The 123,967-nt window shown below is 58.7% G+C and overlaps 8 protein-coding genes across 25 annotated transcripts; 5 read left to right on the forward strand and 3 right to left on the reverse strand.

Annotated features, from left to right (window-relative positions):
* Window positions 1–6,764: 6,764 nt before the first annotated feature.
* Window positions 6,765–12,794, forward strand: NCBP3 (nuclear cap binding subunit 3). The gene is made up of 13 exons (XM_074297723.1): window positions 6,765–6,971; window positions 7,102–7,167; window positions 7,513–7,618; window positions 8,103–8,228; window positions 8,388–8,516; window positions 8,595–8,665; window positions 8,854–8,962; window positions 9,098–9,197; window positions 9,915–10,027; window positions 10,281–10,584; window positions 11,287–11,441; window positions 11,563–11,727; window positions 12,032–12,794. The coding sequence occupies exons 1-13, from the start codon at window positions 6,789–6,791 to the stop codon at window positions 12,271–12,273; spliced, it is 1,869 nt and encodes a 622-aa protein (XP_074153824.1). The 5' UTR covers window positions 6,765–6,788; the 3' UTR covers window positions 12,274–12,794.
* A 16,662-nt stretch (window positions 12,795–29,456) lies between these two features.
* ITGAE (integrin subunit alpha E) lies at window positions 29,457–73,912 on the forward strand. Its single transcript, XM_074297628.1, has 32 exons — window positions 29,457–29,705; window positions 30,365–30,545; window positions 39,918–40,041; window positions 52,120–52,214; window positions 52,508–52,578; window positions 52,799–52,919; window positions 53,014–53,157; window positions 54,328–54,443; window positions 54,853–55,004; window positions 55,222–55,375; window positions 56,082–56,232; window positions 56,687–56,754; window positions 57,675–57,804; window positions 58,461–58,603; window positions 58,853–58,993; window positions 59,104–59,322; window positions 60,084–60,214; window positions 60,329–60,447; window positions 61,252–61,400; window positions 61,810–61,938; window positions 62,615–62,688; window positions 64,980–65,112; window positions 65,346–65,444; window positions 65,690–65,769; window positions 66,335–66,409; window positions 66,682–66,745; window positions 66,826–66,933; window positions 70,175–70,231; window positions 70,475–70,555; window positions 70,640–70,735; window positions 71,884–72,063; window positions 72,931–73,912. The coding sequence occupies exons 1-32, from the start codon at window positions 29,457–29,459 to the stop codon at window positions 73,021–73,023; spliced, it is 3,927 nt and encodes a 1,308-aa protein (XP_074153729.1). The 3' UTR covers window positions 73,024–73,912.
* On the reverse strand, window positions 64,328–69,915 carry HASPIN (histone H3 associated protein kinase). 7 transcript variants are annotated; one of them, XM_074297739.1, is made up of 5 exons: window positions 67,389–69,915; window positions 66,706–66,909; window positions 66,320–66,389; window positions 65,905–66,033; window positions 64,328–65,094 (listed from the first exon to the last, which is right to left on the reverse strand). In XM_074297739.1, the coding sequence occupies exon 1, from the start codon at window positions 69,856–69,858 to the stop codon at window positions 67,624–67,626; it is 2,235 nt and encodes a 744-aa protein (XP_074153840.1). In that variant the 5' UTR covers window positions 69,859–69,915; the 3' UTR covers window positions 64,328–65,094; window positions 65,905–66,033; window positions 66,320–66,389; window positions 66,706–66,909; window positions 67,389–67,623. The 7 variants fall into 7 exon arrangements, with proteins under 7 accessions (XP_074153840.1, XP_074153837.1, XP_074153835.1 ...); XM_074297736.1 differs by having other exon boundaries at window positions 66,320–66,430; window positions 66,698–66,909; XM_074297734.1 differs by having other exon boundaries at window positions 64,328–65,407; window positions 66,320–66,909.
* Window positions 73,913–80,268: 6,356 nt separating the features above from the next.
* Window positions 80,269–92,595, forward strand: P2RX5 (purinergic receptor P2X 5). 8 transcript variants are annotated; one of them, XM_074297746.1, is made up of 12 exons: window positions 80,269–80,451; window positions 84,993–85,143; window positions 86,155–86,226; window positions 88,210–88,285; window positions 88,399–88,495; window positions 88,881–88,961; window positions 90,102–90,240; window positions 90,696–90,829; window positions 91,065–91,158; window positions 91,238–91,303; window positions 91,402–91,484; window positions 91,619–92,595. In XM_074297746.1, the coding sequence occupies exons 3-12, from the start codon at window positions 86,185–86,187 to the stop codon at window positions 91,719–91,721; spliced, it is 915 nt and encodes a 304-aa protein (XP_074153847.1). In that variant the 5' UTR covers window positions 80,269–80,451; window positions 84,993–85,143; window positions 86,155–86,184; the 3' UTR covers window positions 91,722–92,595. The 8 variants fall into 8 exon arrangements, with proteins under 8 accessions (XP_074153847.1, XP_074153854.1, XP_074153852.1 ...); XM_074297753.1 differs by having other exon boundaries at window positions 80,272–80,451; window positions 88,399–88,499; XM_074297751.1 differs by having other exon boundaries at window positions 80,275–80,451; window positions 87,838–88,285.
* A 773-nt stretch (window positions 92,596–93,368) lies between these two features.
* Window positions 93,369–95,998, reverse strand: EMC6 (ER membrane protein complex subunit 6). The gene is made up of 2 exons (XM_074297757.1): window positions 95,782–95,998; window positions 93,369–93,935 (listed from the first exon to the last, which is right to left on the reverse strand). Exon 2 carries the CDS (start codon window positions 93,842–93,844, stop codon window positions 93,512–93,514), a length of 333 nt encoding a protein of 110 aa, XP_074153858.1. The 5' UTR covers window positions 93,845–93,935; window positions 95,782–95,998; the 3' UTR covers window positions 93,369–93,511.
* A 16-nt stretch (window positions 95,999–96,014) lies between these two features.
* Window positions 96,015–100,090, forward strand: TAX1BP3 (Tax1 binding protein 3). Of its 2 annotated transcripts, none has more exons than XM_074297755.1 (4): window positions 96,015–96,160; window positions 98,271–98,390; window positions 98,818–98,895; window positions 99,320–100,090. In XM_074297755.1, the coding sequence occupies exons 1-4, from the start codon at window positions 96,122–96,124 to the stop codon at window positions 99,455–99,457; spliced, it is 375 nt and encodes a 124-aa protein (XP_074153856.1). In that variant the 5' UTR covers window positions 96,015–96,121; the 3' UTR covers window positions 99,458–100,090. The 2 variants fall into 2 exon arrangements, with proteins under 2 accessions (XP_074153856.1, XP_074153857.1); XM_074297756.1 differs by lacking the exon at window positions 96,015–96,160 and adding an exon at window positions 98,101–98,148.
* A 413-nt stretch (window positions 100,091–100,503) lies between these two features.
* CTNS (cystinosin, lysosomal cystine transporter) lies at window positions 100,504–107,179 on the reverse strand. Of its 3 annotated transcripts, none has more exons than XM_074297743.1 (12): window positions 107,084–107,179; window positions 106,556–106,627; window positions 105,907–105,985; window positions 105,333–105,423; window positions 105,143–105,246; window positions 104,930–105,061; window positions 104,206–104,305; window positions 103,985–104,104; window positions 103,511–103,681; window positions 103,252–103,369; window positions 101,590–101,704; window positions 100,504–101,175 (listed from the first exon to the last, which is right to left on the reverse strand). In XM_074297743.1, exons 2-12 carry the CDS (start codon window positions 106,617–106,619, stop codon window positions 101,136–101,138), a joined length of 1,134 nt encoding a protein of 377 aa, XP_074153844.1. In that variant the 5' UTR covers window positions 106,620–106,627; window positions 107,084–107,179; the 3' UTR covers window positions 100,504–101,135. The 3 variants fall into 3 exon arrangements, with proteins under 3 accessions (XP_074153844.1, XP_074153845.1, XP_074153846.1); XM_074297744.1 differs by lacking the exon at window positions 107,084–107,179 and adding an exon at window positions 106,780–106,931; XM_074297745.1 differs by having other exon boundaries at window positions 100,504–101,704.
* A 12-nt stretch (window positions 107,180–107,191) lies between these two features.
* SHPK (sedoheptulokinase) lies at window positions 107,192–113,605 on the forward strand. 2 transcript variants are annotated; one of them, XM_074297741.1, is made up of 8 exons: window positions 107,192–107,515; window positions 109,455–109,596; window positions 110,058–110,241; window positions 110,578–110,730; window positions 110,855–111,030; window positions 111,297–111,497; window positions 112,118–112,850; window positions 113,168–113,605. In XM_074297741.1, exons 1-8 carry the CDS (start codon window positions 107,336–107,338, stop codon window positions 113,175–113,177), a joined length of 1,779 nt encoding a protein of 592 aa, XP_074153842.1. In that variant the 5' UTR covers window positions 107,192–107,335; the 3' UTR covers window positions 113,178–113,605. The 2 variants fall into 2 exon arrangements, with proteins under 2 accessions (XP_074153842.1, XP_074153843.1); XM_074297742.1 differs by having other exon boundaries at window positions 112,118–112,567.
* The last annotated feature ends 10,362 nt before the right edge of the window (window positions 113,606–123,967 follow it).

Below are 123,967 nucleotides of genomic sequence, written 5' to 3' on the forward strand. Positions count from 1 at the left end.
ATGTCGGCCTGGGCGAGGTCAGCACTGAGCCGCCGAGGGCCTGGTGCTGCCTGAAGGGAGCCAGCTGCTGGGGGGCCTGGCAGCCCTGCACCTGCCCTGCCCCCGTCCCACTGCCTGGCCCGCTGACCCTCGCCTCCTGGGCTGCCCCTTCTGAGGGCCCCCACTCATGTGGGGCCCGGGGTCCCCTCCTTCCCTGGGCAATGGAGTGAGGTCAGGGGGAGGGAGCGACCCCTGGGGTCCGAGAGCAGGGCAGGGACAGCTGCAAGGACAAACAGACAGCCCCCCCCAGCTGGGGCCCCGGCTCCAAGGAGCCCCTTCAGCCGCTCATTAATCACCCAGAATTTAAAGGGCTGCCAGGGTGCTTCAGGAGCCCCGGCCTCCAAAGGTTGCAGGTCTGCAAGTGGCCCCCAGGTGGCGGTGTGGTCAACAAGCAGACTGCGGCTCTGGACCAGCCTGCCCTTCCCCCCCTACCCCCCCCAGCCCCCAGCTGTCTCTGGCTTCCCTGCCTTCCCTCTAGCTCCAGAAGCTCATGGAGAGGACAACTGGATGGCTGGGGGGGGAAAGGCCTGAGGTTTAATCCTGCCGCAGAAATTCAGCTCTCGCATTTTCTGGACAAGTCTCTGACCGGTGCCTGCCTCAGTTTCCCCACTTCTCCAGTGAGACCATGACAAGCAACGCGGCCTCCCAGGGCTGTGAGGAGATCACATGGAACGCTCTGTGTGCAGCGTAAGGTGGTGAGACGGTGCAGACGCCTCCAGCTCTGCCCCACCACATCCACACGCCCCCTTTGTGCAGTCATCAGCGAGGCAAGGATGAAAAAAGGCGACCAGGAACAAACGCGCTCTCCCTTTTGAAGTGCCCTGGCCCCTTTTCCGGGGCTGGAACACGGTGGGGGGTCCGGGAGGCCGGGGCTGGCTCAGGAGTTCAGCCTCAGGTGGGGGACAAAATGAGATTCGCGTGGAGCGGCGAGCAGGGGCAAGAAGAGGCTGCCGAACCCAGAGGACGTTCAGTGAGGCGGAGAGCCCCCCCCCGCACCCCCCCGCTCTGAACCTGCCCCGGCGGCCCCTGCTCAGAAGCAGGTCTGGGCCCAAGGAAGGGCCGGCCCGTTGCCAGCCGGTGCTTACCACCGCCGCCCCTCCCAGCGACTCCGAAGCTCCAGTGCCCCTGCTCTAACCCTGCTCTCCTTTCAGCTCCCTTATCCCCATCTGCCTCAACCCTGAGCTCCCGTTCTAAGCTGCCTCCCTGGAGCACCTGCTTCACAGGCTGAAAAAGGATGTACCCCTCGCTGCAGATGATATGCTGGCATACTTAGAGAACCCCAGAGATTCTACTAAAAAGCTATTAGAAATAATCCACACCTTTAGCAGAGTTGCAGGATACAAAATAAATCCACATAATCCTCAGCATTTTTATATATCACCAACAAAACCCAACAGCAAGAGAGGCAAAGAGAAATTCCATGAAAAAGGATTTATCCACTCTTGCTCCCTCTGCCTTGGCTCTTCTTGAGAGTGGGTGCACTGCCGGTAACCCCCTGGCTGGGCTTCTACTCACCTCCCCCCACCCCTGACTCCAGTTGAAATAGGCAACTTGCAATCCTCCATCGCCGTTGCTGCTCGGTTCCCTCAGAGGGAACCGCCTGTGAGGTTCATGTAAATGGAACTGGGCTTTGGTACATATCCAGGCCACTCAAAATAAAGGCACCCGTGAGGGAGATTCTATGGCCCGGCTTCGGGTCTCTGAGTCTCAGAGGACATCCCGCCTTGACCTGCCACATGGGAGGAAGGGCCTTTCCACTGGTCGTAGAGGCAGAAACAGCTGCCAGATAGGCCGGGACACTGTCTGCCTGCCTCACTTCTCTCTCTTCTGGCTTCCCTGTCACCAAAGCCTTCCTCTTTCAGAGCGGTTCTCACTGATTGGCTCACATACGTAGCTGTTTTATAGGTTCTCTCCCCCAGTAGAATAAGAGCTCCCTTAGAGGAGGGATGTGTTTTATGTTTATATTCCTGATCCATGGCGTTGGCACATGGAAGGCACTTAAATCAGTCCTCCACCTCAGGAAGATAGAGAATAGTAAGAAAGGAGAATGGGGAAAATGTTGGGTCTATTTGGTTCTTCAAAGGGAAGAGAAAGGCAGACATTACTAACTAGAACAAGATTCATTGTCCATGGATGGACTGTGTCAATATAATAAAAATTGATGTTTGACGGACTGCTATGCCAGTTAAACAGCCAAAGGATGATTTTCTAGAACCCGACCAAAAATACATTAGGAGAGACAAAATAACAAGGGAAACAGGATGGAGTGTAGCGTCACGCAATCTCAAGTGGTAACCAACTTTTTAGGACTGTTTGAAATATAGAAAAGTAGGTTAGAGGAACAGGCTAAAATAACCAAAATTCCTTGAGAAAGGGAGGCTGGCATCCTTGCCCAGCCCTCCCTCACCTCGATCCAATTCCCTTGTATGTCATGGTGTTTCCCCCCCCCCCCCATGTCATGGCCCTCTTCCATAAGGAAGGACAAAAACAATGTAGGGAAGGGGGTGGAATCAGGGGAAAAGAAAATCTATTTGAACATTGAATTTGTCTCCTGAACATCTACTCTGAGATGTCAGGGAGGCAGCTGGCCTCCCATTTGGACAGCAGAGAAGCAGAGAAAGGGAGGTCGGAGAGCTTCAGCACACAGCAGTCATTGGACCCAAGGCAGCGGATGAGGTCTCCCGATGAAGTGGTCTGGAGAAAAAGGACCCAGGACCGAATGCATGGATTCCCTGAGTCAGAGGGCCTGACCTGGGCCGAGGAGATGGGAAGGAGCAGCCAGTTGCGTGAGGGGAGGACCAGGAGCCAGGGTGTCTCGAGAGAGGCACCATGTCCCAGACTGCAAGGTCAGGGGAAAAGGGGCAGAGAAAAGGGTGGAGGGCTGAGGGTCTCACCCAGAAAAACACCAAATGACCCCAAGTCAAATGGAAGGGTCACGTTTTCCCTGGATTCTTCTCACTTTGGGGGGGGGGTATGGCTAATCCAGACATATTCTAGCAATATGACTGACAGTCTACTGCTTCCCTGGGGGGGGGGGGGAGACTTTGGAAGTCAAAAACTAAAAGGATGTTAGAATAATTCTTTTAGCGAGGTCAGTTAGAGGTCCCTGGGGAGGGAGTGTGGGAGCCACAGTGAGATCAGAAGCTGGACGGCTCAGGGACCGGGGAAGCGGAAGCGTCCGCGCCTCTCCTGGGCATTTGATGGTGAAGGACAGGAGGGACCCAGGCCGCAGTGAGCAGGGCTCCTGGGACCAGAGGTGTGGGCACCGGGGAGCACTGGCTGGGGCGGGCAGGGAGGGAGCGGGGAGTCCCGGCCTCCAAGAAGCCATTGCTCCGCCAGGGGCACAGAGGCTGGACCCGACTGGCCAGGGTGGGGCTTTGGCTGCCCCAGGCCCCCTTTGGAGCCGTATTGCCATCTGGGGAGGCTGGATTTCATGGGATTCTCTGCCGAGGGGAGCCCCCTGGTGGTGACAGGGTGGGAGCTGGGCTTTAGCGTAATCCCTGGGGCAGCTGGGAGGGGCCTGGGTTGGAGAAGGAAGCAGCTGGAGGCGGGAGGGGTGAAGAGCAGAGGAAGGTTCCAAGACATCTCCCTGAATTCTTGGTCTTTTTAAGAATGGACAAACAGCAGTTCAATAAGCATTTATTAAGTACCAACTGCATGCTGTGCTGGGCCCGATATTAAACACTGCCCTATCGGAGTCAGGCAGAAGGGAAGAGCCGGGTGCTTGGGCGTCCCTGCCTCAGCCTTGAGCACTCCCGACAGCGGGCAAGGGCCAGCAGTTTTGTTCCCCACAGCCCCCTGGACCCCCTCAGCCTTCCTCCGAAGACACCGCCGAGTTTGGGGGTTCTGGGGGTCAGGGCCCCAAGAGGACCTAGATCCCCCGTCTCGGGGGCAAGAAGCTGGAATCGAGAGCCCCCCCCTTGGTCCCCCCTTCCCTCCGCCCCCTTGTCAGCTTTCAGAGGCCCCGAAGGTGGGGCCGGAGAGCGCCTTGTTCTACAGACCGGGCTGAGGTCGGGCCGGGCCCCGGGGCGCCGCTGCTCGTGCAGGCGGGAAGCCACCCTCCTGGCTGGGTTCAAGCCCGGGGCCTGGGAGCCCGATTCCTCGGGCCGCCCCGCGCCTCCCTCAGCGCCCGGATTGCCAGGTTTGGGTTTGGTTTGTCCAGTAAACGGTTTGAATCCACTTTGCTTTAGGAGTCACGTCGGGACAGAAAAATCAGAGCAAAAAGGGAAATTGGGGGGGGGGGGCGGCCAGCGCTGCCGCGGCCGCCTTTGCTGGATGCCGCGTCCCCTGCGGCTCTTTTCTTTCTTGGCCGAGGCGGCTGGGGGGGGGGGGCTGCGCAGGGCCCGCTGCCAGGAAGTGTTGAGCTTCTGAGGCTGGATTTGAACCCAGGTCCTCGTGACTTCGGGGCTGGCGCTCTAACCACTGCGCTTCCGGCTGCCCCAGGCGTCGTGTCCAGCGCATTCCCGCTTCTGCTCCTTTCGCGGTGTCAGAATTTGGCAAGTTTTTGAGCCTTCCCAAGGAGCAGCATGAGCGGTCACCGTGGAGACGGCCGCGCGCCTCAGGCTCGCCCCGAGGTGCCGGCGGCCCTGGGCCAGGGGCACCCGCGCACTGAAGGGAAGCAACCGGACTTCCATCCTCTACAGCCCCTGGGGGGGAGCCGGTCACTCCCAGGACCCGTCCCGGGGGGGGGGGGCGGGGAGAACCGGTCCCCCCCAGGACCCGTCCCCATGGGGGGGGGGGAAGAGCCGGTCCCTCCCAGGACCCGTCCCCACGGGGGGAGGGGGGGGGCGGGGAGAGCCGGTCACTCCCAGGACCCGTCCCCACGGTGGGGGTGGGGGGGGAGAGCCGGTCACTCCTAGGACCCGTCCCCATGGGGGGGGGGGGAAGAGCCGGTCCCTCCCAGGACCCGTCCCCACGGGGGGGGGGGCGGGGAGAGCCGGTCACTCCCAGGACCCGTCCCCACGGTGGGGGTGGGGGGGGAGAGCCGGTCACTCCTAGGACCCGTCCCCATGGGGGGGGGCGGGGAGAGCCGGTCACCCCCAGGACCCGTCCCCATGGGGGGGGGAAGAGCCGGTCCCTCCCAGGACCCGTCCCCATGGGGGGGGGCGGGGAGAGCCGGTCACTCCTAGGACCCGTCCCCATGGGGGGGGGCGGGGAGAGCCGGTCACCCCCAGGACCCGTCCCCATGGGGGGGGGAAGAGCCGGTCCCTCCCAGGACCCGTCCCCATGGGGGGGGGCGGGGAGAGCCGGTCACTCCCAGGACCCGTCCCCGGGGGGGGGGGCGGGGAGAGCCGGTCACTCCCAGGACCCGTCCCCGGGGGGGGGGGGGGGCGGGGAGAGCCGGTCACTCCCAGGACCCGTCCCCACGGGGGGGGGGGCAGGGAGAGCCGGTCACTCCCAGGACCCGTCCCCATGGGGGGGGGAAGAGCCGGTCCCTCCCAGGACCCGTCCCCACGGTGGGGGTGGGGGGGGAGAGCCGGTCACTCCCAGGACCCGTCCCCACGGGGCGGGGGGGAGAGCCGGTCACTCCCAGGACCTGTCCCCACGGGGGGGGCGGGGAGAGCCGGTCACTCCCAGGACCCGTCCCCATGGGGGGGGGAAGAGCCGGTCCCTCCCAGGACCCGTTCCCACGGTGGGGGTGGGGGGGGAGAGCCGGTCACTCCCAGGACCCGTCCCCACGGGGCGGGGGGGGGGGGGGGGGGAGAGCCGGTCACTCCCAGGACCCGTCCCCACGGGGGGGGGGAGGCGGGGAGAGCCGGTCACTCCCAGGACCCGTCCCCATGGGGGGGGGAAGAGCCGGTCCCTCCCAGGACCCGTCCCCACGGGGGGGGGGGGGCGGGGAGAGCCGGTCACCCCCAGGACCCGTCCCCATGGGGGGGGGCGGGGAGAGCCGGTCACCCCCAGGACCCGTCCCCACGGGGGGGGGGGGGGAAGAGCCGGTCAGCATCAGGAACTGGGAGCCCACAGAGAGCAGGGGCAGCTCCTCCTTGTCCCCCCCAGCTGGAGCCCACGACCCCACATCTCTGCTCATCCCCGGTACCCGCGGGGCCAGGGCGGAAGGAACAGGACGGGGACTGGGGCCTTGGGCCTGGCCGGCTGACAGCGCTAGGCGGGCCAGAGCCCCCCCCCCCCGGACTGGCAGCTCCCTCCACCCCGCGTGCCCTCCCGTAGCGGGTTCCCCAGCCTCCCCGGGGGCGCAACCCCAGGAGAGCGTCAGCCCCTCAAAAGCAGGGCGTGCCTCGAGACCCCTCAGGGGGCAGCAGTGAGAGCTTCCTAAATGTCGGAGGAAGTCCGCCCGCTGCGGGTAAAGGACTGTCTCCAGAAGGCCTCTATGGAAGCAAGGGGATGGAGGAGGCCGAGGGGGCGCGGAGGACCCCGATTTTCTGCAGGGACTCCCTCCCAGCCCGCCCTTCGCTTCCTCCTCCAAGAGACGGACTGCGCAGACTCCAGAGCCAGGGAAGCCGTAACCATGGTAACGGCTCCACCGCCCCCCCCGGGCGGAGGGGGCGTGGCGCCGTCCTTGTAGACGTTCTAGGCCGCGCAGGCCCCATCTCAATGGTACGTTCGTGGCGCTCTGGGCGGCACCCGCATTCTCGCTGGTGCGCGCGCGTGCGTGCGGCGGCGCTCTGGGCGGCCCGCTCGCTCTCGCTGGTGCGCGTGCGTGCGTGCGGCGGCGCTCTGGGCGGCGCGCACGCGCTCTCGCTGGCACTCCGGGAGGGCGGGCGGACGGAGGCGGCGGCGGCGGCGCCATGGCGGCCGTGCGCGGCCTGCGGGTGTCGGTGAAGGCCGAGGCGGCGGCGGCGGCGGCGGCACCCGCGGGGGGACCGGCCCTGGGGCTGCTGGGGCCGGGTCCCGAGCGGGGCGAGCCGGAGCCCATGGAGGTGGAGGAGGGCGAGCTGGAGGCCGGGCCGCTGCGGCGCTCGCTGTTGCCGGTAGGACGCCGGGGGTCCGGCCGCCGGGTGGCTGCGTCCCGCAGGGTCTCCCTCCGGGCGCGCCGGGGCCGTTGGGCGGCAGGGAGCGAGGGCGAGCTTCAGGCGCTGCTCACGGCCCGTCTCGTTCTAGGACACGAGCCGCCGCTACGAGAACAAGGCGGGGAGCTTCATCACGGGCATCGACGTCACCTCCAAGGTAGGGAGGGGCGCGGGCCGGAGAGGGTGGGGGTGGGGAGAGGCTCCCTCCCACAATGCACCTGCTGGGGTGGCCCCCCTCGGCGCGGGCTCCTGCGGGGGCGGGCCTCGGAGGCCGGACCCGGGCTGCCCGGATTCCCTCCCCCCGGCGCACCTGCAGCGCCGGCCCCTCCCCCCCTGTCTCTGACACTGGGGTCCTCCCCCGCCCCGCGAAGAACGGCCTGTCAGGCACCGGCCACGTGCGGCGCCCAGCAGCCCCTTCTCCCGGTGCCCCGGTCCGCCCAGAGGTCGGGGGTCAGAGGTGGGAGGGCTCCCCTCCCCCCGGCTCACGGCCCGCGCCCTGCAGGAAGCCATCCAGAAGAAGGAGCAGCGGGCCAAGCGCTTCCACTTCCGGGCCGAAGTCAACCTGGCGCAGAGGAACGTGGCCCTGGACCGGGACATGATGAAGAAAGGTAGGGGGCGGGGCGGGGGTCTCTGCCGCCAGGCGCCCCCCAGCGGCCTCGGGCCAGCCCTCCCTTTAGTAAAGGAGCCCCGCGGGGCGCCGGTGACAGCGTCCCCCACGGGCCAGGCCCGCCCCAGAAACCTTTGGCCCCACCCCCTGGCGCGTGCCCCAGCCCGGTCCTGCACCTGAGCCTGGAGCCCTTCCCTGGGCCTCCTGACCAGGCCCTCCGGCCCCTCGCCTCGTGCCCCGCCCCCCCACACTCAGCTCTGTCTCTCACACCTCCCCCCCCCCCACTGACCCAGCGACCCTCCAGACCCCAAACCTCCCCTGGGCCCCGCTCCCTCCCACCCCGTGACTGGGCCGCCGCCCCCTCCTCAGACTGGGCCGCCCCTGAGCGTGCAGAGCTCGGTCCGGCCCGGGGCGCTGGGCGACAGGAGGGACGACCTGGAGGCCGGGGGTCTGAGCCGGCACTGACCGCCCGCCCCTCCTCCCAGCGATCCCCAAGGTGAGACTGGAGACCATCTACGTGTGCGGAGTGGACGAGATGAGCACCCAGGACATCTTCGCGTACTTCAAGGAGTACCCCCCCGCCCACATCGAGTGGCTGGACGACACCTCCTGTGAGTGACGGCGCGGGGGAGGGGAGCAGGCCGAGTCTTCCTCTGGGGGGGCAGGATCCGCGAAGACCCTGCATGTGGCAGCCCCAGATGGGGGGGCCTGGTCAGAGAAGCGGTCCGGGGGCCACGGGAGGACATGTAGCGAGAGGCCCCCTCTCTCAGGTAACGTGGTCTGGCTGGACGAGGTGACCGCCACGCGAGCCCTGATCAACATGAGCTCCTTACCCAGCTCGGACAAAGCCAAGGCGCGAGAGGGCGGCGTGGAGAAGGCCCCAGAGAAGATGCGGAAAGGTACCGGGGAGGCGGGGGCGGGGCGGCCTCAAGGGGCCTGAAGTTTGGGGGCTCATCGCGTCTCTGCACCCCACGTAGACAAACAGGACAGCTCCGATGACGAGACCGAGGAAGGGGAGGTCGAAGATGACGCCGCCAGTGACCTGGAGGTCAGTCCTGAGGCCGCCAGCGGAGGGTGGGGGTCCCGGCCCTAGAACCCCGAGGAGGCGTCTCCAGGCGAGGGTGGAGCCTTCTAGCACCCTCCGGCTCCTCCCCACCCCCAGGAGGCATCTGGAAGGGAGGCGGGAGGGAGGCGGGAGGGAGACGCTCTTTATTCTGCCAATTTTACGTTCTCCAGTTGGAGGCGCTGTCCCAGGTGGAAGAAGACTCCCTCCTGCGCAACGACCTCCGGCCGGCCAACAAGCTGGCCAAGGGGAACAAGCTGTTCATGAGGTTTGCCACGAAAGGTAGGGCTGGGCTGGGGTCCGGGTCCGCGTGGGGGTGATTCAGCACCTGGGGCCCACTCCGCGTGGCCTGTGGGAGGGCCCAGGGGGCCTCCCACCTCAGTGCCTGGAGCGGGCATCTGCTCTGCTCTCGTGCAGATGACAAGAAGGAGCTGGGGGCCGCCCGGAGGAGCCAGTACTACATGAAGTATGGGAACCCCAACTACGGGGGCATGAAGGGCATCCTGAGCAACTCCTGGTGAGTGGGGGGCCCTCCCCTCTGCCCCTCCCCCAGGCTCCGGAAGGGGCCTCAGGACTGGGGGCAGTGCCGCGGCTGTGGCTCCCAGAGGGGGCCCGCCAATCACCAGGGTTGGGCCCTTGAGTTCTTAGCCTGGGACCCTAGGACACCGACCGGCTGCTCAGGAGCCTTGACCGCCCAATCAGCGGGATCTGGGGCCCTGAAGGGCCCCCCTGCCTGTGGGGGGGGAAGGCGGCCGGCCCTTCGGGCCCCATCTGGAGGCTGTGGTCACTGACCGCACAGCTCCCGTCAGAGCCACAGGGCCTCCCCGGGGGGCCGAGCGGGAGGCTGGACGTGTGGAGCCCGGGGAGGAAGGGCTGTTCTCCTTGGCTACGTGGGTCCTGGGGAGGGGGGCTGCCCTGGGGGCCCCACCGTATCCCATGAGGCTCCTCTGTCAGGAGTCTGGCCACAGGACCCTCGTCACGCCGCCCCCAGCACCCTGTGCATTTGTCCCAGGGACATCTCTGCTAGGAGCGAGTGGGCCCAGCCACGAGTGGGGGGGCTGTCAGTCTGCTGGCAGAGAAGAAGGGCCAGCTCCCCGGGGGGAGAGCGGGAGTTTTGGAGTCCAGATGGCCGACCCGGGCTCCCAGGGAGCCAGCGGGCGCCGGGCCTGGGCCGGGGGGTCCTTGGAGAGAGGAGGAGGAGGAGGGTTGAGTGTTTCTTCTGACAACGGCCCAGGAAAAGAAGGTACCATTCCCGCCGCATCCAGAGGGACGTGATCAGGAAGCGGACGCTGATCGGAGATGACGTGGGCCTGACCTTGACTCCTCCCTACAAGCACAGGCATGCAGGTACCCGGGGCTCCCAGGGCTTCCCTTCCCTCCTCCCTGCTTTGCCCCGACCGCATCCGGGTCCAGAAGGCCGCCGGCCCGGGTAGAGAGTGGGCAGCTGCTCGGGACCCTTGGGCGGCCCTTCCCAAACCGCATCTGAACAAGTGCCCCCGACTCGTATTGTTGTCGCCGAACGACTTGGAGCAGGCGGGCGGGACGCCACGGGCGCCGCCGTTTGGGGTCTCTCCATTCGCTCTTGACCAAATTTCCCCAGGTCTGGTGAATGTTCCGGAGGAGCCTATTGAGGAAGAAGAGGAGGAGGAGGAGGAGGAAGAGGAAGACCAGGACATGGATGAAGATGACAGGATTGTGGTGGAATACCGGGACGAGCTGCAGGCCTTCAAGCAAGCGCGCGAACGAAGCGGCTCCCGCCGCCCCAGCGCCAGCGGCTCGGGCTCCGACTCGGACGAGATGGATTACGACCTGGAGCTGAAGATGATTTCCACGCCCTCGCCAAAGAAGAGCTTGAAGATGACCATGTACGCCGACGAGGTGGAGTCCCAGCTGAGGAGCATCCGGTAAGGTGGGCGGGCCCCCGGCCCCCCCATCCTCCTGGCAGCTGGACAAGACTCGCGCTCATGTCCTTCCCCTAAGTCATTTAGCCCAAGGTGGGGGGAGCCGGGAAGGAGCCACTTTTAGAACAAGAGTCCCCGGCAAGGTAGCGATCGGCGGGCAGCCTTCTCGGGTTTGAAGGGACCTGGGACGCCTGGTGACGCGCTGCCTCCCCCAAGGCTTGTGAGTGACTCGGGCCTTGTGACCCTGGAAGAGGAGGCTGGGACTGGATAGGACACTTATGGCAGGACTAGAACCCGGGGCCCCCACTCTCCAACCTGCTCCCTTTCTTGTGGGGCCCACAGCTTTTGCCTTTGGAGCAGTTAATGATCGGGTCCGTCCAATCCTGCAGTACCGGGGCGCGTGCTCCCCGGTCCTAGCGTGTCCCCGAGACCCCACTGTGCCGGACCAAGACCGGGAGATACGGGAGGGTGGGCTGTCCTAGCACGGGCTCGGCCCAGCCCTCGCTTCCTGTGGGTCAGGCCAAGTTTGGCCTCCCAGGGCCATGGGGGCCCTCCCTGGGGGCGTGGTTCATGCGGACCACAGGTGTCCTGGGGGGGGGGGGGGGGCGCACACCCTACAGTCACGGAGTGGACGGGCCACTCCCTCCCCGGGCTTCGTCCAGCGGCCCCAGGTAAGAACTCAGTGGCGCTGCTGCTTCCGTGCAGGAACTCCATGAGGGCGGACAGCGTGGCCGCCAGCAACGTCAAAAACCGCATCGGGAGCAAAGGGTCGTCGGACAAAGTCGCCGACGTGCGGCTCCTGCTCGAGGAGAAGCGGCAGAGCACGGCGCAGAGGCCGCCCACGGGCAGCGTCAAGTCTGGTACGCTTCCCACCGAGCCCCTGAAAATGAGTGTTGGGGAGAGGGAGGCGGCGGCCTGTGCGTCCTCCCTGGGAGCACTGGAGCCCATCGGGACCCTGAGCTTTTCCCTCCCTCTGCCCAGATGTCCGGCAGAGACTAGGAAAGAGACCGCACTCTCCAGAAGGGAAGACTCTGAGCAGCGCCTTCACCCCCCGCCGGGAGCCCATGTCCGACGTCCACAGCCGGCTGGGCATCCCCAGGCAGGACGTCAAGGGCCTCTACTCCGACACGCGGGAGAAGAAGTCAGGTGGGTGCCGGGGGGCAGCCCCAGGCCCTCGATCCAGTGAGTCAAGCACCTTCCGGGTCATACGGGCCCCGGCCGACCGCCCCCCCTGGCTCACGGTCCGGCCAGACTGGTCGGTGCCTTTCCTGCAGGCTTCCCCATCATCATCCCACTGGGGACCCCCTGCTGTGACCCCCTTCCCCCGGAGGGCAGGGCTGTCTCTTTCCCGTCATCAGCACTGGGCCCAGGGTCAGGGGGACACCTCATCTCTTCAGTGAGGAGCCCCCAGAGTCACAGGGGTCAGTGACCGCGCACCTTCCCCCCACAGGCAGCTTATGGACGCGCTTGGGCTCCGCCGCCAAGGCCAAAGAGAAGGGGGCCGAGAAGGTGGAGCCGGCGGTGGCGGCGGCGGCCCCCGAGGAGGAGGACTCGGAGCTGCAGCGGGCCTGGGGCGCGCTGATCAAGGAGAAGGAGCAGTCGCACCAGAAGAAGAGCCGCCTGGAGCGCCTGCCCAGCCTGCAGATCGAGATCAGTCGGCAGAGCAGCTCCGACTCGGACGCCGAGTCCTGAGGCCGGCCCGGCGCGGCCAGATAGGATGGCCCGGCCCCGGCGTCCAGGTCTCTCGTGACTTCAGCCAGCCCACTTTCCTCCTCTTCCTAGCGGGAAACGACCGTCCGGAGAGCCGCAGACTGACCTCCCCCTCTGGCCTCGGCCTTGACAGTCGTGGCTCCCGGCACCTCCAGCCCGCCGGAGCCCAAGGGAGCGTGGGGGTTCCTGGGGGCCGGCGCCCGCTGGGGGACGAGGACTCCCCCTGGAGGCCGGCCCGGTCCCGGCCGGGCCGCGGGAGGACGCTTCGTGGAGCCGACCTCCGGGTCCCCGGGCCGTCAGTGGCGGCCGAGGGCCCCGGCATCGGGGGACGTCCGTCCGTCCGTCTCGTTGGTCGCTTTGACGTGAAGAGCAGCCCCTCCGGTGCTGGGGGGTTTTCTAGGACACAGCCTGGGACTTGGGGTGGTTTTTGTGTGAAGGGGGGTCAATGTTGAACAGTTCTGTTCAGTCCATTATGTTTTAAAACTTCCTGATTTCGAAGCTTACTTTTTATCCGTGGCCGTCTTTCCTGTTGGCTCCAGCGAGGCCTCGAGTGGCGTCCGCACGTGCTGCGAAATACATCTCTGTTCTCTGTTCTGTCGAGGGAGCGAGGGCCACGGCCCCCGCTGGGGGTGGGGGGTGGGGGGTCGGGGACCGGCCCCCAAGCCCGCAAGAACCCCTGAGGGAGAGGCCGTGAGACCTCCTCCCCGCCAGGGCCACAGCCGCCAGCGGGGGCCGCGCGTGTATCCCGGGCCCTGGCCTCAGGAATATCCCGTTCAATGTCACTGAAACGGGGGCGACGGCCCCTTCCTCTGGACAGTCAGTGGCCTGGCGAGCTTAGGCGTGAGTGATGGTCACGTCATCCGTGTTGGGCTGCTTCTGGGCTGAAGGTCGCCCAGACTGCCGTCTCCCCGAGGATTTGCTTGGTGGGGGCCAGGTTGGGGAGGCCCGCTGAACTGTGGTAGCACCCTACAAATTGGTCCCCCGGGGGCAGGGACGAGCACTGTCTCCCCGTTTTACAGACACCCCCGATTCCTCGTTCCCACCTCCCTCCTTCCACCTGAAAGTTTCATCCTGATTCCTTGGGCGGCAAACTCCCCTTTCTCTTCAGTCTGTTCCTGACTCCATCTACCCGCTCCGTTCCCCCCACTGACCCCGGGCCCAGCTCTCCCTTCACTCACTCCCTCTGCCACCTCCAGGCTGCCCTCCATCCTCTGTCACTCAGTGACCTCTGGCCTTATCTTCACCTTGACCCCCAGGTCACCCCTGCTCCTTCCTCTGGGAGGTCTCTGTACTGGCTCACCATTCTCCCTCCAACCTGACCCTAACCACTGCGCTCAGCCTGCTCACCTCCAGGAGCTGCTCCCCCCCACACACCGTTGGGGTCACCATTCTGCCCTCACCCCCAAGGGGACAGGCCCCGGGTTTGAGAATTCTGAAATCTCTGTCTCCACCCACAAGCCACCTCTCCCTCCATAGAACCCGCTCTTCTTCCTCCCTCTGACCTCCGAACCCAAACCCTCAGTTCTCTCCCGGGCCATCCCCCTGCCCAGCCGGGCATTCGCCTTGGATCACACGCACATGGAGCTGAATTCTGCCTGGGCCACTGCACACCGATGTCCCGGGACCCCAGGGGGCCCTCCCCGCCGCCCGGCAATCGCGCAGCCCATCATCTCCCTCCCCCCCCCTCCGGCTCCCCAGGCACTCACAGCTGCAAAAAGCCCATTTTACATGAGAGAGGGAGGGGCTCCTGTGAGCTCTCCTCTGCTGCCCTAGTCTCCCCTCTGGGAGCCTGCCATCCTGGCTCTTATCCTCTGTCCGCCCGCCCTTTGGGGCCGCCTGCACCGGCTCCCTCCCTCCTCTTTTAGCTCCTTATGCTCCGACCTCCATCTCCGGCTCACCAGCGAGCTGTTCCCACGAAGCCAGGGACCTTTTGTCACTTCTTAATCCTCGACTTGTCTGCCACCGGGCGCACTCGGTCACTCTCTCCCCCTTGAAAGTCTCTCCTCTAGGTTTCCAAGACCTTCCCCTTCTCTGACGTCTCAGACTGGCTACCCCGAAAGCCCATGTAGCTAAAGCAGAACCCAGGCACCCCGAGGCTCGCAATCTAGGAACCCTCCTGGGCTCCTGCACCCTTGATCCTTGAGACCGAGGGCTGTTGGAGCAGCGGGGGGAGGCTCTCCCCACTCCAGCCCCTCCTTTCAGCCCCCTGTGATGTTCCATGGAGCTTTTAGAAGGGGCTCTTGGCCTCCAGAGCCCTGTGTGAGCCGGCCTCCTCCCTTGCCAGACTTCTCACACCTCACTCCAGAACATGAACGGTTCAGTGCAGAGACCTGGAGAAAGTTCCTAAAATAAAGGAGATTCAAACACGCCGAGCTATTCTGTGCCCGTCAGAGACCCGAGGGAACGGAACAAGGTGTTCTAAAGAGCAGAGGTGCCGGGACCCAGTCCCTTGGTCGAGCCCAGCCCGATGATTAGGGAAGAGAAGTGGATTCCTGGTTTTAAGGAGCATTTCCGCAATGGCGAGCAGCCCTGAACACAATTTCTTTTCCGTCCCTGTAGACAGTAGGTGTAGACACCTCCACAGCAAGCCCAGCGAGAGGGGGCTTTCCCAAGGCCCCGCGGAAGTCAAAGGGCAAAGCAGCAGCAAATGGAAGCAGTGAAGGAGAAGCAGGCTCTGGAGCTCCCGGACTCACCTCCCAACTCCTCTTAGAGGGGAACCACTGACTAAAGACAGGAGGGAGGAAACGGGAGAGAGCAGTGAGAGAGAGCAGGACACAGTGCACCTCAGTCAAGCCAGGGGTTAAGGGAGATTCTCCCCGGAGCAGGGAAACCCACGGGGCAATGGCCAGGAGAAGACGGGGAAGACTAGGAGGGTCTTGGGCCGTTCATGAACCTCCCCGGGAGCAGAGATTGGTAAGAGGGGGTGGGAAATGAGAACAAAACTAGGTGTAAGTGGCCCAAGATCAGTTCCAAACCAGGGCCTGATTTAGACGTAAAGGTTGATGCAGATTAGAAGAACAAAGAGTAGTCTGCCTCTCAGACTTATGGGAGGGGAACACCTTAGAGCACAAGCTGATCCTTTTGACTATAATCCACTTAAAAGCCTTCAGACACACAAAAACAATGCAGCCAAGATTAGATTTCTGAGAATAAGCCGTGAGCTGATGGATAAATGGTCCAAGGAGGAGATCTGCAGTCTGGGGATGAAGTTAGAGGTCCTGGAAAAAGTGCTCTAAATCACTTGATTACAGAATTGCAAAGGAAAACATCCAAGACCTCCCTACCAGATCGGTCAGCAAGACTAAAGAGAGTCCTAAATGTTGGAGGGGATGTGGGGAAATTGGGACACTGATACGGTGTTGGTGGAGTTGTGAACTGATCCAATCCTCCTGGAGAACAACTGGAAACTGTGCCCAAATTGCTATCAAGCTGCATCCCCTTTGGCCGGCAGAGTCTCTGCAGGGTCGGTATCCAAAGAGATCTAAAAGAGGGGAAAGACCTTCATGCGCCCCTCCTTTTTTTCACAGCAAAGAATTGGAAGTGGGCGGGGGATGCTCCTCAGTTGGGACTGGCTGATACACCAAAGCCTTGGTATCTTGGCACTTTGAATGCTTGGAGGCTGGATTCAGCCTTCAGCATTCCTCGCATTCTGACAAGCAAACAGCACCAGCCCTCGCTCGCCTGGCACCCCTTGCATCTGGCTGTGGTGGTGGTGGAGTGGCACAGATGCCAGGTTGCCCGGGTGTGCGGCCTGGCCCCGCCACTGCTGCCGTGGGCGGCTCCTCCCCGGCGAAGGCCGGCCACGTGCCAGACGGTCAAGTTGGGGCCCGAGGTCCTGGGGTGGTGCACACGGGCAGGTCCTGCAGAAGGATGAGGCTGCAGCACATAGTCTGCCGGCTCCCAAAACAACTGGAAGGAGCACCGAGTGGCCCGGGCACTGGGGGGGGCAGAGGGGGTGAAGGACCAGGTCCCCGATGGCCCCAAGCCCCGGACAAGGGCACGTGCTAAAGCTGACCCTCCACATCCAGCCCCTCCTCCCCCACGGAAGCTCGGGTAGCATGGGAAGGGGAGGGTACAAAGGTTGGGGTTCCTCTCAGAAAGTGAGTTTGGTCAAGAAAGGAAGAGCCAGGCGGGGCTGACTTGTTTCTCTGCTGCTGGAAGCCCCGCTTGCCCCTTTGGGGAACTGGGCGGGGAGGGATGGTTAGCTTGCAGACTGGAGAGTTACTCCTTATGGGGAAAAGTCATTCTGCACTTGTCTTCTCTTACAGTGCAAACTGAGGAAGCACCGTGCTGTTGTTCACTGAGAAGCAAACGGGCGGATCTCAGGAAAACCTGGAAAGACACGTACAGACTGAGGCGGAATCAACGTGGCATCGGCCACCCTGGGTGGTCATCCCCATGGCTGACTCCGCTCTCCGCCACGCGATGATCCCAGACGAGTACAAAGGGCTCGGGAAGGAGTTACCTACACCCAGGAGCCAAACCGATGGACTCCGAAAACGGAGGAGATGGGAACCTTACCGGGGGGATGATGTGCAGGGCCTGAGTGCTTAGTGAGATCCCTCATCGCCCCTCAGGAAAGGAGGAACTAGGCGTGACTGACCCAGAACACCGGGAGAGGGTGGACCCCTGGAGACATGTCAAATGTGGAGAAATGCCACGAGGAAAGCGAAGGCTAAGGAACTGCACCACCCCCACGGGCAGGATCCTTGCCACCATCTGCAGGACTTGGTGCTTTGAGAAGCACTACAGAGAAAGGAAGTGGGGGAAGTCGGGAATCAGGATCAAGTGATTACCTGTGGGATTGAGTGGACCGCACCGACTCCATCTTGTGACCCAGTTTTGTGACTATCTCAGGTCTCTTCCTATTCAAGTAGGGACCTGTTCTAGTTACTCCATTATGGGATTTGGGAGAAAATCTTCCCGCATCCTTTGAACCTGGTCCTATGTGGCTGGGAAACCGGAACCCCTCTCACAGTGGCTCCTTGCAGACCCTTAATTAAGGATCTGCTGACCAGAAACAAATCCAAAAACGGATGCAGAGAGTTTGCTCACAATTAGACATGCTAAGCAAGCCATAGCACTGATCCGAAAACGCTCGCCATACTGAGCTCATTTTTCCCCCATGCTCCTGGTTGTTGACAGATTGGGGGGGGGGGAAGAGTGGGGACACCTCTGTCTAAATTCAGGGAATTTAGAATCTCCAATCAGGATTGAGCTTCATGTGCTTAATTGTTATGTATAAAGATCGATCTCCCCCGTTACTGAGGAGGTCTGGTCCGGTGTATTGGGCAGCCAGCGCACCTCACTTAATACATCCATGAGCTTGGACAATGGAACCTGTTTCCCCACTTCTCCATGGCAATAATACAGATGTTTAGAGGAGGGAATTCGAAACAAACGGGTATCTTAGAAGTTTTAAATCCATGAGGAGCACAGGGGACTAAAGCCCCAAATCGGAGAAACTGTGGAAGTCTAGAAGCCCCAGCCCAGGAGGAGAATAGAAAAGGCCGCAAAGTCACGAGAAGCGTGCCCGGATGTATGGAGGAACCGCACATGGTTACCAGACTACTTGCTGGCCGGGGGGGGAGTGGGGAGAGCACAAGGTTTTGCAAGGGTGAATGTTGAACACTCTTTGCATGGATTTGGAAAGTAAAAAGCTATTAGAAAGAGTGCAGAGGATGAAAGTAATTTTTTTTAGGAATTTCTCAAAACGAACACTTACAATGAAACTGCCCGTGCTCCTTCCTGGGTTTCCTCCTGCTCCTTCATGGCTGGTCTTTCTTCCTCTCTGAGGTGCTCTTCCCACACACACCGCCCCCTCGGAACGAGGGAAACCCAGTGTTGGCTCCAGATGAACTCACGCGCATCTCACCGTTCCCCTGGCCTCTCGGCACCGCCGTGGCCCGGCTGGCACTTGTCCTCGAGGCTCTGGGGGCTTCGTTCTCCCCATCCCTCCAGCCCACCTCGTACCTTCCTTTCTTTGGCAGAGGGATGCCTGGTCCCCTTCCCAAACCCTGGTTTGCTGAGCTGATGGTCAGCCCTCGAGGTGACCATTTCTTTGGACGCTCCTTTCCATCCTTTCCCCCATCAACGGGCTTTGTAAGGGCAGACCCTCCACATATGGGTTTTTGCTTTTTTTTTAAGGGAGTCTTGGACCCACTTAGAAACATTGGAGCTTGGAGAGAAGGAAAGACTGAGACGGGGGGGGGGGGGGGGTGTTACAGAAGCAGATAGAATGGACGGACCGAGTTCCCAAAGGTGACCACAGGAGGGAGTCTGACCTTGACAAGAGGGCCTGCCTTAGAGCTGAGACCAGAGGGAGCAAGGGGAGGTTCGCAGGGGAAGGAGAGGGCAGTGGGGAGGGGCTGGGCAGCAATACCCTGACGAAAGAAGGCATCCGGACAAGGGAAGGCGCTGAGAAGGAGCAGGCAGGCCCGGGTACGAGTGGGGCAGAAGCACAGCTGTGGGTACGTCGGCGAGAGCCCCCCACGCTGGGCATTGGGAAGGATCCCTTGGGAGATACAAGATCGGGCAGGGATGAAGCCTGAGGGCACTGAGAAGGCTGAGGTCAGCTATCCCAGGTACACCGAGGTCCCCAAGGACGAGGCAAGGGCTGCATGGAGAAGGCCACAGCCGGGAGGGCAGCGCGGCGTCCAAACAGATGGCCCTCTTAGCACACAGTAAGCATTCAGTAATGCTTGATGCTGAGTTCCACTTAGAGTAAGCTCAATAATAAGTGCTCTGAGTCCCAGTAAGCACCTAATAAGTGCTTGATGATGAGTTGCAGTAAGCACTCAATAAGTGCTTGAGTTCCAGGGGCATGTGAGGCTCTGGAAGTTGCCATGCAAAGGCAGGAAACTGCCTGCTGAGGGGAAGACAGACACATCCCTTCCCCCTCCCCCCTCCCTCCCCTACAACCAAAGCTTGAGATCTCTATCCAGGCTCCTGCCCTCCTCCTGGCAGGCAGAGATGGGTATTTATTAAGTGCCCACTGCGTGGCAGGCACTGGGGAACAAATAAGCACGAGCCAACCCCTGCCCTCAGCGAGCTTCTGTGCTCCTGGTAGGTAACAGTGGGAACAGACAGATGGGATTACTGGTGGGAAAGGACTGGGGAAAGGCCCCTGGGGGGGGGCGCTCTGGAGCCTGGCGTCAGCTGGGGAGGTCCAAGAGCAAGGGCCCAGACTGGCAGGACTGAGCCCCGGAGTCTGTGCGTGTGACTCCAGCACTAAGGACAGTCCCGGCAGGTGGAAAACTCAGAATGAAGCCTGGGGGCCCTGCCTCGCTCCTTCCTTCTCTTGTTCCCCCTCTTCCACCAAGCCCCTCATCTTGTCTCCTCTGATTCCGCCTCTCTCCCCCCCAGTCACACGCCCCTGGTCCTGCTCTCTCCAGAAATAGGAAGCTCCTTTATTCAAGGAGAACCTTGACTCATAGCCCCCTTGTTCGATTCCCTCTCTGGCCATCGCCCTGGCTGCCTTGTGCCTTCCTGCTCCCAGCCCCTTGTTCCCATTCAGCTCTGCCTGGTCCCCTACTGGCCAGAGCCCTGGGAGCCCTGAGAGGTCTGGGAGCCCCGAGAGCCCCGGGAGCCCTGAGAGACCTGGGAGCCCCGAGAGCCCTGAGAGCCCTGGGAGGTCTGGGAGCCCCAAGAGCCCTGGGAGGTCTGGGAGCCCCGAGAGCCCTGGGAGGTCTGGGAGGTCTGGGAGCCCCGAGAGCCCTGGGAGGTCTGGGAGCCCCGAGAGCCCTGGGAGCCCTGGGAGGTCTGGGAGCCCCAAGAGCCCTGGGAGGTCTGGGAGCCCTGGGAGCCCCGAGAGCCCAAGAACCCTGGGAGCCCTGGGAGGTCTGGGAGCCCCGAGAGCCCTGGGAGCCCTGGGAGGTCTGGGAGCCCCAAGAGCCCTGGGAGCCCCGAGAGCCCCGAGAGCCCTGGGAGGTCTGGGAGCCCCGAGAGCCCTGGGAGGTCTGGGAGCCCCGAGAGCCCTGGGAGGTCTGGGAGCCCCGAGAGCCCTGGGAGGTCTGGGAGCCCCGAGAGCCCTGGGAGCCCCGAGAGCCCCGAGAGCCCTGGGAGCCCTGGGAGGTCTGGGAGCCCCAAGAGCTCTGGGAGCCCCGAGAGCCCTGGGAGCCCTGGGAGGTCTGGGAGCCCCGAGAGCCCCGGGAGCCCTGAGAGCCCTGGGAGGTCTGGGAGCCCCAAGAGCCCTGGGAGGTCTGGGAGCCCCGAGAGCCCTGGGAGGTCTGGGAGCCCCGAGAGCCCTGGGAGCCCTGGGAGGTCTGGGAGCCCCAAGAGCCCTGGGAGCCCTGGGAGCCCCGAGAGCCCTGGGAGGTCTGGGAGCCCCAAGAGCCCTGGGAGCCCTGGGAAGTCTGGGAGCCCCGAGAGCCCTGGGAGGTCTGGGAGCCCCGAGAGCCCTGGGAGCCCTGGGAGGTCTGGGAGCCCCAAGAGCCCTGGGAGCCCCGGGAGCCCCGAGAGCCCTGAGAGCCCTGGGAGCCCCGAGAGCCCCGAGAGCCCCGGGAGCCCTGGGAGCCCCGAGAGCCCTGGGAGGTCTGGGAGCCCCGAGAGCCCTGGGAGGTCTGGGAGCCCCGAGAGCCCTGGGAGGTCTGGGAGCCCCGAGAGCCCTGGGAGGTCTGGGAGCCCCGAGAGCCCTGGGAGCCCTGGGAGGTCTGGGAGCCCCGAGAGCCCTGGGAGCCCTGGGAGGTCTGGGAGCCCCAAGAGCCCTGGGAGCCCCGGGAGCCCCGAGAGCCCTGAGAGCCCTGGGAGCCCCGAGAGCCCCGAGAGCCCCGGGAGCCCTGGGAGCCCCGGGAGGTCTGGGAGGTCTGGGCCACTCCAGAGGAGAGCAGCGAGACCGAAGGCAGGCACGTGGTCAGCGCGGACCGATGCTGTCATTTCATGGGAAAAGCCACGGCAGCCGCGCCCCCGCGGTCTCCCCTCCCTGCCCGATGCTGAGAATCACGGTGGGCACCGCGGGCTCCAAGCCCAGGCTGCCTGGGGGACTGAAGGTAAGCCCCTCCCACTGTCCGAGGTGGATTCGTCCGACCCTAAATTCTATTTTTTTTTTAATCCAACATAGGCATATTTCTTTATACAATTATGCTGGAACTCTATCTTTCCAGAAATCAGCAAGAGTCAGGATCACTAAACGTCTTTATTCTAGATCTTTACCATCACCCTCCAACGCCAGGTCACGAGTGCAAGTGAGCGTGAGTTCCACCACCCAAGTTTCTCTTGCTCCTCCCACACAAGTCACTTCCCCCTCTTTGTCCCACCAATCAAGTCAGCACAGAACAGCTGGGGAGGGTCAACCTTAAACAAGTTAATAGGGAACCGTCCAATTGGCAATTAGTCTCACGTGCTTCATCATCCAAGTGCATTGCTCAGTTCTAGCCCTTTACATCTCCCGCTTTCTTTTGTTTTAGACCACAGGAGGTCGCGCCATCCCTGACCTTTCAGGGAGATGAGAACCCCAAAAAGGACGTGATCATGCTCCCCCTGACTTCTCAGGAGGGGAGATGAAAGCACTAAAAAGGAGATAATCACGCCCTCCCTGACATCTCAGGAAGGGAGATGAGAAGCACCAAAGAGAAGTGGGGATTTGCTAGCGGGTTTCTGGATTGAAGGGCCTTATTAGAGACAAGTATGCACAAACCCATCAACATGGGAGTTATTACACAAGCACATAGCAATAACGCAGAGGCTATTAGTGGTGACTCTCCCCACAGTCAGTGCAGACTCGATGTGGTGTAACAAACAGGAATTGTACATGCAAGTAGTGATATAACAAACAATATAAATCAACATGGTATTGTAAGAGATTTCCAGAAGTCCTAGAAGGAGGGTATGTAGACACCAGACACACATACCCCTTCTTCAGCAACCAAGAAATAGTCCAAAACCAATCTATTGTCCATTGCTTCACTGTTAGGGAATCCAATGATCCCCACAAGTTTTTGAAGTCCAGCAACAGTCTTATGATGCCTCAGAGAATCCAATGATTCCTGAGGACTTTCAGTCCTACAATAGTCTTATGATGCCTCAGAGAATCCAATGATTCCTGAGGACTTTCAGTCCTACAATAGTCTTATGATGTCTCAGAGAATCCAATGATTCCTGAGACTTTCAAGTCCTACAATAGTCTTATGATGTCTCAGAGAATCCAATGATTTCTGAGGATTTTCAAGTCCAACAGTTTTTGATGTCCATGGGTCAAACGCCATAACTGCCAGGTTCTTTCAGTGGTGGGCACAGTCAGCAACGGAACCACCCGATGTTTCTTGGGCCTTCTCCTTCGTTTCAAGGGTCTGCTCTGTCTCTCTCCGATGGACAAGGCGAATACGGCTCGTTGGCACCCATCTGATTCCTTCTCCATCTGTAGAGATACAAGCAAACCCTCTCCCCCAAGCAGTTAACCTATCTGGTCCCTTCCATTCACCACTTTCTGGGTCTCTCCACATCACTTGGCGATTATCTAAAGACAGTGGAGCTGCTCGCACTGGACACTGCCCTTCCGGTGAGTTATAAAACCTGTCTGCTGGAGCCAGTGCATCTTTGTCAAAAATTAAAAAATTAATGGTATAGAGAACTAAATTTAGAAGTTCTCTAGGGTTACCCGTGGCTCCCCCTTTCTTTTGTTTTTGGAGGAGTGTCTTAATATCTCTGTTTCTTCTCTCTACTATTGCCTGCCCTTGAGGATTAAAGGGTATGCCCGTGGTGTGTAAAATCTTATACTGTGCACAAAAGTGTGTAAAATGTTTAGATGTATATGCAGGTCCATTGTCTGTTTTTATTGCTTGTGGCACGCCCATAATTGCAAATGCTTGTATAAGGAATTCAGTGACCACTCGGGCTGTCTCTTTTGCTGCTGGCACTGCAAAAGTGAATCCTGAAAAGGCGTCTACCACAACATGGATAAAAGATAGACGACCAAAAGATTTATAATGGGTCACATCCATTTGCCAAATTTCATTAGGTCTCAAACCACGAGGGTTCTTCCCTGGAGGGAGTGTAGGAGCATGGAAAGGAAGGCAAGCTGTACAGGCTTTTACTATGCTCCTAGCTTCTTCTCTTGTTATTCCAAACTGCAAATGTAAAGCTCGGGCAGCCTGATGATATTTAGAATGAGACTCTTGTGCTTCTTGAAATAAAGGAGTACTGGCCAGCATGGTTAGAAGGCTATCTGCCTTTGAATTACCATCAAAAATAGGACCTGGAAGTCCACTATGGGAATGGACATGCAAAATATAAATCTTACCTGGATGCTTTCTCACTTGCTCTTGAAGCTCTTTAAAGAGCTGATATATATTGGAGGCTACAAATTTTATTAGGGCTGTGGCAATTCTTTGTACCACACCTACTGAATAGGCTGAATCAGATATTATATTTATGTCTCCCGGATAATAAGCAAGAGCTAGAATGATTGCATACAATTCATTCTGCTGAGTGGACTGAAAAGGAGTTCTGATTACTCTCTTTATAGTTAAGTCACGAGAATACACAGCGCAAATATTATGTTTGGATGCATCTGTAAAGATAGTTGGTCCTTTAAGAGGAACTTTAGAAACCTTTTCTTCAAGAATCCATTGCCAATTATGTAGCAGTCTGGTTATCTTTAATGGAGACCCGTGTGCAAAATTTGGAGCCATGGCTAATAAAATTTGCCACTCTGGGATGGTTTCGCAGCACACATTAACTTGTGCATTAGTATAAAAGGTATATATCTTATCAGGTCTTGTCCCAGATAATTGTACTGCTCGTTTAATGGCCTTTAATAAAATCATAGCCACAAGCACTGGGTAAGGAATAAGGCTTTGTTCTGGTTGTGCTGGGAGGTTCACCCACTCTATCACACTGTCTCCTTGATGAAGGACTGCTGTGGGGGCCTCTTGTGTAGCAAAAACTGATATTTCCAAGGGTTTTTGAGTGACTCTTTCAACCACATTGGATAAAGCCAGTTCAACTTGTCTCAAAGCCTCTTGAGCTTCTTTTGTAAGCTGGCGTGGTGAATTTAAAGCACTGTCTCCCCTTAAAATGTCATATAATGGTTGCAATTGACAGGTAGTCAAGCCTAGCACGGGACGCATCCATTGGATATCTCCTATCAATTTCTGGAAGTCATTTAAGGTGTTTAGCTTCTCTGTTCTTAAGGAGAGTTTTTGTACTGTAAGCACCTTAGGATATACTTCATATCCTAAATATTGAAAAGGAGCATGTCTTTGAATCTTTTCTGGAGCTATGTGCAATTTATAATTCCTTAGTGTTTCTATGGTTTTTTGTAGACATGCTTCTAACATTTGTTCCTCAGGTGCACATCCCAATATATCATCCATGTAATGTAATAACATTACTTTTGGAAATGCTTTTCTTACTGGACTAAGAGCAGCAGCAACATACATTTGACACATAGTAGGGCTGTTTTTCATTCCCTGTGGCAAAACTGTCCATTCATATCTTTTATAAGGCTCAGCTAAGTTAACGCTGGGCACTGAAAAGGCAAATCTTTTCATATCCTCCTTATCTAGAGGGATAGAATAGAAACAATCCTTAATGTCTATAACCCACAGAGGCCATTCTCTAGGCAACTGAGTAGGAGATGGAAGTCCAGGTTGAAGAGTTCCCATAGTTTCCATCTGTTCATTTACCTTTCTTAAATCAGTCAACATCCTCCATTTTCCAGATTTCTTTTTTACAACAAATACTGGGGAATTCCAAGGACTTAGAGAAGGTTGTAAGTGTCCTTGATCAAGTTGTTCCTGTACTATATCTAGTAAGGCCTGAATTTTATTGTTATCTAAGGGCCACTGTTCTATCCACACTGGTGTATCAGTTTTCCACTGGATAGGAACAGGTGAAAGTATTGGCAGGCCTTCAACAGCAGCCCTGCCTAAAAAACCGAAGTACTCATTTTTAACCCTAATTGTTGTAAAATGTCTCTTCCCCACAGATTGATGGGGATTTTTTCAACTATAAAAGGAGTAAAAACTCCTGTTTCACCTTCAAATACCCATCTTAAAGGGGTAGCACTAACTTCAGCTGCTATTGATCCTCCTACCCCAGACATGTAGGTGTCTGCCTTAGTCTTTGGCCAGTGACTGGGCCAGTTGGCACCTCTAATGACTGTGCGATCTGCACCTGTGTCCACCAGTCCTTCTAATGCTATGCCATTTATATAGATGGTGAGCATAGGTCGGTCAGCTGTCACAGCTGCTGTCCAGTATATTCCTGGGTTTTTCTGCTTGGAGTCCGAACATGGGTGACTGTCACCAGGTTGCTTATTAGGAGTCTGTATCAATAAACCCGATGCTACTACTTCCCCTGGTTGATAAGTCACACATTGTCTCCCTGTGTTAGTGACTGGGATATTATCTACACATTCCCCAGTTTCCCACATCAGTGTATGAATGAACACTGTCTTGTAAGTACTCTCAGGAGGTGAAATGGTCAAGCCTACTGTGCCTGGAGGCAAGGGATCCATAGGTTGGAGAGGAACAGATTTCACCTCTCCAGGGGGTATCTCAATTGTCCCAGCTGCATACAACTCTATCCTCCCTAATTGTAGTCCCTTTCTCCCATCATGTTGCTTCCTGGCTGACTGATTGTGTAGTCCCTTTCTCCCCTCAGATGGCTTCCTGGCTGATGGGTCATGTCTGGGTATTGGACTTGGAGGCACTCTCTGGGTGTGGCATCGGCTGCCATCATGCCCCAAGTATTTTTTGCCTGGGGCCCTGGAGCTGGGCCCCTCATCCCGTTTCCCTGAATCAGTCTACACTCTGAGGCCCAATGGAATCCTCTGTTGCATTTTGGACATGGGGTTTTGGGTCTTGTTCTCCCAGTCTGTCTTCTCACTCTGTCTCTGTGCCAACATTGAGCTTTCAGATGGCCTACTTTACCGCATTGAAAGCATTGACGAGTCTCTCGGGAAACCCCTTGCCAAAAGGGATCCTGTCTCCCCATGTTGGGATCTTGGGAAGTCTGCACCATAGCCTCGCTATAAAAGGTATTTGTGCCCATTGCGGCACAGCGTCTTATGATCTCCTCTAAAGGAGCATCCTTACGTAGTCCTAGTATAATCCTTCTACAAACCTCATTGGCATTGTCTCTAGCAAGTTGCCTCACCAAAGTGTCTGTTACTTCATTTTCACCATTTGCCTGTATGACAGCTGTCTGCAAACGTGCCACAAAATCAGCAAAAGGTTCATTTGGTCCCTGTACAATTTTTGTGTAGGTCTCACCCTTGTAGTTTTTACTGGGGAGAGAAGCCCATGCTTTGATAGCAGCAGCAGAAATTTGCTCAAATGCTGTTATGGAGTAATTAATCTGTACCAAAGCGTCTGCATAAGAACCTATACCCATTAGTAGGTCATAGGTGATGGAAGTATTAGCTGCATTTTGACTATTTTGTTGGGCTTGAATTCTACAGAGCTCAGTAAATTCAGAAAGCCACAACAAATTTTGTCCAGGTTCTAAGCACACTTTTGCAATGACTTTCCAGTCACTAGGGGTTAAGGTTTCATAAGCCAAATTGTGTATTAACATTTTAACATAATCTGATGTAGCCCCAAAGACAGTGCAAGATTTTTTCAGGTTTTTAAGGACATCCATATTAAAAGGAGCATATCTTCTACTCTCTTGACCTGCAGAATTATACTGTTGAATCACGGGAAAAATTTGAAGTTTGAAATCATTATCTACTTCTTTTCCATTTTCAATAGCTTCAATAAGCCCTCTTTCTAATCTAGTTACAGCAGTGGGCAGTTGTTGGGAGGGGGGGCTCTGTGTGGGAGGAGGGGGGGGCGCTGATGAGGTCACCGCCCCTCCCACTACTCCTCCTCCCTCCGTCCCTGAAGGTGGAGTGGATGTGGGCTGATCAATAATCTGCTCTCTAGGTGGGGTTGAAATTTCTTCAGGACAATCAGAGTCTACACCCTCAGATTCCTCATTCAAATCCCCTTGCCCTCTGGCAATGTCCTGAGTTTGCCTATCTTCTATCTTTTGTTCCTCTCTCTTCCTCCTCTGTGCCTTTTTAGAACTCTTCCTTCTTCTAAACTCTTCTCGATAGCTTAAGTCTAATAGAATCAAGTTGTATAGGTAAAATACCTCTGGGAAAATTTGACAATTCCCATTTTTTGAGTAAAATTCTTTCATTTCAAGTCCCACTAGCTTCCATTTATCTATACGTAGTTTTTCTTCATTTAAGAACCAAGGGGACGTGCGAATCAATGAGTGTAAGAGATTATTCATTTGTGGGATGGGAACAAGTAAACTTTTCTCATCAATTATCTTAATTATATCCTCTATAGCATTGCTAGATGAGGCAGGGGCTGGGGTTGGAGCAGGGTCAGCTGAGGCCCAGGATTTACCTAACATCTGCCCCATCTCAGTTACTAGAGATTGCTGATTTAGTCCTTAACAAGGTAAGTTCCTTATTTCTATTAGAATACTCACCTAATCTCCTGGTCACAGGAGGACTTCGGTGGAAGTAGGGTGCCAGCCCCACGTTGGACGCCAAATGCTGGAACTCTATCTTTCCAGAAATCAGCAAGAGTCAGGATCACTAAACGTCTTTATTCTAGATCTTTACCTTCGCCTCCAACGCCCGGTCACGAGTGCAAGTGAGCGTGAGTTCCACCACCCAAGTTTCTCTTGCTCCTCCCACACAAGTCACTTCCCTCTCTTTGTCTCACCAATCAAGTCAGCACAGAACAGCTGGGGAGGGTCAACCTTAAACAAGTTAATAGGGAACCGTCCAATTGGCAATTAGTCTCACGTGCTTCATCATCCAAGTGCATTGCTCAGTTCTAGCCCTTTACACAATTATCTTGCTGCACAAGAAGAATCAAATCAAAAAGAAAAAATGAGAAAGAAAATAAAATTAAAGCAAACAACCAAAGAAGTGAAAATGCTACGTTGTGATTCACACTCAGTTTTCAGTCTTTCTCTGGGTGTAGATGGTTCTCATCATCACAAGATCATTGGGACTGGCCCTGAATCTTCTTACTGTTAAGAAAAGCCTGTCACCTCCTAGGTCCGGGAAGCCCGGCCTTTCTGCAGGCGGCCCCGGGCAGCCAGCGGGGCAGCTCGGAGGAGCAGGGCTGGGCTGGCAGCCCCAGAGAACAGGGAGGGATTTTGGAGGCCTTCGTAAGAAAGGGAGTCTGGGTAAATCAGGCAGGCTTCCTGGAGGAGAAAGACTTAAACTGGGGGGGGCAGAAGGGGGAAGGCAGAGACAGAAAGAGGGAGACAGTGAGAGAAAGAGACAGGAAGAGAGGGGGGAAAGGAGAGACGAGGGACAGACAGAGGAGGAGAGAGAGTGAGAAACAGAGTCTCAGACAGAGTCAGAGACGCGGGGGTGAGGGGGGAGCAGACACAGCCATGCCCCCTCCCCTGCAGGGGACACACTCAGCCCCCCTGAGGAAGAAAGAAATCAGACTGAATTTACAGAAATGCGTCAGGAAGCAGGCGCAGCTGCCTTCTACCCCTTGTTCAGAAAAGGGGAATTCTTTCTCCCCATTTTTAACATTTTACTTTATGTTTTGCACTCCAAATTCCATTCCTCCCTCCTCCCTTGCCTCCCGGGACAGTTAAGTGATCGGATATACTCGTGCAATCATGGGAAACATTTTCATATCCCTCGTTTGGAGCAAGAAAATTCAAATAAAAGGAAAAAGGAAAAAACAGCGTGTGTTAGTCTCTCGATAAGGGCTCTCCCTCCGGAGGCGGACGGTCCGCTTCATCGCTACTCTTTGGGACGGTCATTGTGCTGAGAAGAGCTAAGTCACCCCCACAATCTTGCTGTTCCTGTACCCGGCGTCCTCCTGCTCCCTTGACCGTGTTCGCTTCCCAGAAGTCTTTGCAGGCCTTTCTGAACTCCTCCTGCTCCGCCCTTTCATGTGGCTCAATCACGCTCCCCGGCTTGGGTGGCCGTTCCCCCCTCCATGGGCGTCCTTTGATCTCCAGTTCTTCGCCGCCACAAAAGGAGCCGCTAGAAACACCCTGGTACAAGTAGGTCCTTGACATTTTTAGGGTCTCTTCAGGATACGGACCGTCAGCGGTGCTGCTGGATCCCAGTGCGTGCACAGGGTGACGGCCCCGTGGGCACATCGCTCTCCAGAACGGTTGGATCAGTTCACAACTCCACCAGCGCCGCATCAGGTCCCAATTTTCCCATAGGCCCTGCAACATCCAACATGGTGGAAAAGGGGAATGTGCGATCCCTGTTCCCCGCCCACAGGAGGCTGGTTCGGCCAACCTTCCTCCGAGGGGGCGCAGCCGCGTGTGCTGCTCTCTGGGGGTCCGTGCCACGAGAGAACCTCAATCCCAGCTCTCGCCTGCATCACTGGCCCAGCTCGGAGGGCCCAGCTCGGAGGGCCCAGCTCGGAGGGCCCGCTCGGGTCCCCGTCGTCTCGGCTCTGGAAGGGCTGGACTCAGGCTCTAGGGTGCCCAGGGAATTTCCTTAGAAGCAGGTAAGAGAGGGAGGAGCTGGGGAGACCTTTCTGGAGGCTTTGACTTCCTGGGGGGCCTAAAGGAGTCAGAGGCTCCCCTGGGGATCCAGAACCGCCAGGCTCTTCTAGGTCCTGAGGCTCTGCAGGGAAGACTGAGATGAGAAGGGCTGAAATGAAGAGTGAAGAGGCCTAGGAAACACTATCTGTCTCTGTGGCTGACTGTCTGTCTTTGCCTGTCTCCCTCCTCCCTCCTTCCTCTCTGTCTCACACATACACCCCCCCCCCATCTCCTCCCCGTCTCTGTCTCTCTGTCTCTCTGTGTCTCTGCGTCTTTATCTCTGTCTCTCTGTCTGAGTCTGTGTCTCTGTCTGTCTCTGTCTCTGTCTCTGTGTCTGTGTCTCTGTCTGTCTCTCTGTCTGTGTCTGTGTGTCTGTCTGTCTGTCTCCCTCCTCCCTCCTTCCTCTCTGTCTCACACACACACACACACCCCCATCCCCTCCCCGTCTCTGTCTCTCTGTCTCTCTGTGTCTCTGCGTCTTTATCTCTGTCTCTGTGTCTGTGTCTCTGTCTCTCTGTCTGTGTCTCTGTCTGTCTGTCTCTCTGTCTGTGTCTGTCTGTCTGTCTCCCGCTCTCCCTCTCTCACACCCCCACAGACACAGGCACGCACACACACCCCGCCCCCAGAGGTCGAGGGCTGCTCCGTACGGAGCTGTGGCCGGCGTTCGTGTGGGAGTCTGCACAGCTGCCCCGCCGAGGGGAGCCGCACCTGCACCAGCTCCTCTTCAGCTCCAGCTCCCGACATGAGGCTGCTGCGAACCCTCCTGTGCCTGGCAGGTGAGCCAACCCGGGCCCAGGCCGAGGGCTTCCTCGGGCTTGTGGAGGCTCTGGGGGTCCGGGTAAGAGGGAAATGCTCCGGGGGCTCTGGCTTCTTGGCTCGGGTTCTGCAGGGAGGTCTCAGGAAGTGCCGGGGGGTGGATGGGAAGAGAGAAGCCTCATCTCGCCCTGACTGCTTTCCTCCGTGGCCCACGGGTTTGACCGCGGCCCTTCCCGTTCTCCTGAGAAGGAAGCGGCTCTGCGGGAGCCCCCTGAGCACAAGGAGGCCAGAGCTCCCGCTCTTCAGGGTTGGGAAGCTCCGCAGCGGGGGCTGCCCACTGTCCCCAGCTTGGCTGGCAGGCTCCGTCTGTTCCTCGCCCGCCTCCTCACCAGGCTCCTGGCCAAGTTTGGGCTGAGGGAGGGGTTAGCTCTTGGGGGATCCTGGAAATGCCCTCTGCCTCCTGTTTCAGCCCCCCTCGCCCAGCCGTTCTGGGTGGGCTGAGACTTGAGACTAGATCCAAAATGTCAAGGCTCTGCCATGAGCCTGGGACGTCCTTCCCCTGCTCTTCTGGGTCACAGAGTGCCCAGGTCCAAAAGTGATCAGGAAGCTGTCTGAGCGGAAGGTGGGGCGGATAAGAAGGGGAACCTGGACACAGGGAGCCCTGGGGGCGGGGGGTACGCTCTGGGGGCTCTCTCACCCCCATAGCAGGTCTCCCTGCCATCCAAAACTCGGTGTGGCTCTTGAAGTCGGAGGAGCGAGGGGGAGCAGGGCCTGGGCACAGGGCCGGGGGCACCCCTAGGAGCTGGCCCTCACAGACCATTGATCCGATGGCCAGCTGTGCCAGCTTCCTGGACTGTGAGCACCTGAAGGCCCCTGGCCTGCCCAGGAAAGGGCCTCGCTGGCCCTGGGCTCCGCCATGCAGAGAGTCTCAGGAGAGGGAGGTGCTGGCCAGGGGGGGACTGGCTGGCCTGGAGCCCTGCATCCGCAGAGGAAGGTGGAGGAGGGTTAGTCTGGAGAAGAGAAACCTCAACGAGGAGCTGATTCTCAAGTGGGGAGCTCTGGGAGCTGGGAGGGCCCTCCGGGGCAGCCCGTGAAGTGTCCCCCTGCTTGTCAGGCCAGAAGGTTGGCTGCTCCCCGCCCCCTGCGCTCCTCGGCACAGATTATGGGCAAACTGGAGCAGGAGGTCCCCGGCACGGGCCCAGGGCCCTGGGGATAGGAGGCCCCGAAGGAGCTGCCCGCCCAGTGAGGGAGAGAACGTGCCACCCGCTCCTCCGAGGGCCAGGGGCCGTGCCACGGGGAGGCAGCTCGGGCCGGGGAGCTTTCCTGGAGAGGGGAGGACGGGCCGCAGCCCAGAGAGAGAACAGCTGGGACGGTCCCTGGAGCCAGGAGGGCTAAAGGCCTGGAAAGCAGGCGGGGGAAAGCTCGGCGGGCCGGGAAGGGCAGGATTCTGTACTGGCTCCCACAGCCACTAACCGCGGGGCACTGGACCATCGAGCGGGGGTGGCGGGACCAGCCCTACGCTTTAGGATGGTCAGGGCGCTGTCTGAGGGGACAGGAAGAGACCCGAAGCAGCTCCCAGGTTGTCCAGGGCTAAGATGAGGAGGGTCTGCACGGGGGGAGGGGGGCGAGGCCAGAGGCCGGGAGGGGCCATTGCCCGCTGCCTGCATGTGAGGGTGAGAGAGACCCCAGGGTGCCTCTCGCTTTTAAGCCCTGGTGACTGGGAAGCTGGTGAGCCATTGCCCTCTACAGCAATGCGAAGGGGGAGGGGAGAGTCGGGGAGAAACATTAAGGAGCTCAATTTTAGGCGCGTCCACTGCACGTCCAGTGCAAGTTACTGCGGTGGGACCCTCGATTCCTGGAGCTCGGGGAGAGAGGTCAAGGTCGGACAAATAGATCCGACCATCCTCTGCAGAGATAACGAGAGCTGGGAGCTGGGGGGCTCGACAACTGAATTAATCCAGAGGGAGAAGAGAAGAGGCCCCGGGTCAGAACCTGGGGGACACCGCGGTTACAGGTTGTGTTCTGGAGGAGGCAGAGGAGGAGTGGTCAGGGAGGGAGGAGAAGAGAGACACAGACAGAGACAGAGACACAGACATAGGCACAGACACAGGGAGACAGCTGAGGGGTCACCACCCTGGCCAGCCTCCCTAGGGGGGCAGACCTCCCCTGCTGGGCTCTGCCCGGCTCCCCCAGTTCTAGCGGAAGGCCCAGTGGTCCTTGAGAGAACATCACAATGAGAAATCATGGCGACGGCAGGGCCTCCTGTGGTCTGCACAGTGACCGGGAGAAGGGCCCTGCTTATCCCCATTGCCAAAAGGACAAACTGAGGCGGTGACTGTGCTGGCTACGCCTGCGGCCGATCTTGCTGAGATCCTCACAGCCTGGGACTCAGCCCCATTTTACAGGTGAGGAAGCTGCCGGCCCCGTCACTGGGGGGAGGGGGGGAGGGTTGGTGAGGCTGCTGGGAACCAGTCCCGCGGGAGGAAGCGGCTGTGGGGGGAGGGGTCGCTCTGACACAGCGGGGCTCTGTGGTTGGGGGCAACTGGAGCTGCATCAGACAGTGGCTTCCGAGGTCTTGGATGAGACAGCGCTGTGCAGCTGGGGAGGGGCCCTGCCCCCCCCTGCTCTGGGGGCCCTGCCCCCCTCCTCTGGGTCCCTCCTCTGGGGGCCCTGCCCCCCCTCCTCTGGGGGCCCTGCCCCCCCTCTCGGCCCCTCCTCTGGGGGCCCTGCGGATATTATGAGAGAAGCGCCTCCGCAGCCTCAGGAAATGGTGAGCTTGTGGGAGCAGAGAGCCGGCTCGGGCGCCCCGGCTGACGGCCCTCACGGGGTGGCCCTCCCTCAGCCTCGGGGGCTGGGCTCTGCCCCTCCCTTCCGGTCCTGGCGCTCGCAGCCGGGCTTCCCTCGGGAGTGTGAGGCTGCCCCGCTGTGGAGGCGGACGGTCCGGCCTGAGCCGAGCCCCGCGGCCCCTAGCTGCCCCGCGCGGGCTCTAGGATTTCTCAAGCCCACCCAGTGGTCTATCCGGGGCTCCTGACAAGCCCAAGGGCCTGCGGACAGCGGCGTCCAGCCGGCTTGGTTCCTGTCCGGAATCCCCGCGGCCAGAGACCCCCCGAAGCAGAGGCAGGGACCCCAAAAGACAGCTCGGCGTGGGCCGGGGCCCAGTGGGTTTCTTCCGGCCAGAAGCAAGGGCTGGGAGAGGCCCCTGGCCCAGGGCCCGACAGCCCCCCACCCCCACCCCCGCAGTCGGCCCTGCTCGTCCCCCGCGGGTCCCTTTGGATCCCGCCTCCAGCAGCAGGATCGGAGCTGCCCCCCCATCCCCCGGCCGCGGTCCGCGCTAACCCGGCTCCTCCCAAAGGGGAGCCAGCCCTGGCTGGGGGCTCCTGCTCTCCCAGGCCCCCCCCTCCCCCGGGCTTCTGAGGCGCTAACGGCCGCTGGTCTCGCCTCCCAAAACAGGAAGCAGCCGCTCCTCAGATTCAGTCTCAGGCTGACTGACACGCGGGCAGTTGGGCTTTTGGGGGGGGGAGCAGTGCCCCCCTTTGTCCAGAGCATAACCAGAAGCTCCCGCACTGGGAGGCGCGGGCGAGGGAAGCACAGCTGCTCCTGCTCGGGCTGGTAAGGGGAGCGCTTCCTGGCGGGAATGGGAGCAGCCCGCCCCCCAAACCATGCAGCGTGGGCTCTCGTTCAGCCGAGGTCGGAAAACTCCGGAGGAGGAGGCAGAGGCCCACGGGACCCTTCCCTCCCCACCCTCCCAGGGCCCCAGAAGCATGTCTTAGACTCAGCTGCGCTGGAAAATGAGGGTGCGGAGAACTGGAGCCGGCAGCTGTGGCTCAGGGACCCGAGGCGGACAGAGCTTAAGCTGCGAGCCGGGAGTGACCCCAGGACAGTCATCCCATCTGCGGCCTCCAGGCCCAGAGCGCCAAGAATCGCATTGAAGGCAAAGGCCAGGCTGCGGCTCTTCACTGTCCGAGGTTTAAGAGCTGCCAGACCCACTTACCTCCCTAAGCACGGGGGACTCACGGAAGGTTAGAGAGGGAGCAACGTCTGAAATAGGGCCTCAGCCCGGTTATCGGGAGGAGCAGGGGGGGCGGCCAGCTGAAGGAGCTGGGGCACAGTCCCTGACAGAAGGCCCTGGGGGCGCAGTCACTTCCTAATGTGGAGGAAGGATTACCCTCGTTCTGCTTGGGGGGAGGGGGAACCGGAACAGCCATGGGAAAAGGGAAGGGTCAGGAAAACCTTTTCTGAATTAGGGGAGGGGGATCCTCCGAAGGGGTGCGGAATAGGAGCTAGCCGTCAGAATTAGACATCTGGGGGATAGACAGGATAAAAAAAGAGGGATAAAGAGTGAGGAAGAACTAGGGAAATACACAACTAGCAATTATGACCTTGAATGTGAATGGGATGAACTCACCTATAAAATGGAAATAGCCAACAGAATGGATCAAAAACCAGACTGACAATGTTTACAAGAAACCCATTTTATTCATTTATTTATTTTCCCTGAGGCTGGGGTTAAGTGACTTGCCCAGGGTCACACAGCTAGGAAGTGTTAAGTGTCTGAGACCTGATTTGAACTCGGGTCCTCCTGAATTCAGGGCTAGTGCGCTCTCGCTCTCTCTCTCTCTCTCTCTCTCTCTCTCTCTCTCTCTCTCTCTCTCTCTCTCTCTCTCTTTCTCTCTCTCTCTCTCTCTCTCTCTCCATATATATATATATATATATATATATATATATATGGGGTGACAATCATGATCTCAAAGTTAAAGCTAAAACAAAATTGAACTAAAAGAGAAAAACAGGGAAGTACATTATGATAAAAGGTACTATATGTTCCAAATTATATAGCATAACAAATTTTTAAAGGAAAAGCTAAGTTAATTATAGATGGAAATAGATAGAAAAACTATAATAGTAGGGGATTTCAATCTTCCCTCTCAAAACTACATAGACCACAACACACCCTGTTAGGATTCTTACAAGGTGCTAAGTCACTGGAATGAATAGAGACAATAGTTATCTGATTTAGCACGGTTCAGTATGATGGATCTGCCCCTACAAGGAGATGTTATGGACCAGAACTTGAAACAAGGTACTGAGTGGAATTGAGGAGACAATGGTTAAATCTAGTTTAGCATTGATTTAATCCAATAACAAATGATTGGTGTGTACTCAGTGTGAAACATATAAGCAAGAGGCTCTCAGAACTTCGGGAGAACTTCAGGGGACTTCCAGGAGACTCACAACTGGGATGGACTTCCAGGAGATTCACAAGCCACCCACAAGCCTACTCTCTGGGAGATTCAGAGTCAAGATTCATTCCCACTTCCACCCCTGTGCTGGCTGGAGACAATGGGAGGAAAAGAGGCAGAAGCTGGCAGAGACAAAGGACTAGCAGCAAGAGCTCTCGGGAACCAAGAAGAGAGGGAGGCCTCCAGAAAACTAGCTGAGCCCCAAGGGAAGGAGATAAAATTTGGAAAGAGACAGTAAAGGATTTGGACTTTAACTCCTGGCTGCATTTGAGGTGATTATTGATCTGAACTGAAGCCAAGGCTGCCCCCAGAAGCTCCCCAAGAAACCTGCTCCAACAGAACGATTATAATTTAGAGAAGAGAACATTACAACACCCACCCACCCACACACATACTAAAGATATTAAGGAGATTAATGGGATCATTAGTTAGATATGACAAATATCTGAAGAGAATTCAATTGGAATAGGAAAGAATATTTTTTTCTCAGTAGTACATGGTATCTATACAAAAAATTGACTATATATTAAGGCACAAATTTAAATTAATTAAATAAAATAATTAAATGTAGAGAACCAGAAACATTAAATGCATTTGCTTCAGATAAGGCAATAAAAATTCTATTTTATGAGGGACCATGGAAACAGATTAAAAATTAATTGGAAACTAAATAATGTAATCTTTTTTTATTATTATTATTATAGCTTTTTATTGACAAAACATATGCATGGGTAATTTTTCAATATTGACCCTTGCAAAAACTTCTGTTCCAACTTTTCCCCTCCTTCCCTCCACCCCCTCCCCTAGATGTTAGGCAGTCCCATATATGTTTAACATGTTAAAGTACATGTTAAATACAATATATGTATACATATTTATGCAGTTGTCTTGTAGCACAAGAAAAATCGGCAAATAATCTAATTTTAAAGAACGAATGGGTTAAAGAACAAGAAATAATTTTGTTAAAGAGAAAGACAATAAGCCAAAACTTATGGTATACAGCAAAAGTAGTAATCAGAGAAAATTGTGTTTTTCTAAATGCTTACATCTCTAATATAAAGAACATATCAATAAACTGTGTATGCAATTTAAAAAAATAAACTAGAAAAAGAAAAAGTTAAAAAATCTCCAATTAAACACCAACTTAGAAAGTCTAAAAATTAAAAATAGAGATTAATAAAAGTTAATGTAAAAACCCCATTGAATTAATAAATATAATTCGGAGTTGGGAAAACAGTCAAATAGATAGCCCTTTTGTTAATATGTTTAAAAAGAAAGAGAGAAAACTAATCACTTAGTATCAAAAATGAAAAGGATGAATATGCCATTAATGAAGATGAAATTTATTTATTATATATATAATATAGTATGTAATTTTATTTTACAATCAATTATAATAGAAGCATCTATTAGGAGTTATTTTGTCCAATTATATGCCAATAAATTTAACAATCTAAGTGAAATACGATAAATACAAAAATATGAATTGTCTAGATTAACAGAAGAAGAAACAGAATGTCTAAGTAAATCTATTTATTTTAGAAAAAGAAATCAAACAAACCATAAGTGAGCTTCCTAAAAAAATAGCTTGAGGGCTTTTTCTAGTGAATTCGACCAAATATTTAAATATCAACTAATTCCAATAATAGATAAATTATTTGGAATAATAGCAAAGAAGGAGTCCCGCTAAACTACTTTTATGAAACAAATATGGTGCTAACATAGGAAGAGCAAAAGTAGAGAAAATCATAGCCCAATTTCACTAATGAATATGAATATAAAATCCTAAATAAAACACTATCTAGGAGACTATAATAATTTATCACAAAGATTATACATTGTAACCAAGTGAGAGTTATGTCAGAAATGCACTGATGCTAATTAACATCAGAAAAATCACTAATACAATTTATTACATCAATAACAAAAGTAACAAAAATCATATAATTACATAACTAGATGCAGAAAGGGCTTTTCACAAAATACAACACTCATTCCTATTTAAAAAAAAAAAAATACTCCAACAAAGTGAAAGAATAGGTATAAATGGATTTTTCCTTAAAATGATAAAAGGCATCTACCTAAAACCATCAGCAAGCATTATTTGTAATGGAAAGATATTAGAAGCCTTCCCAATAAAATCAATTATGAAACAAGTATGCCCATTATTAGCAGTTTCATTCAATATTGTATTAGAAATGCTAACAATAAGAAAGGAGAAATTGAAGGAATCAGAAGGGGCAATGAGATAATAGCACGCTCTCTTTTTACAGATGATATGATGATATAGTTGGAAAATCCTTGAGACTCGACTAAAAAGTTAGTTGAAACAAAAATTTTAGCAAAGTAGCAGAATATAAAATAAACCCACATAAATCATCAGCATTTCTATATATCACCCACAAAACCTTGCAAGAAGAGATACGCCTTTTAAAATAATTGTAGACCACATAAAATACATGAAAGTTTCCTGCCAAGACAACCCAGAAACTATCATTATGAAACACTTTGCCTACCAATAAAGTCAAACTTAAATAATTGAAGAAATATCGTTCCTAGATGGACAGAGCCAATAAGAACAATAATAATAATCGACTTCTTCAATGTCATCTCAATTAGATTACCCAAAACTATTTTACTGATCAGAAACAAATGATAACACAATTCATTTGGAAGAACAACAAATCAAGAATATCAAAGATAAATATGTAAAATGCTTAGCCTGAGATCCATTATAAAGGAATCCTTGGTGTGGAAATTGGTCTGGCCTGCTCCATACACATGTATGCTGCCTACATAATACAATAATGCATGTCTGTATACATGTCTATTATATATGTACATGTATACACACATACAAAGGAAGTTCAGCAGTTTTCGCTCTTAAACTGTACAGCAAACGAGCTACAACTGCCTGAGAAATAGGAAGGTGAGTGACTGGAACAGAGCAGACAGCATTCACAGTGGTAAACGCGCTTGACACGCAAAGATTCAAGGTTTGGTAAAAATTGTGGGGGAAGTTGGAAGGCAGTCTGATAAAAATTGGTTACAGACCAATGTCTTTCACCATTTAATGGATACGGACCTAGATATAAAGGTCGCTGTCACAAGAAACCGCGGAGCATTTACCTGTCAGACTTAAGGGGAGGTTAGGAATTCATGAGTAAACGAGAGCATCGTGAGCTGTAAAACGGACAGTTGTACAAATAAAACTAAGGTGGCCAAGGTGAGAAGCAAAACAAAACGGGGGAGATTCTCTATAGGCACTTTTCCTGATAAAGGTCTCATGTTTGAAATACATTGAGAACTTTTAGTCAAATTTCGAACAACATGAGTTCTTCCCCTTTGGTAAATGGCCCAAGGATATGGCTGGAGCTTTTGGATGGAGAAACCAAAGCTCTCCATGACCATCTGAAAAGTGCTCTAAATCGTTATTAGAGAAACGCAGATTAAAGGAGCTCCGCCGGAGCCATCGCCCACCTACCAGGTTGGCCAGTGCCATAGAAGGGAGAGTGATCAATGTGGAGGGGGTGTAACTTTGGCCTCGGCGCCTTGGGGGGGCTGCCCTCTGCAGGTGATGATCGCCGCGGCCCTCTCTCTTCTCCTTCCCTCTTGCCTCCTCTGGGGTCCCAGGAGGCCCTTTGTTCCGTCCAGAAAGCCGCGCACCCTCCTTGCTGCCCCCGGTGAGGCCGGAGGCCCTTTGGGAGAGGCTGAGGAGGAGTGGGGGATGCCAAGGCCCGGCCCCTGGGGAGACACGTGGGCTGCTGCCCCTGCAGCCGCCCAGAACGTCTTCCCCGTCCCCTGAGTCATCCTTGCTCCCGCGCTCTGCGTCAGGGTGACTCGTGCCTGGCACTGCCACTCCATAGCACTTGGAGGGCTTCAGGATGCTTTATTCTGGGTCCTCTTGGCAACCCTGGGAGCTGGAGCCCGCTGGGGGTTTTACTCCCATTTCACAGATGAGAAAGGAAGACTGAGGGAGAGATGTGCTTGGTTTGCCTGGGGTCACCCAGCTCCTAGGGGCCAGCTCCGAGTCTGCCCCGGCCTCTCTGCCTCCCACTTGCTGGAGCAGAGCCCTGAAGGCAGGAGTGCGTCCTGGGGGCGGGGTGAGGAGGTGGCCCGCCTCCTCATTGCTTTTCCAACACCTCCCTGCAGGTCTCACGTCCCTGAGGGGCTTCAACCTGGACATCAGCAGGGTGTGGCTCACCCCTCCCCCCGGCCGGGGCCCCCACGTGCGGGAGGTCCGGCTGCATCAGGACAAGAGCAAGAACCAGACCTGGTGAGTGGGAGGGACACAGACCCTGGGCACTCCCCACCCCCCACTGCACTCTCTGACACTCTGGCCACCCCTTTGAGAAAGAGGGGGCCAGGACAGAGCCTTGGGGCACAATCACTGGGACTGAGAAGGGGGGTCACAAAAGCCTGGAGAGCATAAAGTATCCAGGGGGGTGTCTGTGTGCATGTATGTGGGGGGCTGTGTGTGCATTTTATGTGTGTGGGGAGCTCTGTGTGTGCGCATGTGTGTACATTGGGGGCTGTGCGTGCAGTGGGGGCTGTGCGTGCAGGGGGGCTGTGCGTGCAGGGGGGCTGTGTGTGCATTTTATGTGTGTGGGGAGCTCTGTGTGTGCACATGTGTGTACATTGGGGGCTGTGTGTGCATGGGGGGCTGTGTGTGCATGTAGGGGGATGTGTGCGTGCAGGGGGGCTGTGCGTGCAGGGGGGCTGTGCGTGCAGGGGGGCTGTGTGTGTATGGGGGGCTGTGCGTGCAGGGGGGCTGTGTGTGTATGGGGGGCTGTGTGCATGCAGGGGGGCTGTGTGTGCATGGGGGGCTGTGCGTGCAGGGGGGCTGTGTGTGCATGGGGGAAGGCTGTGTGTGTGTGGAGGAGAGTTGAAGGTACCAAAGGCTGTGAGGGCTAAGGGAGAGAGGACTGAGAAGAGGTCTGGCGGCTCCCCAGTCAGGAATGGGCAGCCCGTGCTAGGCAGTGCAGAGACAGGGGTTCGAAGGCAGCTCCTGGGAGGGGAGGACGGGCAGGAAACGCTTTAAGTCCCAATGGAACCAAGCCAGAGGCCAGAAGCCCGGCCGGCCCAGACCTGACCAAGAATCTCCAAACCTCCATTTGGAGACCAGGTGATGGGACCTCACTACTGCCTGAGGCAGCCCCTGCCCACCTGTAGGGCGGCATTTCTGGTAGAAAAGCTCGAATGACGTCAGTCTACACTCCAGCTCCTCTTGGCCATTTCGTCCATGCCCGTGACTCACACACTAAGTCTGAGCAGTTCTTTAAAGGCGTCCAGACTGCTCTTGGGTCCCTTCCCTCAGCCTTTACTCCTTCAGCCTAAACAGCCCCCAGGTCTTCAAGACTTTACCCTCCTAAACGAGACCTTCTGGAGGCTCCCAGGAATGAGGCCTCCAGGAATGAACCCGATATTGCTGACCAGGACTGTGGGGGGGGGGCTGTGTGTGCATGTGGGGGGGTGGGGGACTGTGTGTGCATGTGGGGGGGCTGTGTGTGCATGTGGGGGGGGCTGTGTGTGCATGTGGGGGGGGCTGTGTGTGCATGTGGGGGAGGGCTGTGTGTGCATGTGGGGGGGGCTGTGTGTGCATGTGGGGGAGGGCTGTGTGTGCATGTGTGGGGGCTGTGGGACTGGCTTCAGAAGGACCCTTGCCTCCTTTCCCAAGAGACAGTCTCTGTCTCTGTTTCTCTGTGTGTGTCTGTCTCTTTCTGTCTGCCTCTCAATTCAATTTAAGATCTTAATTAGATTTTTTAAAGCTGCCTCTTCACATTGTTGACTAAAATTGAGTTTATAGCCCTCAGGTTTTTTGTTTTTTTTTTTTGAAAAATTTCTCCATAACTAGGTCTCTCTTATTTTGAACTTATGAAGTCAATTTATTTTTAAAAATATTGATATCTTAATTTCCACATCTATCACTGTCTCCTTTCCTACCCAGCAGTCCACCTTTTGAAACAAAGGGAAAAAAAAGAAAATCAGTTTGATCAAACTAATCAAGGCGTTGACCAAGTGTGAGAGTATTCCATACCCACAATTACGCATTTCTACCAAAAAGGGGAGAGGGTTCCTCTTCTCTTTTCTGCTTTGAGGTCAGGCTGACTCATTATAAATACACAATGTTCAGTTTTTGTGCTTATTGGTCTTTTGTCACAATTCCTTAATGTGTTTTCTTTTTTCTTTTTTTTTAATTCAATTTTATTTTAATTTTCAGTTCAAGATTTTCTCCCTCTCTATTTCTTCCCCCCCTCATTGAGAAGGCAGGGATTACAATACATTATATATAATACAAATGAAGCCAGGCAAATGTATTTTTTTCACATTAGTCACATTTTTTAATGAAAAGTATATGCTTCATTTGCATTTAAAGTTCATCAGTTTTTCTCTCTGTCCAGAATTGTCATTTTTATTATATTGGCTCAGTCTATCCATGAGCAATTATTCCTCTATTTGTAGCTGCCTGTGTAAAAAGTGGCTTGTAATTTTTTTGTATAGCTCCTGGATTTGTCTGCCAGAGAGACTCTAAAGTTGTTTTATATTGTCTGCAGTTATTTTAAGCATAATTTCCTTTTTATCTCTTCCTGTTGGGTTTTGTTAGTAATAAATAGAAATGTTGATGATTTGTTTGGGTTTACTTTATATTCTGCAATTTTGCTAAAATTATTTCAAGTAGTTTTTTTTTTTGCTTGATTATCTAAGAATACCATCATTTCATCTGCAAAGAGTGATACTTTTGTTTCTTCATTGCCTATTCCTATTCCTTCAATTTCTTTTTCTTGTCTTATTGTTGTAGCTAGTGTTTTTAGTACAACATTGAATAACAGTGTGATGATGGGCATCTTTGTTTCCCCCCTGATCTTATTGGAAAGGAATCTACTTAACCCCAATTACAGATGATACTTATAGTAATTTTTTTACTTGCACACCTACCTCATTGATCTGCTTTTTTAAAATTTTGTTGCTATATGGGTTTAAAGATATGTAAATGTTCCCCTAACTTTGCTTTGGCGGCATCCCACAAGTTTCTATGTTTTCTTATTCTCATTATTTTTGATGAAATTATTACTTCTATGAGTTTTTTCTTTTACCTATTCATTCTTTAGGATAAGATTATTTGATTTTCAATTCATTTTTCATCTATGATTGAAAGCAATTTCCTTGTATGTGGTTAGGAAAAAATGCACTTAATTTGTCTCCTTTTTCTCCATTTGTTTATGAGGGTTTTATGCCCTAATACATGGTCAGTGTGTGTGTGTGTATGGATAGCTGAGAAATAGGTACAATCTTTTTTATTTCCATTCAGCATTTTCTGGCACTCACACCTCATTTCTAAAATCCTGTCCGTCTCCTTAAGCTTTTTCTTGTTTTTTAATAGATTTATCTGGATCTGACATGAGTGAGTGGATGACCCCCACTAGGATAGTTTTGCTATTTCTTCTGTAACTCCCTTAAGTTTTTCTTTCAAGAATTTGGGCACTTAACATTGATCCTTGCATAACCTAGTGTTTCAAATTTTCCCCTCTTCTCCACTTCCTCCCCTAGATGCAAGCAATCCAATATGTTATACAGGTTAAAATATGTTATATATTGTATTTAATCTATATTTTAACATAGTTAACATGTATTGGTCAACCTGCCATCAGGGGAAGGGAGTGGGGGGAAGGAGGAGAAAAATTGGAACAAAAGGTTTGGCAATTGTCAATGCTGTAAAATCACCCATGCATATATGTTAGGTTCTTACTAAGTGCTAATGAGATAATGAGATATTGGGTTCTTACTAAGTGCTAAGTCGGGACTTGACAATTCTCTAGTTCCGGCCTTTCCTGGGAGTTTGACTTGTGAATTCCTGGGGAAGAACTTGCGTGCTTGGGAGGAGCAAGCTCATTGGTTGAAGTGGTTCTTCCCAGAAGCCCTTGCATTATCCCATGCCCATTCTCTGGGAGGATAAAGAGGGCAGCTCTGGAGGAAAAGGGAGTCTCTGCTCTAGACCAGGCCTGACGGCAGTTAACGGCAACTGTCTGGAGACAAGGCTCTCTACAGGAAGAAGAATCTGTCCGAGAGATTTGAGTAGACACAGCAGATCTCTTCCCAGAGAGCGATCCGGCAGCTTCTGGAGACAACAGCTCGTTAGAAGGGAGCACAAAAATGCTTCATGAGGGATCAAAAGAAACTGAGAGAAGGAGACAGGAGCAGAAAGTAATGTCATAAAACTCAGGAAGAAGAAAGTACTCAGCAGGAAATTTGATGAGCAGGGCCAGATGTATTGGAAATATCCAAGAAAGATGAGGACTAAGAAAAGATCATAGATATGACATTTAGGAGATTACTTTTAAGCAGTAAAAGTTGGGTCAAAAGTTAAACCACAAAGACTGGGGGATTCCAAGGACTCAGAGAAGGCCGCAAGTGTCCTTGGCCAAGTTGTTCGTTCACTATGTCTAATAAAGCCTGAATTTTATCACTTCTTAAGGGCCACTGTTCTACCCGCACTGGTGAATCAGATTAGCACTTAGTAAGAACCTAACACATATATCTGGTAAATAAAAAGCTATAATAAAAAAATAAAAAATAAAATAAAATGTATGTTAAAAAAATAATAATTTGGGCACTTGGTGCAGACATGGTCAGTACTGATGTTAATGTCTCTGGTCTGGGGCACCTCGTAACCAAATGGCTAACCCTCTCTTTGGTTTTGCTTTGTCCGAGACCCTGCTCGCTCCCTCGGTGGTTTTTGCTTCAGCTGAAGCATGCTGGATTCTGGGCCAGCTCCTTATTTGAACTCTGTGCGTCCTTCTATTGCAAATATTTCTTATAAACATCATATCGTCGAATTCAAATTTAAATTCCTTTCAGATGGTAAGAACAATTTATAGTTTCACCAAGTCCGCATAAGCAAGTTTATCTTTCCCATTACTCCAACACCGGTTAATTTGTGGCTGTTCCGTTGTTGTTCGGTGTCTGACTCTTCACGATCCCATTTGTTTTTGGGGTGACTACTTCCTTCTTCAGCTCATTTCACAGATGAGGAAACTGAGGCAGAGAGGATGAAGGGACTTGCCTAGGGCCCCAGAGCAGGAAGTGTCTGAGGCTGGATTTGAGCTGGTCCCGACTCCAGGGCCAGCCCTCCATCAGGGTTTGCCCTCTGCCAGCCTGCCCGATGTGAGGAGAGGTCTCGGGGCTTGGCTTGGATTTCTCCTGTTATAAGAGCGCCCCCGCCTTTTCTGGGGCCTCATTAAGAACCTCTCTGGGAATCAGCGGGCGATAGCTTGCCGTGATCATCGTTTTGAACCCAGTGCCGTGAGACCTCTCGAATATCGTTCGAGACCCCCGATGGTGACTGCGCGGTCCCTCCCTCTGAGGACAGTCCCAGGTAGCCCGAGAGACAGGGGATTTTGCACTGGCGGTAACCCCGTCTGGGGCAGTCTCCTGCTCACAAAGGTGCACCTCCTCTCTGGGAGCCCGGCACGCCGGGGCTGCTTTCTCCCGGCAGAGGATGCTGGCCCCACTGTCCCAGAAACGCTGCTCTTCCCCCCAGCCCCGCTCCAACCGTGTCTGGTGGAGACGTTGGGCTCCGGGCGGAGACGGCCCGTCCCACGGCCTCCCCCTGCGCTGGCTCTAAGGGCCTCTCTAGCCCCGTGGCTTCTGTCCCGCGTGGCCCTCGGCCGAGAACAGAGCTGAGCTGCTCAGCCCTCCGTCCCTGGTTAAAGTCGGACAAATCTCGCTCTCGGGCCCGTTGGGATTGCTTTCTCTGGCTGCCTCAAGGCCCCATTTAATCCTGGGGGGGGACAGGGAGCCACTAGGGGGGCTTCTCCTTCCCACCCCGAGGTTCCCCAGAGTCACCCTTCTTCTCAGATACATTTTCATAGCAGAGATGAGAAGAGGCAGGTCCCCCTGGTGTCTGCCTGGCGTAGGGAAAGTAGGGAAGGAGCACCTCGGGGGTCGTCACCCACGGGGGGGGCCCAAGGCTGGGGCACACAGGGGTCGTCACCTGCGGGGGGGGGCCGAGGCTGGGGCATGCGGGGGTCGTCACCCACAGGGGGGGCCTGAGGCTGGGGCACGCGGGGGTCGTCACCCGCGGGGGGGGGGCCGAGGCTGGAGCATGCGGGGGTCGTCACCCGCAGGGGGGGGGCCCAAGGCTGGGGCACGTGGGGGTCGTCACCCACGGGGGGGGGGCCCAAGGCTGGAGCATGCGGGGGTCGTCACCCACGGGGGGGGCCTGAGGCTGGGGCACGTGGGGGTCGTCACCCGCGGGGGGGGGGCCGAGGCTGGAGCATGCGGGGGTCGTCACCCACAGGGGGGGGGGCCTGAGGCTGGGGCACGCGGGGGTCGTCACCCACGGGGGGGGCCCAAGGCTGGGGCACGTGGGGGTCGTCACCCGCAGGGGGGGCCCAAGGCTGGGGCACGCGGGGGTCGTCACCCGCGGGGGGGGGGGGCCGAGGCTGGGGCACATGGGGGTCGTCACCCGTGGGGGGGGGGGCCGAGGCTGGGGCACGCGGGGGTCGTCACCCGTGGGGGGGGGGGCCGAGGCTGGGGCACGTGGGGGTCGTCACCCGTGGGGGGGGGGGCCGAGGCTGGGGCACGCGGGGGTCGTCACCCGCGGGGGGGGGCCGAGGCTGGAGGGGGGCACACAGGGGCTAGCGAACGCCGCAGGGCCCCGATCCCAAGGCGCAGGGCAGTCAGAGCCTGGTGGACAAGGGGCCCGCCTATGCCTCGGGAGGAATGGTGGAGGCCCCAGCGCCGGGGGAATCCAGACGTGGGGGTTCCCAGCCCAGTCCTGACATCTGAGGAAGCGGCTGTTCTTCCTTTTTTTGGGTTCCCGTCCTTCTCTGGGGGAAGTCAGAGAGAGGCAGCGGGAGGCGCTGTTTCTGGGAGGAAACCTCAGGCCATGGAGAGACCCCCCCCAGCCCCGCCCCGGTTTGTTCCCCTTCCCACCTCTGCCGGGCTAGGCCCACCCGCTCCCCTTCCCGGCCTCAGTTTACCCGCCGCAGAGGGGAGGGGGAGCCCGACGCCGCCCACACCAGCTCCGGGCCGGGCCAGCCTTGTGCAGTAAGGGGACCTGGCCGGAATCTCAGACCACGACAATTAAATGTAAAAGAAACGTTTACACGTGGATTCAAACTCCAGGGGAGGAGATGGAGCCGGCGCCAGGGGGCGCCGCAGTGTGTAAGGGCGGCATCCCAACTGCCGCACTCCCTGAGGCTGCCGCCAGGGGGCCGGGCCTGCCCAGGACCAGGGAGAGCGCCTGGAGGACCCTGGACAGCTCTGAGCCTCCAGGGAAAGGTCTTCAGGTGACCCAGAACCCACTTTTTGGTCTGTGGGGCTGCCCAGCAGGGGGCGTGAGTGGGGTGCTTGGCCAGGAAGGGGGGGTGGAGTTGGGCGTCACTGCAGGGGCAGCCCAGGCCATGCTCCCCTTTGACCCCACCCAGGGAGAAGCCTTTCCTTGCAGGCCGGGTCCCCACCCTTCCAGCGCTCTCCAGGCCGCCCCCTGCCCCGGCTGAAGCTCCTTTCTATGAGCAGGGGGCTGGCGGTGGGCAGGCGGGGGTCCCGGGGCGCTGCCCATGAGTTAGATCTGCCCTTTGCAACAGAGGCCGGATGCTCTGACCAGATGTCCTTCCTTCCCATCCCCCCTCCCACTGTCTGCTTCGGGGGTCCCTTCTCCAGCCTTTCCTAGCTCCCACCGGGCCTGCTCCTGGCCCTCTCGTCCCCAGTGCTGCTCAGTCCGGCCCCGGGCCGGCTCTTGAACAAACGGGAAGTTCCTTTTTGTGTTCTGAGAACGGATCCTCGGGTGGGGGGGAGGGCTCCTCTGCCAAGGGGCTGCCCCAGCTGAGCCCCGCAGTGACCCCTCTGTCCGGGGCCTGAGAAGGAAGCGGCCCAGACTGTTTCGGGCAGGCGGGGCTGAACTTTTCCCAGTTGGGAGGGACCTCAGAGGCCGCCCTGCCTCCCGAGAGTCCTCCCCTCCCACCCCGGACAAGAGGCCCGAGCCCTGGCCCCGAAGCCCGAGCCTGCTCCTCCCTTCCCCCGTCCCCCCCTCCGCAGCGCGGAGGATCCAGGCCGGGCTCGGTGCCCTTCAGTAACGGCAGAGAAATAGAAGGACCCGAGCTCTGAGGGTCCGCAGAAGGGGGCGGCAGCACAAGGACAGCATTCCCGCTGGGAGGCGGAGAAAGGACAAGGCTGCCCCTCCATGTACCTGTGTGTGCGTGGGCACACACTCACACACACACAGACTCACACTCACATACACCCCCCATACACACACAGATTCACTCACACCCAGACTCACAATCACACACCCAGACTCACACTCACACACACACTCACACTCACACACACAGACTCACAATCACACACACACAGACTCACACTCACACAGACTCACAATCACACACACAGACTCACACTCACACAGACTCACAATCACACACACAGACTCACAATCACACACACTCACACTCACACACACACTCACACACACAGACTCACACTCACACACACAGACTCACACTCACACACACACAGACTCACAATCACACACACAGACTCACAATCACACACACTCACACTCACACACACACTCACACACACAGACTCACAATCACACACACACAGACTCACACTCACACACTCACACTCACACACACACACAGACTCACAATCACACACACACAGACTCACACTCACACAGACTCACAATCACACACACTCACACACACACTCACACTCACACACACAGACTCACACTCACACACTCACACTCACACACACAGACTCACACTCACACACTCACACTCACACACAGACTCACAATCACACACACACAGACTCACACTCACACACTCACACTCACACACACACACAGACTCACAATCACACACACACAGACTCACACTCACACAGACTCACAATCACACACTCTCACACACACACACACTCACACACACAGACTCACACTCACACTCACACACACAGACTCACAATCACACACTCACACTCACACACACACACACAGACTCACAATCACACACACACAGACTCACAATCACACACACACAGACTCACAATCACATACACACTCACACACACACTCACACACACAGACTCACAATCACACACACACAGACTCACAATCACACTCACACTCACACACACACTCTCACACACACACTCACACTCACACACACAGACTCACACTCACACACTCACACTCACACACACACAGACTCACACTCACACACACAGACTCACACTCACACAGACTCACACTCACACACACACTCACAATCACACACACACTCACAATCACACACACACAGACTCACACTCACACACTCACACTCACACACACACACAGACTCACAATCACACACACAGACTCACACTCACACTCACACTCACACACACTCTCACACACACTCACACACACAGACTCACACTCACACACTCACACTCACACACACACAGACTCACAATCACACACACACAGACTCACAATCACACACACACAGACTCACAATCACACACACAGACTCACAATCACATACACACTCACACACACTCACACTCACACACACAGACTCACAATCACATACACACAGACTCACAATCACACACACACAGACTCACAATCACACACACACTCACACACACACTCTCACACACACACTCACACTCACACACAGACTCACACTCACACTCACACACACAGACTCACACTCACACACTCACACTCACACACACACACAGACTCACAATCACACACACACAGACTCACAATCACACACACACAGACTCACAATCACATACACACTCACACACACACTCACACTCACACACACAGACTCACAATCACACACACACAGACTCACAATCACACACACACAGACTCACAATCACACTCACACTCACACACACACTCTCACACACTCACACTCACACACACAGACTCACACTCACACACTCACACTCACAGACTCACAATCACACACACACAGACTCACAATCACACACACAGACTCACAATCACACACACACTCACACTCACACACAGAGACTCACAATCACACACACACAGACTCACAATCACACACACACTCACACTCACACACACAGACTCACAATCACACACACACAGACTCACAATCACACTCACACTCACACACACACTCACACACACACAGACTCACACTCACACACACAGACTCACACTCACACAGACTCACACTCACACACACACTCACAATCACACACACACTCACAATCACACACACACAGACTCACACTCACACACTCACACTCACACACACACACAGACTCACAATCACACACACAGACTCACACTCACACTCACACTCACACACACTCTCACACACACTCACACACACAGACTCACACTCACACACTCACACTCACACACACACAGACTCACAATCACACACACACAGACTCACAATCACACACACACAGACTCACAATCACACACACAGACTCACAATCACATACACACTCACACACACTCACACTCACACACACAGACTCACAATCACATACACACAGACTCACAATCACACACACACAGACTCACAATCACACACACACTCACACACACACTCTCACACACACACTCACACTCACACACAGACTCACACTCACACTCACACACACAGACTCACACTCACACACTCACACTCACACACACACACAGACTCACAATCACACACACACAGACTCACAATCACACACACACAGACTCACAATCACATACACACTCACACACACACTCACACTCACACACACAGACTCACAATCACACACACACACAGACTCACAATCACACACACACAGACTCACAATCACACTCACACTCACACACACACTCTCACACACTCACACTCACACACACAGACTCACACTCACACACTCACACTCACAGACTCACAATCACACACACACAGACTCACAATCACACACACAGACTCACAATCACACACACACTCACACTCACACACAGAGACTCACAATCACACACACACAGACTCACAATCACACACACACTCACACTCACACACACAGACTCACAATCACACACACACAGACTCACAATCACACACACACTCACACACACTCTCTCACACCCGTGTGTCCGCTCCAAGCGCCGCACACAACTGAAGCACAGACGGGCCCTCCCTGCCTCGGACCCCTGACGCTGTGCCCGCCGCGCGGCCCGGCAGACCAGCGGCCTCTCGGGGACACGCGGGAAGCGCCTGCTGCAGGCTCCCCTTCGGGGTCTTTGGGCCGCTGCGACATTTCTCAATGTGAATCCTTCAGTGTCCCCAAGCTCTGTGAGGAGACACTCCCAACCAGGGACAAATCCAGCTGCCCAACCTTCGACTTGTACGGGCGGCACCAGGCGCAGCGGCAGAGACCACTCGGACTGTGGGCCCCTTCCCGGGCTCGGGCCGCCCTTCACGGGACACGGCTCCCTTTGGCCGCTCCCTCTCGCCGGGCGCTCTGAAGGGGCCTTCCGGGCTGCCCCAGTGCCGTCCCCCCCCCCCTCCCCCCCCCGCGGGGGTCCTGTAGCAGCTGCCCCGGCCTGAGCTCTGTGGCGCCCCCTGTGTCCCTCTCTGACAGGATCCCCGCAGCCCAACCTGCCCCAAGCCCATCTGGGCTCCTGGGGAGGGGGACCGGCCCCCTCCTGCTGCAGAGGGGCACAGGGCGGGCTCTGGCCGCCATGCGGGTTGGCGGGCCGTTGTCATGGAGATGACCTGATTGTCGGCTCCCAGTCAGGTCTTTGGCGGCCCCTCGCCCTGCCCCCCCACCCCCCCACCCCCCGCCGTGGCAGCCGCTCCTTCCTGCTGACTCACCTTCCCCTCCTGTCCCGGAACCCACAGGCCCCCACGCTGAGAAGCCTCCCCTCCCCCAGGCCGTCAGGAACCCCAGCAGAAATCCCCGCTGACTCACTGTGGGGGCGGGGGGGGGGGGGTCAGGCTTACCTGCACACCGCAGGGGCCTCCTGGGCCGGCTCCCGGCACCCCCTGAGCCTCAGTCTGTGCTCCGGGGGGCGCCAGAGGTCCTGGGCCCAGGCCGGGCTCAGGGGGAGGCAGCTGGGGGGACCCAGGCCCAGCCCAGGGGGAGGCAGCTGGGGGGGCCCAGGCCGGGCTCAGGGGGAGGCAGCTGGGGGGGCCCAGGCCCAGCCCAGGGGGAGGCAGCTGGGGGGGCCCAGGCCGGGCCCAGGGGGAGGCAGCTGGGGGCAGCGGGGGCAAACAGCTGCGCCCCCCCCTCCCCAGATGGACGGACGGCTGTAGCCCGTCCCCCTCCCCAGGCCTTGGTCCTGAGGGCTCCGCTTTCTCTTGACAAGGCTCCTTGTTACTGGGCCCTGGAGAGAGCAAGGAACTGGCCACGTGCACCGCTGCGGCCTCTGCCAGGGGGACCGGATCCTCTGCCAGCCCCTCAGTGAGTCAGCTTCGGCTCTTGGGGGGGGCCTCGGTTAAACCCAACCATGGACCTCCAGGCCTTAGAGCCTCCCCTCCTGGCCCGGCCCCTGCCCACAGCCACGCGCTCCCGGAGCTCTGCAGGGTGGCCGTGCAGCCCTGGACAGTGGCTTTGGGACAGCCTGCCCCCCAGAACCCGGGAGGGATGGGGGGGAGGGCCCCTGATGACGTCCAGGCTGGTCTCCCGGGCAAGCCTCTCCTCCCCGGCCTCCCTCTCCATGGCCCCTCTCCCTCCTGTGTCTTAAACCACTCCAGGGCACGTGCCCGCTCCAGGGGGGCCACACGCCCAGGTCTCTCTTGCTCGGGGCCCAGACGGCACATTGGTGGTGAGTGTGTGAGATGGGGGTGGGGCTTGTGCCCACAGAATGGGGGTCACTCCCCCCATGCAGGGCAGGGGATCACCACGGCCCCTGCTCAGGGTCCCTGTCACCCCGCTCAGGGGAGGGGGGTCCCTATTAATTACCCTCACAGACAGCAGAGGGTCACCACTGCCCCCTGCAGGGCACTGACCCCCAGTCTCCCCGTACCCCGGCCGTCTCTCGGCAGGTGTGCGCCCAGGTGAAGAGCCGAGGGCGCCCCCGGAGCCTTTTCCCGGAGCTGAACGGGGCCTGCGGCCTTCTGGGGGCAGACCTGGGCCTGCAGAGCTGCTTCAGCTTCCCCGCCGTGGGTGAGCCTCGGGGGGGAGGGGGGGCAGGGGGGGAAGGATGGGGTCAACCTCAGGAAAGGGGTGACCCTTGGCGCCCACGCCTTGTTTCCTGAAGAGAGCCTCCCTGGCCGAGAAGCCTGGGGCGGAAATCCTGGTCATTCCTGCCTGGCCCTGGAAGCTGACGCCGGAAGCCCCTGCCAGGAGCGCCCCAACCCCAACCGCAACAAGCGGGCCCTGGAGGAGGAGGAGGAGGAGCCAGGTGAGGGGCAGGACTGGGGGGGCTGAGCGGCCCTCCTCCCCCTGGGAATGGCCGGGCGGGGGGGGGGGGGGGGTCCCGGGGAGCGCAGGGCCCGGAAGAGGCCGTCAGCGGCGATGACACTCCAAGGACAATCGTGGAACAACAGAAATAACAGCTGACATCCGCGGGGAGTCTTTTTTAGCTGCAGCTGACTCCTCGGGACCCTGTTTGGGGTTCTCTTGGCAAAGACACAGAGGGTCTGCCATTTCCTTCTCCAGTTCACTTGGCAGATGGAGAAACTGAGGCAGACAGGTGAAGTGACTGGCCTAGGGTCACACAGCCAGGAAGGGTCTGCAGCTGGATCTGAACTCGGGTCCTCCTAACTTCAGGACCAGCTCTTCAGGGAGTTGTAGCCCTGTTTTCAGGACCAGCTCCTTCCCAGCCTACCCCCCTGTGGCTCGGTACCTTCCCCCACAATCCCGGGGCTGGCTTTTTAGTCATGCCCAGGGGTAGGATGGTCCACTGGATAGAGCGCTGGGCCTGGGGTCCGAAAGACCCGAATACGAATCCTGCTTTGGACACTTCCTTTTTTTCTGAGGCTCAAACGAGATTGTCTTTGTAAAGCGTTTTGTAAATTACTGTGATCTTTGGGCGCCAGTGACGCCTGGAATCCCGTGGGCACCGGTGACGCTCGGATCATCCCGTCCTCCAGAAGTGAAGGGAAGGTCGCTTCTCCATCATTAGCAGGGGCCCGGACTTGGCTGCGTGGCCCATCCCTGGGCCGAGGGGCCCCCAGGAGCGGGGCCACGTTGGCATCTTGATTCCGGGGCTTACTGTGAACTTTCCTCCCCAGCTCTCTGACTGTGCCTGGGCTGGGACTCAGCAGCCGTGGGGCCATCGCCGGCCCTCCCAGCCACCATTGCCACCCCCCCCGGCCCCCAGCCTGAGCTTTATGTCTCCCTGTAGGGCTTTGGAGGGCCTGGGGGCTCCTCGTCGCCCAGAGGGCCTGACCCAGGAGTTGGGTAGGGGGCAGCTGAGGTGTCTGGCAAGCGCCCCCTTCTGGCTGGGGTGGCCGGGGGCACCTAAAGGCCGGCCTCCCCAGGCTCCCACCTGCCCCCCGCAGGGTGTCCCCAGCCCCATCTGAGGGGCTCCAGGACTCTGGCTCACGAGCTCCCTGTCTCTGAACCCCAGGCACAGAGATCGCCATTGTCCTGGACGGGTCCGGAAGCATAGACCCCCCCGACTTCCAAAAGGCCAAGGACTTCATCTACAACATGATGGAGACCTTCTACGCCAAGTGCTTTAAGGTAGCCGGCGCCCTCGGGCCCTGCCCTGGCCAGAGCCAGCTCCTCTGCCCCCAACACCCCCCACCCCGGGGCTTAGAGCCCTCCAACCTGGAGCGGGTGAGGCCCACGTGACCGCCGCGGCAGACGGCCACAAAACACGCGACGCTCACATTTCCTCCCACTCCACACGGGAGCCTGGAGAGCCCACGGAGGGGAGGCCCGGACCTGGTCGTCTGGTCGGGAAGATGAGGCTGGCCCAGGACAGGAGGAGGAGGAGTGGGAGGGCACAGGAGCCTGGCCTCTGTAGCCGGAGCACTGGGGGATGTGCCACCCGAGCCCTTGGGAGAAGTCCTGCCCTCGTCCCCTCCCTTGCAGCTCCCGGGCCCTCGAGGCGCCGGGGCTGTGACGCGAGCGGGCGCCCCTTTCGCAGTGCCGCTTTGCGCTGGTGCAGTACGGGGCCGTGATTCAGACCGAATTTGACCTGGAGGACAGCAGAGACGCCCACGCCGCCCTCCAGAGGGTCAGGAACATAAGCCAAGTGAAAGAAGTGACCAAGACCGCCTCGGCCATTCAGCACGTCCTGTGAGTGCGTGGGCGCCCCAGAGAAGGGGCCAGGGCCTGGCCCCTGGCCCAGCCCCAGCAGGGGGCCTTTACCCCTTACAGATGGGAGCGCCCCCTCCTGTGCTGCCCCCTCAGTCCCCCCCCCCCCCGTGAACTCTCTCGGCCTGTGGGCCCCTCAACTTGGGGGGCCAGGTGTTCCATTCTCCCGTATCACCCCCTCCCCAACTTCCGTCCCCAGGGATTCCATCTTCAATGGAAGCCGGGGATCCCAGGAGAAGGCTTCCAAGGTCATCGTGGTGCTGACGGACGGTGACATTTTCAATGACTCCCTCAAACTGAGCACTGTCATCCAGTCCCCTCGCATGGAGGGCATCGAGCGCTTCGCCATCGGGGTGAGTCTCTGGGGTCCGGACCGAGCCTGCCCCGGCTCAGAACAAAAGGGAAAAAGCACGAGAGAGAAGAAAAAGCAGAAAAAAGAAGCAAAGGCGGCGTGTCCCGTTCAGTCTCCCCGGCTCTCCCCGCACGCGTTTTCTGCCCAGTCTGGGGGATTCCGGGGTCCCGGGGCCCGCGCCTCCCCTAACCGATCCCGCTGGCGCTGTGTACACTGCTCCCTCGGCTCTCCGGGCCCTTCTAAAGTCAGCCTGCCCCTTCGCCTGAGAGAAAGAGATACTCCCCGGCCTCCGCGGCCACGGCGTGCTCAGCCACCCTCCCACGGGGGGCAGCCACTCTTTGCCCCCACAAAAAGAGCGGCTACAAACGTCTGTGCGTGGGTGGGTCCCTTACTATTTCCTTGGGATCCAGACCCAGTCACGGCACTGCTGGGCCAGAGGGACTCGCCGTTTTGTAGTTCCAGATCGCTCCCCAGAATGGTTGCATCAGTTCACAACTCCACCAACCATGTAGCAGTGTTCCAGTTTGCCCACATCCCCTCCAACATTCACCATCTTCTCTGTCTCTGTCTCTCCTTCCCTCCCTCTCTCTGTCTCTGTCTCACACACACACTCCCCAGGCAGTGAGGTAGCACTTAGCACAGTGCCTGGCACACTGTAGGCACTTAATAAATGCTTGTTCCCTTCCCCCTTCCCACCTTTGGCACAGGTTGGAGATGCCTTTAACAAAACAAAGGCAAACCAGGAGCTGCACCTGATCGCCTCCGACCCTGACGAGACCCACGTCTTCAAGGTGACGGACTACTCGGCTTTGGACGGACTGCTGGGCAGCCTTGAGCAAAGGATCATCGGTGTGGAAGGTAGCCTGTGCCCCGCGTACCCTGGCTGACCCCCCTTTCCCTTCCTGCTCCTCCCCCTCTGCCGCTCTGGCCATCAGGCAGGAACCTCAGCGCCCCTGGGCACGGGCATCCGTGGGTGAGAGGAGGGAAGAAGACCCCTGACCCCTGGGCAGTCTCAAGCCTGATTGCGCTTGGGTTTTCTCTGGCCCCACGTGACGGCCCCGTGCGCCCAGTGGGCGCTTCCCCAGGCTGGACTCCGGCACACCCAGGGCACACTCTACCCCTCTTCGCTCGGAGGCCTCCCTTTCCCCCCCTCCCCCCAACTTGATCCCCGACAAGGCTTTGGGGGCAGCCAGGCTCGCCTCAGCATGCTGGAAATGAGCCTCAGAGGGATCCGGGCAGTGGCCGTCAGCACCGGCCACCTCCCTGAGGGGCGCGGAGCGGCTCTGACCTCCCGCCCGCCTCTGGCCTCCAGGCACCGTGGGAGAAGCCTTACAGTTCGAGCTGGCCCAGGTCGGCTTCAGTGCCCACGTCCTGGGCAAGGTAAGGACGAGCCCTCCCCTGGGCCTGTTCCCCCACCCAGCCAGCCTCCATTTATCCAGTCAGCCAGCCTCCGTTTATCCAGTCAGCCAGCCTCCGTTTATCCAGTCAGCCAGCCTCCATTTATCCAGTCAGCCGGCCTCCATTTATCCAGTCAGCCGGCCTCCGTTTATCCAGTCAGCCAGCCTCCATTTATCCAGTCAGCCGGCCTCCATTTATCCAGTCAGCCGGCCTCCATTTATCCAGTCAGCCGGCCTCCATTTATCCAGTCAGCCGGCCTCCGTTTATCCAGTCAGCCAGCCTCCATTTATCCAGTCAGCCGGCCTCCGTTTATCCAGTCAGCCGGCCTCCATTTATCCAGTCAGCCGGCCTCCATTTATCCAGTCAGCCAGCCTCCGTTTATCCAGTCAGCCGGCCTCCGTTTATCCAGTCAGCCAGCCTCCATTTATCCAGTCAGCCGGCTGTCCGCCTGCCCATGCATGTATCCGCTGGGTCCCTCACTGCTCTAGTTCCCACTAAGGGCGGGCCACCTTGCGAGGTGATGAGTGAGAAGAAAAGGCCATGGCACCCTGACCCTCCCCCATCTCCCAGGTGGCTAAAATGGGGCTGCCTCGGGGCTCAGGCCCTGAGCCATTTCCCATCCGAGGGAGGATTTCTTCTTCCCCTCCATTCTCGGGCCCACCTTCAGTATAATGTACCCCTTGGAACAGGATGACATTCTCTTATGTGACCCATCTTATCCCATTTTAGCCTACCCCATCCCATCCCCCGTCTGCCCCATCCCATCCCCCATCTGCCCCATCCCATCCCCCGTCTGCCCCATCCCATCCCCCATCTGCCCCATCCCATCCCCCGTCTGCCCCATCCCATGCCCCACTGCGGCCCCCTCCCCCAGCAGTTGCTCTCTGCTCCTGGGCCAGCAGCAGGTCCTGCTGGGAGCCGTGGGGGCCTTTGACTGGTCAGGAGGGGTCATGCTGTACCACACGGAGAGCCACCAGTTTCGCTTCCTCAATGAGTCTTCGGAGAACCAGACCGCCCGGAACAGCTACCTCGGTGAGGGGCGAGGCTGGGGCGACTCAGGCGGGGAAGGAGGGAAGCTCGGGCCCCATCCTCCACCCCAAGGAGCCAGAACCGCCCCGGGATCCCTCGGGGTCAGGAGCCCGCCTTGGGCAGCCGCCCTAACAATGCCCCCAGAAACCCAACAGAGCTGGGAGGTGGGGCCCGAGCCGGTCAGGAGTGAAGCTGGGCAGCTTCTTGGGGGGGGGGCTTCTGCATAGCCTCCCTGGGCCTGCTCCCCTCTAAGCCTGGCTGTCCAAAATATAGCTTGTGGCAGCTTGGGGTCGCCTTTGAGAGCTCCAGTGGGGTCAGGGGTGGGGGCAGAGGGACTGAGACAGACTTGGCCAGGGGCATGGGAGCGGGCAAGTGAGCTGGCCCACCAGTGAGGGAAGGGGGGGAGGTGACCTGGGCAAGGCTGCTCCCCATGCTTAGAGAGGTCTCTGAGGGGGGGCCCCCGCTGGGAGTCCCTGGGGCCTCCTTTCTTCCGCTAGCCCAGGAAACCTGGATGGAGGAGGGAGTGGGGAGGGCTCGGGCTTTGGCTCCCGCTTGGACAGGGCTCAGTGCCCCCCCCCAAAGAGCTCTAGGACTCCGGCTCTCGGGTCTGCCCCCGTGCTGGGGGCTTCTTCCCGGCTCCCCTTGTGACTCCCCCACAGGCTACTCGGTGACGGTGGTGAACAGCAGCGGCGGACCCTGGTACCTCGCGGGTGCCCCCCGGCACGGCCACAAAGGAAGGGTGCTCTCGTTCCGGCCGGAGGATGCGGCCCGAGGCTTCCTCCCCGTCCTGGAGGGAGAGCAGGTACCGGGCTGACGGAGGGGGGAAGGGCCGGGGGAGCTTGGGGCGCTCTCGGTCCCTCTGGCTGCGCCTTCCCGGAGCCCCAGCCACTTCCCAAGGAGGGCGGGCGCCGCTCTCCGCAGGTCGGGGTGGCGCCGGGAGGGCTGCTGTGGCTCGGCCCCTCGGAGCTGGGGAGGCCCAGGCAGGAGCGGAGGCAGCGGCCCGGCGGGGCCTGCCCGGGTCCCGGGCTGCCAGCTTCTCTCCACCTTCCAGATGGGCTCCTACTTCGGCTCGGAGCTCTGCGCCCTGGACGTGAACGCGGACGGGGTCACGGACCACCTGCTTGTCGGAGCCCCCTTTTATCACGTCCTCGGGGAAGAGGGCAAGGTGTACGTGTACCGCGTCCACTCGCAGGTGAGGGGAAACCGCAGGCTGGCCCCGCCCCCCCCCCCCCGTGAGCGCGGCCGTCGGCCCCAGGGGCGCCCCCTGCCGCCGCCTCAGCCCGGCCCCCTGTCCCGTTGCAGGGCTTTACCCCCAGCATGACTCTGAGCGGCAGGCCCCAGTTTGCCTTTGCGAGGTTCGGGTTTGCGATAGCGGCCGTAGGAGACCTGAACCAGGACCAGCTGGGTGACGTGGCCATCGGGGCGCCCCTGGAGGAGTACCCCGCAGATGCCCGCTCCAGCTTCGGCGCCATCTACATCTACAACGGGCTCCCCCACGGCGTCGCCGGCAGCCCCTCTCAGGTGGCGGGCACGGCCCCAGGCAGCTCGGGGGACGCAGGGGGCACCTGCCAGCTTCCGGGGAGGGGGGAACCAGGGTGCAGCCCCCCCATGCAGTGCACATGCACTGGACACAGCTGTACAGACACCGCACGGGTGTGCAAATACACACACTCAACACAGGGACACGCAAACATGCAAACCCGCCCACAACACAGCGTGCTTGCCGCGGGCACAGAGGTGCCGGACCGTGTGTGCAAGCGTGTGCATGTGCGTGGAGCACACGTGTGCGCACGCAGCCCCTAGCACTCATGGAGACACGAGGCAGGGCCCTCCCCAAACGCCGCCTGCATGTGGCGACCCCTACGTGGACACACGCACTCGTGTACGCCAGACCCGCGTGCCCACAACCTGGCAGGAGCGCGATTGCCGGCACTGGGCGCACGCTGCACACGCACACACCCACCCACAGCTTCACACTAGGATCCGGGAGCTGGAGGAAGCACCTACTATGTGCCTGCCAGGCAGTGTGCTAAGTGCTTCACGGACACGACTTCCTTTGGTCCTCACAAGTGCCTTGGGAGGGAGGTGCTATTAATATCCCCATGTCACAGATGAGGAAACTAAGGCGGAGGAGCAGGGCTTGCCCAGGGAGGCCGGCCCAGAACTCCCATCTTCCGTGGGCTGCCCCGTGGTCCTTCAGCCGACTTGGGGGGGGCTGGGAAGGGTGCCGGGGTCTGGGGGGGCAGGTCTCGGCCAAAGGCTGAGCGCGCCTCCCCCCGCAGCGGGTGCGAGCGGCCAGCCTGGCCCCGGGGCTGCGGTATTTCGGGGTCTCCATCTCTGGCGGCGGCGACCTCTCAGGAGACGGCTTGGACGATGTCTCGGTGGGCTCTCTGGGCCGGGCCGCCGTGTTGCGGTAGGAACATCCCCCCTTCCCCCACCCCGAGGGCCATCCCTGCCAAGGGCGGGGCTGGGGGCAGAGTTGGGGCCCCTCCCTTCCCCACGTCAGTCTGGGTGTCCGTCTCCCCAGCTCCAGAGGCGTGGTCAGGCTGCGGGCCAACATGACCTTCGTCCCCAGCATGATGAGGCCTGGGGACCCCCAGAACATCGAGTCCACACTGTGCTTTGAAGTGACCCCGGAGAGCAAAGGTGCCGCCGGGGGTGACTGGGGGGTGTATGGATGTGACTCTGAGCGTGTGCACGCCACTCTGCACGAGGGGGTGCAGGACCCACCCTGAGGAGGGAGGCGGTACTGGCTCAGCCGGGGGCTCCCAGGCCCCTCCCCTCTCCGACCTTCCCGAGGGCTCCTTCTGTCAGACTTGGGGGAAGTCCTTCCTGCGGGCCTCAGGGTTACCTGGAAGCCGCAGGCTGGAGGGTGGGGTGTGGGAGGAGCAGGCTGGAGGGCGGCCGGGAGAGGAAAGGAGGCAGCCTGGCATGGGCCTCCTCCTTAGGAAGGGGGGAAGGAAGGAGGGAAGGAGGGAGAGAGAGGGAAGGGAGAGAGGGAGGGAGGGAGGGAGGAACGGAGGGAGGGAGGGAGAGGGAGGGAGAGAGGGGGAGGGAGGGAGAGAAGGGGAGGGAGGGGTCTATTAAGCTCCCGCTGGTGTGTACGGGGCGGGGCTAAACATTTTATAATGATGAGCTCATCAGATTCTCACCACCACTCTGGGGTGGGAGTGCCATTATGATTCCCATTTGACAGATAAGAACACTGAGGCAGGTGAAGGGATTGGCCCGGTTCCCCGACTCCTTCGTTTGGACAGGGCCGGCCCTGCTGGGATCCCCTGGGGCGCCACCTGGGCAGAGGGAGGGGTCCAGGGCTGCCCGTCCCCTTCCTCCCTCCCACTGGGGTGCTCAGCGCTGCCCCCAGGGGCCGGGTGAGGGGAGCTCCCCCGGAGTGGGCAGGAAGGCCTTGAGGGCCAGCCAGACCCGCAGGACGCGCCTTTCTGGCTGCAGGGGCCGGCCTGCCTCTGAACGTGACCGTGGAGCTGGACGTGAGCAAGTGGTGGAAGCGCGTTCTGTTTGAAGACCGGAGCCCCAGGAGCCAGCGGGAGTGGCTGGTCCCCGGCTGCAGCAGCTTCCTGCTCCTCCCCGTGGAGGGAGAGGTGGGGGCCAGGGCCCCTCCCCCCCCCCCCCCCGGTCCGCAGCACCCACAGGTCACTGGCCAGCCTGGAGACCGCGGGGGGGGGGGGGCGGACCTGCTGCTCCCCCTCCCAGTCCTTCTGTTATTTAAGCCCAAGGATGGGGAGGGGGGAAGTGCCAGCTCCTGCCCCCCCCCAGGCGGCTCCCCCCTCCGCCCCTCGGTGCCCCTGCACGTGCTGGCCACTGAGCCCGGCGCGGGAGGACACGGAGCCTGGGAAGCCGTAGCCTGCCCTCCAGGAGCTTCCGTCGGAATCCCCAAGGGGGGGGTCCTTCCCAGCCGGGGGGATCCGAGGCTTCCCGCGGAGGCAGGGAGGGGGCCGTGGCTGCCGGGGTGTCTGGCCCCAGCTGACGGCCCCTCTGCTTCGGCGGCAGGTCTGTGCCCACGACTGCTTCTCCAACATCTCAGTCACGGTCAGCTACCACTTAAATCCCGTCGAGGGCCACGGGGAGGCGCCCCGCCGCGTCCTGGATGAGCTCCGCCAGCCCACGGCACACTTCGAGGTAACGGCGCGGCCGTCCTCCGGGGGCACGAGCCCGGGGTGAGCGAGGGGCGGGCGCGGAGCCTCCGGTGTTCCGTTATCGGATTTCCGGAGGGAGATGGAAGCCCTCTCCCGCCGGGACGCCCGAAACGCCAGCGTGACTCAGGCAGTTCGGAGCGCGGGGGGGAGTGCGAGTATTGCACACGCGTGTGCGTGGGGGGCTAAACCCCGACCATCAGAGCCCTGGGCTTCCGGGCGCCTCCTCCCCTAACCACGGCTAACGATGCCCCGGAGGGAGGGCCCGTCCCACCCTGGCGGGGCGGGGCAAGTGTTATCCCACCTGCCCGGGCTCCCCGCGGGGACGCCGGAGGCTGGCCCGGCCCCGGGGCTCGAGCCCTCCGGGTCTCTGTTCGCTCGCGCAGCCCCTCGGGAGCCCCACTCAGACGCACAGCCAGCCCCACTTCTCTTAAAACAGCCAGTGCTTCATAGAGCAAAGCCAGGAGGGACCCCAACGTCCCCCCTTCCACGCGCCCATTTTACAGATGAATAAATCCCAAATTCAGGTGGTCCTTCTGCTCACCTGCGCAAGGTTTGCGAAGACACTTCGAGCCTCCTCTGGAGGACTCCGACCACCTTCCCCTCCCCCAAGCCGGAAGGCCTCCCCCCTCCTAACTCCATGTCTCTGAATCCGCCTCCAGCTGCCCTTCGAGAAGGCCTGCAAGAACCAGTCGGCCTGTGTGGCCGACTTGGAGCTGACGGCGCGCCTGGCCCCCGTAAGTTTGTCACCGGCGGAAGCGGCTCCTCCTAGTCCTTGACACGCGGAAACTCTTACGCCCACTGGGGTGCTCCCTGCCCTTTGCTCGAGCCCCTCCGGCGACACAGAGCTCGCTACCTCTTCAGGCGACCTGAGGGCCAGGGAACTGTCCTGCGCTGGGCTAAAAGTGGGCTCCTTCTCCCCTTCCCCCAGTGGCGCCAGCGCCACATGCAGACCCCCCTCCACTGGAGACCGCCCATCAGTCAACTGAAGGTGCTGCCCGGCCCGAGCCCCTCGCCTTTCCAGGAGGGCTCTAACCCACCCCGTGACGCTGGGACTGGCCCTGCGACTGCCTGTCTCCCAGCTGTGCCCCTACTGTGCTCATCCCGCAGCGGTCAGGTCACTTGTCTCCCAGTTACGCTGGGGGGAGGAGCCAGGGGCGCACAGTAGGTAGCCTAAAGACATGCTTGTCCCTGATTTATCCCAGGGGCGCACAGCAGGGGCCTCCCAAGCTCTCCTCCTAGTCTTTCTTCCTGGGGATTGCACCAGAGCTGGCTCAGGACCACACAGCCTTCATCCCCCTCCCCTGCTCCAGACCCCATCGACAGCTTCCTGTCCCCTCCCCCCCAACCTTCTATCCTGCTTGGAGCATCCCTCTGCTTCTCCAAATACCTGGCTTCCCTAGGATCCCGGCTTCTGCTGACTTCTTTCCACCCAGTCTGCAGCAGCGGCCCCCAGCTTAAGCTGGCTGCCCTCCAACACTGTGTGGAGCCCAAAGCCCAAATCCGGCCCAGACACCTTGGTGACTTGTCACCGGAGCTAGAACAACATTCCCGGCATCCAGCCGGACTTCGGGTTCCCCCTCTGCACAGTGGGTTGGACCATGGGGCGTCCTTGCCATTCCCTAAAAGCAGCCCCTGGCTCCTCCCTCCTGTTGTTCCTACCCTCCCAGAATGCCATCCTCCCTCCCATCTATTAGAAACCTAGTGTTCCCTTTCCTCAAACTCCACACACACACACACACACACACACACACACACACACACACACACACACACACACACACACACACACACACACACACACACACACGAGAAACTCGTTGGGGGGGGGGGGAGTTTGTTCTGGGTTCCCTTCCCTCCGTGCCTAGCAATTCCTCACATGCAGTGCAGGCTTCCTAAACGCTTCTTGGTCTGAGTTCATCATCTCGGGCCCTACAATTATTTCTGGAGGCAATTTAAGCGTGTCAGAGGCCTAGGATGCCCAAAGTACCCAGGGGATGGAGTGCGAGCCCTTCTCAGCAGTCTCTGGAGGTCAGCTGGTCAGGTCATGCAGGCCCCCTAGGGGGCAAAGGCCTTCATGTTCAAGTTCACAGAGCTGTGAACTCTCCAGCTTCGAGCTTGCATCCAACCAAAGATCCAGCTCCATCAGCCGGGCTCCTTTTTGTGTGGCGAGAGGAAGCCCGAGTTTACACAGGCTTAGGCCAGCAATCTGCCCGCGTCCTTTTTTTGTGAAAAGATGGCTAGATGTGGGCCAGACATAATTCCAGGAACGGGACCCAACAGTTTAGTCTGGGGGGCAGAGAGATCTGGGTTGGAGCTCTGCTGCCTATCATTTTTATTACTGACTGGAGTCAATAAAAATTAAGCACCTCCTATGAATGGGACACTGTGCCAGTAGACAGTCCCTCCCCTCAAAGAGCTTACATTTTATTGGGAGAGGCAACACATAATCGAATAAACAAAATAAATGAACACCTTTCTAGGGCAAGGCACAAAAGCCTGCTGGGGAGGGGTGAATTCTAAGAGGGGGGAGGAGCAGGACATACAGGCCAGGCCACTTGGCGCAGCCTACACAGAGGCTTGAAGCCGGCCTGGCCAGATTACAGAGGGCCAGAAACAGCAGAATGGATCTAAGGCGAGAACAGGGAGCCACTGCTGTTGATTGAGAAAGCGCCCAGACTCTGGCTTGGTCACTGTTAGGAAGCCGGTGTGTAGTCCAGCGAGAAGTGACAGGAGCGGAAAGTAGAGACAGAAGCCAGAGTGTGACAGGTTAAGTGGCAGACAGACACAGAGCCGGAAGGGATTCAGGGACCCAAAGGATCGTGGCAGATCTCTCATCTCGGCCACATCCAGGCAGATGAAATTCGATAGGGCCCAGTGCAGCCTCCTCCCACTTGGATTAAAAAGCACTCCCCGGGTTATGACGTGAAGGAGGGGTGGCTGACAAAGCTCTCAAAGGGCGCCAACATGGTGCAGCAGCCAAGACTATGCGCCCGCTGCATGCATCCATCCAAACCTCTCGTGCAGGGAGAACATAGTGGTGGGGGTCACTAAGGAAGTGACAATGAACATTCATCTCGCCAACGCCGGGGAAGACTCCTTTCTGACCAGAATGACTCTGCTGCACCCTCCAAACCTACAGCTGAAGAGGATCCAAAAGGTGAGCCACCACCCTTCCTCCCGGGGCAGGCTGCCAACTCTAATCAAAGCCCTTACCTCACTGCTGGCAATACTTCACGAGGTTCTTAAAGGGAGGTTAGGGACCTACGAGAAAAGGAGCCAGCCCGGCTTCCTCCAGACCAGGGGAGGCTGCTAGCTCAGCCTGGAGACCCCGGGTTCCCGGTGGACTTTCTCTTCAATCCCCGATGCCGGGGTCACCTTCTGCGTTCACAGCCTTCCTCCCCCGCCGTAGAGTGCACAGATCCCACACCTGCTCCCCCTCTCTTGGCTATGAGCTGTAAGATCGGCCAGACCATATTCAAGACATCACACGTAAGTTCACCGCTGGAGGCCGGCTCCCGTGCCCGTGTTGGTCATTTCTGTCTTCACTATCTCAGTGTTGCCCAAGACCTGCTCAGAAACTAACCCCCAACCTCGGCCGCCCTAACCGCTTCTACCCCCTGGGCCAGGCAGGCCCTGCAGAGTTTCACCTTTTTCCCTGTGGGGCCAAATATTTCTGCTTGACTTAGGGTTAGGGTTTCCCGAGAAACGTTCGTGTGTTCTCTCCCTTAAAACAGGTCAACTTTTCAATAACTTGGCAACTAGATGGAAAAATATTTCCCAGTGAAGCAGCAGAAATTACCATTAATGTCACCAAGTAAGTATTAAGTGGGCAGCTAGGTGGCGCAGTGGTTAGAGCCTGGGGTCAGGAGAAACCGAGTTCATACCCAACCTCAGACTGTTACTAGTTGGGTGACCCTGACCAGGGTTCTGTGTGCCTCAGTTTCCTTACCTGCAAAATGAGCTGGGGAAGGAAACGGCAGAACACTCCACTATCTTCACCAAGAAAACTCCAGATGGGGTCACAAAGAGTTGGTTTCACACTGAATTATGTCACGGGGCTTTCTTAGGGCCCTGTGAGCTAAATGAGAGCAAACTTTTGACCTCTGATGTCACAAGTTAGTTTTCCCTTTTCCTTAACTCAGGGGACTTGGGTCATAAACAGGCAGGCTACTGGGGCCCTTTCTCCCCATCCCCCTTAGGAAGCCCTATCCTTGGTACCTGCTCCTGAAGGTGGGTCTGCCTAAAGGAGAAGGAGGGAATCACTCAGCTGTCACTTAGCCCACATCCTCCCCTCGGCCTTTTTGGGAAGATCCCAGCAATCAGTTGGACAGGAGGAAGTCATGGCCAAGAAGCAAAAAGCCTACCCTTTTCTTCCTCAGTGCCAACGGTCAGCCCCCAGTGATCGAGAGACAGAAGCTTCAAGTCAAGTACATCCTTGTGGTAGCTCTCGATAAGTAAGTGGGACGGTGACTCCCCTGGGGGCAATGGCAGAACAAGCTGAAGCTGCTACAATTGTGATTAAGTCTCCCCAAAGTGTTGATGTTCTAGCTGGTTTCTGAGACTCTAAGAAGTCTCTTCTGTTGTAGCCAACAGCTAATTGACAGTGTCACTCTATATCCACTTTGGAACCCTAGGCCCCATGTCCTGATCTGGGCTCCCCTCGCACCTTTCCTCTTTGAGGGTCCCTACACCCAATTCAGCTCTTTTTGTGCCTTCCCACCCACAGATCCCTCGTGATGTACGTAGATACCAGCCGAGGCCTTCCCGAGTACAAAGAATTCCAGTTTAACGTAGGTATCCCGGGATCGAATCTGCCTGCACCACGGTTAAACACAAGGGACTGACGTTCTCTGTCCCGTTCCCTCTGTAGATCCATGGGGAAAATCCCTTTGGAGCCAAGTTTGTGTTTGAGGTCTGTGTTCCAGCCAAAATGCAAAGCCACGAAATCATAACCCTGAAGAACATAACAGCCACACAGGTACCTGAAAACTATCGCCGTTCTGCACAGGGCACTCTCAAGTTGAGGCTTCCCTAAGGTAGGAAAGGGGCAAGACAGTCAGGAAAACCAAGGAAAAAGGAGGTAGAGGTTCAGGGAGGCCCAATTTCATTCCCTGCCCTGGAAAACACAGGTAATCCCTGCACGGTTTCCCTTCTTAAAAAAAAAAAAAAAAAGTTTAGACCTTTTCAGAGGGAGCTTCTTTTCCCCTTTGGGCTTCCCAGAGTGCTAGCAGTTCCCCTCCTCTCCTCCCCATCTCCTCCTCCCTCCTCCCAGCCTCTCCTCCCCAGTCCCAACCTCCATTTCCTGGCCCTACAGAACTCTCCTCCAGGTTCTTCCTCTTGCCCCTTGTCCTTCTACTGCATCTTTGCCCAGCTTGGAGACGGCTCCCAGCCCTCCCCACCTGCCTGTAGGCCCGGGCCCCCTTCTTTCCTCACCTCTCCCTCAAGTTAATCTGCTCCTCTGGGCTTAGCCCCTCGGAAAACCGCAAAAACCGAGACTGAGAACACAGGAAATATTCATTTATGGAATGGCTCCCTCAAAGACTTTAGAGTTTTCAGTTTGGGGCGAGCTGAAAACTGCACCTAGCAAGTGCCTTGCATAGACAAAGTTATACTCTGACAGTTTTCTGGCTCAGAAAGATCTCCCCGCGGGCCGGGGCCTGCGCCAGGGTCACCGGAACAGGCTGTGGCTCTGCAGCAGCTCGGTGGCCGAGCCGAAGGCCAGCACAGACTCATAGAAGGCCTGGATCTGCTGCCTCACCAGGCGCATGGGCCCCGTGCTGACCTTCTTCTTGAAGACCATCTCCTTTAGGACCTTGTCGGCCAGGTAGTGCAGCCAGAGCACGTTGCTGTAGGGGTGGTACTGGGCCCAGCGATTGCGAGTCCGCTTCTTCATGAGCCGGTACATTTCGAACTGGTAGTCCCCCTGGCCCTGGAAGAGCTCCCGCTCCTGGGAGAGGTCGCAGAACACCACCAGCCCGTCCTTCTCCAGGCGGGACAGCGTGTAGTCGATGATGTTGACGTGGATGCCGTGGGTGGCGATGGTGCCCGCCTGCCCGTTCAGCGTGTAGCCCAGCTGCTTGGCGCTGGTCCTCTTCACCAGGACGTTGCCCCAGTGCAGGTCCCGGTGCTCGAAGTGCAGCGCGGCCTCGGCCACGGCCAGCGCCGCCGTGACCTGGTGCAGCAGGCTCTTGGCGGCCGCCACGGAGGACAGCTGCTTCCTCATGTGCTCCAGGTCCACGCCTCCGAACTCAAACTCCAGCACCACGTACAGCTGCTCCGGGCCAAAATAGTCCGGCCTCTCGTTCTCGGAGCCCCTGCGGCTGCGGAAGGAGTCCCAGGCCTGGAGCAGCGCCTCGGGGTAGGGGCCCTGCACGCAGCGGGCCGAGTACAGCCCGATGAAGCCCTCGGTGCGGTTGGGGGCCTCTTCCGACAGGAGGCTCAGCTCCTTGGAGATGATGATCTCGGGCAGGATCTCCCCGAAGGTTTTCTGCGGGCTTCCGTTCACGAGCTCCTCGCCCTCGATGGCGATGACTTTCAAGGCCGTTTCGCGGTTCTCCACCACGGTGCGGAACACCTCCCCAAACACGCCCTCCCCAATCTTCTCGCAGTTTTTGATTCGGTCGGGAGACAGGTAGTGACCAAAGGCCAGCGGCCCTTCCTGCTGGCACTCGCGGTACACCTTCTCCGCGTCTGACAGCATCAACTCGGCCGCGGGCAGGGACTTGTTGGGGGTCAGCACGTACATGGAGGAGGTCTGCCACGGGGTGCCGCTGGGGGGTCCGAAGGAGTCTAGGAGCAGGGAGCCGCCCGGGGAGACCGGGGGCTGCAGCTCGGCCACCATCTTCTTCTTGTGAAAGGAGAGGGAGGCCCGCCTCTGGGCCCAGCCCCTCACGCCGTTAGCCCCGCTTCCGGGCCTGGCCTGGGAGGGCTGAGTCTTCTTCCAGCGGGCGCAGCTGAGGCCGCTGATGCACGCCTTCCGGGCCGTGCTCTGGGGGAGGGCGGGGGTGGCCAGGGCCGGCTTGGCCGCTTTCCGGGGGGCTCCCTTGCGGGCTCTCAGGCGGGGTCTCGAGCGGGGCTCCTTGGGGGGCTCCGGGATAGGGCTGAAAAGGGACCTGCTGGTGGCCATGCTGTCCCCAGGGGCGGGCTCAGGTTCTTCCAGGGGCCCGGGGCTCAGGTCGCAGGGGGGGCCCGGGCTCAGGTCGCAGGGGGGGGCCGGGCTCAGGTCGCAGGGGGGGCCCGGGCTCAGGTCGCAGGGGGGGGCCGGGCTCAGGTCGCAGGGGGGGCCCGGGCTCAGGTTGCCGACAGGACTGAGGCTGGCCAGGATGCTGTTGGACAGGCCGATGCGGCCCCCCGCGGGGGTACGGAGGCTGGGGGGTGGAGGCGGTTCCGAGGGCGGCCCCGGGGTGCTGCAGAGAGGGGGCCCGGGCCTCTGGCCCCGCGCCCGGAGCTTCCAGGACCGCTCGGTCACGTGGCGGTGCGGCCGGTTCTCCTTGGCCGCCTCCTCCTCGTCCTCCTCCTGGTCCGCCAGGTCCCCGCCAGGCACCTGCCGCCGCCCTGGGGTCGCGTCCACCGGCGCGGGGGGCCCATCTGCCCGCAGCCGCCGCCGCCGCCCCCGCGGAGCTGTCCCCGGGGAGCCGCAGGCGGGGCCCGGCTCGTAGTCGGGGTCAGAGTCCGGAGCCGAGGCGGGGCTGCCGCTGCCGAGCCCAATGCTGGGGCTGCCGGCGCTCAGGCCGCTGCTGCTGCTGGAGAAGAGGCGCCGGCGCTCGCGGGCCGGGGAGAACCAGGGCGCGGCCGCCACCCGGGCCCGCGCCCCGCGCCCGGCTCCCCGCCGCCGTCCGCCGCCCAGGCCGCCGTAGGTTCGGAGCAGCCGGGCCTGGGGCTGCGGGGCCCGCGACGGCGCCATGGAGCCCGCCCAACGTCCGGCGCGAGCCCAACGGCCGGAGCTGCCCCCGCGTGCGCATGCGCGCGCACGCGTGCGCTTATTCCTCGGCTTTGGGACTCCGAATCTCCCGCCCACGCGCAGGCGCTCCCCGCTCTCATTTGTGGGACGGGCTCTCCGCAGCCGAGAGCCTTAGATTGGCGGTTACGGACAGGAGGAGGACCCTCAGCTTCCCGCCCAGTCTGCCCAATAGTCTCGCGCCTGATCCTGGCCCGCGCCCTCTAGGGGTGGAGCCAGGGGCCGAGTGGACCGAGGCGTCTTCTCCTTTCCCTCCTTCTAGTGCAGCCAGAAGCCAGGATGCAGGATCCGCCTCCCCGGAGGGCTTTCCGAGGCGCCGGTGAGTGTGGGCCCCCACCCCAGGGCTCCCCAGCCCAGACTTACAAAGCCCCGCCCAGGAGGCGTGGCCTCCACTCTAGGGAATCCCCGCCTAAAGGGATTCCCCAGCCCAGCCTTCCTGAGCCCCGCCTCGGAGGCGTTACCCCCGTCCAGATTTCTCCTGGGGTCTCCCCCCGCCCCGGGGGCCTGACTGCGGTTCGGGGGGCATCCCCGGCCTCCTCGACCCGTCCTCCTCCCTGGCCAGGAGCTGCAGTGGCTCCAGCTGAGCTGCACGCTGTCCCAGGTGCCCTCCGCAGTGCGGCTGGGAGCGCAGCTGTCCCCAAAGGTAGGGCGAAGAAGGGGCGGGGGGGGGGAGGGGGAGCTGAGCGGGCCGGCCCCTCACCCGCCTGATCCCCCATCTCCCACGCAGCTGCCCAGGGCTCCATGGGTGCTGTGCATCCCTGCCGAGATCTCCTTCGACGGAGCCGTGTACGAAAACCGGGGGCCGGTGGGCTCCTTGAGCTCGGTAAGGGCCGCGGAGCTGGGGGCAGCTGCGGTTAGCCCCTCCTGGCTTTCCCCAGCTGGCAGCGCGGAGGGGCCGGCGGAGGGCCGCTTGGGGGGCGGGATCTGAGCTTTCCCGACTGCAGCCTCACTGCTCCGGCTCATCCCCTGAGCTGAGCCTCGGGCGGACAAAAGTGCCCCAGAAGATCGGGCTCTTTCCCCAGGGACGCCCTGCCCGGCGGTGCAAAGGAGAGAGCTTGGGCCGCCCAGGCACCTCCTCTCTCCCTTCTGGCCCGGAGGGGGAGGGGAAGGGGGCCGGCCATTGGAAGCCCTGTGGGCTCAGCCTAATCCCCCTTGGGGTGCTCTTCTTGGCTCCCTGAAAACGAAAGGGAAATAGGCTTGGAAAGGATCTGGCTGCTCTCCGGGGCCTGTCCGGCCCTGTGGCCAGCGGGGCTGCGGACGAGCTTGGCTCTGGATGACAGAAGGCCCGGGTTAAATTCCATGGGTCACTGGGGCCAGACAGATATGCTTTTGATCTCTCAGAGGCTTCTGGGGGCGTCGGGTGGGGGTGGGAAAGCAAACAGTCCGGAAAGGCCCTGGACTGCCAGAGCTCTGGAGATGTTCTTGAGGTCTCTGTGAAAGGCACTTGGACCGCCCCGAACCTCCCGGGGTTTCTCAGCATCCTTTGGATGCAGAAGCCAAACAGAGTCCTTCAAGTTCCAGGAAGGCGGCCATGGCTGAACCCAACTGAGTTCAGGGCAGGCGGGGATGCCGCAGACCCGCCTGGACACGGGGCTCCATGGGCGGCTCGTTGCCTTTGAAGGCCGCAGCCTTGGGGTCTGTGAAGCAGCCACTTTTGGGCCGGGACGTGTGGTCGGGTAGAACGGGTGCTGGAGGAGCATTCGTTCACGGGTCTCCGACCCTGTTTTTTAAAGCCTGAATAGCCTGTGTTCATATAAAGGTTGCAAATGTTTCCTTTACAAATTTCATCTCATCGGATTCCCACAGCAGTCCCGGGAGGGATTGTCCCCATTTTACAGATTAGAAGACTGAGGCAAACAGGGTCAGTGATTTGTCCAGAGTGCCTCCAGTGTCTGAGGCTGTATTTGAACTGGGTTTTGCTGACGTCAGGGCTTGTGCTTTATCCCGTGCATTGCTCCCTGGCTGCCCCAGATTCTCCAGAAGCGTGTGGGGACTTTGGCCTTGGGTTACCCAGCAGATGCTTTGCTCTTCTCGTGCCAGAATATCACTGTCCTGCTGGAGGACCACGGGGCCCACACCCTGCCCATCATCCTGGGGAGCAGCGCCGGGGGCATTTTCCTCCTGATTGGGATCATTGCCGTTCTCTGGAAGGTGAGTCCTGTTAGGAGGGTGCCATCACACCGGACTGTGGGTGTTTAGGCAGCTCTTCCTGTGAGGGACCAAAACGAGCAGGGTCCAGTCGTTAAAACTTTATTTAGCCCCTACTGCGTGCCAGGCACTGGCAAAGGGAGGCAAAGGACAGCCCTCCGGCCTCAGAGGGTCTTCTTTAGAGACACAGGTAACTTTGAGGGAGTAGAGGCGTGATGAGTCATTCTCATGTACCTGGAAATTTAAGCCAGTCACTTTCCTCTAAGAGGGTGGGCAGGATGGTGGCCCTGGGCGATCGGTCAGCCAGGTAGGCATAAAAGCCCAGAGAGAGGCATTTTCCTGATGGCAGATAAGACATCGTAGGTCTGCCTGGGAGCCAAGCCACAGTCTCTAAGGATGTTTGTGTGGGACAAATGTCATCTTATGAGATCTTCACAAAAATCCAGGGAGGGAGAGGCTATTTTTATCCCCATTTTACAGATAAGGAGACTGAGGCAAACAGGTTCAGTGATTTGTCCCAAGTCCCACAGGTGGCAGATGTCTGAGGCCAGATTTGAACTCAGGCTTCCTGATGCCAGATCTTGTGCTTTATCCCCTGCATTGCCCCCCTGGCTGTTTCAGGGGAGTGTCTTAACAACCAGAAGTGAACATGGGAACCTAAAGAAAGAAACAGCATTCCCTGGCATCTGTAGGATGGGTGCAGGGAGCCTCACTGGGTGCTCAGGTGGGGCTGGCAAAGGGCCAAGATAGTGTTTTTCTCGTGAAGCCCCAAAGTTCTCTTCCCCAAATATCAGGATCCTTTTGGCTGATGGGTACTGAGATCTCTGACTGTACTTTCCCTCCCTTTTTTTGCGGTGGTGGTCATTGCAGTGTGGCTTTTTTAAGAGGAAATACCAGGCTATCACCTCAGAGAGCACAAGGAACTCCCAGGACCCGGGAAAGCTGATCCCAGCTGAAAACTAGGGCCCTGCTCCTCAGGAAGCGGGGAAGTGGCTCGGCAGCCAGGCCTCATCAGTGTTGGATGTTGTCATTAAGATTTAACCTTCCTATAAAACCATGCTTCTCCTTTGACCTAGAAATACTACTGCTAGCTCTGTATCCCTAAAGAAGTTTTTTGTTTTTTTTTTAAAGGGAAAAAATTCTATATGTACAAAAACATTTATAGCATCTCTTTTCTGGTGGTAAAGAATTGGAAATTTAGGGGGCAGCTGGGTGGTGCAGTGAAGTCAGGAGGATCTGAGTTCAAAGCTGGCCTCAGACACTTCACACTTCCTAGCTGTGTGATCCTGGGCAAGTCACTTAACCCCAATTGCCTCAGCAAAAAAAAAAAAAAAAAAAAAAGGAAGTTCATCAGTTGTGGAATGGCTGAACAACTTATGATATGGGAGTATAATGGGATACTATTGTGCTAAAGAACTGATGAGCAGAATGATTTAAAAAACCTGACAAGACTCACATGGAGCAGGAAAACACTGCGCACAGCAACGGCAATGTTGTGCAGTGATCAGCTGTGATAGACTCAGTTCTTCTCAGTAATCCAAGAATTCAGAACTGTTCCAAAGCATTCATGAGGAAACCTGCCATCTGCCCCCAGAGAAAGAACTGATGTCATTTGAACACAGATCAAAGCAGACCTTTTAACCTTTCTTCCTTTTTTAAAATTTGTTTTTTATAACATGACTAATATGGAAATGTTTTGCATACCTATATATGTATAACCTATATCACATTGCTTTCTTAGTGGGGAGGGGAGGGAAGGAGAGAGAGAATTTGGGATTCACAAATTTAAAAAGGATAAAAATTGGTTATGTGTAATTGAAGGAAAATAAAATTTTAAATATTTTTTTAAAAAGATTTAACTTTCCATGAAATACTTGAGATTTAACTATAGGAACATGCTTACAAAATGCTTTTCACAAAAGACACGCTTAAAACGTTGGGGACGTGTTCATTGGTCAGGGTAAGCAGAGCCAATATAATAAAAATGACAATTCTACCCAAATAAAATTACTTATTCAGTGCCATATCCACCAACCAAAACTTATTTTCTAGAATACATAAACTTCATCTAGAAAAAGAAAATATCTAATATATAAATATATAATTTAAGTTCACTTAAAGGTACTTAGCTGTACCAAATCTCAAACTATACCATAAGGTAGTAATCATAAAAACCATCTGTTACTGGCTAAGGAATAGAGAGGTGAATCAGTGCGATAGTACACAAGAGTCAGCAGTAAATGACGATGCTAAGCTACTTTTGATTAGCCCAAAGACCTCAGCTTTTCGGACAAGAATTCACTATTTGAGAAAAACTGCTGGGAAATCTGGAGAGCAGAAACCAGGTAAAGATCAATACCTCACAATAGACACCAAAAGGTCAAAATGGGTGCATGATTTGGGCATGAAGGATGGCACCATAAGCATCTTAGGGGTGCAAGAAATAGCATACCTGTCAGACTTATGCAAAAAAAGAAAAAAAATAGGATCAAAGAAGGGACAGAGAGCGTTACAAAATGTAAACTGGGTAATTTTGATCACATTAAAGCTCTTGTACCAAAAATATTGCAGCTAATAGGAAAGTATTTTTATAGCAAGTTTTCTCAAATATCTAGGAACTGAGTCAGATTTATAAAAGTACACGTATTCCCCAACTGCTAAATGGTCAAGGGATTCAGACAGTTTTTCAGACAAATCTAAGCTAGCTGTACTTATATGAAAAAATGCTCTAAATCACTATTGATTAGAGAAATGCATGTGAAAGAAAACACCTCATTCCTTTCAAATGGACTAATGTGACAGAAAAGGGAAATGACAAATGCTAGAGGGGATGTGGAAAGCTGGGACACTAAGGCACTACTGCTGGAGTTGTGAACTGGTCCAACCATTCTGGAGAGCAACTTGGAACTATCCCCCAAAGTCTAGAAAACGCTGCATACCCTCTGATCCACCAATACCACTGCTAAGTTTGTCTCAAGGAAGAGGGAAGAAAAGAGAAAGGGAAAGAATTTAGAATTTTTTTTAAAAAGTTACATTTTTACATGTAATTAAGAAAAATATAAAAGAGAAAAAGAAAAAACAAATTAAAAAAAAAAAAAAAAGATGTAATGTTCCACAGGGATGTGCAGCCTGACATTTTCAAGGGCTAAAGTGATCTCCTGTTATTGCAAAGCGAATCGTGAAATGAGCCCCCTTGGGCAGCGAGGGGGACATTGCTGAGCAGAACACTCCCAGACTGGGCCTCTCTGGCCGTGGTGACAAGGGCTCTGCCCCTAGGGTTTATGGGGCTGCGGGTGTGATTCCTAAATATGGAACTGTTGGAAAGATCTTAGTGTCCTCTGGCCCTGGGCAGGGGATTGAGAGGTTTGAGGACTCCTGCCCAGCCTCCCTGCAGGGAAGGCCCAAACCTCCTCTTGCTGGAAGGCCAGAATGGTGTCCTAATGCTAGCACAGCCAGCCTGGCACTTAGGCTCAGGGAGAGGAGTTGGCCTAATCTTGGCTTTCAGGCTCCCCAAGCTCATGACAACTTATTCTCCTTTAAATCCAGGAAGCTGTGCTCAGGGAGCCACTCGAGGCTCTTGGTCTTCTTGGGGGGTCATCAAAGTCCATATTGGGGAGTGGCTGGATGGCCAGTGCCCAAAGAGAACCTCTCCTGCCCACTCACCTTCCTCCTCCAGGGCCCTGATGTCTCCCCTCTTCCGTGCGCCTAGTTAGCGTTCCCTCACTCGGTTTGCCCCCAGATCTCTGGCTCTGTTCTCAGCTCAGATGGCTGCTGGGTGATGGTGGGACGATGCTGCCCACTTGGGCCACGTGCCCTTCTATTTTGGGCATCAGCCTGCAGGCTCACAGGAGCCACAGCTCTAGCCACGGTCCTTTGATGGGGCATTTCCTGTCCCCCCCCCTTCCAGCCCACTTGTTCCTCTGTCCCTTGTCCTTGACACCTGCCTTATTCCTCCCCATGAATGTGCAGCTCAAGGGCAGGCTGGGTCGTCCTTCCCTCCAGAGCCATCTTAGGGAGGCTTGGGGCTCTTCACATCCGAAGGGCGGCCCCCTTGTCATGGGCAGTTTGCCTTTGGAGCCCCAGCCTCGGCCCTGCTGGCCCCGCAGCCCCTGGGGCAGCCTGCTGTGCTTCTCAGAAGTTGTATTTGTCCTTGTTCCCCAAGGGAACCACATCAGAGAGGTGACATGCCCGTGAATGGGATTGAAGCGAGGGAGGGCTGGGCCAGGCCCCCGGCCTCCCCTCCCCTCCCCTCCAGAGCCTGATAAATCAGATGACCAAAGACAGCCTGTTTGCAGGGAGGGACCTCGGCCTTTCGAAGCCAGGATCTTTTAACTGGTCTCACTCACTTTGGCCGAGGCAACAGTTCAGTGAGTAAAGTTAAGTGAGAAATGAGGCAGACAGTAGGGCTCTTACTGGTTCTGTGTCCCAAGGAAACCATAAAGGAGGAGAAAGGATCCACAGGTGCAAAAACCCACAGGTGGCGTCAAAAGAATGGGAAAAGGAGCGGCTGCCCAACACTTGGGGGATGGCTGAGCAAGCTGTGGTCCATGAAGGTCATGGGATGTTACTGTTCTATAGAAAATGAAGAACGAGCTGATTTTAGAAAGGCCTGGAGAGATTTACATGAACTGATGCCGAGTGGAACAAGCAGAATCAGATCATTGTACACAGGACCAGCAAGAACGTGCGATGATCAACTGTGAACACTCGGTTCTTCTCAGCGACTCTGTGATCCAAAGAATCCCCATAGACTTTGGACAGAAAATGCCGTCTGCAGCCAGAAAAAGAACTGAATGGAAATCGACACATGCTACGGTCACTTCTTTTTATCTCTTGCGTGGTTTTTCCCTTTTGCTCCAATTTTCTCTCCCAACATGATTCATAAAAATAAAATTTAAAAATGAGGTGAAGAACAACCTCCTTTACCACATAGATAAATAAATAAAATAGGTCGGATTTTAGTTGCTACTTGAAGGAAGCCAGAGAAGCCAGGAGGAGCAGAGGAGGAGGAAGAGACTGGTGGCCAGGGCATGGGTGCAGAGGGGCAGAGAGCTTTGTGGCCTGGCAGCTGGTAGGAGAACAATGGTATTCCAGGATCCTCAGCCTGCACAATTTCCCAGGTCCCTGCCCAGTCGTTTCACTGAAGTTCCGCGAAGTATCGGGGAGCCCAGGCAAGGTTTCCCTGTCCAGTCTAGATTTCTCGCATGGGCCCACACTGCCCCCTGCCCACCATTCCTGGCCTGCCAGAGGCTTGTGGATCTCTGGGGGGAAAGCTGCCATGAACACGTCCCACCGGGGAGCCTTTTCAGCCAGGGGCCCGCCTCCTCCAAAATGTGTCCACGTACTAGAATGCTGGGCCAAAGCCTGGAACTTTTCTAAAAGAATTCCCAATGCAAACCCAGCATTATCGACTTATGTGTTCTTGGTAATTCTCTTTCGATTCTGGGTGCCAGACTAATCAGAGAGGCGAATAATATTCTGAAGGCACAAAGACATGTCTCCAGGAGAAAGCAAAAAGGGAAATCATCTGCAGAACCCCAAGTGGATGCCCAGAGAACTCGTAATCAAGCACCGGCTTTAAAATACACACGGGGAAGCTAGAAACAGGGGCGAGGAACAAGATGGAGCCGGCCGGACACCGGCCATCATCCTGTATGATAATAGCACAGCGATGCTGCAACAGCAAAGAATGGGAGCCGGGCAGGGAGAGCCAAGGGTAAAAAAATGAGCTTGGAGTTTTGTGTGGGAGGGTGTCTGAGGGGGTGCAAGTGTGACTACATGAGGGTGTGTGAGTGTGTGTGCGAGCATGCACACAGCTATTTATTTGGGAGGAAAGAGTGGCTCAAACCAGGGAAAGGACCCAGCTTGGGGTGGGGGGAGGTGACAATGAAACCGGACAAGGAGAAAGCAGGGCTGCTCGCTTCTCAGCCCAGGAAGGACCAAATGGGCTTGGCTGGTGGAGAGTTAGTACACGGTCAGCCCGGACCTCGGAAGAGGGCTGCCTGCTCAGGGTGAGCGGTCAGCCCGGACCTCGGAAGAGGGCTGCCTGCTCAGGGTGAGTCCACTCAAAAGCCGGCCTCCAGCACCCAAACCCCTGTGGGGGAGGGAGGGAAGAGACGCCACGGGACTAGGAGGAGGAAGACATCCGTTGTCCCCAAAGGGAAGCAAACCAAGTTGGCAAACTACTCGTCAGGGAGCGTGGCTTGGGTTCTGGCCACATTCTAGAGCACATCGTTAAATGGCTAATGACCCCCTGGAAAAGAAGGCTTCCATGACAGGCCCGGCAGGCTCCAGAACAGGTCAAGCTGGGCTGACATGCAAGTGTGGGCCACCGTGGCCAAGATGGCCAGCCTGTTTCCCAGAATGACGTGAGCTAACTCCAGGAGGAAACTGAGGGCTCAGGACTGGCCCACAGCTTGAGCCCAGAGTCATCATTCTCGGCTCCTTGAATGGAGATCTCCAGGAGGTTGGCCTGAGGGTCAGGATGGGACCCTCATGTTAGGATCCTCACTAGGTGCTAAGTCGGTACTTAACAATTCTCTAGCTCAGAGTTCACACCATTAGTTCAAACCTTTAAAGGAGTCTGTACCTTTAAAGGTGTTTGCTCATTGGTTCTGTAAGGAGTTCCCACAAGCCCATTCTCGGGGAGGATATAAGGAGCCAACATTGAGTCTGGAAGGAGTCTGGATTGGGTCAAGGAGAAGACTTCCCACACTCTTGGAGGCAGAGTCTGATTCCCACCCTCTAGGAGATTCAGAGTCAAGATTTCATTCCCACGTCTCCCTTCGTGCTGGCTGGAGGCTTTGGATCCAGAGGGAGCTGGAGACTGAAGCTGGCTGGAGACGTTCTGACAGGAAAAGAGTCAGGATTTTGAAGGACACAGTAGAGGATCTGGACTTTAACTCCTGGCTGCCTTTTGGGGATTACCGGTACTGAAACTAAAACTAAGGCTGTCTCCCCAGAAGCTCCCCAAGAGAACCACTGCAATCTAGAGAAAAGAGAGCCCTCACCCTCCGATCTTTCTCAGGCCCAGAGAGGGCACGGTGGCAGCAGGCTGGGACAGATGGCTAGCTGACACTGGATAATGTCAGGCTTCAAGACAGGATGCCGTGCCGTGCCGTGCCGTGCTGTGCCGTGCCATGCTGTGCCGTGCCATGCTGTGCCGTGACCGTGCCGTGCCATGCCGTGCCGTGCCATGCTGTGCCGTGCCGTGGCTTCGGCTGAGCCCAAAAAGCGGCTGCTGAGGGCCAGTGGGACGCCACAGGCTCAGAGAGAGCTGGGGAGCTGAAGGGAGTCCAGAGCAGAGCGGGGCGGGGGCCTCCCCAAGGATCTCTTCCCCAGTGGGCCTGGGAATGACAAGCTCTCCAATCTTTGAGGGGCCGTCCCAGCAGAGGGGGGGGGTAGCTGTGTGCTGCCCGCACCCAGAGAGACAGAGCAGGGCTAGGAGCAGGCCCCCCCCCCCAAGCTCCTCCCCACTGCGTGGCTTTGGAGCGGGTCAGATGCCAAGCCTGAAAGGACAAAAGAGCAAAGAGAGAGGACCAGGGAGCTGGCAGGGGGCAAGCCCACAGCAGCTCCAGGAGCCGGGCCGTAAGCCAGCGCTAAGTCATCGAGGGCGCTGGCAAAGAGCGGGGAGAAAGCTGGGAACTGGGGAGGGAGCCGGAGCTCCCTTTGCTTCCCAGGAGCCTCAGAGGTGGGAGACAAAGGAGACCCCGGCTGAGTTAGTTTGGAGTGGAGGAAGCTGTGAGTGTCCGGCCCACGAGCCTGATCCCGCGGCCCCCGCGGCCCCCGTGGCCCCCGTGGCCCAGGTGTCCTCTGGCAGCCTGGGATGACAAGGGAAGCCCACCGCCTCCTGCACGTGGGCTGTGGCCAGAGCTCCAGGCTAGGAGGGCCCCCACTTGAGCTGGGTCTCCGAAGCCTCCCCTCAGGGGAGCATCCGCTCCTCCTTCCTCCTCTCCTCCCCCTCTTCTTCGTCCCGACCTCCAGATGTCACCATGCCCTGTCCCCCACTCCTCCTCGCCCCTTCTCCCCCCTCCCTCCCCTCTGCGGGACAGGAGAAACCGAGGAATGAATGGGGGAGCAGAAGTGGGGGACAAAGCTCCGAGGGGGAAGCTGCCCCGCCCCGCCCGGCCCGAGCCTCCCCCCTCCGCGGCGGACTGGGGCGGGCACGAGGCCGAGCCCCGCCCCCTCCGGCGGCGCAGCGGGCGGCGAGGCGGGGGTCGGGGGTGGGGGTGAGCGCCTGCGGCGGCCGCCGGCCGGGGCGTCATGGAACTGCAGGTCCCGGTGCCTCAGCATATTTGACTACAAGACGGAAAGTTCGTGATCGCCACGAACAAGAAGGTGGGACTGCTCTACCGGCTCCTGCAGCTCGGCTGTGCTGGCCTACCTGCTGGGGTGAGTGAGCCGCCCGCAGCATGGCCTGAGCTCTCTGCAGCCCTCGCGCTGGGGGGCCCCGACAGGGCTCTGGGCCCAGCCCCGCCCCCCCCCCCCGCCGCCCCCCAGCCTGCTGTCAGGGGCGTTGGGGCGCCTGGTAGCCGCGGCCGGCGGACCCACGGAGCCTCCGCCCCCTTCTCCGCAAAGCTTCCAGAGCCGGGCTAGCGGAGGACTGGGCGGGGGGCCCTCGGGCGCCAGCTCCCCCCTGGGCCAGAGGATGGCCGAGTCATCCCCCACCCAAGGGTATTTATAGCCAGGCCACTGGCTTCCAGGCCAGGATGATTGACAGAAATAGCCTGTGGCCTGAACTCCCTCGCCCTCCCCCCCCCAGCCAAGCGGGACAGCTGGGCCCAAGGGTCTCAGAGGTGGCCTTGGGATCCCACGGGCTCTCCTGGCCCCCTTCCCTTTCTCTGTCCCTCTTCCCTTCCCCTTCTTTCCTCCACTCTTTCCTTCCTCTGTCCCTTTCTTTCCTGTTTGTTCCCTCTCTCCTTGTCTCTCCCTTCCTCCTTTCCTATGTTCTCTCCGGCTCTTTAGGGGATGCTCGAACCCCAGGGCCAGATGTCTCTGGATCTTGGGAGAGAGAGAACAGAAGTCAGGTCCTGCTTCCACACGACAGTCCTTGAAGCCAGATGTCTGCCCCTCCCCCAGCCCAGCCCGGCTCCAGGCCCTTGATCCTCCCTCTTCCCTCCACCTGGTCCTTGTAGGGTGCTGTCCGGCCCCTTCCCCCCATCCTGGTCAGCATAGAATCAGAAGGAAACTTGGATTCCAAACTGTCTGCGGGAGGAAGGCCCTTTCTGGCTCATGACTCAGAGACAGGGAGCTCATCACCTGCCAGGGATGGCATCAGGGTTTCTCTCATATTGGGGGTAGAAAGAGTATGGAAGTGCAGGCGCTAGGGATGGAGGCAGAGCACAATGTGGGGGGGAGACAGATGTCATTGATGCTTTCCTAGGAAGGGTTCTGCAGAGCCTCTTGGGAGAACGGAGTGTGAGGGTGGGGAGTGACTGAGCAAATCGGCCCCTTTCATCTACATCCCCAGAGAAAATATTCTGCTTTCATTCCTCAGGCAGCTTGGAACAGGTGCCAATCTAGCAGTCATAGGCTTTAAACTAAGTACAGTCGGTCAACAAGCATTTATTCAGCACCTGCTGTGTGCCAGACACTGTGCTAAGTGCAGAAAAAGCCATTCAGCAATGGAAGTGGGGCTTGCATATGCGGTCCCATCAGCTGAGGAGAGCTGAGGCGAGGAGAGAGCATTCCCACTGAGTCTCTGGTGAGAAATAGATTGGAAGGGGAGAGGGGAAAGGGGGAAAGGGAGAGGAAAGAAGAGGGCAGGAGAAGAGGAAGAGGAGGGGAGGGAAGGGGAGGGAGGAGAGGAAAAGGAGAAGACGAAGAAACAAAGGAAGAAGAAAAAAGAAGGAAGAAAGAAGAGGAGGAAGAAGAGGAGGAAGGGGGAAGAGAAGAGAGAAGAAGAGTGTAAGGAAGGGAGAGGAGAAGAGGAGAGAGGAGGTAGAAGTGTTCCCAGTGAGAGAAGCAGGTTGGAAAGGAGGAGAGGATCTATGATCTCCTCCCCTCCTGTACACCCAGATCCTGATCCTTTCAGTCTCAGCTCCTGCCAGCTTCGTCACTGAGTGGATCCAAATCTCAAAGAAGCACTCCCAAGTCGCACCTCAGCCCAACTCTGCGCCCTCGTGCATGAGGCTCTACAAGGAAGGAGTTTCCATAAAAAGACGTCTCAGGGAGGGAGGGGGTAGTGGACTAACAGCCAACAGCCAGTGTGGATCGGCAGAACCACGTAAATATGCTCATGTTTGGTCTTCAAGGGCGGTCATTGACATTCCCATTGGACAGATCAGGAAGCTGAGGCCAACAGAGTTGGGACTGGCCCAGACAAGTGGCCAATAGGTGTCCGAAGCCCCTGACTCAGCCCAGACAGTGCCTCAAGCCCAGCATGACTCCACGGTGACAGAATAAAATGGGGCTCAGGTGCTTGGTTAGGCCCCAGGCCCTCTGTCCTGTGCTCTGGCTGATGCGCTTCAGGAGGGACTGCAGAGCTGCAGAGGGGTACCGGGGGCAGTCAGAAGGTGAAGACGGCCAGGGCAGGCAAGACCAGGGCCTCTTTCAAGAGCGTGAAGAGCTGCCAAACAGAGAGGGACCAGCAGAAAGGGCCGGAGGCTTCCAGACAATGCAGACAGATGAGCCGGCCTCTCTGGGATCCCGGGACTTTGGTCCAGAGGCAGGCAGGATGCTGTGAGAAGTGGCCAGCCCTGCCCAGCAGCGTGGCCTTCAGACTCAGAGGAGCGCCAGCCTCATGGTCCCTTTTATGTTGTCCGTGGGAAGACTGAGCCCAAGGCTGGGTCACGAGGCCCCAGAGCATCAGGTATCCACTCCAAACATACCTGACTGAGGACTCGGGGCCAGCGCAGTCTGGGGCTGATGTTTGCCAAGGTCCTGGACAGGCCCCTCCCCCCCAGCCCACCCCACCACAGTGGAGTCACCTGGCGCCCCCACGTGGCCAGTGCCCCATCTCACAGCATCAAGCGTGGCCCTTAAGGATAGTAGGTGGCTCCAACGGATAAATGGTCAAAGGATATGAACAGACAATTTTCAGATGATGAAATTGAAACTATTTCCACTCATATGAAAGAGTGTTCCAAATCACTACTGATCACAGAAATGCAAATTAAGACCACTCTGAGATACCACTACACACCTGTCAGATTGGCTAAGATGACAGGAACAATAATGATGAATGTTGGAGGGGATGTGGGAAAACTGGGACACTGATGCATTGTGGGTGGAGTTGTGAAAGAATCCAGCCATTCTGGAGAGCAATGTGGGACTATGCCCAAAAAGTTATCAAACTGTGCATCCCCTTTGATCCAGCATTGCTGCTATTGGGCTTATATCCCAAAGAAATACTAAAGAAGGGAAAGGGGGGGCAGCCAGGTGGCGCAGTGGATAGAGCACCAGCCCTGAATTCAGGAGGACCCGAGTTCAAATCTGGTCTCAGACACTTAACACTTCCTAGCTGTGTGACCCTGGGCAAGTCACTTAACCCCAGCCTCAGAAAAAATAAAGAAAAAAAAAAAAAAAAGAAGGGAAAGGGACCTGTATGTGCCAAAATGTTTGTGGCAGCCCTCTTTGTAGTGGCTAGAAACTGGAAGTTGAATGGATGTCCATCAGTTGGAGAATGGTTGGGTAAATTATGGCATATCAATGTTATGGAATATTATTGCTCTGTAAGAAATGACCAGCAGGATGAATTCAGAAAGGTTTAGAGAGACTGACATGAACTGATGCTGAGTGAAATGAGCAGAACCAGAAGATCACTGTACACTTCAACAACAATGCTGTATGAGGATGGATTCTGATGGAAGTGGAGATCTTCAACATAAAGAAGAGCCAACTCACTTCCAGTTGATCAATGATGGACAGAATCAGCTACACCCAAAGAAGGAACACTGGGAAGTGAATGTAAAATGTTTGCACTTTTGTCTTTCTACCCAGGTTACTTATACCTTTGGAATCCAATTCTTATCGTGCAACAAGAAATTTGGTTTAACACACATATATTGTATCTAGGATATACTGTAACATATTTAACATGTATGGGATTGCCTGTCATCTAGGGGAAGGAGTAGAGGAAGGGAGAGGAAAATTTGGAAAAGTGAATACAAGGGATAATGTTAAAAAAAATTACCCATGCATATGTATTGTCAAAAAAAATTATAATTATAAAATTAAACAAACAAACAAAAAAAAAGGATGGTAGGTGGACCCTCCCCCCATACACAACTTTTATGTGTCAGGGAACTTTGGCTTATGTTTCTAGCAGCAGGGGGCGCTGTGTGCTTCCATCCTTCCATGCTCCTACAGAAGCCTCCTGGAGAAAGATTGCTCTGGACACAGTTGTGCGATTGGATCAGGAAGCCTGTGACTAGGGTTTGAGAGGATTGTTAAGGGCCAGGGGAAGGGGGAGGGATCAATGTATGGCCAGGAATAATGGGTTAGGGCTTGGTTAGAAAGGCTAACCCTAGGAATCAGTTTTGCTCTTTTTCCTTCCTTAGGGTTGGAAGACCTTTCTTTGTTAAATCCCATGTTGTCCTGTTGCTCCTGCCTTGGGGGGGGGGGGGGGCGCAGAACGCCAGTCAAGATCCCTCCAGTGAGAATAGTGGGAGGGAGCTGGGATGGAAGCTTCCTGCAGAGGCCGGGATCCTCTGCCAAGCCTGGGATCAATGGTCTAATTGGTCTACCTTGGCCCCAGGTGACCACTGGGAGGCCTGGCCAGGCTGCGGCTGCTGCAAACCTCAAAGAAGACAATGTATCCAAGAGCTTGGGGAGGGGGGGGGGTCTCAGAGGAGACAGTTTCTCATTGTGGCTTTTGCTCCAATGTTAGTTATTGCTACAATGTTGCAACTATTGCTATAGTGTTTTAATTATTGCTACGGTGTTGCCAATGAGGCCAGGAAGTGTTCAGCCTTTCTCTGGGCCTGTTGCAGGTGGGTGTTCCTGGTGAAGAAAGGCTACCAGGCGGTGGACACGACCATCCAGAGCTCAGTGATCACCAAGGTCAAAGGCGTGGCCTTCACCAACACGTCAGAGCTGAAGGAGCATCTCTGGGATGTGGCCGATTACGTCATCCCCTCCCAGGTCTCGGCCCATGGCCCCTCGCACCCAATTTTCCAGGACAGCAGTTGGTTTAAGAAACTGGGGAATGGAGTCAGAGGATCCCTTTGTGACCCTGGGCTCGATCTCACCCATCCTTTCCTAGATCCGGGACCCCAGGCTTCAGAGGGGACATGAGCACAGGGGTCCATTTAATGGAAGAATGACCAGCCTGTTGTGCTTGGCCCCAGAAGGCGGGGTAGCAGCATTTGGGGGTAGGGGGAGGAGGCTTTTGCCCCAGTGAGACATTTCCTAACATTTAGAGCTAGCCCTGGGCAGGAGGGGCTGTGGTTTCTCTCCAGTTTCAGGCAGGGCCTGGACTGTCCCCAATTAGGGCCATTTTCAAGTGGACTCATTCAGATCTGGGTTGATCTAGGTCCTCCTCCTCCGACCTCAGTCCTGCTGACCCTGAATCCAAGGGAAACATCCTTTACCTGCTCTCCTGGACAGCCTCATTAAGCTCTCTGCTCCAATTGCTACCCCCTTGGTCTGTCTTAATAACAGCCTGGATTCTGAGGAATCCTGGGTCCTTAGCAAGTGCTAAGCTCCGGGCCGGGGAGGAGAGGCAGACAGAAGGGAGCCGGGGCCAAGCGGCTCCTCTCCCTTCTGTCTCCCCTCCCTCCTCTCTCCTTCCCTCTCTCCCCTTCCTCTCCCCCACCTCCTTCTCCCTCTCTCCCTCTCTCCTGCCTAGATTCAGGCAGTAGCAACTGTGCTGGGGGAGGCAGGGGGTGGGGGTGGGAACTAATATCAGCCCACAGATGTAGCGGCCGGGGGCTGCAGGCCAGGAACATGGAGAGAGAGACTGAGATGGACGACGTGGAGACTTTGGGCAGAAGAGGTCGTTTTTATGCTCCTTTGTCCATAGCCTTGGCACGTGGCCAGCCCCAGATTCAGACAGCCAGCAGAAAGGAAGGAAGCAGCCTCCGTGGGCTGTGAGATCTGGGGGGCCGGCCTGGGCCCACGGTGGATCACGCGGTCCTGTCCTTGGATTTTCAGGGAGAAAATGTTTTCTTCGTTGTCACCCACATGATCGTGACTCCACATCAGCGGCAAACCACCTGTGCCGAGGTAAGGGGCCATGGGACACAGGAGGGACTGATTGGGAGCTGGAGGAGGAAGGGGCATGCACTAAAAAATAATGTCCCACTCCTCCTGGGGCCCTTCTCAGCTGCCAGCAGCTTCCCTTCCCACCACCTTCCTATTATCCCTCCCCTCCCATCACCCCCTCGCACCATCCCGTCATCATCCCTTTCCAACATCCCTCCCATCACCCCCATCTGGCCCCAGAGCTTCTGCAAGCACGAGCCAGGCCCAGGCTCCTTCCTCATGCCCATGTGCCGTGTCCAGGGTCCCTTTTGTAGGGTTAGGGCACCCATGGAGAGGAGGGGGGGAAGGGGCAGGATTAGGAATCGGGCTGTGGCCAGGGAGAACTTTTCTTTGTACCTCGGTCCATATTCTAGTCAGTGCGGTCAGCTGATTAAAGATCTCTGAGCTCCCAACTCTAGGTGTCGGGGAGAGGAATCCAGAGAAATGGGATTCTTCCAGTCTCTGCCCACCCCTCCCTCCTGCCCCGAGGGGTTTTCTTTCCCCCTTGCTCTGACTGTACCACTGTGAGGGGAGTCCCAGGCAGGACAAAAGCCGGCCCACCTGGTGGTCTCCACTCTGCCCAGCCTCGCCTCTGCTCTCCCTAGGCGGGCTGAGATGAGGCTTGAGGCTCCGAGAGAGCGGGGGCCATCCAGGCAGGCCGACTTCTCAGAGGCTTTTGCAGCGAATGACGGGGGAGGAGGGAGAGATCCAAGCTTCCCCAGGATGGCATGGGACCTGGCGAGAGCTCTTGGCAAGTGGGGGTGGGGATAACCCCCCCAGGGCCTAAGGGGCATGCTCAGAAAAGGAGGGAACAGACAGGTCCGTGCCCAAGGCCCGGGCCCAGATGCCAGCAGAGGCTAGACAGAAAAGAGGAGGAGAGAGGGGCTCTTTGGAACCGGGGCCCAGGCTCTGGACCCTGTCTGCGTGGAGCCCATGGGAAGGACGGAGCGTCCTGGAGGAAGGGGCATCTGGGAGAATCGGGCAGGTGACTGAGTGGCAGGAAAGCGTGGCCTGTGACTGAGGAATAGCTGCTGGGCCGGAGAAGCCGGGGCCCGGGGGCACAGACAACATCGGGCACGCGCATCGGCACCCTTCGGGAAGGGCCGTAAGGGTCACTTTGGAGTTTGTGGGCAGCGAGGAGCCCATTCTGGGCTGGATGGGCAGCCCGAGCCACATGGTAAGAAGCGGAATCCGCTGCTGGGGGGGCCGGGAGGCGAGGGCACTGCTGCCGGGGCTTTCCTTGGGCGAGCAAGAAGGGGGCAAGGATGCCTCCAACGCCCATGGAGGCACCCAGCAGGCACTGCTGGTTAGGGAGCAGTCACGCCAGACTCTTCCCAACCCCATTTGGGGTGGTCTTGGCAGAGAAACTGAAGGGCTTCGCCATGTCCTCCTGCTCATTTTACATATGAGGAAACTGAGGTAAACAGGATGAAGTGCCTTGTCCAGAGTCACATAGCCAGGGCCAGATCTGAACCCAGGTCTTCCTGATGCCAGGCCGGGCGCGCTCTGCATTAGGTGCCAGCCAGCGACCCTGGCACTGGACTAGGCCCTTGATGATGATCCTCCCTTTGTCTCCCCCCACCACCTGGGAAGGAGGGTTCAGTGCCGGAAGCACTTGAAGCCGAGGCTGGGGGCTTCCTGACTCCGGGACTGACGGGGGTCCCGTGGATGGTTTCTGGACTGAGGCATCCGCAGGAAGTCCCGGGGAGCACGGCTCTTGGGGCTCAGCCACAGCTGCCCTAAGGCCGGGGCCAAGGGGAGGGGGGAGTCTGCCCAGCGCCTCCCCCGGGGTCTGGGCCCGGCCGGCTGCTCACTGCCACTCTGGAAGGGAGGCGCTGCCCCTACCCCATTTCACAGTTGAGAAAACTGAGGCGGACAGAGATCGGCTGACTTGGCCAGGGTCTTCCTGAGCTGGAGCCTGCCATTCTAGGGGCTGTGCCATCCCCAGTCATCTCTGTTCGGCAGAGCCCCCACATCCCTGGTGCCGGATGCTCCCAGGACGGCGACTGCCGCAAAGGAGAAGCTGCCGATACTGGAAACGGTGAGCCACAAAGAGGGACCATGGCGGGATGACGGGGGGCAGCTCCCGGACTGGGCTGGGGTGCCCTCCCCTCCCCCACAGCACCCATCTTCCCCCCTCCCCTCCTTGTCTAGGTGTGATGACTGGCAAGTGTCTGCTGGGGAGCGGCAATGGCAGTGGCACCTGTGAGATTTTTGCCTGGTGCCCCGTGGAGAAGCCAACCAAGCCCACGTAAGTACGTGTATCTGGCTGGGGGGGGGGGGTCACAGAGCCCTGCCCAGCACCCTCAGGGGCCCCCCATGGGGAGAGATGCTAGAGTGAGCTTTTTGCCTGTAATCCCAGCCAACTCCGCCCCTCCAGCCCACAGCCCAGGAGCTGCTCCAGGCAGGCCCCCCTTGGTCTGGGGGCAGGGGGCCGGCAGCCGGCCTAAGCTTGACGCGAGGCTGGGAGGACAGGAAGAGGACCCCCGAAGCCACCCGGCCATGCAGGCTGTGGAGCCTCCTCCCCCTGCCAGCCCAGAGCGGCCCCAGCAAGCCCCAGGAGCTTGGCCCAGGGCCAGGATTCCGGAGGGGGCCTGGGGGGCCGCCCGGCGCTGACCCACCTGCTGGACCTGCAGGAAGCCCCTTCTGGGAAAGGCTGAAGACTTTACCGTCTACATAAAGAACAGCATCTGCTTCCCCAAGTTCAACTTCTCCAAGTAAGTGGGGGCTGGCTGCCCCGGCCCTGCTCGCTACTTCAGGAAAGAAGGGGGTGTCTGGGGGGGAGGCTCTGCCCTCCTGCTAGGGAGGGGCTGCGAAAGGCCTCTCCGAGCGGTGAGTGCCGTGGGGGAGCATCAGGGAGCGAGCCGGGGCCGCCATCAGTCCTGGCTCTTTGTGGGCCGTGACTGAGCCCGTGCCGCGTCCCGGCTGCCACCTTGGAGACATCACCGAGGTCACAGGCCGGGGGACGGTCCAGTTCCTTCACTTGCCAGATGGGGAGACTGAGGCTTCCCCAGGGCTGGGCTTGGGAAAGGGAGGGGGCGCCATTGGGGTAGGGAAGGTCTGCTGTGTCCGCAGGTTCCCCTGCGCTGTCCCCCTGGGGGCAGACCCTCCTCTCCTCACCTCCAGCCTGGCCCACTGCAGCAGCTGCTGGGGGAGGGGAGTGTCTGCCTCACGCTCACCCCAGTCCCCCCTCGGTGACCGTGGGGGACCTCGGGTGGCTCGTTCCCGTGCCCTGGCCCGGGTGGAGATGGCGGGCTGCTCTCCCTAGTTCTGGACCCTTCTTCTCTAAGGAAACTTAGGCTTGCGCAACCATCCATTTCCTGCCAGCCCCTCCCTTGTGCCAGGCGCTGTGCCAAGTGCTGAAGGCCCAAAAGAGCCAAGCCAGTCCCTGCCCTCAGGGAGCTCACAATGCGATGGGAGAGACCAACGGGGCCCAGCGCAGGATAACGGGGACCGGGACTAGATTCGGAAGGCTTTCTGTAGCAGGGAGAGTCTGGGGGGGGGGCTCCAAACTAGAGAGCAGGGGGAATGACCCGAGGGAATGCCAGGGGCAGACACAGAGGGTCTCGGTAGAGGCCGGGCTCACTGCAGCAGCAGAGCACGCTTGTGTCCTGGGACCCCTGGCTCCTCCTCCCCCCAGCATGGCTGGTCTCCCCCTTCCCTCCTGATCTCCCTACCACTCAGGCACCTGACCCCGGGGGTCTGGGATTTCCGGAGCCGCCGGCCATGGCGGGTATCACTAGCCAGCCCCCTGCTCCGTGCCGCCCGCAGACCCGACCGAGGCGCGCTCGGCCGAGCTAGCCAGGGGTAAGCGAACCGGCAGGCCTGCCGGGAACCCGGCGACCTTCTCCCCACAGGACCAACGTGTTGCACACCGAAAACCCGAACTTCCTCAAGTTCTGCCGCTTTGGTTCCAAGACACCTTACTGCCCAGTCTTCCGGCTGGGCACGATAGTCAGCTACACTGGCAATGACTTCCAGAAAATGGCCATGGAGGTAACAAGTGGCCGGGCCTTCCTCCAGCACCAGGGGCTCTGGCTCTGGGTCACCTGCACCCCTGGGAGCTGGGGCTGCGGGAGGGGGAGCTCCGGGGGGCGGGGAAGTCTCTGGGCCCAGGGCAGCCTTATCCCGGCCTACTTGTAGGAGACACCTGGCTGTACCGCACTGGGCCACACGTGCCCACCCGGCTGCTGCACACTTACATACACACACTCTCACACTCACATACACTCACTCACTCACAGATGCACATCATGGACCCCATGCCTCTCTGCCCCTTGTTCTACCCGCCTACGCAGCTGAGCCTTGTCCAGCTGGCCACATGTTCCTCTGGGTCACACATCTGTAACTATCTGGTAGCCGGGGGGCCGGGCAGTGCAGGGATGGCACATCAGTCTCCTCCCACCACCCCCGCGCCCACGACTTCTGCCTGTGTCTCTCAATCTCTCAAGGGCGGGGTGATAGGGATCGAGATCGAGTGGAACTGCGACCTGGACCAGGCTCCCTCAGCCTGCAGACCCCATTACTCCTTCCGGCGGCTGGACAAGTTCACAGAGCCGTCTGCCACTGCGGGCTACAATTTCAGGTAAATGGGACTGCTTGGGGGGGGGGCAGGGCTCGGATGCCCTCTCTTGGTTAGAGGAAGGGCGTGTGCCAGGCAACCCCGGCACCCCCAGGGCACAGAAGCCCTCTTGTGGGGGCCCTGCAGCGGCGCCAGAAACCTGATCCTGGGGGGGGGGGGGGGGACAGAACCAGCGATTCCTCCCTTGCTCCCTGCTTTGTGGGACGGGGACTGGCAGCAGCACCTCCTCTTGTGGCAGATTCGCCAGGTACTACCACGACGTCAACGGGGTGGAATTCCGCACGCTGATGAAGGTCTACGGGATTCGCTTTGATGTGCTGGTGAGCGGCAAGGTGTGTGGGAGCCGGGCCCCGATGGGGAAGGAAGAGGGGCCCAGCCGGGCCCCCCACTCCTCTGGACTCTCTCTTCCAGGCCGGGAAGTTCAACATCATCCCCCTGTTGGTCAACGTGGGCACGGCCTTGGCCCTCATGGGAGCAGTGAGTGGTCGGCCTGGGGAGGGGGCCGCTCGGAGGCTGGGGTGGGAGGCAGAGGGCAGAGCCAGGGAGGCTCCCCTTGCTGACACCACTGTTTTTAGGGGGCTTTCTTCTGTGACTTTGTGCTCCTCTACTTGATCAAAAAAAGCCACTTCTACCGAGATAAAAAATACGAACAAATAAGGTGAGCTGCTGCTCTGCATTCAGTGCCAAGCCAGAGGCCAGAGGGAGGAGGCTCCCTGGGACCCGTTTGGGGAGGTGACTGTTCTGGGGCCCCTTGGTGACAGCCCCTCTCCCTCTGCCCCATTTTCCCCACAGGATGAGCTCACAAAAGTTCCTGTCCAGGCACCTGGTAAATGGGGAGCAGGACTCGGGCCAAGCAGATGGACAGGGGCCATTAGGGCCAGCGACTCATTCCTGAGAGTGACCTGAGCAGCAGCCCTGCCACAGAGGAGCATGGGAAATTGGCTCTCATCCAGAGCTGGCCGGCTTTGACCAGTACAGGGCGCTCTGTGGGGTCTGCTGCCGCCAAATCTCGTTCTTGCTCTACAGAACCCCCTGGGGAGGCCGTTCCGGCTTTCTGTGAGCCCCTGGGCAGCTTGCTCCCCGTGCTCCTCCCCAGGGTCAGCCGCTCCACAAGCTCACCATGCTGTCAGACTGGTTGGTGCTGCGCCACCTTCCTTCGCCCGTTTTCAAGCCGGGCTGAGGGAGCCCAATGGCACGCTGGGAAGCAGGGACCCGGGGTGGGAGAAGCCGTGCACATAAGCTCTGCAGGTCAGAACCAGGGCCCCAGTCTTGCCTGGCTGGCTCTTGGGTATCTGGCAGTCAACCAAGTCTCTGGGGGTGCTCTAGGTAAAGTCTGCTGGAGAGGGGATTTGGGGAAGTTAGAAGCTTCTCTCTGCTCACCCCTAGACAATTCAGTTCAGCTGTGCCCTCGCTACCTGGGCTTCTGGGCCAGCATGCCGAAACTCCCACGCTCCCATGGGGCCTGGAAGCCAGGCTGGGCAGGCAGGGGTCCCACTCATCTGTGAGCAAGGTCTCTGATGACAGGCAGCCCTTGTGTCAAGGAAGAGCTGAGGGACCCTCCTACACCGAGAGGTGGGAAGGGAGAGATGGTGCGCTGGAAGGCATCTTGGAGGAGCACCTCTGAGCTCTGGGAGCACATGCACACACGCAGCCACGCCCCCCTTCTGCCCTCTGGGGACTCCACGCCACTTTTCTCAGCATCACGAACTTTTGTACTATTGCTGCTTAATAAAACGCCTTGTAACCCACAAGAAACTGGGTTTGACCCCACTAGGACTCAGCCATCTCCCTTCCAAAGTCAGACCCTCGCAGCTCCCAGGCCCAAGGAGCTGACCTTTCTCACCCCTTCTCCAAGATCCTGGATGGCCTCTCACCTCCCCCCCCACAGCTTGCTGCCCCCCTCCACTCTGTCACTGAACGGGGCTAAGAATCGGGAAGGTCCCTCTTCCCTCCAACTGTGAGGTCGAGCTTCAGAGGGCTCAAGCCCCCTCGTTTTCAGGGCCCTTCCCGGGATGCGGGCCATGCCCAGGTCAGCAGAGGTTGGGCTTGGGTGCGGCCTTCTTCAGAAGGCGTCTGGGCTGCCCCTGAGGAGTCCGTTTCCACCCCCCCCTCCTGAGGTAGCCCCAGCTTTCATCACAGGGTGGGATGCGAGAGCTGGCGGGGCCCTAAGACCACTTTTCCTTCCGGCACAGCCCCTGGCTCAGTGATTGGGCAGATTCCTCAGCTCCCCCCAGGGGAAAGTACCACCAGAGACAGAGTCTGGGGCGGGGAGGGGTCACCAGACAGATGCTGGAAGTGGAGGATGGCGGGATGGCAAATGCTCAAGGCCCCCCCAGCCAGGGCGAGCACAGGCAGAGAAGCGTGATGGGGGAGGGAGGAACCAGCAGCCACACTCCTCTGTGGGAGGGAACCTCTGGTGGAGGAGAGGTTGGGGCCTGCTCCAAACTTCTACACCGAGATGCTCAGAAGCTGGGGGCCCCGCTCCTCGCCTCCGGGGGAGCCCACCGCGGTTCGCGCTCGGCAGGACACGCCACACCCCACATTTCACATGTGATTTAATCTGCGCACTACCAGCAGAGATCTCTCTCCTGACATAAGTTACTAATAAAATTAACAGCACAAGCCGCCGACTCCACGGGAAAGCGAGGACTCCCCGCGGCCGCGAGTCCGTCCCCTCCCTTCCCCTCAGTAGACGTGCACCATGCCGTACAGGAAAGTCCAGAAGAGGACGTAGGTGAAGAGCCCCCCCACCAGGCCCCCGGTGAACAGCGGCCGCCGAGACTTGAAGTACTTGTTCCACCGCCGGCCGGCCTTGAGGGCGAGGAGCAGAGAGAGGAGGGTGGATGCCAGGAAGTAAAAGATGAAGCCGTAGAAGCCGGTCAGGCCCAGGATGCCCGCCGTGGCTCCCGACAGGGCGGACACAGACGTCCGGCAATAGTCCAGCACGGCGGCATTCCCACGGACCGCGGCCTCGCTGATGAAGGGGGGGCCGTCGCGCTTGGCGGCCGTGGCAGCCATGCTCTCCCCGAAGCTGAGCTCCTCCCGAGGCGCGAAGGCAGGGCCTGAGAGCCGAGGTCCGGGAGGTCCTGACCAGGAGGTGGGGGAAGGGCTGGGAGAGACACACAGGCCGGGCTTTGGAGGCTGGACTGAACCCAGAGAGCTCTGGCCTTCCGCTGGACCCCGTGCGTGCACTTTGGCCGGGGGCGTCCCGAGGAAGAGGCCACTTGTAGCGCTCATCCAGTCCAGAAACACCAGATCATGCCCCCAGCCCCAAACTCTGGCTGGGGAGGGGGTGAGGGAAGGAGGTGCAGGAGCGCCTGGGGGAGGGGACAGAGGGGAGGAAGTGCAGGAGCGCCTGGGGGAGGGGACAGAGGGGAGGAAGTGCAGGAGCGCCTGGGGGAGGGGACAGAGGGGAGGAAGTGCAGGAGCGCCTGGGGGAGGGGACAGAGGGGAGGAAGTGCAGGAGCGCCTGGGGGAGGGGACAGAGGGGAGGAAGTGCAGGAGCGCCTGGGGGAGGGGACAGAGGGGAGGAAGTGCAGGAACGCCTGGGGGAGGGGACAGAGGGGAGGAAGTGCAGGAGCGCCTGGGGGAGGGGACAGAGGGGAGGAAGTGCAGGAGCGCCTGGGGGAGGGGACGGAGGGGAGGAAGTGCAGGAGCGCCTGGGGGAGGGGACGGAGGGGAGGAAGTGCAGGAGCGCCTGGGGGAGGGGACGGAGGGGAGGAAGTGCAGGAGCGCCTGGGGGAGGGGACGGAGGGGAGGAAGTGCAGGATCGCCTGGGGGAGGGGACAGAGGGGAGGAAGTGCAGGAGCGCCTGGGGGAGGGGACAGAGGGGAGGAAGTGCAGGAGCGTCGGGGGAGGGGACAGAGGGGAGGAAGTGCAGGAGCGCCTGGGGGAGGGGACAGAGGGGAGGAAGTGCAGGAGCGCCTGGGGGAGGGGACAGAGGGGAGGAAGTGCAGGATCGCCTGGGGGAGGGGACAGAGGGGAGGAAGTGCAGGATCGCCTGGGGGAGGGGACAGAGGGGAGGAAGTGCAGGAGCGTCCGGGGGAGGGGACAGAGGGGAGGAAGTGCAGGAGCGTCCGGGGGAGGGGACAGAGGGGAGGAAGTGCAGGAGCGTCCGGGGGAGGGGACAGAGGGGAGGAAGTGCAGGAGCGTCCGGGGGAGGGGACAGAGGGGAGGAAGGGCAGGAGCGCCTGGGGGAGGGGACAGAGGGGAGGAAGGGCAGGAGCGCCTGGGGAGAGGGGAGGAAGTGCAGGATCGCCTGGGGGAGGGGACAGAGGGGAGGAAGTGCAGGAGCGTCCGGGGGAGGGGACAAAAGGGAGGAAGTGCAGGAGCGTCCGGGGGAGGGGACAGAGGGGAGGAAGGGCAGGAGCGCCTGGGGGAGGGGACAGAGGGGAGGAAGGGCAGGAGCGCCTGGGGGAGGGGACAGAGGGGAGGAAGTGCAGGATCGCCTGGGGGAGGGGACAGAGGGGAGGAAGTGCAGGAGCGCCTGGGGGAGGGGACAGAGGGGAGGAAGTGCAGAGCGCCTGGGGGAGGGGACAGAGGGGAGGAAGTGCAAGAGCGCCTGGGGGAGGGGACAGAGGGGAGGAAGTGCAGGAGCGCCTGGGGGAGGGGATGCAGGGAGGAGAGGGCTGAAGTGTCTGGGGGAGGGGCTCAGGGAGAGAGAACTTAGGGGGAAGGCTCCACGCGGCCCTTCTCCTCCTTCCAAGCACGGACCCCTCCCCCAGGACTCGCCGTTTTCGGAGGGAGAGCAGACGCTCGCGGCCCGCCCCACGTGTCAGGCCGGGGGCGGCGCAGCTCGGAGCCCCTGCCCGGAGAGGAGGCCCAGCGCGGGGGAAGGTGACCGAGCGCTCCGCAGCCTCATCGGCTCCCGGAGAAAGAGGGAGGCCAGACTCCTGACCTCTAACCCCCCATGACCCTGGGGGGGAGGGAAGACTCCCGGGTCCCGCGGGTGTTACCTGGTCCGGGAGGCGGCGGCGGCGGTGACAGCGACTGCGTCTTTTCCTCAGGCGGCCGAGGGGGACAGTGATCCCAGGGGCGCCATCTTGGCTTGAGGCTGCCGGGAAGAGAGAAGCGGGCGCATGCGCAGGCTGGGACGCACCCTCCGCAGGAGACGCCTCCCATCCCGCCCGGCGTGCTGCGCGTGCTCCACGACGGGTCGCCGGGGGGCGGAGCCCGGGAGGGGCGGTGCCTTCGCTGACTGGCCGCCACAGTTATGCATGATTCATGAGGGGCGGGACCTCCCCAGCCCTTTTGTTCTAAGGGTGGGGGCCGGGTGGGGCCGGAGCTGCAGCCAAGATGTCCTACGTGCCCGGGCAGCCGGTCACCGCGGTGGTGGTGAGTGCGGGCGTCCGGGGTCCTCCGGTGAAGCGGGGCGCGGGGCGAGGAGGCGGAGACGGAGGGCGAGGCCGTGCGGGACGGCGCGCCCCCGAGCGCGGGCTAGGGGAGGGGCAGGCTCGTGCTCCAGGCGCGCGGAGGGGGGGCACCCGAGGGCACGCCCCTCTTCCTTGAAACTTACAAGACGGGGGGGGGGGGGGGGGGTGCGGCCTGCTGGGCCCGGGCGCGTCCTCCAGGAAGGGGTCCGCAAGCCCGGGCCCCCCATGACTCCCCGCAGGCAGGCCTGCTCTGCCCCATTTCCCGCTTGTGCATAAGCCAGCGAGAGGGGGAGGGGTGTGGGGGAGCCTCAGCCCCTCCTGAGGTCTGGGGGGGAGGGGGAGGAGGACTTGTCTCCGTGGCCCCAAGGCCGGTCAGAAGCGCCCCATCCGGCCCAGGAGCCCCCCAGCTGCCCTTTGTGCCAGGAGCCTGGGGAGCCCTCGGGCTCCGGGAAAGCACCCACTGCGTGCCAGGCTCGGAGCAGGAGGGCTGGGAGCAGACGCAGACGGACAGGCGGGGGCGGGGGAGCCGAGGGAGGGACTCGGAGGGCAGTAGTAACACAGGACAGCTGACTTGCAGCTTCCGGAAGACTGCGCCTGGAGGCTGGGCTCTGGCTGCTCCCCTCTCCCGGGACCCCCCACGGGGCCCCTCCCTGGGCTGCCCTGGTCTCTGCCTTCCTTGGGGGAGGGGCGGGCAGGCTGCCCTTTGGGGGCGGCCGCTGAGTCAGACGCCGGGAATGGCAGCTGATCTCGGGCTGAGTCACCGTTTCCTGGTTCCTGGATGACCTGTGGGCCCGCTCCCCCCTCCCGAGGCTCGGCCGGTCCGGGCCGGGAGAACAGTTATTAGGCACTGACTGGATACCAGGCCCCGGGCAGAGGCCTCACACCGGGCACTGCAGTCGGCGGGGGAGTGCAGGGGAGGGGCGTGGCCGGGTGGTGAGAGAGGGAGGAGGTGTGTGTTTGTGGGGCGCTCCCGGGACCCCGAGATTCCCCCCCCCCAGACACTCCCCAATGTGGCGTCGCTGCAGCCTGGCTTCCTGAAGAGAGCAGCGCTGTGTCCGTCCGTCCTGCTGCCTGTGCCAGGGCAGATTTGGAAGCAGGTGTTGGCAGCGGTGGTGGCGGGCAGGCTTTCCCTCGGTCTCCCAGGGATGCGAGTGTGGAGAAGGGTTTTGGGGCACTTCCTGTGGGACGTGGCGTCCCCTGCCCTGGTCAGCGGGAACCCACCCAGGCGCGGGTAGCACCCGCTCCTGGGGGCCCGGCTGCTCCAGCTGCTGTGGCCTCGGGCCCCTACGCCAAGGGGAGCCAGGGGGCTCATCTCCCTTGGGGGTGGGTACCTTCTGGACCCTCTGTAAGGGAGACGCCTGGGCCGTCCCGGAAGCTGGCAGCGAACGTGGGCCCGGAGCCGCTGTCTCCACTGAACGGGGTGGGCCCCGGCCCGTGACCGTTCTCTTTGGGATGCCCAAAGCCCTCGGATCTTTAGTGGGAAAGGGCGGCCTTGTGGGAGCCTGCCTGGGAGGCCATCATTTAGGGTTCATCTGTCTGCCTCAGTTTACTCGTCTGCAGTAGGGCATCTTCAGGTGCTGAGCCAGAGCCTGGCAGGAGCTTAAATCCTTCCTTCTCCCTCTCTCCCTCCCTTCAGGTTCTAAAAACCATCCCAGAGCTGGGGGAGCCGGGGCATTCTGGGAAACAGGGTCTTTCTGGCTTTTTTCCCAAGTGGAGAATAAGCCGAGACAAGGGGGAGGCAGCCTTACCTTTGGGGGTGGAGGAAGGGCATTCGTATGCCAAGAGAAGTGGGAGGCCAGAGTACGGAGCAGGCTGGGAGGGGCTCCTGCCAGGAAAGGCTCCTGGGACCCCCCCGGCCATCCCCCCCCCCCCCCCCCCCCCCCCGCCACCACATGCCCTCACACTGGGAGAAGGACCATGAGATCAACTTCAGCTCTCAAGTCCAAGCAGGCGCTCTCCCTGGCTTGTGGGTTAGCTTTTTCCCCTGGGGGGGGGGAGGCCTGGGCAGTGCAGGGCCCCTCCCATCATTCCCACAGGGACTGGCTAATGGCTTTTCCCCCTTTTGTAACTAGCAAAGAGTTGAAATTCACAAACTGCGCCAAGGTGAAAATCTGATTCTTGGATTTAGCATTGGAGGGGGCATCGACCAAGACCCCGCCCAGAACCCCTTCTCCGAGGATAAGACGGACAAGGTGAGGAGGCTGCTGATGGGGAGGATGGCCACTGGCGGGGAGGACGGCCGCTGGTGGGGAGGATGGCCACTGATGGGAGGATGGCCACTGATAGGGAAAGCAGCCACTGGCGGGGAGGATGGCCACTGATGGGAGGATGGCCACTGATAGGGAAAGCAGCCACTGGCGGGGAGGACGGCCGCTGGTGGGGAGGATGGCCGCTGGTGGGGAGGATGGCCACTGATGGGAGGATGGCCACTGATAGGGAAAGCAGCCACTGGCGGGGAGGATGGCCGCTGGTGGGAGAGCTGCCTGTCCTTAGGGCCCCAGCCCTTACTCAAAGCCTCCATCCTGATCAGGCCTTAAATATGTTTGAGCTGCGTGGGGCGGGTGGGAGCGGGGAGAGCCTGCTCTGGGAGACCCTACGATGATGCTGACCTCCCCACAGGGCATTTACGTCACCAGAGTGTCGGAGGGGGGCCCTGCGGAGGTGGCGGGCCTCCAGATCGGAGACAAGATAATGCAGGTGAGGAGCCGAGGGAGAGGAGCGGGCCCCCAGAGTTCATCCCCGGACCCCTCCTCACCTTGGCTCAGTCCCCGGCTGAATGCGTCCGCCCAGCTTGGCCGGCAGCTGGCCTCTCGGTGTCTGACGCCGGATTTGAACTTGGGGCTTCCCGATCCCGGGCTGCCGTTCCGCGGGCGCAGTTCCGCGGGCTGCGCCTCGTGGGGAGGGAGTCACTCCCCGGATGCTTGCCTAACTCACTCCCCATGGGCCAGCCTGCTCAGACTGGAGCACCCCATGCAGTGGGTCCCCTCCAGCACCCCAAATGGGCTCCTTCCGCCCCCCCCCCCAGCTCCAGGGTGAGAGTCAGGTCAGGGGATGCCCTGGACCTGGAGGTCTGCAGGGTCCGAGGCCCAAGGCCCGAGGACGATGCAGACTGTGTCCGCAGGTCAACGGTTGGGACATGACGATGGTGACCCACGACCAAGCCAGGAAGAGACTCACCAAAAGGAACGAGGAGGTGGTGCGGCTGCTGGTGACCCGGCAGGGCCTGCAGAAGGCCGTTCAGCAGTCCATGCTGGCCTAGGCCCTCCCTCTGCCGGGAGAGCTGGGCGGGGGCCGGGGAGCCTGTGGCCCCATCATCACACAGTTAGCTTTCACATCTTGGCCAAAGAGAGTGGGGTGGGCAGTCGGCGGGGCCCCCTCGGGCAGCTGGGTGAGGTAAACGGAGGCCGAGCGGTGGGGCCGAGGGCCGGGCTCTCCGAGGCTTACGCCGGCCGCCCTTCACCTGTGGGCCTGTTCTCGGGTTGGGCCCGTTCTCGGGTTGGGCCCGTGCCTCAGCAGATGGGCTCTGCCCCATCAGAGTGCCTCTCCCCGAGCGCGTGCCCGCAGGCTCCGACCCTGAAGGCCGCAGCCGGACTTTCTCCAGTCCAGACACCAGAGCTGTGGGAGGGAGGGTCACAGCGCCGCCCCCTCTCCCAGAGCTCGGGAGTCCAGGGAACAACGCCCCGTCCTGCCAGCCTGTGAAGCTGCCCGGGGCACCCCTCCTGGTAACCCGGGCCCCTTTTCTATTTTTCCTAAAAGTTTTCTATGTAGCAGTTTCTATCTCATTTCAAAAGTGCTAACCCGGTTGGACTGGGTCTGGACAAGCCCAGGGCCCTATTTTTGTGACTGTTGTCGGCCCAGGGCCGGTTTCTCAATAAACAAAGCTGGAATTGTGCTCTTGCCTCCTCGGTTCTTGGGGGAAATGGCTTCTTTCTTCTGGGGATTTGGGGTTATGGAATGCCTGGGGGGGTTTCCAGTCCAGTGATGTGTTTACAGCCTGGCTTTTCTGGTTCAGCTGGATGGTCACAATCTCCTTCCAGGCCCTGGAGCGGGATGGTCAGAATCTCCTTCCCAGGGCCAGGAACTGCCCTTCTTACCCACACTGGGAATCCTCCGCTCAGGCAGAGGCCACAGATCATGTGACAGAGCCCAGAGCTGAGGAGTGGAGTCTCAATATTTTCTTTTTGAATGAAGAAGCAGGGATCTCTGGGGGTTTCCCCAGCCCGCCCTCAGGCTTTCTCCACCTGTTAAAGGGGTGGGGCGGGGGCCAGAGGGTCACTAAGGCTAATCAGAATGGCAAAAAGTGTGGAAAATTAACCATTAGTTTTAATGGAAAGCTCTAGGTTTCTCACACTGATCTTTTAAAAATAAAATACACGGAAAGTAGACAAAAATCACGTCCACAGCCCACCACCATCATTGCAGAGCTTGCTGGAGCAGAAGCGGGGAGACGCCTGGGAGCGGCGAGGTAACAGCAGAGAACTGGGGTGCTGGGCGCCCCCCCCCAGTGGCTGCTGGAGGCCTGAGGCCCCCCCCATGAGCACCTGGACCAGGAATGAGGAGGGGCTGACTGCTCTCACAGGGTGTGTGCATCTGGGAGGATGGCTGAAGCCCATGGGCCCCTCCCCCCAAAACCCCCTGCTTGGGAAATCATGGGGGGAGGACGTTTTGCCATGTGGAGAGGGAGTGCTTATTCCCAAAGGCAGGGGATGGGGACAGCTCGAAGAGACGCGCCCCCCCAAATGGCGGCTCATGCTTGGGCCGGGCCCATGGGGTTAACAGCCAGGGTCCGGCTTAGGAAGGAGCCGGCCGGCCCAGCCCCCGGGCAGCGGAGGCTCTGGAGGAGGCCTTCCTAGCAGAAGCCCCCCCCCCCCGCTGGGACGCTTGGACAGAGAGCAGCGACAGACAGCAGGCACCCTCCTCCCTCTGGCACGATGCTACTATGGATGCGCCTCTGAACCCGTGAAGGGCGGCGAGAGCCTTAAAAACAAAACAAAAAAGACGTTTCTCAACACCAGGGGGGGAGTGGAGACGCCCTCGGAGAAAGCAGCCTCTGTCCCGGGGACGCGGGTCCAGTTGCTGGGCCCGCTCTGGGGGCCGGGGAACCCAGGGCCCGGAGACAGACAGCAAGCCCATCGTCCCAGGCACACGAGTCTCTGGAGCCGGGAGCGGCGGGTTTGAACCTTGGCAGACAATTGGCTTATGAGCAGAGGGGGGGCCGGGGGGGCCCCGAGGGAACAAGTGAGCGAGGTGAGCGAGGAGCGCGGCAGGACTTCCGGCAGGGTTAGAAGATGAGGCTCACGCTCTCTGGACGCCAGAGCCACGACCGGCCGTGGCTTCTCGGCCTACAGGAGTGGTGGGGCTGTCCAACAGTGCTAGCTGAGCTGCTCGTACCCTGGCTTCTGTCTATACAAGCAGTAGTGCTGCACGATGAAAATGATGTCAAAGACGATGGAGAACATGCCGAGGCCGAACTTGGTGGGGTCTCCAAAGATCAGGGTCCACTCATCTGCAAAGACGCAAGACAAGACACATGAGCCTCAGAGCAGCCTTCCTCGGGATGGGCCTGGAGCTCCCCGGGACATGGATGTGGTCTAACCTGGGACTTGGATATGGTCTAATCTGGGCCATGGTCTAACCTGGGTCATGGGCTGGTCTGGGACAATGTTTAACCTAGGACATGATTTGGCCTGGGACACAGGCTAACCTAGAACATGGTCTAGCCCAGAACACAATCTGGCCCATGGGGTCCTTCCAGGCCTCACATAACATAGAATGAGCAGTTCATCTCATGTGGGCACAGGAGGCAGAGGATTCTGGGAGATGAGGGGTCACGGGGCATGAAGTGAGCCTCAAAAGAGCAGGGGGTGTTCGGGAGCCAAAAGCCGGGCCTCCTGTGCCAGGGTCTGCCAGTCCCCAGCAGAATTAGGACAGCAGAGACAAGGTTGCACCTGGGGTCCCAGATGGGATGTGAAGAGAGGAGGGGGCCCTAGAGCCCTAACAGCCACTAACAGCAGCTGCTCTAGGCCACGCCTTATGCCCAAGTCTCTGGATGCCTTTCTGGGTTCCTAAGCCTCCCTTGGGGCTGGGGGACAAGGGTTCTTTGCGGTAAGGGGGCGTCTCCGAGGGGGTTGCCGTTGACCCTGCGGTCCAAGGGGACCGGATGGTTGGAGGGAAAGGATTCCCCGAGATGTGCCCGTCAAGTGTGTGACGAAGCCAGATGGGCCCTCATCACCGCTGGGGGCTGGACACTGGGGGGAAGGGCATGGGGGAGTGGGGCAGTCCCATGATTCCCCAGGACAGGAGACTCCGGGCTGCCATCCCCAGTGCCCAGAGAGTCCCCCCTGTGAGGCGGGGGCGGGGGAGAGCCGGGCACAGGGCCCCGAGGACTGCCTCGTCACACCGTGACTGTGCCGGCCCCAGGATCGTGCCCTCGTTTCTTCCGTGCGTTCTGTCCCAGGGGTTGGGGCCCCGCCCCTGGTGTCACTGTGCCCAGAGCGCTGGGCCCGAGTTCAGACACTTCCTACTGGCGAGTTCCTGAAATGCTTCCTTCCTCAGTCTCCTCGTCCGTAAAGCCGGGACGGAATACCAGCACCCGCTCCCAGGCCCGTCATTCTTGTTGCCTTCCCAAAGGCTGGTGGGGGTCCCTGGCAGCTCCAGGGGCACCAGGGCGTGAGTCCGAATCCCCCGCCTCTGCCACGGGCATCAGCCCCAGCTCAGGTACTTGGCGGAGTTCCTCGGCCCCTCAGCCCCACTCCAGGGAGAACAGGGGGCATTTGTGCCCAGGGCCCGGCACACAGGGAGGGCACGTGCCGCGTCCTCCACCTTCCCAGGGCCTTCTGCGATCCCGCGAGAAGGCCCCTTCCCCAGAGGCCGGGGCGCACCTCCGAGGCCACGTTTGTGTCGCTCCCTGCTGATGTGCAGCGGCCTTGGGGACAGGCGGGGGGCATGTGGATATACTGGAACTCAGAACTCATAAATAGTGAGACCGCCTTCACGTTTACCCACCTGAGCCCTGGTGCCCAGGGTGGGAGCGCGCGGGCCTCTGCCACTCACCGTTGTTGTATGACTGGAAGAACATCTGCAGGAGGCTGAAGAAGCCTCCCGTGAAGTCCAGGAGCACGTTGCCGATGCTCCAGCCCTCCGTGCTCTTCCGGCGGAAGTTCAGGCACGCCTGGGATGGACAGAGGGCATGGGGCGGGGGCTGAGACGGCCCCACAGCATCCAACCCCCACAGAGGGTCTTCACCGAGGCCGAGGGGCCTTTCGCTCCCCCCGGGGCCCATCCCCCGCCCCCGCCTTGGGACCGTCTCTACCTGCGGGAAGTATTTGATCAGGGTGATGGCGAGCTTGATGTAGGAGAAGCAGAAGAGGAACTGCAGCCAGGTGATGGCCCCGCCGAGGGCCACACACATCATGACCAGGGCGAAGAGCCAGGACAGCACCAGGAAGGCCACCGAAGCCCTGGACACTCTCTGGTTGCCTCTCTGGAGGGAGGAAGGGGGCGCCGCTGAGCGGGGACGCCGCCGGGCCCCACAGGCTCAGAGCCAACAGACGGAGGGGCCCCGACGAAGGCCTGCCGGAAGGCCCTGGGGGGCCAAAGCCCATCCTTCCTCTAAGCCTTCTCCGCCCCAGAGGCCAAAGAGCTGGTGCTGCCAGGGGGGAGCTCCCTGCCACCCACCGGCTCCCCGAGGGAGGGTTTCGCCAGCCCGTCTGTGCCCACGGAGGGTCCTCTGCCCGCCTGGCGGCAATGCGGGACACCAGCCTCGGGCCATTCCGGGGACACCCACCTCGTACAGGAAACACTGCACGATGACCACCAGTGTGAGGGCCACTGCGTGGAGGCTGAAGAAGACGTCGTTGCTGTCCACGGGGTTAATGCCGGCGGGGTATTGGTGAAGAAACTGCTCCTGAGGGGCCCAAGCAGAGTCACCGTGAGCTGGAGGGCCGTGTGGGCCGATGCTGGGGACTGGGGATGGGCAGGCCGGGGTCAGAGGGAATCCAGCCTCACCTTGATGTAGGGCACCCAAAAGAGACCGATGTTAAACACAGCGTACGCGATGAAGCCGGTGAGGTTGAGGGCGATGAAGTCAAAGCTGAGGCCGACCACGCTACGGGACAAGGAGCCCGGAGCCCGCTTTCAGAGCTCGGGGCCCGCCAGAGACACGTGGAGCGTCTCCCCCGGGGCTTCTGCTGGCCGCCCCTTCCTTAGAAGGCCCCCAGTGGGGACAGGCAAGCATGGGGAGACCGAACTCCGGATCAGAACCAGTGGTGGAACGGAGGTCAGACGCGGAAGGGGCCAAACTGTGCCGTGGGTGAGGGCGACCCGGTCACTGGTGAGAGGCAGCCCCTTCCCACTCCCGGAGGCCGGGGTCCTTCTCTGAGCCCCCCTGAGGTTCGGGGATCACTCCTGGCGACATGGCCGCAGGGGTGCGTGGGGGGGGACTGCGTGCACCCGGGGCCCAAAGGAGGGAGGGGGGGTGGAGCCCTGGCCCAGGCATGTCTGTCTGAGGAGCCCCACACTAAGGGCTCTCCCGCCCACATTCTCCCCGCCCTGCCTGCCCGGCTGAGGAGGACGGGGCCCGACCTCCAGCGGCCGCCGGCCTGGCCAGCAGAGCCAAGCTTCTGGGCGCCAGCAGGGAGAGTGGCCCCGACCGGCCCACGGGGGCTGCTGCCTCCCGGGCAGGGTCTCTGGGGGGAGGGGGCAGCTCTCCCCGGAGCCCCCGGACCTTTACCTTTTGCGTTTCCAGTTCTCAAACACCTGAGGGTAGAAGGAGACGGACCAGGCCAAGAAGTAGATCCAGCCGATGACCTGGTTGAGCCACTCCAGCGCTTGGCTGCGGAACACCAAGAAGTGGACCAGGGCGCTGCAAAGGGTAGGGGCGGGGTCAGGGCGGCTCCCCGGCGGCCAGGCTCCGCCCTCGCCGGCTAGGCTCCGCCCCACTCACCTGGTCTGGTTGGAGCCATTGAGGCGGAGAAGGAGAGTCACCTGGCCCACGTCCAGCCCCCTCACGGAAAAACACGTGGCTTTCTGCCCCTCCGGCACCGGGACCTGTGAGGGGGCACAGGGACCTGCCCATGCGGCCTCCGCCCGCCCCGTTCCCAGGGGACCCCCCCCAACGTCCGCGAGGCGCTTACTTCGTCAGGGAACTCGAGCACGCTTTTGTTCTGGTTCTTCGAAGCGTAGACGACGTCCAAGGTCACGGCTGAGGGCACGTCCAGTGCAGCCCTGCGGAGAACCAGGACAGGGAGTCGGGGAGCGCCCTCCCCTGGGGGCGGAGGGTTCCAGGTGGTCTTTGGAGGGAAGGAAGGGGGAAGGGGGGGAGGGAGGGAAGGGGAGAGGAAGAGGAAGGTGAAAGGGGGAAAGCAGGGATGGGAGGGAAGGAGAGGAGGAGAGGGAGGAGGAAGGAAGAGGGGAGAGAAGAGGGAGGTAGAGAAGGGAAGAAAGGGAAAGCGGAGAGGGGAGGAAGAAAAGCGGGAAGGGAGGGGAAGGTGGGAGCAGGAGGGGAAGGATAGAGGAGAGGGAGGGAGGGGGAGAGAGGAGGGGAGGGAAGCTTAGGGTTGGCAAGGATGAAACCCCAAAGCCTTCAGCCAGGAGGCAAGCTCCCACCAGGGGGCGGGCTCTCCGAGGTGGGGGCGAGGCGGCAGACAGGTGGGGGGGAGGGGGCAGAAGGACCTCACCCGGCAGTCCTGGGGGCCCCGGCGCACTCACCCCAGGGTGAAGGTCACGTTTTTGCAGCTCCCGTTTTCCAGTTTCACCACGCGAGGGGCAGAGAGATTCCCAGAAGCACCTGATGGCAGCAGATAAGCAGAGCTTCCTCTCAGAAGCCTGCCCACTCCTCAGGGGGCATGGGGGGGAGGGGAAGGGGGCCGGAGCAAGGCCAGCCGCCAGCTTCCCTCCTGGCCCCCAAGGGCCCAGGGGGGCATGGACCCTCCGCTCCGCTGCCCGGGGCCGTGACCATGTGATCAGCGGGGGGGGGGGGGGGGCTTCCCTAGCCCCCAGAGGCCAGACCAGGCGTCCCCCCCAGTCCCGCCCCCGGGCCCTGCTCGCCTCCGCCCCAACATTTTGGGGCGCTGCTGCTTCCACTCCCGGGGAGCGCCCCCTCTCTGGCTGGCTCCCCTGCCCGTTCTCTGGGTCAGGGCTCCCTGGGGGCGGCCCTGCCCTCCCTGCCAAGACCTTCATCAGCTCTGCAGCCTCCCCCCTTCCTCCACCGCCAGCCCTGGACATCCCGCAGCCTGGAGGTCCCTGGAGGGGGCGGGGCAGTGTGGAGGGCTCCGCCGGGCAGAGCCTCCTGGAGCCTGGCCTCGGGGATGCTGAGGGGCTCGGAGTGAGGGGTCCCCGCGGGCCTCCCCCCACTCACCGCACACTTCCCGCAGCTCCGACACCAGGAGGAGCCACCACCAGGACCACGACCACCTGGGCATGTTCGAGCCTTGGGGGGAGGGGGTTTAAGGAGTCAGGGGTGGGGGCTTTCAACAGATCCCCCTCCCCCACCCCAAGCTCCGAGACCTTCTCCCAGGCCTCTCCCAGAGCCCCCTCCCTCGTGCGGAGGGACCCCGTACAAGGCTGTCCCCCCAGACACACTCTTTCCTCACGAGGGGGCGTGTTTACACTTGAAATCCCCCTCCTCCTTCAGGGGCGCCCAGGACCGTAACCTCCAGCCGCTTCCCTGTGGGGGCGCCCAGAGCTGGTACCCCCAGACCCCGCTCCCGGCCTTAGGGCTCCAAGGGGAGCGGGCGGGATCGGGGCCGCCCGGCGGGGAGCGCACAGCGGGAGCCGGGCTCGCACGGACGCCGGCCCGGCCTCCGCCCCCGCCAGGCTGGAGCTCCGGCGCCGGGACTCGCGGGGCCCCCCGGGAAGGGCGGGAGACGCTGCCCGGCTCACTCACCGCCGGCGAGGAAGCAGGAGAGGAAGCGGGGCCGGGGCGGCGCAGGGAAGTGTTGCTCGGCCGCCCCGCGGCTACTTGGGGCCGCCCGGGTGTGGCGTCATGGCACGCCCCGAGACCGCCGACCAATAGGCGGAGAGAGCAGTTCGGCGCCCCGCCCCGCGCCGTCCCGCCCCCCAGGAGCGGTCTGCGCCTGCGTCCCTCGCCCTCCGGTCTGCGCCTGCGCTTGCGCGGGCTTATCCGCCGTTTGGAACCATGGCGGCTGCCGGCGGCGACGCCCCAGCTGGCTACGTGTTGGGCCTAGACCTGGGCACCACGTCCGTGAAGGCGGTGCTACTGGAGGCCGGGCCGCATCCAGAGCCCCCGATGCCCGCGGCCAGCGCCAGCCAGGCCACGGGAGCCGACGTGGTCCCGAGCGGGGGGGCCGGGCCCGAGGTGAGCACCTGCCCCTCCCCCTCGGCTCCTGGGCGGGGCCTGGGTGCCCTTTGGACCCCCCGGGGGGAGGAGCTGGGGGCGGGGCCTGGAAACCTGGGCTCCCTGGGGCTGGGGGCCTCCCTCTCTGGCCTCCCAATCCCGGCCCAGCCCGGGCTTCGAGGCTGATGGGCCGCGTCCTGGGGGTGGCGGGCAAAGGCCCAGGCCTGGTGCCTGGGCTGTCACTTCCCTCCCCCTCCGACCCAAGGGGAGGGCCAGCTCCAGCTTGTCTGCCGCTGCCCACCCCGGGGGCTTGTGGGAGACCCCCTCCGGAATGAGTCCGGGCCGCTGCTGCCGAGGGACCCTGGAGGGAGACCCCCCCCCAATCAGGCGCGAGCTCCGCCCCCAGCACGGCCTCTGACCAACCGCCCCAGAGCGAGGCTGAAGAGGTGTAGATTTTGGAGAACCCAGTGAGATGAGAGTCTTGGGGGTCAGGAAGTTAGACGCGGCCTAGGGGCAGGTTTGGCTCCCCTGCCCCTCCCCCCCATTTGGGGCAAGGGCAGGAGTTCTGGGGCCCCTTGGGATCCTCTTTGAAGGAACGAACAGCCCGGAAAGCCTGCACTGATGGAGGAGGTTTATTTGGGGACCAGAAGCATGAAGTCTGGTTAAAGAAACAGCTAAGGAGAGGGGGGCGCCAGAAGCAGGGGCCCAGCGGGCAGAGGCCCTTGGTGCCAGGCTGCCATGCTCAGGACCTCTGCCAAGACAGGGTTCTATTTGTTTTTGTTTTTATTAATTTTATAATTATAATTATAACATTTTTTGACAGTACATGTGCCTGGGTGATTTTTTTTTTTTTACAACATTATCCCTTGTTCTCCCTCCTGTTCCCCTCCCCCAGAGGGAGTCCCATACATGTTACATGTGTTCCAGTATATCCTAGATGCGATATATCTGGGCAGAACCGAAGTTCTTGTTGCACAGGAAGGACCGGATTCAGAAGTAAAAATGACCTGGGAAGAAAAACCAAAGTGCAAACACTTTACACTCACTTCCCAGCGTTCCTTGTCTGGGTGTGGCTGCTTCTGCCCATCACTGATCTGACTTAGATCTTCTCTGTGTGGAAAACATCCACTTCCCTCAGCTCCCGGCCTGATACTGTATCCAGGCTGAAATGTACACAGATCTCCTGGGGCCAACGGTTTTAGCTCCTCCTCCTTTACCGGGAGAGGTTTGGCCCAAGGGCCGGGACAGAGTCCCAGGTTGGCTCAGGCCCCGGGGGCTGGGAGGGCTCCATCTCCTGTGGGAATTCCAAGGGTGCTTTTTCCCTGGATTTGTGAATCAAAGGCCCAGGAGGGGCTGAGGACCCAGAAGGAATAAATGAATCTGAAAGGAATCATTTGTGCTGCTAATTAAAGGGACCACTACTGGCTTCAAAGTCTCCTGGTCCTGGCCCCAGGGGAAGGGGCTTCCATCCCCCACTGGATGCTGCAGGGCCCTGATTGGGCTCAGGGGCTTTAAGCGGGGCTCCCCCCCCCCAGGAAGAGCAGATGCCCTTTGGGTGGACCCCGAGCCCCCGCTTGAGGAGCCACTGGGTCCCAAAGAACCAGAGGAGGCCACGGTCCCAGTTGGAGCACAACCCAGACGTGAGCAGAATCCATGCCAGGAAGAGGAGGAGCCGGATCAGGGGGCCTGGAGGAAGGAACGGGGCCCTGGGCACTGCCCACCCCAGGCTCGGTTCTCGGCTTTGTCCGCCACCAGCCTCTGGGGGTGTTACTGGCTTCCCTTCTGCTGCTGGGGCTTCTCCCCAGAGCATGCAGTAGGCACTTACTCTATGCACAGCTCTCCTTCACACACACTGGAAACAGGCTCAGGCGGAGTCCTGTTGGAGGCGAGAGCGGGGGTGCACACGTGGGGGGGTCCTCTGGGGCTCTGAGGACCCACGCTGAGCCCCTCGTGTCCCCAGGGCCGGGAGCAGGACGTGTGCAGGATCCTGGGGGCTCTGAACAAGTGTCTCGGGGCTCTGCCGGCGTGGCAGCTGCGGAGGGTCCGCTGCATCGGCGTGGCAGGACAGATGCATGGGGTTATGTTTTGGAACTGCAGCCACGGTAACCAGCCACGAGCCCCACAGACAGGGTCCCCGTGTCAGGGAGGGGGCCACGGCTCAGGCTGGAGGTCCAGGTCCAGTTTCGGGGGCAGGGCTGCCCTGGTTCCCTCTTCTTCATCCCTCCCTGGGCCGAGGCCACAGCCCAGGAGCTCCAGTGTGGGGCCGGCGTCTCTGTGCATGGGGGGGCTTCCCTTCCTCTTGGTGTCACGCTTGGGCCGGAGGCCGTCCCCACTTTCCCCAAGCTCCCCGCCTTTTTCTGTTCCCTTGCTGCTGAGCCCAGCCTCTGGCCGCTTCAGGGCATCAAGCTCATGCTGTCCCCCACCTGCCCTGTCCCAGGTGCCCCCTTTTGGGGGTGGAGGAATTGGCTGAGACCCCCGCTCACACCTGAGGCCTGTCGTGGGGCCCCGGGAAGAGGGGTCGGGGAGGATGTGGCTCACGTGTCCGGGCCATGGCTCGTTTCAGCTTGCACTTGGGCGGAGAGGGGCCCCCACAGCGTCTTTGAGCCGCAGCACGTCAGCCACCTGGTCACCTGGCAGGATGGGCGCTGCACCAGCGGCTTCCTGGCGTCCCTCCCGCGGCCCGAGTCCCACCTGAGTGTGGCAACGGGATTCGGCTGCGCCACCATCTACTGGCTGTCGCGCCACAGGTGGGCCCTCGGCTCCTGGGGAGGGCCTCTTCTTGGGGGGCCACATCAGATGGGCTTTCCCAGGCCCTAGTGTCTGGTTTGGGGAGGACTTTGCTGCTTTCCTTTCACCTGCGGAGGAGCTGGGTCTGGCGGGAACTCAAGGCGGGAGGGCCTCTGTGTGCCCGGCCGTGCCTGGGGGAAGGCCCCAACCAGGGGGCATTAGCCCAGCTCTGACAAGGGGGCGTTAGCTCGGACACAATGGCCCTGCCACCCCTGGGGGAAGGCCCCGATCGCGGGCGCTCACTCCGGTTCAGAACTGAGGACGGCCAAACGGGTGACGGCAGTGTCTGCCCACAGCCCTGAGTTCCTGGTGCCATTCAGCGCGGCAGGCACCATCCAGGACTATGTGGTGGCCATGCTGTGCGGCCTGCAGAGACCCCTCATGTCCGAGCACAACGCCGCCAGCTGGGGATACTTCAACACCGAACGCCGAAGCTGGAACGCCCGCGTGTGAGTCTGCCTCCGAGGGTCCCGGACACCCCCTGCCCCCCACCCTGCCGGTGGTCCAGCCCAGACTGTGGGGGAGGGGCGGGCCCAGTTCTGTCCGCCGGCTTTAGGGAGGTCTGCTTTGCAGTTTGGAGGAGTCCGGCTTTCCCACCCACCTGCTCCCAGACGTGGCCGAGGCCGGCGCCATCGCGGGGACGACCACCCACGAGTGGTTTGGCGTCCCCCAAGGAACCAAGGTTGGCGTGGCCCTGGGGGACCTCCAGTGTTCCGTGTTCTCCTGCATGTCGCGGAGCACAGACGCAGGTGAGAGCGGGCGGCGTCTGCCCTTCAGCTGGACCGGGCCGGCCTTGTTCCTTCAGAACCAGGCAGTTCCAGGAAAAGGCCAGCGAGAGCCGCAGGGCGCCGCGATCACGTGAGCGTTGGAAGGGGCATGACCCGCCCCTCGCCAGCCTCACGGGGGAGCTGCGCTCACGGCTGGGCAGCTCGAGGGGATGCCTGGGAGCCCCGCCCTTGCCCTTGCCCCCCTGGCCACGGGGCCGGCCCTGACGCCCGCTTCTCTGGCTGCCCAGTCCTCAACGTCAGCACCTCCGTCCAGCTGGCGGCCTCCATGCCGCCCGGGTTTAAGCCTGCGGAACTCCCAGAGCCCTCGGCCCCAGTGGCTTACTTCCCCTACTTCGGCCGGACCTACTTGGGCGTCGCCGCGTCCCTCAACGGCGGCAACGTGCTGGCCACCTTCGTCACTATGCTGGCCCAGTGGATGGCGGACCTGGGTGAGTCGACTCCAGGGCAGGCAATCGTGAAGGAAAGGGGGCCGCGGGGGCCGGCCTCACCCCTTTCCCAAGCGGCAGCGACAGGCAGTGGCCCAAGCCCCCGGCAGCCCCCTGGGTGCTTGTGGGAGTTGCTGGTCCCCGTGCCCGCTGCTGGTGCGCTCCAAGGCCTCTGCGGTGGGTGGTGCCCGTCCAATCTGACTGCCATTGCTGGAGCCCAGCTTGAGCTCCAGCCCCCCAGGACTTCCAGGAGAGACCCCAGAGGGGACATGGAGACACTGCTCCCACTTGGGTTTTGTTCGCAACGTCCCGCCCGTGGGCCCAACTTTGGTTCAAGGGTCTCAGGAAGCTGCGGAGCTAGTCAGTGCCGGACTGGGCCGGCCTCATTCCTTCCTTTAAACCTGCTTGGGGGCCCAGCCCCATGACGCCTGGAGATGGCTCCACTGGTTATCGGCCTGGGTGGGAGGGAGAAGCGGGCATCATGGGCAGGCCTGTGCCCGCAGGAGGTGCTGTGGGGGGGGGACTCCCTGGCACAGGGTGTGGTGCAGGGTGAGCCTTTCTCAGCACCAAATCCCCCCCTCCCTCCCCGGACTGAGCAAAAGGCTCTGCGATTCCCTTGGCAGGAGCGGACGTCGCGGAGAGCCTGATCTATTCACAGATGATCCAGGCGGCCCTGGTCCAGAAGGACACCCAGCTCACCATCAGCCCAACGCTCCTGGGAGAGAGACACCTTCCAGACGCGCTGGCGTCCGTGGGCGGCATCTCCCCCTCCGCCCTGTCCCTCGGGCACGTGAGCAGGGCACTGTGCCGCGGCGTCGTCCGGAACGTCCACGCCATGCTCCCGTCTCAGCGGCTGAAGGAGTGGGGCGTCCAGAGGCTGGTGGGCAGCGGCAGCGCCCTGGCCAGGAATGAGGTGCTGAGGCAGGAGGTGGAGAGGGCCTTCCCCCTGCCCGTCTCGTACGGCCAGGACGTGGACGCCGCGGCCGGGGCCGCCCTGGTGATGCTGCGGGAGAGCGCGGGAGGGAGCCAGCTGGCGCGGCCCGCGGCCCCGCTCCTCCCAGTCGTTCGTGACGGTATTCCTGACCTCCGCATCCGATTAAGTCCCAAAGGGGCCCCAGATGGCCTTGCAGTAGTAGTGGGGGAGAGGGAGACCCCGAGTTCTGCCTCCACAGCCAGTGTCAAAGGGCCACCCGGTCAGCCCGGCCGCTCCTTGGGAGCCCCGCTTTTTAGTAATTCCCTCGCAGGCGAGGAGAGGCTGGACACGGCTGTCACGGTTTCTTCCGTGATCTTGAGCTTCACCTTCCGTTTTGGAAAAGTCCCAGAGGGGGCCGCTGCCGGGTGTGGCACGCTCAGGGGGTGAGGTGCACCTCAGGAACCCCTGAGTTTGAGCTGCTGACAGTAGAGCTGGCCCGGGTTCGGGAGGGAGGCTCGACCCCCTGTGGAAAAGTGAACCCGGGCTCCAAGCCCAGAAGACTCCTGCCGGGCCGGGCCCGAGCCACGTACCCCACGTGCAGCAGGCCCAGTGGGGTGACTGGCCACAGCTGTCAGCCCTGAGGTCCTCGGGGTTGGGGGTGTCCCCAGTGACCCCAGCCCCCGCATTCACTTGGCCCTTTTCGGGGATGGTCGTTCTCTGGCCAGGTGCCCCTGTGGACGCCCGCTGTTCTTCTTTGCAGACTGACCTGATGAAATCAACCACAAAGATCCGAATCTTCGAATAACTTCAATCTTCAACTAGATTAATTTGGGGGTGGGCCGCCGGACGGCTGGTCCGCTGCAGGATGGCCTGAAGGCCACGAGCCTGGGCATCGGGCCGTGTGAGCAAGAGCTGGAGCGAGGGGGGCTCGGGGCCCAAGAGGAGACTTGGGGGGTCTGCTCAGTGTCGGCAGGACCTCGAAGCTGTGGAGGAGGGCCTGCTCCGGCTGGGCTGAGAGGGCGGCAGCGCGGCGGTCTGGACTCCCTCGCCCGCTGGCCGCTCCGGATCTGAGTCTTGGGGACCAATGCCTTGGGTGGGACGGAGCCATCTGAGGCTGAGGGTGGAAGCCAGCGGGCCCTGGGGGGGGGATGATAATTGTCAAGTGATGTTTGTGCTGATTAAAGGGGCGAGGCTCCGGACACTCCCCAGGGGTGGCTTTCATTTCACGGTTTGCCATTGGGCGGCACTGGCCGCTCCTTCCCAGTAGGGCCCTCTTCCTGGCTCGAGGACCCCCCTCACTGAGCAGTGCCCATCCCCCATTGGAAGACCCCCGTATACCTCTCTGAGGAGGATCGCCAGGATGTGGGGAAACCGCTCCAAGCCCCTGAGGGCCGTGATCCCTCCTCCGGCCAGGGGTCCCAGGCACTTTTGTCTCCCCAAGTCTGCCTTTGAGAGTCCTTCAGGTCTTTGACAGCTGGGCCTGAGTCCCCCTCCCCCACCTCATGCAGTGCCCTCGGAGGGGTGCCTCTTGCTGCCCTGGGAGCCTCCAGGGCCTGGCCCACCCCGAGCTCTGAGCTCAGCCGTGTCCCAAACGCCAGCCCCCCCTCGGCTCGGCTTGGTGCCGGCCGCATTCCCTGCTCCTCACCATCGAGCTACGGAGCGGAGGGTTTGGGGGGGGCCGCTCCCTGGAAGCACCGGGGGGGCCTTCCCCCCGGCCCTCAGACCAGACCAGGCGCCCTTCCTTGTTCCCCGCCCCGGCTGCTGTAGGAAAAGCCCCCAGAACTTGGGGCCATTTCAAGAACTTTCCTGCCCTGGGCCCTGAGCACAGGGGCTGCTCTGGGGATGTCCAAGGTCCTGAAAACGCCAACTTGTGGATAAAATAGCAGCGCCCCCCCCCCATCCACTGGCCTGACTCCCCCCCCCCCCTCACGTCCTCGAGGATCCAGGGGAGGTTGCTCACGCTGACCCCACGGGCCTCATCGTCCCTCACGCCCGGAGCCAGTTCCACTTCCTGCCTTTTGTGCCACTTGGGTTCTGCCTTAGAGGCTCCTTCAGGTGCCCTCACCCCAAGTGGTCATATATTTTGTGCCCCTCGAGGGCCAACTTCTGGAGTAGAGTTTGGGGGCATGGGGCTGAGGGCGAGGGGCCAGGTGGCCTCGGACGCTCACTAGCCCTGTGACCCTGGGCCAGTCACTCGCCCTGCCTGCCTCAGTTTCCCCTTCTGTCCACTGAGCCACCCTCCCCCGTACTCAGCCAGGGAAACCCCAGAGTGGGAAGGGGGTGCCATGAGGAGCCTGGGCTGGACGAGGCGGCCGGGCCCCGGGGGGCTCCAAGGGCAGCTTCTGCCGCTGGGTCGGCGCTGCAGCCCGGAACCCTGTGGGTGGGCCAGGGAGTGGGGGCAGGAGGGGGCGGCTGCAGGGTCCTAACGAGTCCCCGGCCACTGGCCTCGCTCCCTCCATTAGGAGCCGGCTCCGCTCTCGGGCTGATCGGGCCAAAGGTGAGGGAGGCAGGGAAGCTCCTTGGGGGTTCAGGCGAATCGGGCAGATCAATTAAGACCATCCCTGGTCCCGAAAACATTTTCCCAGCCCCGGCCTCCCCCCCTCCCGTTCCTGGACTCCCCGCTCTGGCCCTGCCTGCCCGGGGGTGGGTTGGCCCCCAGAGAAAATCTGCTGTCCTGCCGGATCAGTTCTTGGGAAGACAGAGTGGAAGTCCCGGAACCGAGCGGACCTAGAGGCCGAAAGCCTCTTGTACTGTGTGGGCCGAGGCATTGAGGGCCCCCAGAGGGATGAAGGTCACAAAGGCCCTTGGGGAGGGAGTGGCCAGTATGGATGGAGATGGTGGGAAGAGCTGACCTCTGACCTCTGACCTGGGCTCCTGCTCGGCCCATCCCCACCTCCACGCAGCTGAGACCCAGTTGCCCCTTCCCCCATAATGTATTCCAGCACCTCCGGGGCAAAGAGTAGTTGTTTGTTAAGGCCCCCCCCCCCCACTATTCCAGGCTCTGCGCCTGGTGGGGGGGAGGGGGCCGAGGACAATCTGCAGGGAATGAGCCCCCCCCCCAGACTAGGAAGGAGAAGAGAGCAACAAAGCCGAGCTTGGCCTTCCAGCCAGTCAGGGGGAGGGGCCCCCTAGCTGCATTGGGAAGCCCTGGGGAGGAGGGGGGAGGGCATTGCAAGCCTAGGGGACGCAGCTGGAAAGGAACCAGGGAGGCCGGCTTGCTGACCAGTGTGGAAAGATGGGTTCCCATGGGAGCACTTGGAAGCTAAACTGAGGGTTTCTTGGGGCCCCTCGAAGGAGAGGGCGCCCCTGGTGGGGACCGAGGAGGGGCGGAGCAGCCCAGAAGTCACTGGAGGGGCCGGGGGTCGCCAAGGGAGCCGAGCAGGCTGGGCCAGAAGGGGGGAGCTAAGCCCAGGCCTCTGTGCTCCCCTTGTCCGCCCTCCCGGAGGGAGCTCAGGCCCCCGCTGGGCAGGTGCCGCCCCCCTCACCTGTGTTTGCCGAGGGCTGTTTATTCGAGGACCTCTCTCCCTAGGAGCCACTTCCTGCCCATTCTTGGCCGGGCCCCTAAGCCCCCAGTCCCAGGGACACACAATAGGGGCCGGATGGTTTTCTCAGGTGGGGACACATTTAGGCTCATTGTGAAGGGTTTCTGAGAGGGGGAGGGGAGTTGTAGCTCAGGCCAGACCCACCCGCCCTGGTGTTAACTGGGGCAGGAACCCCCCTTGTCTCCCCTCACAGTGGGACCAAGCCCGGGAGGGGTCACCTGTAAAAGCCTCCGTTTCCTCCTCTGTGCAAGGAGCGGGGAGAGGGTGCAGGGCCCGGGTGAGGAGCCAGCTTTACCAGCTTTTAGGCACGTCAGGGCCCGCCCTGCTGTAAATGCCAGGGAGCAGGCGGTCTGGAGCTGGGCTGGCCGCTGACACTCGTTCGCTCCTCTCCCTCCCTTCCCCTTCTCCAGTTCTCCTTTTCTTCCTGGTTTTCTCTCTGTCTCTCCCTCCCTCCTCTCACCTCCCCTATCTCTCTGTCTCTTATTCTTCCAGTCTCGGTGTCCCGGTGTGTGTCTGTCTCTCCCTCCCGCTCCCCCTCCTCCCTTCCCCATCCTCTCCCCTGCTGCTGTTGGGCCAGCTGCCCGAGCCTTCCTTAATCTCACTTTATAGGTACATTGGCTCTGCAGCGCCAGAATGTCTGGCCTCGAAAAGGCGCAGCCTGCAGGGTTCTCTTCTCTTTCCTTCTTTGAGAAGGAGGCATTTGCCCTTTCGGGCCTGTCCCTGGTCGGGTACAAGGGGTCCCGGTTTGGGAGACAGAAGGCCTGCTCCTGGTATTTTACCCCCCGGGGTAGTGGCTTTAGGCAAATCCTGTTTCCTCTTTGGGCCTCAGTTTCATCATTTGTAAACAGGAATAAAAGCACCTACTTAAAACAAACAAAAGTCCTAGCTATATTTTTATGGTTTTTGTTGCTGTCACCATACTAAAAGTGGCTGGATGGTTCAGTGGAGAGAGCCACTGGGCCTGGAGTCAGGAAGACCTGAGTTCAAATTTAGCCTCAGTCCCTGGTGTAAACTTTAGAGGGCATTTAGGATTAGGGCTAATTGAATTCCTGTTTACCTTAATCTGCTGGAGAAGGAGATGACCATCTCCTCCAGTATCTTTGCTATAAACTGCGTAACCCACAGGGTCACCTAGACTCAGACACAACAGCAACAAGCGACACTCAAGTCCAAAGCTGCTAAGGGAGAGCTGCCTGCTCGCTGTGCACTAACTAGTGAGGTCACAAAAGCCCCCACATCCTGACTGCAGGTGGAGGTGAGGGAGACGAGACCCAAGCATCTGCAGGAAATGCAATTCAGCTCTAGGAAAGAAGCCCCAAGTCCTGAGTGAGCTGTAGGTTTGCTAGGGACTGGCATAGTCTAGGCTAGTGGCCAGCTGCGTGGGCACGAGCCAGAAGCACGGCCATGGGGAAACCCAAGGCTTTGGGATAGCACAGTGAGGGACAGCACGGTGAGGGCTCAGGAAGGGAAGGTGGCTAGGAAAGTAGGAGCCAATCAGACCACGAAGGTCTTGAATCAGTCATTCTGTAAATAAACATTCATAAAGCACCCATGTTGTGTCAGGTACTGTGCCAAGTGCTGAAAGTTAGAGGCAAATGATTGTTCCTGCCCCCAAGGGACTGCAATACTAAACAGCAGGAAACAGCAGGAAAACAACTGTCTACTAGCAAGTCCTATATAGGAGAAGTGGAAAAACTGCACTGAGGGAAGGCACTAACGTTAAGAAAGGTTGGGAAAGCTTCTGTGGAAAGTGAGATGTAGTTGGGACTTAAAAGAAGTCAGAGAAGTCAGTAATGGGAGCAGAGTGTTCCAGTCCTTGGGTGAGCCAGGGGACAATGTCCAGAGTGGAAAGACACCTTGTTGGCAGGACAGCCAGGAATCCGGGTTCACTGAAGGGAAGAGTACATGGAGGGAAGTGAAGTGTAAGAATCTGGAAAGGGAGGAGGGGGCAGGTTACGAAGATTTGTGTTTGATCCTGGAGGCCGCAGAGAGCCCCAGGAGTTTGAGTAAAGAGTGGTGTGGTCAGGCCTGCACTTTAGGAAAATTACTTTAGGGATTGAGCAGAGGATGGGCTGAAGTGAAGGGAGACTCGGGGCAGGTAGAGCCTCATCAGCTAGTGCAGTGGTCTTGGTGTGAAGCGAAAAAGATGGAGGCAGCGACAGAGGATAATGGGAGTTTGACCAGGGAGATGTTGCAATTGGCCAGAGGAGAAACTGATGAGGTGAAATCGACCAGAGAAGCTGCAGAGGTGAAAGTGGCCAGAGGAGATGCAGAAGTGAAATTGGCCAGAGATGATGCAGAGGTGAAATGGACCAGAGAAGCTGCAAAGGTGAAATGGACCAACTGAAAGTTGGAATTGATTAGAGATGCTACAGAGGTCTTGGCACCACATTGAACTGAGGGTGAGAGACAGTAAAAAAAAAAATCCAGGGTGACTCCTGGTTGTGAGCCCGGGAGACTGTGAGGGTGGAGGTACCCTGGACTGTAATAGGGAAGGTAAGAGGAGGGGAAGGTTTAGGTAGAAAAAATATGAGTTCTGTTTTGGACCTGCCTAGCTGGCAGGCAATCCAGTATATGTTAAATACATTGAACTCCATGTTAGATCCAATCCATGTTTATACAATTATCTTGTTGCACAAGAAAATTCAGATCAAGAAGGAAGAAAAACTGAGAAAAAAAAATGCAAACAAATAACAGAGAGTGAGAGTGCTGCTATATTGTGTTCCACACTCTGTTCCTATGATCCTCTCTCTGTGCAGATAGCTCTCTGCATCACTGCATAAGTGGAACTGCTTTGAATAATCTCAATGTTGAAGAGGACCTCGTCCATCAGAACTGATCAACGTATAATCTTCTTGTTGCTGTGTACAACAATCTCCTGGTCCTGCTCATTTCACTCAGCATTAGTCCCTGTGAGTCTCCAGGCCTCTCTGAAATCTCCTGCTGGTCATTTCTTACAATAATATTCCATCACATTCATATACCACAGTTTACCCAACCATTCTCTAACTGATGGGCAGCCACTCAGTTTCCAGTTCTTTGCCACAAACATTTTTGCACATTTAGGTCCTTTTCCCTCCTTTAAAGATCTCTGGGATATAAGTCCAGTAGAAACACTGCTGGATTTGGACATAGTTCCAAATTGCTCTCCAGAATGGTTGGATTCTTTCACAACTCCACCAACAATGCATCAGTGTCCCAGTTTTCCCACATCCCCTCCAACATTCATCATTATTTGTTCCTGTCATCTTAGCCAATCTGACAGGTGTGTAATGGTATCTCAGAGTTGTCTTAATTTCCATTTCTCTGATCAATAATGACTTGGATCATCTTTTCATGTGGCTACAAATAGTTTTAATTTCTTCATCTGAAAATTATCTGTTCATTTCCTTTGACCATTTATCAATTAGAGAATGACTTGAACTATTATAAATTTGAGTCAATTCTCTACATATTTTGGAAATGAGGCCTTTATCAGATCCTTTGGATGTAAAAATGTTTTCCCAGTTTATTTCTTCCCTTCTAATCTTGTCTGTATTAGCTTTGTTTGTACAAAAACCTTTTAACTTGATATAATAAAAATTATCTATTTTGTGATCAATGATAATCTCTAGTTCTTCTTTGGCCACAAATTCCTTCCTCCTCCGCGGGTCTGAGAGGTAGACTATCCTATGTTCTTCTAATTTGTTTACAGTATCATTCTTTATGTCTAGATCATGACATATTTAGGGGTGGGAAGGAAGGAGCCAGCAGAGAGAGAAGGTAAGTGAGAGAGGGGGTGATAAAGGGGCAGACTGTTGGAAGAGATAGGGTGGAAGGGGGTCACTTTCAAGGAGAGAGTTGGCCTTGGTCAGCAGTAAAGTCACTTTATCATGTGATACAGAAGAGGAGAAAGGGGCCGAAGATGTTTCAGAAGGGGACGAGGAAGCCTATGAATGCCATGGCTAGGTCACTCAGACTTGGTCTTATGAAAAGCTCCCTCGATTTGCAGGGAGTTGCTCATTTCTGAGCATCCTTCAGGGCCACGCTCCAGGGTCCCCTTTTTTCTGCCCCAGGCTTCTCCTGATTCTCTCAGGTCCTTCCCTCTAGAAATTATTTTAGGTATCTGTGGTTTTCTCTGGTAGAACGGAAGCTCTTTGAGGGCAGAGAGAATTTCATTTTTGTCTGTTCATCTTGAACCTCTGGTACATTTCCCCCTGGTTTTTTATTTCATCTAAGTAGGGAAATTTCGGGGAGAAAATTTTCTCTGCTCCAGTTCAGATCCTACAGCCATCATTCTTGGGAGCAACGACAGCAAAGAAGGGCCCCCAAATATCAGCTCCCTGCCCTTAGAAGGGCAAGCATCTCAGCCTATCTGAAGCACCAGGGCACTCCGAGAAAGTAGCAGGAGGCAAAGGATGTGCCCACTGCCCTTGGTCCTCAAAAGAGACTGCCCAGGGCCCTGAACCAAAGAGCCCAGCGGCCTCCTAGACCTCAACCCTGCTGGTAGCCTGGCCCCTCTCCATGGTTCAGGGGAGCAACTTTTGTGGGGCTTAGGTAACCTGGGCATTACCTCGGTGGGTTCTGAAGCCACCATTGCTCCTGAAGACCCAGACAAGCAACATCTCCCACCCAAGCCCTCAGCCCTATCCAAGGGCTCAGTGTCAGGAACACATAAGGTTTTATCGGTGGAAATGACGGTGGCCGGCCCTATGGTCAGCATTGCTACTGCCCCCTAGAGACCAAGCTGCCTTCCCCCCCCCCCCAGCCTGCAGCTGAAACCTTCCTATTGGACCATAAGCTCCCTGAGAGCAGGGACAGCCTGACTTGTACCTCAGTGCTGAGCACCCAGTAAGTGCTTAATGATCTTTCTTTCATTGGTTTGTTCACTCATCCATTCAGATACTCTACACTTTATATCTTGGAGGGTCCCCAGATCCCTGAGAGCTGTCCATGGTCCTACAGCCGGGATGTGCCACGGGTATCAGGAACCCAAATCCTCCTGGTTTCAAGGCTAGCAGCATTGCATGGCACCTAGAAGGCCCTCAAGAAGCCGTTTTTGCTTGAATATTTTTATGGTTCTCTCTGACCCTCTCTTCTCTCTCCCCCTTTTCCTTCTATCTCTCTGTTTCTGATCCCTCTCTTTCTGTCTCCACCCCAGTCTTCCCCTTGTCTCTGCTTCTCCCTCCCCCTTCCCTGTCTGTCTCTGTCTCTGTCTCTGTGTCTCTGCTTCTGTCTCTGTCTCTGACCCTCTGTTCCTCTCTCCAGTCTCTTTCTTTCCCAGACCCTATCATCTCTTCCGGCTGCCGTCTTAGATCTTACAAACTGGGGGACCTCCCAGTCCTCGCTCCCCGGCCCCGAAGTCTCCCTTCTGATTTCTGCTCTGCCATGCTGGCAGAGATCTTTGAGAACAAAGATCTCTGAGCTGCCCCTCCCAGCATCCTTTTCTGTCTCCTGCCTCTGGCCCGGCTTTCCCGCCTGACCCTGGGGGGCTGCCCCAAGGCCTCCCCTCTTAATCCTCCCTCCGCCCACCCAGTTAATGAACTCTCCAAGTCTGGGACTTTGGCCCGGGACTTTGCTCTGCAGCTGAGCTTTCCTAATCAGGGAGCGAGTGAACACTTCCCTATCCTACTGGGCGCAGTGGGCCCCAGAACACGCTCCACATGTCAGTACACGCCTGGCTGATCTCCCTGCTGCTTCCAGCCCATCCCCTGCAGAGACCCAGGCCACCTTCCTCGAGCACAGTCCTGGCCTATAACCCCCTTGCTCGTAGAACAAGAGGAGGGAGAGAGAGATCTGGAAGTCAAAGTGATGTTTGAGAAAAGGGGAGTGGGGGAGGGAGAGAGCAGGGGAGAGACAGACAGAAGGAAAGGCAGAGAGAAACAGACAGATAAAGGCACAGAGACCGTCAGAGAGGGACAGAAAGTGACAGAGAGATGAGAGACAGAGAGAGACAGAGACAGAGAGAGACAGAGACAGAGAGACAGACAGAGAAAGACAGAGAGAGAGACAGAGAGACAGAGAGACAGAGAGAGAGACAGAGACAGAGAGAGAGAGACAGAGAGAAAGACAGAGACAGAGAGAGACAGACAGACAGACAGACAGAGAGAGACAGAGAAAGAGAGAGAGAGAGAGAGAGAGAGAGAGAGAAAGAGAGAGAGAGAGAGAGAGAGAAAGAGAGAGAGAGAGAGAGAGAGAGAGAGAGAGAGAGAGAGAGAGAGAGAGAGAGAGAGAGAGAGAGAGAGAGAGAGAGAGAGAACACTTCTGAGGCTAAGGGGCATTGGAGAAGGGCCCCTTGGAGGAGTGGGAGTGGATGGGCGAGGAAGCAGAAGGTTAGGGTAGGGTAGAGAGATGAGGTTGCATGTTACCGAACACCTGAGGTTTTCTGGAAAACAGATGAGGTCATCTGCTGAGGGGGAGGGATGGAGGGATGGCAGGTGCGGATTTTGAGGAGAACATCACTGTGGGAGGAAGGAGGAGGCAGGGCTGGTGGGGATGACTAACTGTGCCCAGAGCAGTGAGGGCACTTGCATAGTTTCAGGCCTGGTCCCCGCAAATTGCTCCCTAAATGTCACAGGAATGAACCACTGGGCTGACTGTGTCTGGGGCGCTCTGCCGTGGAGGAAGTTCCAAGAGTGGGAAGGGGGTGAGGGGAGAGAGAGCAGCTGGAACAAGGTTTTGGCTGTGGGCCCTACCTATGGGCCCCGTCACTTTCTCTAGCCTTCCCCCCCATCACTTTCTCTAGCCTTCCCCCCATCACTTTTTCTAGCCTCCCCCCCATCACTTTCTCTAGCCTTCCCCCCCATCTCTTTCTCTAGCCTTCCCCCCCATCTCTTTCTCTAGCCTTCCCCCCCATCACTTTCTCTAGCCTTCCCCCCATCTCTTTCTCTAGCCTTCCCCCCATCACTTTCTCTAGCCTTTCCCCCCCCATCACTTTCTCTAGCCTTCCCCCCATCATTTTCTCTAGCCTTCCCCCTATCACTTTTTCTAGCCTTCCCCCCATCACTTTCTCTAGCCTTTCCCCCCCCATCACTTTCTCTAGCCTTTCCCCCCCATCACTTTCTCTAGCCTTCCCCCCATCTCTTTCTCTAGCCTTCCCCCCCATCTCTTTCTCTAGCCTTCCCCCCATCACTTTCTCTAGCCTTCCCCCCCATCTCTTTCTCTAGCCTTCCCCCTATCACTTTCTCTAGCCTTCCCCCCATCACTTTCTCTAGCCTCCCCCCATCACTTTCTCTAGCCTTCCCCCCCATCACTTTCTCTAGCCTTCCCACCCATCACTTTCTCTAGCCTTCCCCCCCATCACTTTCTCTAGCCTTCCCCCCCATCTCTTTCTCTAGCCTTCCCCCCATCTCTTTCTCTAGCCTTCCCCCCATCTCTTTCTCTAGCCTTCCCCCCATCACTTTCTCTAGCCTTCCCCCCCATCACTTTCTCTAGCCTTCCCCCCCATCTCTTTCTCTAGCCTTCCCCCCCATCACTTTCTCTAGCCTTCCCCCCCATCTCTTTCTCTAGCCTTCCCCCCCATCACTTTCTCTAGCCTTCCCCCCCATCACTTTCTCTAGCCTTCCCCCCCATCACTTTCTCTAGCCTTCCCCCCCATCACTTTCTCTAGCCTTCCCCCCATCTCTTTCTCTAGCCTTCCCCCCCATCACTTTCTCTAGCCTTCCCCCCCATCACTTTCTCTAGCCTTCCCCCCATCACTTTCTCTAGCCTTTCCCCCCCATCACTTTCTCTAGCCTTCCCCCCCATCTCTTTCTCTAGCCTTCCCTCCCATCACTTTCTCTAGCCTTCCCCCATCACTTTCTCTAGCCTTCCCCCCATCACTTTCTCTAGCCTTCCCCCTATCACTTTTTCTAGCCTTCCCCCCATCACTTTCTCTAGCCTTTCCCCCCCATCACTTTCTCTAGCCTTTCCCCCCCATCACTTTCTCTAGCCTTCCCCCATCTCTTTCTCTAGCCTTCCCCCCCATCACTTTCTCTAGCCTTCCCCCATCTCTTTCTCTAGCCTTCCCCCCATCTCTTTCTCTAGCCTTCCCCCCCATC

The sequence above is a fragment of the Sminthopsis crassicaudata genome, chromosome 3, assembly GCF_048593235.1.
Source record: "Sminthopsis crassicaudata isolate SCR6 chromosome 3, ASM4859323v1, whole genome shotgun sequence".
In the NCBI taxonomy this organism is placed as follows: Eukaryota; Metazoa; Chordata; class Mammalia; order Dasyuromorphia; family Dasyuridae; genus Sminthopsis; species Sminthopsis crassicaudata.

Coding starts and splice junctions, on each gene's coding strand:
- NCBP3 (XM_074297723.1), top strand. CDS start 6,789: ATGGCGGCCGTGCGCGGCCTGCGGGTGTCGGTGAAGGCCGAGGCGGCG. Junction 8,517..8,594: donor CCCAGAGAAGATGCGGAAAG/GTACCGGGGAGG, acceptor CACCCCACGTAG/ACAAACAGGACAGCTCCGAT. Junction 9,198..9,914: donor GGCATCCTGAGCAACTCCTG/GTGAGTGGGGGG, acceptor ACAACGGCCCAG/GAAAAGAAGGTACCATTCCC.
- ITGAE (XM_074297628.1), top strand. CDS start 29,457: ATGGTGGAAAAGGGGAATGTGCGATCCCTGTTCCCCGCCCACAGGAGG. Junction 59,323..60,083: donor TCGCCGGCAGCCCCTCTCAG/GTGGCGGGCACG, acceptor CTCCCCCCGCAG/CGGGTGCGAGCGGCCAGCCT. Junction 65,445..65,689: donor CCATATTCAAGACATCACAC/GTAAGTTCACCG, acceptor CCCTTAAAACAG/GTCAACTTTTCAATAACTTG.
- HASPIN (XM_074297739.1), bottom strand. CDS start 69,858: ATGGCGCCGTCGCGGGCCCCGCAGCCCCAGGCCCGGCTGCTCCGAACC.
- P2RX5 (XM_074297746.1), top strand. CDS start 86,185: ATGATCGTGACTCCACATCAGCGGCAAACCACCTGTGCCGAG. Junction 90,241..90,695: donor TCCAGAAAATGGCCATGGAG/GTAACAAGTGGC, acceptor CAATCTCTCAAG/GGCGGGGTGATAGGGATCGA. Junction 91,485..91,618: donor AAAAAATACGAACAAATAAG/GTGAGCTGCTGC, acceptor TTTTCCCCACAG/GATGAGCTCACAAAAGTTCC.
- EMC6 (XM_074297757.1), bottom strand. CDS start 93,844: ATGGCTGCCACGGCCGCCAAGCGCGACGGCCCCCCCTTCATCAGCGAG.
- TAX1BP3 (XM_074297755.1), top strand. CDS start 96,122: ATGTCCTACGTGCCCGGGCAGCCGGTCACCGCGGTGGTG. Junction 98,391..98,817: donor CCGAGGATAAGACGGACAAG/GTGAGGAGGCTG, acceptor ACCTCCCCACAG/GGCATTTACGTCACCAGAGT. Junction 98,896..99,319: donor TCGGAGACAAGATAATGCAG/GTGAGGAGCCGA, acceptor CTGTGTCCGCAG/GTCAACGGTTGGGACATGAC.
- CTNS (XM_074297743.1), bottom strand. CDS start 106,619: ATGCCCAGGTGGTCGTGGTCCTGGTGGTGGCTCCTCCTGGTGTCGGAG. Junction 104,306..104,929: donor GAGAACTGGAAACGCAAAAG/GTAAAGGTCCGG, acceptor CTTGTCCCGTAG/CGTGGTCGGCCTCAGCTTTG. Junction 101,176..101,589: donor TTGTATAGACAGAAGCCAGG/GTACGAGCAGCT, acceptor TTTGTTTTTAAG/GCTCTCGCCGCCCTTCACGG.
- SHPK (XM_074297741.1), top strand. CDS start 107,336: ATGGCGGCTGCCGGCGGCGACGCCCCAGCTGGCTACGTGTTGGGCCTA. Junction 107,516..109,454: donor GCGGGGGGGCCGGGCCCGAG/GTGAGCACCTGC, acceptor TCGTGTCCCCAG/GGCCGGGAGCAGGACGTGTG. Junction 111,031..111,296: donor GTCGCGGAGCACAGACGCAG/GTGAGAGCGGGC, acceptor CTGGCTGCCCAG/TCCTCAACGTCAGCACCTCC.